Source organism: Typopeltis vanoorti, chromosome 5 (genome assembly GCF_054136105.1).
Source record: "Typopeltis vanoorti isolate ZY-2024b chromosome 5, IOZ_Tvanoo_1.0, whole genome shotgun sequence".
NCBI lineage: Eukaryota > Metazoa > Arthropoda > Arachnida > Uropygi > Thelyphonidae > Typopeltis > Typopeltis vanoorti.
In genome coordinates this window covers 69,352,856-69,455,270 of record NC_143553.1, presented here as the reverse complement: position 1 = coordinate 69,455,270, position 102,415 = coordinate 69,352,856, and the positions used below count along the sequence as shown (strand labels likewise).

The 102,415-nt window shown below is 38.2% G+C and overlaps 1 protein-coding gene across 1 annotated transcript; it reads left to right on the top strand.

The window, feature by feature from the left end:
* Positions 1-8,024: 8,024 nt before the first annotated feature.
* On the top strand, positions 8,025-100,310 carry LOC150106502 (trypsin-1-like). The gene is made up of 5 exons (XM_090392501.1): positions 8,025-8,850; positions 18,984-19,074; positions 35,994-36,177; positions 81,058-81,203; positions 100,012-100,310. Exons 1-5 carry the CDS (start codon positions 8,588-8,590, stop codon positions 100,171-100,173), a joined length of 846 nt encoding a protein of 281 aa, XP_090248627.1. The 5' UTR covers positions 8,025-8,587; the 3' UTR covers positions 100,174-100,310.
* The last annotated feature ends 2,105 nt before the right edge of the window (positions 100,311-102,415 follow it).

Sequence of the window (102,415 nt, the reverse complement as noted above, 5' to 3'; positions counted from 1 at the left end):
TTGGTTTGGCTCGATTTTGGATCTAGCCTTCAGTGAGAAGTGAATTTCTCGAATTATCTGAAGAAGCATTGAAAATCGTAATGCACTTCTCTACAACCTATCTTTGTGAGAAAGGATTTTCATCGCTCCTTCTAATAAAAACAAATTCAGAAATCGTCTTAGTGTGTGTGCCGATCTTCGATTAAAGTTGACCAATACTGAGCCAGATATCCAGCAACTCTGCAAGGACAGAGAAGCTCGACCATCTCATTAAAAGTAAGTAGTAACCTAATTATATCATATTATTTATTTGTTTAATAAAAACTTTGTTCAATGATGATACACTTTTAATCATTTACATCCAATTTAATTAATTATGTTTCCATATGTATTCAAAACATGCTTTTAGATTTATTATGTTATAAATGGCACAGTTTTTCCGAAATGTCAGTAATTCCTACATAGGTTTTTTAAAAAAAAAATTACAAAAAGTCAAAACGACGTATAGGGAAATAAATTAAAAACACTCTGTTTATTTTTGAAGTAAAACTTTAATTCCAACATTCTAAAATATTATTTTTCTTGCTTTTCTGTTCGCAAAATCGTCGATCACATTGTTGAAGTCTATTTCATCACTCAGTTGCTGTTTTATAGACAGTATGGCAAGATTTCTTAAAAAGTGCTGCCCGGGGCGAATTGCCCCCCCCCCCCCAGATACGCCTCTGTAACTTAGTAGTCCGTAGAACTGTTTTAAGCATTTTGCTGGTCGTATATGGGAATTAACAAGAGAGAGAGGTTTTGTCATTTCCACCTACAAAATATTGTAAACCTATAGCATACATTAATATAAGTACCAGGTGGGCTGAGGATCAGATGATCTTAAACTCTGCTTTATCTCTAGAACTGTGTTTTTAATGTATGAAACTGTTAAAACATGGAACTTTTCCAAGCCTCTCCAGGCTTCCAACAAGCATAATGGTGGTCTCACATTAGTAGTGCAATTCATTTACCACTGTAAAGACGTTCAAAAATAACTCTGCTCATAACAGGATTTGAATCATAACCTGCAAGATGCCAGATAGATCTTATATTTTAGTGGGACAGTATATTTATTATATTAATGGGATTAGGAGCAATTAGGGTGTTAAAACACTTGGAAAAGCATTACAAAAATAGTAAAGTCAGTGCAGTAGATTACTCCAATTTTTTATTTTTTATTTTTATATCTGATCCACACATGAAAGGCCACAAGTCCTACAGCACATTAGTGCCGTGTGTGGACAAGAGAAATAGAAGAAAGGAGGAATCTGTTCGCATTTTGCTTGAACAACTGAGGGTTGTAATCTTTGGGGAAGACAGACCGGGGGAGACTGTTGTGAAGGACAGAAGCAGATGGGATTAAGAAGGAGGCAGTGAAATTGGTTCAGTGAGTTTCAAGATGGGCTGTAAAAGGGTGTGGGTTAGCAATGGCTCTTGCTTTAATGATTTTGAAGGAGAGTGGTGGAATAATAGTGACAAATTCAGCAGAGCACTGTCCATGAAAGTATGCAGAAGAGATACAAGGCAGAAACTGAACATCTGTGAGAGAGGGATTGAAGTGGGTATATGAGAGACAGGAATCGTTAATTAGTCAGATTGCCCTCTTCTGGATAGAATTGGACAATCTTAGAATTTTGGTGTTCCATCCCAAATATGGGAGCAATATTCCATGGCTGGGCAGATTTGGGCTTTGTATAAAAGTTAGCAGCTGTGAAGGTGTGAAGTAGTGTTTTGTTTGAAAAAGCACACCAAGTATTTTGGTGGCTACGGAAGCTACAGTTGAAATGTGGTTGTGCCAGGAAAGATCAGAGGTGCAGGTCAGCCTGAGTAGAGAAATCTGATTGTGTTTGGATATCTCAGTATTACTGAAGGTAAGGGGAAGGGATGTGAGCTCTTTTTTTTTGAGAGAGAGAGAGAGATCAGACAGGACTGAGTTTTGGAGGCATTGAAGTGTACAAAGTTGTTCTTTCCCCATTGGGATATAGGTAAGGGATCTCTGTTTAGGTCACTGTGAGATTCAACATACCTAGTACTTGAGTACTAGGTATGTTGAATGAAAAGGAGGCATGGAGTGTACTGTCATCGTCAAAGCTATGGACAGGATCGGAAGTCTGAAAGAGCAGGTCATTTATATACAAGAGGAAGAGAGTGGGTGATAGAACAGAACTCTGAGGTATTCCAGCACTGGTGGAGAAATCTGAGGAGAGTAGACCATCCACCATGACATGTAGTGAGTGACTAGTGAGAAAGTTGGCAATCCAGTTGCAGAGTGAGGAAGGCAGGCCATAGGATGGCAGTTTGTTGAGTAGGCCCTTGTTCCAAAACCCCATCAAATGCCTTTGAAATGTCAAAGGCAATCATGTGAGTTTCTTCAAATTTCTCCATGGCTTGAGTCGACAGGTGGGTGGTGAAGGCAAGAAGACCAGCTGTATATTGCAAGTGGCAGAACCCATACTGCTAGTCACTGATATGATTCTAGGTGGTTCAAGAGTTGGTTGTTGATGGCCTTCTCCATAATTTCAGAGAGAACAGAAGTAAGAGCAATTGGATGGTAGTTCTGTAATATCTTCTGGTGTCTGGTTCATTGTATATTATTTATATTATATATATATGTAATATCTCTTTATCATTACTGTATTCCTAATTCTTTATAGCTTTACTCTAAAGCGCTTTTTTTCTCTTCTCCTTTCTCATTTTACTCTACTGCGTACTATGATCATCCACCTTCCGTATTTACTAGTCGAATGCCTATGAATGCTGGAAATTTATTTGTCACACTGCACCACCAATATATCATTTAATTGGCATAAGACTAAACAAAACTTCCGGTAGATTTCCCTCTCTCTCACAAGCGAAGTTTCTTTTATCAATGTTTACTTTAACAGTCGAAGTTCGTAAGTAACTGAACTGCGTTTTTATTGCCTTAAATTATTTCCCGCTCACAAGTCCGATTTATTTAAGAACAGTACAGTTGTAAAATAAAAGACCAGGCAGCACTCTTTTAACAAATAATTAAAACACATTTATTTACAAATTACATTGGTCAACACAATTTTTGCTGACTTTTATATGAGACTTGTTTTTTTTTACTAATTTGGGTGCGCTGATTTCAAATATCAACCATTTTTCTCTATCACATCAGGTTTTTCCTCTATGGCATTTTCTTTTTGCTAATTTGTAAGTTTTTGATAGTTTTAAGGAGGCAGTACTATTTAGAGGATCAAAAAAAATCGATTCTTTAATATTATTTTCTGATAGTATGTACTTTTAAAAATCTGTTCCTAACTTTTTATCAAGAAATTCAAAAAATTCCCGAAGATATAGCCTATTATTCAAAGCGGTGCGCAGATCAGAATCGGAGCGCTCACCGCTCTCGCTTGTTAGTAAACGAATAAATGCGTAAGAACCTGCAACGGCACGTACTTGCGGTTTGAATACGAGAGAGGCCGATAATTAGATACATAACTACTTAACAATATTCATTAAAAATTACAAGAATATTAATAAAAAAATTAACAATTTTACTTACACATGAGTTTCAGGGAATAATTTTTTGTTTGTAGCAATTTCTGCTGTGTGTTCTGTTTTGGCAATCCCTTTGAATACTTCAACAGTAGTCGGCCATCATGTGAGAATCCCGTCTTCCTTGGTACCGCTCTTCCATAGTTTTTAAGTCTTGATGAAATCTTTCGCCTTGTTCATCGCTTACAGCACCTAAATTCTCGGGAAATCTATCAAGATGACTGTATAGGAAATGAAGCTTTATGCTCATGTTGCAACGTAGGAGCTGGAAAATTTCAAGCATTGTTTCCACTAGATCTTTGTAATTGCACGCTTTTTTGTTTCCAAGAATATTATTCTCAACCATCGTAAATGAAGTCCAGGCCTCTTTCTCAATTTCGTTCATAGAGTTGATGAAATTTGGGTCTCTCATTAAAGTTCTAATTTGCGGTCCATCAAATACACTGGCTTTAATTTTTTCATAACTAAGTCGTGGAAAATTTTCACATATGTATTGGAAACAGTCACCTTGTAAATCTAAAGCTTTAACATACTGCTTCATAAGACCTAGTTTGATGTGTACAGGTGGAAAAATGATTTTTTCTCTGTCGATTAAAGGTTGATTTATAACATTCTGTTCTCCAACATTTAAGGATATTCTAAGAGGCCAATGTTTCTGACCCCAGTGTTGGTTTCTAGCTCGACTATCCCAGAAGCATAGAAAATACGGAAACTTTGTATATCCTCTTTGAAAGCCAAGTAAAAAGTTCACCATTTTAAGATCCACACAGATGATCCAGTTATGGTCTGTATATTTTAATAACTTCAGAACCTTTTTAATGTCCTCATATGTTTCCTTTAAGTGGACTGAATAGCCAATAGGAATTGAGCCATATACATTCCCATTGTGTAGTAAGACACACTTGAGACTTCTGCTTGAACTGTCGATAAATAAACGCCACTCATTTGGGTGATATTGTACAACACTCATTTCAGTTAGTAAACCTGACACATTGTTACAGTAAACAAACCTACACTCGTGTTTAAAATATTGTACAAGATTACTTTCCCTGCTATGATAAAAAGTTATCTTCGTATCTTGCTCCAGTAAGTTTTTTACATTTAATCTTGAAGCTAACAATTCCGATGATTCCTTTGATAGGCCCAAATCTCTTACTAAGTCATTCAATTCCGCTTGAGTAAAACGTTGCGGTCCAGAACTAGAAATTAAATTTTCATTGTCTAAATCACCATCCGGGTCTTGCTCCTCAAGAACATCTGGCATATCCCAATCATGTGCGTTCTTAAGTAAAGGAAGTCCTTTATAAATTGGCACGGCTATTTCATTGGAATGAGCAACTGGCCGAATTGCTGAGTCGCGATTTGGATACACAATTTTTTTCTTATTCTTCTTATTATAACCAGAAGTCTGAACTAAACAAAAATAGCAATCATCTACGTGATTTTTCGGTTCACGCCAAAAGCTAATTTTTGGCGTTTTCCCTTGCTCCACTGTCGTAAATTTTCTACACATGACTTACACACTTTATTTGGAGCCCATGAATTGTCCTGATCTGCAAGTTTTACGTCAAAGTATGCAAAGTACACTTTCTTAACGAAATCAGTGGTATTTGTCCTTTGACTGGGAACAGTAAAGCTGCCACAAATGTAGCAGAAGGAATCTATACTATTGACACATTTTCGAGTAGTAGACATGATGTATTTTCTTCACTGCCGACTAACATGCAATCAACAAGACAAAAAAATTCAGAGACTTTATTGAAACGTTATAAGCGCTCATCATACTTTCACGATAGATTAACGATTGACCGATTTCGATCGTTCTTTGTCCGCTATGACGCATATAGCATTCATTTGTTTTAGGCAGTTGTCATCGCCTACTTTTCATCACCTAAATGTATTTGGTCGGTTATCGGCCTCTCTCGCATTCAAAGCGCCAGACATACCGTTGCAGGTTCTTACGCATTTATTCGTTTACTAACAAGCGAGAGCGGTGAGCGCTCCGATTCTGATCTGCGCACCACTTTGAATAATAAGCTATATCTTCGGGAATTTTTCGAATGTCTTGATAAAAAGTTAGGAACAGATTTTTAAAAGTACATACTTTTAAAAAGTTTTTTAAAAACTTTAAAAACTTTTTTTAAATACTTTTAAAAAGTTTTTTACATAGTTTTAAGGAGGCAGTACTATTTTGATCCTCTAAATAGTACTGCCTCCTTAAAACTATCAAAAACTTAGAAATTAGCAAAAAGAAAATGCAATAGAGGAAAAACCTGACGTGATAGAGAAAAATGGGTTTGATATTTGAAATCAGCGCACCCAAATTAGTAAAAAACAAGTGTCAGATCATAATCAGCAGAAAAACATTTTTTTTTTTTGTTGGCCAGTGTTATCTATGAATTAAACAATAGGGAGATTGCTTTCTCTATCCATTTATAAAATCTTTAGCATAAATTAGAACCTTTTTACTTTAACACTAATTAATCTCTTTAACTCACAATCTAATTTACTCTCCGCTCACAAATTCAACTTATTAAACTTCTAGTTTACTTGCAAACAGGTTAGCTAACTCTCTATTAAGTTATCTTTACAATTTTTATATCAACTTCCAACATGCCAATTGATTCTCTTAAAGACACTTCTTATTACTATTAAACAATCTCTTAAAAGTCCATCTTCAACCTACTATGCGAGGGAATATACAAAAGGTTTGAACTTACAAAAGACTCTGCATCATACATTCAGTCAAAAGTCTTTAACTATAGTCTTATGGCACGTCTTTTATCTCAGATCTCGAGTTTCCTTCAGGAATGTCTGGCATTCAGCAGTATCTCATCGGGAAAACAGTGAGCTGTGGACTGCGACCGGCAAAAGGTTGTTCTCCCACAGCAAAAAAGAAAATCTTCCGAGCGAAGTTGCTTCGGGTAATTTACATCGCCTTATTTCCTTTGCTTGGGCTCGCCATAAGGCCTGGACGACTAGCTTTTCTATCTGCCATTTCCAATAGCTCTAACTTCTGCCTCCAAGAAACTGAAACTTCCCCCAACTCTCAACCGGGATCCCTCTCGCTGGCATCTGGAAGCCTTTCCTCCTTCAGCAACGTCTGGAAGCCCTCTTTCTGGCGTCTGGCAGTCCTCTCTCTGGCGTCTGTCAGTCCTCTCTCCGGCAACTGGAACTGAGAAGCCCCTTATGCTTGGCTCAGTCCCTTTTTATTCTCCGATCTTGGAACCTTGCACTGAGGGTGGTAAAACCCAAAGAATTCGGCATGCCTTTTTTATCTTCTTTTAAGTTTAACCTGCTCTTTGTTCTCCCCGTGCAATCTTTTGATCGTATTTTGCCGGGCGCAGAAACTTGTCTCTAAAACTAGCGGACCTCTTTGATACTTTGCTTCTCCTTTCGGGGCCGTGGAAACTTCTCTAAACCTAGTGGCACTCTTAGATACTATCTTTAAAGGTGGTAGCACAGTAAGCAACTCTTATATACCAAACTAGTAAACAACTTTCCTGCACTCTTACACATAACTATATACAAAGTTCCCCTGGGAAAGCATTGCCTTTGTTTTTGACGTTAAACAGTAAATGCATTCACTTCCCATAGGGTTAACTACATTAATATTTTGCAAAATATACATAGAAACAAATCAAGTTATTTACAGTTCTCATGGGACTTTACCTATGTAAAAATCGATGTAATGTGCTTTGGAGTTTTTTTATGCTACATCGAGTTTTTACAGTTCGTTGGTTGACTTTTATCACCTTTCTTTGGGATGGGCTGGATGTGGACCTGCTTCCATGTTGTAGAGTAGATGCCATTTGAATAGGATAGATGGAAGAGGCAATACAGGATACGTGTTAACTCTGGGGCAAAAAATTTTTTGAACCCACTAGGTTGGGATACCATCAGGACCAGATGCCTTGTTTGTGTTCAGGTTATTGAGGATTCTTTTTTTGTCAGATGACTATGGGAAACATAAAGGGAGTCAGGTGGTGTAAAGAAAACTTTGCCCAGGTCATCAGTGTAGGAATTTGAAGAAAAGAGTGACACCAATGAATTGGCCTTGTCCTTAGGTAAGATAACTACAGTACCAGCAGTTTGTATACTTGGGTGGGCAGAAGTTGCACCCAAATTGCCTTGGCAAGGGACTAAAGGAGTGACTGTCATTTGGGCAGGAAGCAAGTTTGTAGCATTTGGTCCTTTCAAATTCTAACTTAGAATTGGTGATGATTCTTTTACAGTGATTGTGAGCTGCAGGGAGGGCAGCTGAAGTTTTGGTCTTGAGGTAATAAGAACATTACCTCTGACCACACCTAGACCATTGTTTACAGAGTTCGTTGTCGTGGATTTTTTTTTTTTTTTTCTTTCAGGGATGGGTGTTATTATTATACTGGTATTTCCATGGAGTCAGAAGACTTATTGCATGAGACCAGTAGTGCACTCAGGATTTAATTTGGGGAGGGGGGGGGTGAGTTGAGTAGATGATTTGAGAATACACACTACGTATCGCATACAACCTATGACTGAGCATCTGCAATGATTGCTACTTCATAAGTAGTATAGAAATAGAAGACACGACACAACATAAATAAAAAAAAATAATTTTAATTGGGAAAAGATTTTTGGAAAATTTTCTAGTAATTTTTTCCTTTTTCTTTGGGGTTAATAATGAGTCTCATGCAGTGGAGCAACCCCTTTTGGGTGCTCCACTGTATGAGACATTATTCATATAATACCTATCATACCTGTCCTTAAATTCATTCATTGATGAAGCACTCACAACAACTAAAGCAGAAATCTAGCACTTGACAATCACACTTTTACACTGTTTCCACAGGCAACTTCTCATTCTCTACCATATACTGAAAAAACAATAAACATGGTAACTCTAAAACTATGAAATTTCAGAAGTTCATAGATGTTTTATGTTGAAAGTTATTGAGTGGAATGCATTGCCTGTGAGAACAGGGAATATATTGACAGTGAATGAATTTAAGTAAGTATCATTAATAATCATTTTGTGAATTAGAATATTTCTCTCATAACTGCATAGATGCTTATAAATACTTATGATAACCACATGCATACATTATTTTGTTATCCATTAGATGCTAAATATCAAACCCGCTGTGGAATAGGGCCAAGTCATCCAAAAGAAATCTGGAAAATTGTAGGTGGACAGGATGCTTCACTTCTGGAAATTCCCTGGCAGATTTCATTGCAGCTGAGGTCATGGCTAGGTAGTTACAGACATATTTGTGGTGGCACTCTGCTAAGTAAAGCATGGATAGTAACAGCAGCCCACTGTGTCGACATGTAAGTAGTATTCTCTTCTATGTGGCCACCTATAGGTAGGGACAAAGAACCATCTGACACTCTTCTATATTTGGGGAAATGTATATAATATTTCTAATAATAATAAGAGTCCTTTAGAAATGGTATTTGCATCTTTATTAGTGCTAGACCACTCATAATCTAATACTATGGATGCAAATGCTCACTCTGGCTCAAACAAAGACAGTTCAGTTCAAGTCATCAACTAGAGGAACTTTTTCTAAGTCTTTCTTTAGCAGGTTCCCAAGTTTGATCTTTGGCATGTGCAGAAAGTTTTTTTTTTCTCCTCCCCTGGAAAATCAGGTTTTTACCCAGCATTTCAAAAAAATAAGCATAGAACTTGTACTATTACAGATAGGAGTACAAATGTTAGGGTCATGAAATGGTAGTAACTGTCTGCTTTATTTTCTCTCCCATAAAAAGCTTTGGCTCACACAGTGGATGCTTGAAAGATGAGGAACAGGCTACTTATTAGTCTTCAAAAAGGTAGTTAGGACTAAAGGAGTGCTACTTATTTCTACATATATTTTAGGGATTAAGAAGTGTTAGAGGATTTTTTTATTTCTTTTTTATGTGAATTCCATCTCCAAAGGGTTGTAAACCTCTAGTGGTTTTTAAATGAGATAATGGAGCTCCATTCTGGATACCAAGCATGGTCTTTTCTCAAGCCATATCTAATAAGCTGAATATTGAAATTCATTACAACCTAGTTACGTGCACAAGCATCCATATCATTATACAATTCAATGTGCTGCACATGTTGTATATGCATATATATATATATATATATATATATATATATACACACATACAATAGTGCACTCAGGATTTAATCTTAGAGAGGGCCAAGCACTCAAGATTTAATCTTCGGGGGGGGGGAGCACTCATGATTTAATCTTGGTGTGGGCCCAGTTGAGTAGACGATTTGAGAATGCACACTACATTGCATACGACCTATGACTGAGCATCTGCAATGATGATTGCCAATACACGATACCCGTGATCTCCTCTGGCCTGGCTCCGGCAAACGAAGTAGAGCTCGGTCCGCAAGAGCACTATTTCGTTCTCCTTGCGTTCACAGTGGCCGTGATTCCCGAGAGTTATAGGGTATTCTCACCTTACGTGACCGCTAATTCATAAGTAGTATAGAAATAGAAGAAACGACATAAATTTAAAAAAAAATGAATTTTAATTAGGAAAAGATTTGGAAATTTTTCTAGTATTTTTTTTTCCTTTTCTTTTTTGGGGGGGTCAGGCCCCCTTGGCCCCCTCCCTGGGTGCACCACTGTATGTATATATATATATATATATATATATATATATATCCATTGTGTAGAATTTATGGAGACAAAAAAACACAGAGCAAGTACTTCACTTATAATTAAGAAAATAGCACTCAAGGTTTCAGCTTCTATATCAGGTCATTTCATTTCAACTTTCAACAAAATGCCATGAAAGGTATTTTTTGAAAACATATTAATGAATAAAGCACAAGCTACCTGACACTACATAAAAGTAAGCTAAATCTAACTGTTTGTTAATTGTTTATTATCACTATTACTATTATTATGGGCGACTCCAGGGAGTCCTTAGACTCATCGAGGGAGGCCCTAAACATCATGTCCACACAACTATACGACATTGTCACAGTATCTATCATACCTTGCCTTGACCTCACTCACCGTGATAGCACCCACAACAGACTCTGGCAGCTTATTCCACTCATTTACCACTCCAAAAGTAAAGAACCCAGCTCTAACACCCCTGCTAACCACACTCTTGGCCAGCTTCCATAGGTGTCCCCTAGTTCTCCCACCACCAGTCCTGATCTCAAAAATATCCTCTGAATTAATCTTATAGAAACCCTTTAGCAATTTCAATGTCTCAATCATATCTCCTTTTTTCCGCCTATCAACTAATTTCTACAACCCACAAATCTTCAACCTGTTCTCATATGGTTCATCCCATAGACCTGCTATCATCTTAGTCACTCACCTCTGGATCCTCTCCACCTCCTCCCCATCAAGAAGGAACCGAGGTGACCAAATCTGGGCACAGTATTCGAGATGAGGTCTTATCAAGGCTCGGTACAGAGGTACAATAACTTGCTTGTCTCTGCTCGTCAAGGTATTTTTCAACAACCAAGTGAGTTGATGAGCTGATTTAGCTAATTTTGCAATGTGCCCCCGGCCCCTAAACTTCATCTCCCTATCCACCAACACTCCCAAATCCCTGGCCTTATCAATCTCCTGGAATACAGTTCCACCAATGTGGTATACTGCTGCTAATCTTTTCACCCCAAAATGCATAACCTTACATTTTGTCACATTAAATTGACATCCATTCTCCTTAGCCCAGAACTCCAATCTATCCAAGTCGTCCTGCAAGATTTTGACATCTTCTGCATTCACTATTACCTTACCCAACTTTGCATCATCAGCGAACAAATGAATTGTTCCTCTTAGATCCTTCCCTATATCGTATATGAACAAATTAAACAGCAGTGGTCCAAGAACTGAACCCTGTGGCACACCACTAGTCACAGGCCGTCTTTTGGACTCTACTCCTGAATAAACTACTCTTTGATATCTCTCCATCAACCACCCACCTATCCATCTCACCAACCCTATATCCATTCCCATATGTTGTAGTTTACAGATTAGAATTCCATGTGGTATCCTGTCAAATGCCTTAGACAGGTCCAGCAGTATCACTGTAAACCCATTACCCTTATCCAGTTCAGCTGTCACTGTGTTATAAAACTTGAGCAAGTTACTGAGGCATGATCTACCCTTCACAAAGCCATGCTGTTCCCCTACAGTATCTCATTGTCATCAATCAATTCCTGTATTTTTCCCTTGACTACTTTCTCCAAGACCTTGACAACGACTCCTGATATGCTGATCGGTCGGTAATTTGCAACCGTAGTCTTGGAACCTCCTTTATGCAGTGGAACTATTTTCCCCTCCTTCCACACCTTTGGGATTAAACCAGACCCAAGACTCAGATTAAACAACATGGTCAAGGCCACTGATAATTTTTTAGCCACTTCACGCAAGACCCGTGCCTGTATACCATGCAATCCCACAGATGAATTTCACATTAAGGTTCTGTAATAGACTTTCACCTCCACTTCATTCATCACAATTCCCGTATAAACTAATGGTTCCTTCATTTTTTCAATGTCACCACCTGGATGATATACTTTTGCAAAGTGCTCGCTCAGTAACTCCACTATATCGACTGATTCAGTGACCTCCTTACCATCGTCATTCCTTAAAATCATTTTGCCGTGTACAGTTTTTTTTTTTTTGCTTGCAGCATATTGATTTATACTAGCCTGACCTCTGGTAAAAAAAAAATATTATTATTATTTTTTTTATTATTATTCGTCACATCTCCAAGGACTCCGAAGACTCATCGCGGGAGGACACCTACTGTATAACTCTCTGTCTCCACCACTACGCCGATCATCTACTACCAATCATCTACATCAGCACCATCTACTGTCCACCACCACCACACACTAGTATTTTTTTTGTCTGTAAATCACGTGTGTTTTGAAGGGCCGATTTGTCTGTATGTGGGATAAAAAACCTGAGTTTCTGAGAGAAAAAACCCTGTTACCTCCGTATGAGATCGGCTAACTCATCTTCGATTGTTATGAGAATAGAATTTTGGCTTTTTCCAATCGAATGGCGCAACATGCCTGCTTTGCCATAGTGAAAGAATTTAATGTTGTGTTTGTGTTCATCTTTTCATGTTGGTATAAATAAAATAAAATAAAATAAAAATAAAGAAAATAAATGAAAAATAAAATAAAAAATATATAGAAATATTTTTTTTACATATTAGCATACAGATGATTACAAAATATTTAAAAAAATTACAACGGAATTATATCAAATGCATCTTTACCATCTTGTTGTCTTAATGTTTTCTTTTGTTGGGGTTCTACCTCATGTTCTGGATCTTATATGGGCTGATGGGTCTTCCAGATTCTTAGAATTACTAATTCATCATTCTTGTTGAGATTAGGATGATATATCAGCATTTCACAAGCTTCCTTGAATTTTCTTTCAAACCAGGTTTTGGTGCAGTGCAGGGACTTAGTGTATTTCCAGTTAATTCTGCGGCATGTTTGGAATGCATGGTCTGACAGGCCTGCTTTGCCATAGTGAAGAAATTTAATGTTGTGTTTGTGTTCATCTTTTCATGTTGGTATAGTGTGCTCTGTTTTCCCCATGTGGGAAAAGTTACAGGTGCACTGGATTTCCTTACCTTGTCCGCCTGGGGGGGGGGACAAAGACAAGGAAAGGAATCTTTGGATGAGCTGAGTATGCTTCTTAATTTTGCAGAAGGTTTGAAGGTTGTCTTAATAATGTATTTATGTAATGTTCTATTTTTTCCAATATTTCCCTAATGCAGCGTTTCCCAAACATCCTGAAATTTTCACGGAACACCTTGGTTATTTTGTAATGTATTAATTAATAATTAATTGTTAATTTAGCTGATTTTTTTTATTATTAATCAATAATTGATCATTAATTATTAATTAATAATTATTTAAACATCAATTAAACATAAACATCATTAAATTAATTTGTGCTGATTTTCATTGACATATCCCATTCTGATCACCAAAAATTTATAATATTATAAGTACTTTACCGTGGTGCTCCATCTCACGGAGCACCCCGACTGTGATGCAGTCGAAACTTTGAGAAGCGAACGCGGTGATGCCACATTCGTTGCATTCGATGATCGATAGAGCCTGTGTAGCTCAGTAGAAGTGGCATTTGCATTCTATGGCACTTGACCGCACAAAGAAAGGATTTGGTGGTTCAAATCTAATCGCCGACAAGAGGAAATTTTTTTAAGCCTTTTTTTGGCCGGTTCCCAAGTTAGTTGATCTCTGGCACGGGCTAGCGGATTTTTTCTCCCAGAAACTCGGGTTTTTCGTCCCGTAAACTCAAGAAAATCGGCCGTCAAACCCACACTATTTTCAGACATTAAAAATATTGTGTTAGCGTTAGAGACCACGAGATGGCAGCACTAGCTTGCCACCTTCTTCACTGCGAACCGATGAATCAGTGATAGCCCTAAGCCAGCTATCTCTCTGATTGGCTACCAGTGGAGATTGAACTGCCCACTCAGTCTCCAAAAGTTAGATAGGGTAAACGACCCCGCCTACTCCCTATACGGGAACAACATAGGCGTTAGCTGATTTTTTTTAATAAGTACTTATGAGTGAATGCAGACTTTTTCTCCTGTGTGCTGGTAGTTTTCCCCTTCTTTTGTACATCCTGGGGATTGCTTTTTAGGCTGGTGGTAGATGACTCACTATCTGTTGCATCACAAACACCTTCAATAAGAGATTTCTTAATACCAAAATTAAACCAAGTCCCTTGTCTCTTATTCATATTAAAATTTAAATCTATAGGCCTATTACTTTTAAAAAATCATAGCACTACGTTTTTGAAACTTTCCCCCCTACAATACGAACTTGCGAAGAAAGTATTCAGTATTACTAGATTTGAGAACCGGATACAGACTACCTTGATCTTAAGTTTTAGTGGAAAAATTTTCTTTATACTTCCTTGCTGATTGGTCACTAACATTTGCAACACAGATGTTATTTCTTTCAGTTTTGAGAACAGAGGATAAGCTGCCCATTGTTGTAATCAGCTTGCAGGCTATTTTTATGGTCGGTCGTAAAAGCGTATTCTCTTTCCCGATTGTTGAAAGATTTCGATGTGTGAAAATTAACGATAATTCGTGAATATTTCCACATTTAAAAATACACGGCTTGGTCACTGACATTTGCTATACAGATGTTATTAGGCATTCTGGGTCTGAGCTTTTCGGCATATTCACAAATATTATTCTCCTCAGAATATTTCCACTATAAAATATTTATTCATGAGAAATGCTTAGAAAACTAAAATGACAAATTTCAGGAGAACTTCTCGCAGAACACTTATTCACCTCCTGTGGAACACAGTTTGGGAAACCCTGCCCTAATGTATGGTATTTTTGTAATAATTTTTTTTGGCCTTTCATGGCATTTTGTTGAAAGTTTTTTCACTTGATTATACTGTAAATTAAAGATGCCAAGAAAATATCTTCTTGGTTTCATCCTTGTATATACTTGTATATCAAGGCTAATGATTTCACATCAGTTGCCTTAGTATCCCATAATGCAATGTACATATCCTTACGGACATGTATAATGCTATAATTTTTAGCTGTGCTTGTGGCATAGTATAATTATTAATAGAACAGGTAAGACCACAGTAATAACTTTTAATTAATAAAGGTACAGATATCTCATACTAAAACTAATAGTACATCTTCGGTGTCACACAAACAGTTATAGGAATGGAATATAGGAATGAACATTCGGTGGATGTTCGTTAATTGGTGATCCACTGGATGTTCGTTACTTGTATTCCATTCCTATAACTGTTTGTGTGACACTGCAGAATGATACTGGCTTGCAGTATCGTTCTGCGATACTGCAAGTGTCGCAGAACGATAAACTGGGTGAAGCATAAATGCTTTTCATATTCCCCTTTGTCTGAGAAGGAAAGTTCTTTGAGTGGAGAATTATTGAGCTTTAAGCTGCTCGCCCTGAAAGGGCAGTGAGATTAGCTGTGTTCAGCTGAGCATAGACTTGACTTGGGTCTTTTGTATTTGCAGAATTCTGCTTTATTGTAGTCTGAAGCTTCTTTGATCAGCGGGTTCGGATGATTATTTGTCTTGAGGAAGAACTTTTCAGCTAGGTCATGAAGGAGGGATGTGCTGTAGGGAATGTTGACTTCTCTGTGAATCTGGGAGTTTCTGATAAACCATGGGGCATCCAAACTCATTCTCAGGCATTTGTTCTGTATTCTCTGTAGTTTTTGAATATTTGTATTCGAGGTATGGCGCAGGAAATGCGTAAGTGATGACTGGGCGTATTACCATCTTGTATATGAATAGTTTGTTCCGAGTGTCCAGTTTGCTTTTTCTGTTGATCATGGGGTAGAGCTGCGCAATTACTTTGGATGTCTTCGAGCTTATGTGTTTTATGACTGGTGAATTGTAGTTTTTTTGTCGAACATTATGCCGAGATATTTGACTGCACTCTGCCATGGGATCTTAACTCCTAGTAGATGTATATCTTCCTTGATCTGAAGCTTCTTTCTAGTGAACAGTACGGCTGAACTCTTCTGTGGGTTTGCTTGGATCTGCCAGTCCATCAACCATTTCTCTAATGTGTGAATACTGTTTTGGAGTATTTTGATGGCTAGTTTGGGACTGAGAGAGCTTGCTAATAATGCAGTGATTGCTGAGCTTGGGTTTTGAGGGATATTATTATTATTATTATTATTATTTTACACCTCCAGGGAATCCAAAGACTCATCGAGGGAGAGTGTGCCAACAGCATCTTTTATCTGACCTGAGCATCCTGCTCGCTTTTACTGGGGTCAGGCCCCGACTCACAAGGTCAGCAGTGATTTCTTCAGAGGTGACACCTTCGATTATTTTCACTGGGTAAAGCAAATGTGTGATAAGGAAGACTTTTGTTATCCATTAGTTTGTCATTTGTCTGTAGTCAGTGACTGAGGCTGGCTGGATTTTGACTCCTTCATTTTGATTTTTAGCCCAGGAATATGAGATTTGTTCCCTAAGGGCTGATGTGACAGTGGCCCATTTTTCCTTGTCCCTTAGTATAACAGGTGGAACCTTTTCAGTGTTCCTTGGGAAACCTGGTGTTGGTGAGTCTTCATCCATCTGGTCCTCTGTAGTTCTTCGTCTTTTGTTAGAATGCTCCCCCTGTGAGTTTTGACAGGGGGATTTTGGTGACAGAGCAGTAATGAGTTCTTGTGATATCTCATCTTCCTCCTCTTCTCCATCCTGATCATCAGTTTGAATGTACTGCTTTATAAAACCTGGCCAGTCAGATTCAAGCTTGCCTATTATGAATTTCAGTACCTCTAGGAACTGCTCCTTATTAAGGATCTGGATCTGCTCCTTGATGTTTTCCATATCCAAGCAGCGATCTCCTGCAAGCAGAAATTGTTTGAGCATTATATGTAATCTTGCAGGGCTAGGGGCCTACCAGCAAAGAATCCTGTAGACCAAGGTGGTCTACTAGCAATATATAATCCCACAGGGCTAGGGGCCTGCCAGCAAAAGTCCTGTAGATTGAGTTGGTCTACTAGCAATATTTAGTCTTGTAGTGTTCACTAAATGGGGAAAGGAGTATCAGTTTCTCACTTGACCACAGATTGGAAACCCACCTCCCTATAAAACCTTAAATCCACCACTGGTCCTCATTGCAGGTGGGGCCTGTCGGCCATTTGACCTTTTGCATGTTTCATGCAGAGGGGGAGACAGTAGGGATCAAACTGTGTCAGTACCAGTGCAATGTGAGATTACTGAGAAACCTTGTATTGTGATCTAATCAGGCTCAGTCTAAAATAATACGTTCATTCACATCAAAAGCCAAAAGCAGAATCCTGTGTGACACTGAAGATATACTATTAGTTTTAGTATAAAATATCTGTACCTTTATTAATTAAAAGTTAATTAATAAAGGTTTAATTAATACCTTTATTAATTAAAAGTTATTACTGTGGTTTTACGTGCTCTATTAATAATGTATAATGCTATGTATTATGGGAAGGGCCACTACCCAGAAACAAAATTTGCATGTGAAATCGCTTCAAGACTGGACTACTTGTATATCATGCCTAATGATTTCACATCACTTGCCTTAGTAACCCATAATGCAAGTGAAAAAAACTCTGAAAAAATAACCAATTAATGTACAATGTATATATAACCAATTAGTGTAATCAAGTGAAAAAGTTTTTTTAATTTGTTATACTATAAACCAAGTGAAAAATCTTTCAACAGCTCTAATCCAGGGTATTTTAATAATGTGGTCTGACACGTTTTGGCTACTTATATATGGAAATATGACTTCTGCATGACTTCAACCTTTGTATCACTTCTGGATCAGGCTCCCACAGATGAGACCTCAATAAAGGCAAAACTGGTCTGGGTAGTGGCCCTTCCTATAATGCATAGCATTATACATGTTTTTAAGGATATGTGCCTTGCATTATGGGTTACTAAGGCAATTGATGAAATCATTAGGCTTGATATACAAGTAGCCCAGTCATGAAGTGACTTCACGTGGAAATTTTTTTCCCTTACACTTGGATAAAGGATGAAATCCTTCATGGTATTATCATTGAGTATCTTGTTGTAGCCATTTTTCATAAACGTTTGGCTAATGATTTCATATTTTTTCGTGTAGTGCTTGCTCATCAGAGAAAATCGTTAAAGATGTATGCTTGAGGGTGCCAATGACCCCTAGTTTTTGTGTTGGTATTAACAACCAGGATGAAGGGAAAAATCCCATGTCCATCTTTTTAAACCATCCTGGCACCTGCTGAGTTGTGTGATATGCAAATTCCATGCATTTTTCATTTACAACACCCCTGTGATGAATTTTGGAACTACTACCTTTTTTTCTCCTCAGATATTGCTTCTGCATAACACATAATGTATTCTTGCAAAGTTTCGCAGCATTTGGATCACTAGATGTATATTTTGATCACCCTGTATATGAATGGAAAATGATGATAATGTACTTTTAATTACAATATTCAAAATGTTCTAACTGTGTATATTTCCATTGTAAATATAGTGATCTCTCAGTTACCTGGCCTGCAAATAGTGAAATTCTCAGTTAACCAAAGTATGAATCCATTAATGGATTGATATAACTACTGCTATTGGAACAGGTATATATAACTAAACATTTATATTTGGACTTAAACGATGGAACAGTTATGAATGTAATGTATGATTATGCAGAAGTGTTCCAACAGTCAGGTGACATGCTAATCCATTTCTATAATTGAGCAATTTCTGTACTCTATTACTCCACTAGAAAATAGAGAGAGAGAGAGAGAGAGAGAGAAAGTATGTATGTTCTAGATATTCCACTAAGCACAGTGGAATGAAATAATTAATTAGCACTGTAATAAGTATACCATTATATGTTAATATAAAAAGTAAAACTTGCCAAATTGACTGTGGTAATTCTTCAACAGGAGCAGTCTTCCCTCATCCTACAGAATTGTGCTAGGCGAACATGACAGACTACGAGATGAAGGAAATGAAGTATATATGTCAGTTAACAAGGTACTTGCATTAAATGTTTGTTTAGTCTGATGATGAATTTTTGTCCTTAAACAACCTCAAGAGATCATTGTGTCTTAGTTATATGTATTGATTTTTGTGCATGTGTGCATACAGAAGAATGATTTTTTTTTTTTTTTTTAATAATGTGACTTTGAAGGAAAAGGCTTATACTCTGAGTTATTATTATTATTATTATTATTATTATTATTATTATTATTATTATTATTATTAAACAAGACCTCATGGAGTCAAAGACTCATCTAGGAGGTCCTTTTATCTCACACACATCTCATCATACCGGGTCTTAAACACATTCAAACTCCTTGCAGACACCACACTCTCAGGCAAGGCATTCCAATCATTCACAACTCTGCACGAAAAAAACCTGCCTCTCACTCCCCTACTCACACCCTCTTTATATAGTTTCCAGGGATGACCTCTGGTTCTCCCCTGATCTCCCACTATTCACTGTAGAACTTCTCCACCATTGATCCTATAACAACCCCTTACCAACTTGTAGGTCTCTATCATATCTCCCCTCTTCCTTCTCCCACTAGACTCTGCAAATTACATCTTTTCAATCTTTCCTCATACTCGACATTCCAGAGGTCAGAAACTACCTTAGTCAGTCGCCTTTGGACCCTTTCCAACATCTCTTCATCCTTCTGAAAACCAGGTGACCAAATCTGGGCACAATAGTCCATGTGTGGCCTAATCAAAGCCTTATACAATGGAACAAGAATCTCCCTACTTCTACACGTCAGTATCCTCCTCATCATTCCCAGAAGTCTTTGTGTTGTCTTCACAATTTTGGCGATGTGTCCCTTAAATTTTAGATCCTTATCCACTATCACTCCCAGATCTCTTATTTCGTCTACTTCCAACAATATATTCTCACCAAGCATAAATTCTGCATCCCATCTTTGTTTTCCAAATTTTAAAACTTTACATTTTGCAACATTGAACTCACATCCCCATTTGCTTGCCCAATCACTCAATTTATTCAAGTCTTCTTGCAAGGCCACAACATCTTCACTACTCTTTATGGTTCGTCCCAACTTTGCATCATCTGCAAACAACTGAATATCTCCATCCAAATCTTCGCCAATATCGTTAATATACAAGTTAAATAGTAATGGCCCTAAAACAGATCCCTGAGGCACTCCACTAGTGACTTTCCTTTTCCTGGATATTGCACCCCCATACACAACTTGTTGATACCTATCAGATAGCCAGTCTCCAATCGAATGCACTAATCTAATATCCAACCCCATCTGCTCTAGTTTGACTGTCAACTTATCATGAGGTACTCTATCAAAAGCTTTTGCGAAATCCAAGTATATTACTGTGTATCCTTCTCCTCTGTCCAAGGAAGCAGTCACTTTATTGTAATAAGTAAGTAGATTACTAAAACACGACCTCCCTTTAGCAAATCCATGCTGTCCATCAAAGATTATACCATTGTTGTCAACCCAACTCTGGATCCTAGTTCTCACAAGCTTCTCCAACAACTTAACCACAACACCTGACACACAGATAGGCCTATAGTTTGATGCTTGAGTTCGATCACCTGCTTTATGAAGTAGCACAATCTTGCCCTCCTTCCACTCTTTAGGGACTTGACCAAGTGCAAGACTCGTATTAAAAAAATATGTCAAGGCAGGTGTCAACTCTCTGGCACATTCCTTCAGAATACGCGGTGATATATTATCAAGTCCCACAGCCTTATTTACATCTAGTTTACTCAACTCCCCAAACACCTCTTGCTCACTTACAGTCAGTCTCTCCTCCCCATCATCAACTGCTCTCAATCTCTCCATGAAGTCACATTCACAAGATTGAAAGATCTTTATGAACTGCTCATTAAGTATCTCCACCACACATTCTGCAACAGCTGTCTTTATACCATTTCCTCCAATCAATGTCATCCTTCCATAATCATTCTTTCTTTTGCTGGCTACATATCGAAAGAACTCCCTAGGATTCTTTTTAGCTTCATTAGCTAACTGCTGTTCATACCTCTCTTTAGCTACTCTCACCAACCAAGTCACTCTCCTTGCCTGGTCTTTGTAGAACTCATGAAATTGATTACTTCCACTTCTCTTATGCTGCCTCCACAATGCCCTTTTTCTCTGTATTGCATGCTTAATCTCTTTATTCATCCATCTCACACCTAACTTATTTAACCTTCTCACCCGTGGTATACATTTAGACATTGCATCCACTAAATATTTTTTGAAAATCCCCCAAGCTGCATTGATCTCTTTTCCAGCTAACTCCTCATTCCATGCTACACCTGCAAGCTGTCTCCTGAGCTCTTCATAATCACCCCCCTTGTAGTTCCACATAATACCCTTTTTTCACAGGGGTCCTTGCACTGCTGGCAACCACCCAAGTAATCATCTCATGGTCACTTTCACCAATTGGTGGATGATTTGATACCTCATTGATAATTACATCCTCCGATGAGATGACCAAATCCAAGACCCTTAATCCTCTTGTGCCCTCTGTTACATACTGTCTGAGGTAGTTATCCCTCAAAAACTCAAGAAACTCATTTTCTTTACTTCCAGTTGCTATCTCTTCATTCCAGTCTATATTGCCATAATTAAAATCACCCATAATGATCACCCTTTTCTTATTTGCTTGGCTTATTTGACTATACATTTCACTATCACCACCATCCACATTACCAGGTCTATAACAACATCCCACCAAGTATTTGATTCTATTCACCTCTATCTCACACCATACTGCCTCAAAACCACTGGCCCCATTTCCCTCTTGCATCTCTACCTTGTATGGACATAACTCTTTCTCTATCATCAATAGCACTCCCCCTCCCTTTTTACCCCTTCTATCCTCATGAAACACATCATACCTTTCCATCTCTATTCCTGTCAGGATGTCATCCTCATCTAACCATGTCTCACTTATTCCGACAATCTCTGGGTGCACAGACTCAATTAGTGCAACCATTTCATCCGCCTTGTTTCTTATACTTCTAGAATTGGTATACAAACACAACAACTCATTTCTGGATCTACAGCTAGTTCCACTGATACCACTCACTCGATGTGATCTCTCCATGCTGGACTGGGGCCATTTCCCTTAGGACGTTAGGTAGGAGTTAGGACATAAAAAAATGTTTCTAATTCTCAGAGTCATTATCCATCATTATTAGCTTCACTTGACTTATGTGAAATCAGAAGACTCATTGTGGAAGTTCCAATGTTGAAACAGCACCTTAAATTCCTTTTTTTTTGGCACTTATTATCCAGCAAAACCTGTTCCTCATGCTCTTACTCACACCCTCATTCTTAACTTTTAGAGTTGGCTTCTTGTTTCTGTCTCCCTCACTCTGCAATTATCTTATACAAATTCCTCAACATCTAATCCTTTCACAGTCACATCAACCCCTTATTCTCCTATCTGCTGTACATATTCTATTCCCTTAATTGTTCCTTATACCCAGTTCTGGTGACCTGACACTACCTTAGTTGCATTTTTCTATATAACATACTAAAAATAATTTCTGGTATGTTATTATTATTATTATTACTCTTTAAAAGATACTTGTCATTACAGGTTTCTTTTAATTAACACAAAAACTACAAGGAATAATACAATTTATTTAAGGCCATATATTTGGAAGAAGGAAGAGAAGGAAGAGGGGAGATATGATAGAGACCTACAAGTTGGTAAGGGGTTGTTATAAGATCAATGGTGGAGAAGTTCTACAGAGAATAGTGGGAGATCAGGGGAGAACCAGAGGTCATCCCTGGAAACTGTATAAAGAGAGTGTGAGTAGGGGAGTGAGAGGCAGGTTTTTTTCATGCAGAGTTGTGAATGATTGGAATGCCTTGCCTGAGAGTGTGGTGACTGCAAGGAGTTTGAGTGTGTTTAAGACATGGTATGATGAGATGTGTGTGTCATAAAAGGACCTCACAAATGGGTCTTTGACTCCATGAGGTCTTGGGAAATAATGATAATAATAATAATAATAATAATAATAATATTTCAGCATAAATATTACATGCCATCATCAGTGCCAATGATAGTTAATTACAAGATAGAACATGAACAATGGGTTCATTTGAAAAAGTAAGAGCCATGTAATGTTATACATAAATCAATGTAATGATATAACTGAGGGAATATATTAATTATTCATTATTAATTAAATTAATAATTCTATATTAATATTAATTATTCATTAGCTATTAAAAAATTAGTAATATGTGATTAGAATAAGATTTTCCCATATCATAGAGAGAGAGAGAAGAAGTTGTTTTAATTTAAGTTTTTATGGTGAAGTAAGGCCTCCGTGCTTTCTTTAAACAAATGTTCAAATTTATACTGACATTGATGAAGTAAGTGGGTGTTTCAACAATGTCAGATACAAACCATAAGATATTCTGATCTGTACCTATTTTGTGCAGTGTCAGACTTTATGTTCTTAGGAAGGATCTCCCACGATGAGTCTTTTGACTCCATGGAGGCCTGAATAATAATAATAATAATATAAGATTGGTGTGCTTGTCTTTCAAGAATAACATTCTTTTTTTTAAATAGCTAATAAATAATTAATATTAAAACGTTCCCTCAGTTACACCTTTGCATTGTTTTATGTATGACACCACTGATGATGGCCTCTAATATTCATGCTGAAATATATGGACTTAAATAAATAGTATTACTTATTCCTTCTGTTTTTCATGTTAATTATTGTTATTATTATTATTAAGAGAGACCTCCAGGAAGTCCAGGACTCATCAAGGGAGGCCACATACTACCTACACCAGTTGTCATACTTGTTCTTGAATTCATTCACACTACTTTCACATACACAACATCCAATGACTATCCATTCCAAACATGCACCATCCTATGATAGCATCCCATTCTTGATGGCATTCATTCTTAACTTCCAAGGATGCCCTTACCTCACCCTCCATAAAATGAAAACTTCCATCTACTGAAATCCTGTATGAACCTTTCAAAAGTTTGTAATTCTCAATCATATCACCCCTCTTTCTCCTGTTTGCTAATGTCTGCAGGCTACAAATTCTCAGTCTGTCTTCATAATCAGTAACCCACAATCTCAATATTATTTTTAACCCTCTCCACGGAAAGCAGACCAAACTTTGTTCTTTATAATCAGAAGCTGTTTCTTCTTTAGTTTGAACTTGATGAACATGGTTGTGTATGGTGTTAAAATATTGTCCAGGCTTTTCCTTGAATTTCATCGCTCATGCTGTTGTTGTCATGTTCATAAGTCTTCAAGGCATTTGGCATCACACATTGCCTGCACTAGGTTTTCCAAGACAAACTTCTTCTCTTGGTATGGTTCTTTCCCATCCTCAGAGTTGGACCAAACAAGCTTCTCAAATTCATCATCCTATCAATCAGTTAAATTGTTATGTCCAACTCCTCCTCCTCTAAGTCCTCAAAACTTATGTCCTTATTCCCCTGGCTGACCTCCTTTATTTCTGCAATGGTTTTCTTGTGCTGTTCATCTGGTATGGTCCATAGTTCATCCAGCACGAGTCATGCACAACCTCAGGCCACAAGTTCTTCGAACAAGTGTTTGCAGGCATAACCCCCAATCTCATGCCACCTTGAATCCTGGGGCCATCTTCTGTTTGATAGTGATATAGGCATCTTCTTCCAGAATAATGCCATCTCATTGGTACTGAAAAAAAAAAAAAACTTATTGAGGTTTATATTTCTTTTCTTCAATGAGCTTCTTGAGTTGTGCACCCTTAACAGCCTCATTATCAGTTGAAGCAGACTTGCCCATAATCTTTACACTATGGAGTTAATAACACCTTTTGAATTTTTAGAACCAGCTTTTGCTGGCAATAAAAATGGTTTGTGTAGTTCTGCTGATACAGGATGTTTGCTGCTTAAATCTGTTGTAAAGAACAAAGACCTTAGCAGAAATCATACTAGTGTTGACAAGCAAGTTCTTCTTGCTTGTCTTCAATCCAAATGAACAGTACATTCTCCATTTTTAGCACCACTTTATCACATACATAATGCACATATTTAGCAGTAAGAATTCCACCAGTTCTCACTATCTTTCTCATCTCAGTTTCTTGTTTCCTTATGTATCATGGTACTTTCGTTGATACCAAACATGCAGCCTATGACACGTGTAAGCCCTTCTCCACATTTATCTAGAATCTGCACTTTCTTGTTATCTTGTTAATAATAATAATAATAATAATCACTTGTTCTTCTTTTAAAGGCAATAATCTGCTGTCCCATTCTGATCTATTACCTTCTCAAAAAAAGTCATCATTTTCTTGGCCCTTTTAGGCTTTTGTCCATCACATTCAGAGCCCATGAATATTTACATCAGCTCAGTAATATTTTAATCACAAGTAGTCTAACACAGACACACACAAAGATCAAAAGCTGTCCTACTTGAATAATGCTCACATCAAGACTGAAGGTGAGTGATTTCGTGACTGCCAATATGAAAACATGAATCTGTGAATATAGAGACCGGGCTGTACATTGGTATAGTAGTTAGATTATTCCAAGACTTTTGATAGAATGCCATATGGCACATTGTTAACTAAATTAGAACAGATGGGATTAGTACTAGATTAATGAGTTGGATGCCTATCTGATTGGCTGTCAGATAGGCATCAGTTGGATGGGGGAACACATGGTATCCCAAAAAATGCAAGTCACCAGTGATACCCTAGGGTTCTGTTTTGGAGTCATTGTTTCAATTTGTATATTAATGATATTGGGGTGAGTTTAACTGGAGATATGCAACTATTTACAGATTATGCAAAATTGGGAGAACAATGTAGCGTCAAGTAGATGTAGTTTTACAAGAGGATTTCAATAGATTGTATGAGTGGGCAGGTGAGTTCAGTATTGCAAAGTTTAAGGTTTTGAAATTTGGCAGACAAAGATGGGATGCAGAATATAACATTGTGGGGAAATTTTGAAGGAGATAGAGATGAGAGGTCTGGGGGTGGAGGTGGACAGGGACCTGAAGTTCAGGGATCACATTTCACAAGTTTTGAAATCATCTCATTGGATCATGACAATGATGTGGAGAACCTTGACATGCAGAAATAAAGAGGTCATGGTTACATTATAATAACACCTTGATCTGGCCTTGTGTCAATTGCTATGCACAGATTTGGTCACCTAGTTTTTGAGGTTATATTAGAAAGGGTCTCTAGAAAAGATTAATTGGGGTAGTATCTGATTTTATGTTATGTGTAATTTGAAGATAGATTGAAGGAATGCAATTTGCATAGCCTCATGAATAAAAGGAGGAGAGGAGATATGATTGAGACATAAGTTAGTAAGGGGTTGTTATCAGGTTAATGTGACAGAAATTTTTCATATAATGGAGGATAGGAGTTGAACAAGAGCCAGCCTGGAAATAGTATAGGAAAGGCATAAGAAAGAAGTAAGAAGCAGGTTCTTTGCATGAAGAGCAGTTGATGAGTTTGATGAGCTTATGTTCATATCTTCTGCAGTGAGCATTTTGACTCCTGGGATCAAAAGACTCAAAAGAGTTAATTTCTTTCAATTCAATGCTTCCTATCTATGACTGACATTTTTTTTTACATGTGAAATTCTGTTTTCAGCACTACTGTGAAATTGCAATCCTCATTAAAGATACTGCAATCACTCCAACCTGTAACTTTTTGCAATCTGCAAATACAGTATGAAGAAAATGGGAAACTATCAGTTTGTTCCAAAACACAAACATATACACACTCACTTTTACACAATTCCTTGGTTGAATGGATTGGCTTCACAAAATATCAATTGTTCAATAAAGTGATCTTGGATTCAAGCCTCATGTATAATTATTATTATTATTATTATTATTATTATTATTATCCAGGCCTCCATGGAGTCAAAAGACTCATCGTGGGAGGTCGTTTTTAGGAAACACAAAGTTTATCATACTACTCCTTGAACCCACTGACCGTTCCCACTCCAACCACTCTCTCAGGCAATGCATTCCACGGTTCAACCACCCTCCATGCAAAGAAACCACTCCTCACCCTCTTGCTCACAGTTTTCTTTCGTAACTTCCAGTGATGGCCACTTGTCATCGCTCTTTCCCCCGTTCCAACAAGTGAAAGAACTCTCCAATGTCTACCCTGTAACTGCCTCTCAACAGTTTAAAAGTCTCAATCATATCACCTCTCCTTCTTCTATCCACCAAACTCTGCAGTCTACATTCCCTCAGTTGATCCTCATAACTTATATCGAACAGTCCTGAAACCATCTTTGTTATCTGCATCTGTACCCTTTCCACAGTCAATTTATCCCCTTCAAATCCTGCAGACCAAATCTGAGAACAATAGTCTAAGTGTGGTCTGATCAGGGTCTTCTACAACAGAATGATAACTCTTTTATCTCTGCAAGTCAACGTCCTTCTCAGTATTGCAGCAATCCTCTGACTTACCCTCACCATCTTTGCAATATGCTCCCTGAATTTCAGTTTTCTATCAATCATCACGCCCAGATCTCTTGTCTCCCCTACCTCCAACAGTACAGCTCCTCCAATCGAGTATGCATCCTCCTATCGATGGCCCCAAACTTCAAGACTTGACATTTTGCTGCATTAAACTGATACTCCCATTCATTTGTCCATCTGTCTAGTTTATTCGAATCCTCTTGCAGGGCTGCCACATCTGCACTATTCCTGATAACCCTTCCCAGCTTCACATCATCTGCAAACAAACTGAATGTCCCCTTGCAATCCATTGACGATATCATTGATATAAAGGTTGAATAATACAGGTCCCAGTACTGAGCCCTGTGGAACCCCACTTGTAACCTTCTGCTTCCTTGATATTGCCCCATCATATACAACTCTCAGATACCTATCAGTCAGCCAATCCTGAATCCATTTGATTAACCCAACATTTAAACCCATGTGCTGCAACTTAAATATCAGCTTATCATGTGGCACCCTGTTAAACACCTTTGCAAAATCCAAAAAAATGGCACTATATGCCTTTCCCTCATTAACTGCTCTTGTCACTTTATTATAAAAGGCAATCATATTACTAAAGCAAGAGTGCCCCTTAACAAATCTATGTTGATTCTCACAGACAATATTATCCTCATCTGCCCAACGCTGTATATAGTCCCTCACTAATTTCTCCAAGACCTTAACAACTACTGATGACACACAAACAGGCCTATAGGCACTTCCAGTCTGCTACTGCCCTTATGCAGTGGCACTGTCTTACCTTCCTTCCATTTCCTGGGTACCTTTCCCACAGCCAGACTTTTATTGAAAAGCCAGGTCAACGGAGCTGTCAGTTCTTTAGCACATTCTCTCAAAACCTGTGGCGAAATACCATCCAGTTCAACAGCTCTACTGGTATCCAGAGTACTCAGTATTTGGAACACACTCTCCTCTTGCTCCTCTAAACCCTGAACCTGCCTTATCCCTCTAGTATTAAAACCTCCTCCAGGATGAAATACTCCAATAAAGTGCTCATTGAACAACTCCACTATGTCCTCTGCATCAGTCACTCTTTTCCCATTTTTATCCCACAATGTCATTCTTCCACAATCGTTTTTTGGGGGTTAAAATATTCAAGGGGTTAAAGGATTTAAGATATGTACTGTCTTGTGTGTTATGTCAGTTGCTTTAATATCATTATTTTTTTGTTTTTGGTGTTTATCAGAACTTTTCTGGCCCTCCTAGTACATTAACTTTACTCAATAAATATGGTTAATAAAAAGAAATCCATTATAATTATATGGTCTTCATTTTATTTTTGAATGTGAATCCCACCTACTAAAGGCTTTCAACCTGTGTTAATCCAGAGATCTTGCTCTGGAAATAAAATGAGGGAAGCATTATATTGATTATAAACAGAATTTAGCCGAGAAACTCTGAGTATGTAAATCAATAAGAATACACATAAATAGGAGCCAATCACAAGGATGATGCACTCTTGCATTTGTAGGATAAAAATATAAACACACTTTCTACAGCTAAAAGGCTGTCTGAATCATAGTGTGGACTTTACAAATTTTTTCTTAGTAAAATCTTTACAAACAGGCTGAATAGCTTTGGAAATGGGAAAGTAATAGATCAGAATAGAACAGCAGATTATTGCTTTTAAAAGAAGAACAAGTGATTATCATTATTATATTTATTTATTTATTTTTTTTTTTGTAGGCATGGATGTAGTTGTGTATTGAACAGGCATAATTCTCAATTGTTTTGAGAATTAACAATGCTTAGAAAAAATAAAGTTACTTGAAAATAAATTTAGTTATTTTACTTTTGAGCCTCCTTAGCTCAATTGGTATAGATGAAGTTCTTTGGTCAGAAAGACCTGGGTTCAATTCCCTTCCATGATGTGAGGAACCTTTATATGGTCTCTTTTGACTAAAAGTGAGTTAGCTGGTCTCATATGAAGGTATATCATCCCAGCCTCATGAACACACATGGATTTACAGCCATGAATACTTACAATATGTGGAAGAGACAGGGTTTTCACCACATGTCATTACACCCGTAGTTAACCATGAGTTACATTAAGGTAGCCAAACTTACTAGACAGGAGGATGGCATATGAATAGGAGATTTTATTTTTACTTTACTAAGGTAACTGATAACCTTTCTGGCATGGTGGATTGATTGGACCTGTGGTCCCTTATCCCTTTATTGGATCTGCAAAGAAATTGTTGGATTAAAGATGTTTATTGAGCACTTGGATTGTCCCATTATGGGTTAATGGTGGTATTTTTTTTTTATTTATTTAAAAAAAAACCCTACCTATTCAGTGCCAGTTTTTGGACATTTGTCATGAGATATTTGTCTACTGTTACAGTCTACTGCTAGGTTGACTACAATAAACCTAGACTACAGAGACCATGAGATATTATTGAACTTTTGGCTCACCCATGTTGGGCTTCTGGCAGTGGGTTTAAGCAACTTCTGTTCAGTATGGTTTTGAAACATTTGTGTTTTGCAAGGTCATGCTCACTATAGTCTACACTGATTGACAGATTAATGGACTAGGGTGGGTGACAGCATTTGTAAAGAATTCTTCAGCCCTTTCACATAGAAAGTGTGACCTCAGGGATACCAGTTTCTCTTTGAAGCTGTATGTTTCTTACAAACTGTGATGCACTGAACACTATTCATAAACATAAACATTTGTTTTGGATAACCTGTAATTTATTAACATTTGAATCTGCCGTGTGACTGCAGGCAGGTGAGTCATATGTCAGAACTTGCATGATCATTATCCTGTATACGAGAAGTTGTCATGTTAGAGTAGCTTAGTCAGCTACTCTAACATGACATGTTTGCTCAAAAGCAAACATGTTGTCATGGGATGTGAAGTGAAGATCTTTATCTAATTGTACAACTAAATATTGTATGCCCACAGTTCATAGATCCAGGGCTGGCAGATTGCCAAGAATAGTCAATTCATGCTGAAGAGGGAGAAAGAAATAAAGGATATATGAACTGGTCACCAACATGTGAAATCACGTGCTTTATACAGGGTGTTCGGGATAAATTTGACAGTTTCGTAAGGAAAAAGAAAATCTTCTTTGTATCTATTAAATTTAATGAATTGACAAAAAAACATTACAGGCAGAGTTAATTACAATACTATCAACAAGATTTACTCAAAATAACCACCATTAGCATCGATCACAGCTTCAATTCTGCTTCGGAACCTCGAACAAGCTGATGCTACAGTCTCCCTGGGAAGGCCCGCAAAAACTGTTTTAATTTTATCCATTAACTGGGCTTTTGTATTACTGGAAGTGCGATTGGTGTCTTTTTCAACTGCGCCCCATACAAAATAATCCATGGGGTTAAGGTCTGGGGAGTTTGGAGGCCAAACATTTGGACTGGTGAAGTCGTAGAAATTTTCAGACAACCATTTTTGACTTTTCCCAGAGGTGTGGCAAGGGGCCGAATCCTGCTGCCATACATACGGCCTACCATTGGCTACCCTTGTTATCCAGGGCTTGACTACAGTTAGCAACTCCACGAACAAAGCCCGAATTCCAATGCCAGGGTTCTTCAACACCTGTTCCTGCAGATTTGCGAGGAATTCTGCTGTACGAACGCAATCAGATCGTCTGCTAGGGATCTTTCTTCTTGCTACATCCTCGTAGTCACCATTGCAAGTCTCTAGTTCATGCCTGATTGTTTTTACTGTATTCAGGGAGCATTGGGCAGCAGTCGTAATATCCTTATTTTGATGGCGGGCACGAATCATCATGATACAAGTTATTCTCTTCCATGATTCAGGTGGGTTCCAGCTATCCATCCTTTCTGACATCTTGTATATGAATGAAGAAGGGTCCAAACTTTTAAATGAAGAGAAGTGTGTGTTAATACATGTAACTTACGGAAAAATATAATTAATTATAAATATGTCAAATTTATCCCGAACACCCTGTATGTAAAATTTTCTAACTGTTATACAAGTAAAATAGTTACCACTTTAACTATGCGGAGGTTGTGGTCTAAAAAATTGCAGCATAGGTCACGTATATCTGAGAGATACATTCATTACTAGTATGTGCTAAAATGTGATAAAACTTAAAAAAAAACCTCTTCAAATATAATACATGATGGTTTATTTATTTTCAGTTACAATCTAGAAATTATTGAACAAAGAAACAAAGAAAAAACAACCCCTAAACCAATACTATACTGACATCAGAGTTCGCGGTATCTCTCAGATACAATTGACTATCAAATATTACTTTCACTTTCGCATTCGACTCTATCATTCTCATCATCAGACTCGAGTAACAAAATCGCTGAATCTTTTCAACATCTGATGGATTATCCAATTGATATATTTTTCCAGCCATTTTGAAAATTGAGCATTTTATAAGTGTATACCATATCAGTGAAAATGATGCAATGCAGTATACAGAAGGGAGGCAAGTATTATGAGAATTGGAAGTGAAAGAATCAGCAGTGTATCAGGTGTTGATTGGGTTAGATGCAGGGGAGTAGTCGGGCCAGGGCACTCCAGGGCGATGCCCTGGTACTTTTTTAAAACTATCAAAATTTTTAAATTATTCTAATAAATTATAAGAATTATAATAATGAGACTTATAATGCATTTCCAGCTTTCGGTCAAAAAATAACAGCTTGCACTCTTGTCATTTTCATTTCAGTAAACAAGACAGTCTCTCTACCATATGGCCATCGCATACCACAATAATAATAATAATAATAATAATGCTGCATTTCGTGCTCTGGATTTTTGTTTCCAAAGTAGAACCCTGGCACTATTTCTTTTAGAACTACACTTCTGGTTAGATGATAATAAGGTTGTGGAAATGGATGACATATTGCCATGTATTTTTAAGGAATGTGCACAACAGCTATGCTTGTGACCTGGAAATGTAAGGCTATATTAGCTATGCCTGTGACCTGGTTATTTAATGAAAGTCTTGCAGTAGGTATGGTTCCTAAGGAGTGGAAAGAAGACAAAATATCACCCCCACAAGCATGGTTCTAGGACAGAAGTTTCCAGTTATAGATCAGTCTGTATAACTGGAGTTGTAGTCAAGGTATTGGAGAGATTGATTAACAACAGAATACAAGATTGGGTTGATGGACATAGTATTCTTTATGATGGTCAGCATGGGTCTTGTTTTAGCAGTTTACTTGCATTTTATGACAAGGTGACAAAAGGGTTAGATAACTGAGAATTATAAGCATTTGGTGAACTAACAACATAATAAGTCGATTTACAAGCTGCAGATGAGGGAATAGACAGTATATTGCTTAGATGGACTGGAGATTGGCTCTCTGAATGATACATGCCAGCAAGTTTTGTATGATAGGGCAGTGTCTCAAAAAAAAGAGGGTAACCGGTGGTGTGCCCTGGGTTTTATTCTTGGGACCTCTGCTGTTCGACTGATATATCAATTCCCTTCAGGAAGATTTGAATAGACTTTTGACTTGGGCAAAGGCATGGAGCTGTAATTTTAAGATTAATAAGTGCTAGGTGTTGCATTTTGGGGTGCAAAAATATAAGGCTGTGTACCATATTGATGGTGCTATATTGCAGGAAGTGAATGATTTGAGATTTGGGAGTGATTGTCAACAGCAGATTGAAGTTTAGACAACATATTGCAAGTGTTGCAAAGACTGCACATTGTAGAAAGTTTATTTTTCACTTGGTCAGACTATAATAAATTTAGTTTAATCCTTTATCCAAGTGTGTGCAAACAAAGTTTGCACCTGAAAGTATCTTCAGGACTGGGGTAAAGTGGTACAACACCGGGCAACTCCTTGCAAAGGTGGAGCAAGCTACCAACACTCCTATCTCAGTATCTCCCATAATGCAAAACACATCTGCTTGCGGATATGGATAATGTTATGCATTAAGGAAAGGGCCACTACCCAGACTAGTTTCGACCTTTATTGAGGTCTCTTCACTGGGAGCCAGGCCCAAGTGGAGATACCAGGCAGAAGCATTAGCAAGGTCATCTCCTCCTATAGGAGCTGCAAACGGTGTGCCACCTTTTTATTAAATTACTCTGGATTTAGAGAAAGATGTTGAAAGTTTATTTTTCACTTGGTCAGACTATAATAAATTTAGTTTAATCCTTTATCCAAGTGTGTGCAAACAAAGTTCGTGCCTGAAAGTATCTTCAGGACTGGGGTAAAGTGGTACAACACCGGGCAACTCCTTGCAAAGGTGGAGCAAGCTACCAACACTCCTATCTCAGTATCTCCCATAATGCAAAACACATCTGCTTGCGGATATGGATAATGTTATGCATTAAGGAAAGGGCCACTACCCAGACTAGTTTCGACCTTTATTGAGGTCTCTTCACTGGGAGCCAGGCCCAAGTGGAGATACCAGGCAGAAGCATTAGCAAGGTCATCTCCTCCTATAGGAGCTGCAAACGGTGTGCCACCTTTTTATTAAATTACTCTGGATTTAGAGAAAGATGTTGAAAGTTTATTTTTCACTTGGTCAGACTATAATAAATTTAGTTTAATCCTTTATCCAAGTGTGTGCAAACAAAGTTCGTGCCTGAAAGTATCTTCAGGACTGGGGTAAAGTGGTACAACACCGGGCAACTCCTTGCAGCTCCTATAGGAGGAGATGACCTTGCTAATGCTTCTCCCTGGTATCTCCACTTGGGCCTGGCTTCCACTGAAGAGACCTCAATAAAGGTTGAAACTAGTCTGGGTAGTGGCCCTTTCCTTAATGCATAACATTATACATATCCGCAAGGAGATGTGTTTTGCATTATGGGAGATACTGAGATAGGAGTATTGGTAGCTTACTCCACCTTTGCAAGGAGTTGCCTGGTGTTGTACCACTTTACCCCATTCCTGAAGATACTTTCAGGCACAAACTTTGTTTGCACACACTTGGATAAAGGATTAAACTAAATTTATTATATACTGCACATTGTAATGTGGATATGATATGAAGCACTCTGACATGTAGGGATAAGGAGATGGTTGTTCCACTCTATAACGCAGTGGTCAGACCACACTTGGACTGTTGTGCTCAGATTTCATCACCTGGTTTATGTAGAAACATTAGAGATGGTCTAGAAGAGTGACTAAAACAATATCATGACTTTGGAATACTAGCTGTGGAGATAGGGTGAAAAAATGTGGATTACAGAGTTTGGTGGGTAGGAGGAAAATAGGTAATATGATAGAGACATTTAAGTTAGTGAAGGGATTTTATTGGATTAATCCAGAGGGGATTATAAAAAGAGTAGCAGACAAGAGGAGAAGAACCAGAGGCCATCCCTGGAAGTTGTGTAAGCAGGGCCGGCCATCTCGGGGGTGCGATGGGTGCAATGCACCTGGGCCCCACGATCGAGTGAGCACAGTCGGTACACATTTGCGGAAACATATTTTTTATTTTATTTTATTTTTCTTCTTCTAATTTTGCTTATAACTAAAGGGATTTCATTGACAGGATTTTAGGGCCCCTGGTAATAATAATATCTCTGTATTTCTCTATTATATTAGTGTTTTGTGTTCAGTAAACATTATGTTAACCTGTTATATTTCGAATGTGTTTTTTTGTTTTCCTGTGTCAAAATCATTTGCAGGTGAGAGGTTTTACAATATGTTTATTTCAAATCCTTTAATTTTTATCTTTGAAAAATATTTTAGGGCCCCAAAAGGTTTCTTGCACCCGGGCCCCTTTATAGAGAAGGCCGGTCCTGTGTGTAAGAGTGTGGTGTAGAGGGATCTGAGGAGAAAGTTTTTTACATGGAGAATTGTAAGCGAATTGAATGCATTATGGGAATATTTGTTAATGCAAAGAGTGTTAAGGATTTTAAGATTCAGTATGGTAGATTTGTTATCAGTTGAATGAACCTTCCATGATGAGTCTGCAAACTCCATGGAGAGTGTAATAATAATAATAATAATAATAATAATAATAATAATAATATACATTTCTGAAAGGAAGTGTGCTTTTAATTATGGGATATTAAGGCAATTGGTAAGGTCAGCAGCTTCTATATACAAGTAGACTAGTCACAAAGATACTTCATCTGCAAAATGTGTTTGCTTACACTGTTTTATGATTGAAACAAGAATCTTGTCTAGTATAATAGACTTTGAGTGCAAAAATTTGACTGTACTTTCCAATTTGTAGGAAGAAACTTCCTACAAATTGGAAAGTACAGTCAAATTTGCCCTTAACTTCTTAGGTTGTGTTGTCAAAATGGCTGTTTTACATCTTGTACACAAAGTGCATTGCTGTCAGATAAAAGCTTTATTGAGATCTGAAGATCATCTTTTCTCTCTCTCTCTCTCTCTCTCTCTCTCTCTCTCTTTGTAGTGAAATGATGATCTTCAGATCTTTATTGAGATGTTTGTTAATAGATATGTATATATATATTTTTATTTCATGTTTCAGATAGTGAAACATCCTGATTGGGATAGAAGAACCATAACTAATGATATAGCACTCATTAAATTTAATTCCAGCTTAGATTTCAGCAAGCAACATAACAAGTTTCAACCAATTTGCAATAGTGATTCTAACACAAATGTTGAGGGAATGATGTGTTTAGCATCAGGATGGGGAGCAACTAGATATCGTAAGTATATTTAACATTATAATCAGTGTAGGCAAATAATCTTTTACAATAAATTGGAAATGGTACATAAAATAGCAGTTATCATTTTTATATTATCATATCTGCTAATATTTCAAAATCTAAGGCAACCTGTAGAAGTAGTTTAGCTTGTGTAATGCAGAAAAATCCAGACAAATAATGTTTACATTTTTAGATTTGTCTGTATATGTTTAGCTGCCTGAATAAACTTGCAAAATAAAGGGAAAAAAAAAGACTTTTATCTGGTAATTTTTTTATTTTTACATACCAGTTCTAAATTGCAGATTGAGGCTGATAATCATAAGTAATTGTACTTTTGAGACCAAAGAAGTAAAATGGATTTATTTCTTTAAAATCATCTCGACAGAAACTAAGCTTTAATTAAAACTAAGTCACCCATTATTTGATGGAAATTAAAATTAAGCAGGATTATTAACAAATCGTTAACTGTACACAATAATATTCATATTTTAAAAATCTTTAAACTTATTATTATTAATATTATTATTGCATCCTCCATGGAGTCAGCAGACTCTTCGTGGGAGATTCATTCAACTGACAACATATTTATTATAGTGAATATTAAATTCCTTAGCACTCCTTGCATCAACAACACATTCTGGTAATGTGTTCCATTTACTTACAATTCTCCTCATGTCCCTCTTCACCACACTCTTACATAACTTCCAGGAATGGCCTCTGGTTTCCCCCCCCCCTCTTACCTTCTACTCTTTTTATAATCCCATCTGGATTAATCTGATAAAATCCTCCCACTAAGTTACACGTCTCTATCATATCAGATCTTTTTCTCCTAACATTTCTTCAACCTCTCTCTCCATAGTCAGTATTCCAAAGTCCTAATATTGTCTTAGTCACTTGTCTCTGGACCCTCTCCATTTTCACATCGCACTTCTTCAGATCTTATTGAGATGTGTTTACTAATATATATATATTTATTTATTTATTTCATGTTTCATATAATGAAACATCCTGATTGGGAAACCAGGTGACCAAATTTGAGCATAATAGTCCAAGTGTGTCCTGACCAGTGCTTTATACAGTAGCACAACCACTTCCTTATCCTTACATGTTAGAGTACTTCTTATCATCATAGCAGCACTGTGATGTGCAGCCTTTGCAACACTAGCAATATGCCTTCTAAACTTCAGTCCATTGTCTCCTATACAATTACTCCCAAATCTAGAATCTCATCCACTTCCTGCAGTATGGCACTGTGAGTATAGTACACAACCTTATATTTCTGCACTTCAAAATGCAACACCTTCACTTATTAATATTAAAACTACAACTCTACTCCTTTGTCCAAGTCAAAAGCCTGTTCAAATCTTCCTGAAGGGAATTAATCAGCAATGACGAGCTGAGCAGAAGAGCAGTAATACTGAATGACATAATAGCTAGAATATGTGACAAGAGAGGACTGGTATATGTGGATGCTTGGAGTGCGTTTGAGGAAAGAGAGGAATTGTATGCGAGAGACCGCTTACATTCGAATGAGGAAGGATGTAGGCATCTGGAGAGATTGCTGTTCTGAATGAGTCAGTGTATCCCAGGGAGGATGATAGCAGGGGTGGCTTCTTGTGGGAATGGATACTTGGGAGAAGGAAGACAACATCAGGTAACACTGAGCCTAGCTAGAGGGGATAATGCTGGGTATAGAAACAATGGCATTTATATGCTTTATACTAATGCCAGGAGTATCTGGAATAAGGGAGAGGAATTGATGGCGCAGAAAGCATCAGCCTGGCCAAAAATTATTGGGATCACTGAGATGTGGTTGACAGAAGAGGATATAATAACAGGAATAGAAGTCGCTGGGTACAGCATTTTTTGGCAGAATAGGAGGGGAAAGCATGGTGGTGGGGGTACTGCTTATGATAAGTGACGACCTATGTCCTCTAAGAGTGGAGGCTTTGGAAGGAAGTGAGACAAATGATTTTGGGAGCATGTGGTGTGAGGTAGAGGTAGGCAAGACAGGATATTTAGTGGGGTGTTGCTACAGACCCAGGAGCACAGAGGATAGGGACTAGGAGATGTTTAGACAGTTAAGTTTGGCAAATGCAAGAAGAATGATTGTTATGGGAGATTTTAACTACAGCAGTATAAATTGGAGAGAGGAAGATGCATGCATCAATAGAGGAATGCAATTTCTAGAATTCTTGAGGGACAAATGTCTTAGGCAACATGTAACAGAGGGAACAAGAGGTTCAAGAGTTTTGGATTTGGTTATAGCATCAGAAGAGTTGATGATAACTGAGATGACATCTCTCCCACCAGTTGGAGAGAGTGACTATATGGTTTTGACTTGGAAAATGAATAGACATGCAGAAGTATCAAAGAGACGGGAACTTATGTGGAATTATAAAGCAGGTGATTATAATAGTCTTAGATGTCAACTTCGGGAAGTTTCATGGAGGGAGGAATTGGAAGGCCGGGATATCATTAGTGCAAGGGAAATTGTGAAAGAATATTTGTTAGCAGCAATGGCAAGTTGTATACCACGAGTGAAGAAGAGCACACAATTTGGAGTAAAGTGGATGACAAACAATATTAAACAGGAATTGCATGCAAAAAAGAGGCTATGGAAGAGATATAAGGAGACAGATGAAGAGAAGATGCATGAAGAATATAAGATACAGGCCAGAAGAGTGACTAGTGTGGTAAGGAAGGCAAAACTGGAATATGAGAGGAGATTGGCCCTAAGATCCAAAGAAAATCTTGGGAATTTTTTAGCTATGTGGCCAGTAGGAAGAGAAATGACTGTGGAAGAATGATATTGTGGGATAAAAATGGAAATAGAGTGACTGATGCAGAGGACATAGTAGAATTGTTCAATAAACACTTTATTGGAGTATTTCATCCTGGAGGAGTCAGTTTTAATGCTAGAGTGATACGGCAGGTTCGAGGTTTAGAGGTACAGGAGGAGAGTGTGTTTCAGATACTGAGTACTCTGGATGTCAGTAAAGCTTTGGGAATGGATGGTATTTCACCACGAGTTTTGAGAAAATGTGCTAGGGAACTGACAGTGCCTTTAACCTGGCTTTTCAATGAAAGTCTGGCTGCGGGAAAGGTGCCCAGGGAATGGAAGGAAGGTAAGATAGTGCCATTGCATAAGGGTGGTAACAGACTGGAAGTGTCTAATTATAGGCCGGTTTGTGTGTCATCAGTAGTTGTTAAGATCTTGGAGAAAGTAGTGAGGTACCGTACACAGCATTGGGCAGATGAGAGTAATGTTATCTGTGAGAGCCAACATGGATTTGTGAAAGGGCGCTCTTATTTTAGCAATATGCTAGCCTTTTATAATAAAGTTAGAAGAACATTAGATGAGGGAAAGGCATATACTGCAATTTTCTTAGACTTAGTGAAGGCATTTAACAGGGTGCCACATGATAAGCTGATATTTAAGTTGCAGCACATGGTCTGGATGTCAGATTGGTCAACTGGATTCAGGATTGGCTGTCTGATAGGTATCAGAGAGTTGTGTATGGTGGAGCAGTTTCAAGGAGGCAGAGGGTTACAAGTGGGGTCCCACAGGGCTCAGTACTAGGACCTATATTGTTTAACTTTATATCAATGACATTGCCAGTGGATTGCAAGGGGATATTCAGTTGTTTGCAGATGATGCGAAGCTGGGAAGGATTATTAGTAATAGTGCAGATGTGGTAGCCCTGCAAGAGGATTTGAATAAGCTAGATAGATGGGCAAATGAATGGTGGTATCAGTTTAATGCAGTAAAATGTAAGGTCGTGAGGTTTGGGAAACATCAATAGGATGCTGCATACTCCATGGGAGGAGTTATACTGGAGGAAGTAGGGGAGACAAGAGATCTGGGGCTTGATGATTGATAGAAACCTGAAATTTAGGGGACATATTGCAAAGGTGGTGAAGGTAACACAGAGGATTGCTGTAATTATGAGAAGGACACTGACCTGCAGAAATAAAAGGGTTATCATTCCGTTGTGTAAGTCTCTGATCAGACCACACTTAGACTACTGTTCTCAGATTTGGTCCCCAGGATTTGAAGGGGATAAATTAACTGTGGAAAAGATACAAAGACGGATGACAAAGATGGTTTCAGGACTGTACAATTTTGGTTATGAGGATCAGCTGAGAGAATGTGGACTGCAGAGTTTGGTGGATAGAAGAAATAGAGGTGATATGATTGAGACTTTAAAACTGTTGAGAGGTGGTTACAGGGTTGACACTGGGGAGTTCTTTCACTTGGTTGAACAGCAGGAAGGAGTGATGATAAGAAGCCATCCCTGGAAGTTACGAAAGGAAACTGTGAGCAAGAGGGTGAGGAGTGGTTTCTTTGCATGGAGGGCGGTTGAACCGTGGAATGTATTGCCTGATGGAGTGGTGAGAGCGAGAACGGTCAATGAGTTTAAGGAGTAATATAATAGACTTTGTGTTTCTTAGGGGGATCACCTCCCCTCGATAAGTCTTTACTGACTTTATGTTCTTAGGAAGGACCCCCCACGACGAGTCTTTTGACTCCATGGAGGCTTGAATAATAATAATAATAATTCTCCCCAACTTTGCATCATTGGTAAACAACTGAAAATTCCCAGTCAGTCCACATGATATATCATTTACAAACAAGTTAAACAGCAGGTGCCCAAATACAGAACCCTGGGGCATGTCACTAACTTAAATTTGTGAGACATTTCTCCATCATACAAAAATACAAAACTTGCTGGTATTGCTCAGAGAGCCAATTCCAATCCATCTAATGAGGAGTGATATACTATAATGAGGAGTGATATAACCAATATACTATCTATTTCCATGCTCTGGAGCTTGTACACCAATTTATCATGTGGTAAGTTGCACACCTTATAGCACATGTGATGTGCATGTACAAATGTTTAAATTTTAACTAAGCTGACTTTTTAAAAACTTTTATAATGATTAAAGCAAACTAGATAACTAGGAAGGGACCTTTACATAACCCATAAGAAATTCAGAGCCAAACATAACTTCTGACCTAGTGTCCAGTCCTCACCTCCTGTAGTGTGTCATCTTATTAATGCCCTTCATTCAGAATTCATCTGAATACTGAATGAATGAGGATAAGCAAGCATTTTGGGACTAAGCTACCCAAATTCTATTTTACATTAGTTAAAACTACATGCAAATGTGATGCTGCAACATTATCAAATATCATACAGGCTGGAACATTGCATCGCTAAGCAAGATCCCTTCTGTTTTTGTCAGGGAACTAAGCAAATGATAAAAAGTCAGCTACTGAAGCAACCTTGAAGAAAATTGAAGCTAATACAGGAATTGCAAAAATTTCATGTTGGCATAATTAGCATAATTGGGCAAATTTCAAAAGTGAACTGGACAATGAGACTTATATGTGCATATCATTCCACAGAAAGTTCTAGAAAAGATAACGTAGAGGACTTTTTTTGAGTCATTAGAAAGACAGTTGACATGTGAAAAGGGAGAAGCTTGTTCTTGTTGAAGACAAGTAGGAAACCAACCTTAAACATATAGAAATGCTTTGGAAAATTTAGAGAAGAAATAAAATGGTAATATGTGCTGGACTTCTGTTCAGAATGTAGATTAGCTGTGACTAAAAATATGTATAAATTGACACAGAAAGAACATGTATATAAGAAAAGTCTTGCTGATTATTTTATTGTTGATAATGATATAATTGATACTTGTTCAGGATAAAATATTATGCAAGAATCTGAAATATCAAGTGATGAGTTTACAATAATAAAAATTAATACACAGAATCACATAATAGAAAAACATATATGAAAGTTTTACAAAGAATTGAAGTTGAGAAACATTTTATCGGACTGGTAAGTATGACAAGCTTAGGAGTTTGCTTGGTTCAGTGCCATGGCATGTAAAACTGCAAGAGAGATGTTGATAGGGCATGGGGAGGCAGTTAGGAAGTGTTTGCATGAGGCAATGGCTGACTGTATACCTAGAGTCTGAATAATAAATCAAGTAGGGGTTAAATGGATGAATAACACCATTAAGCTTGGGCTGCAAAAAAGAAACAACTATGGAGGAAATTTAAGGAGAAAGGTGACCGGCAGGCACATGAACAGTATAAAGCGCAGGCCAGAAGAGTAACGAGTGTGGTAAGAAAAGCAAAAATGGATTATGAAAGAACATTAGCCATGCAGGCTAAAGAGAATCCCAAACAGTTTTTTTGATATGTTGCAAGTAAAAGAAAATATGTATATGGCAGAATGATTTTAAAGAATGCCTATGGTAAGGAGGTAACCGAATCAGTTGATATAGTTGAATTACTTAGCGAGCACTTTGCAAGAATATATCATCCAGGTGGTGACATTGCAGGAATGAATGAACCAATAGATTATACGGGAATTGTGGTGAATGAAGTGGAGCTGAGTAGTCTATTACAAAACCTCAATGTCAATACATCTGTGGGATTGGATGGTATACCAGCTTGTGTCGTATGTGAAGCGGCTAAAGAATTATCAGTGTCCTTGACCGTTTTGTTTAATTTGAGTCTCGGGTCTGGGTTAGTCCCGAGGGGGTGGAAAGAGGGGAAAATAGTTCCACTGCATAAAGGAGGTTCTAAGACAGCTGTTGTAAATTACCGACCGAATAGCATATCAGGAATCGTTGTCAAGGTCTTGGAGAAATTACTAAAGAGAAAAATACAGGATTGGATAGATGAAAATGGGATAGGATACTGTATGGGGGACAACATGGTTTTGTGAAGGGTAGATCATGCCTCAGTAACTTGCTCACGTTTTATAACACAGTGACAGCTGAACTGGATAAGGGTAATGGGTTTACAGTGATTCTACTGGACCTTGCTAAGGCCTTTGACAGGATACCACATGGTATTCTAATCAGTAAACTACAGCATATGGGGATGGATATAGGGTTAATGAGATGGATAGGAGGGTGGTTGATGGAGAGATATCAGAGAGTGGTTTATTCGGGAGTAGAGTCCAAAAGATGGCTTGTGACTAGTGGTGTGCTGCAGGGTTCTGTTCTTGGACTACTACTTTTCAATTTGTTCATTAACGATATACGAAGGATCTGAGAGGAAGTGTTCACTTGTTTGCTGATGATGCAAAGTTGGGTAGAGCAATAGTGAGTGCACAGGATGTCAAAATTTTACAAGATGATTTGGATAGTTTGGAAGACTGGGCCAAGGAAAACGGATGTCAATTTAATGTGGCAAAGTGTAAGGTTATGCATTTTGGGGTGGAAAGATTAGCAGCAGTATATCACATTGGTGGAACCGTACTCCAGGAGATTGATGAGGCCAGGGATTTGGGAGTGTTGGTGGATAGGGAGTTGAAGTTTAGGGGGCACATCACAAAAGTGGCTAAATCAGTCATCAAATCACTTGGTTGCTGAAAAAACTTTAACAAGCAGAGACAAACAAGTTATTGTTCCTCTGTATCGAGCCTTAATAAGACCCTATCTAGACTACTGTGCCCAGATATGAGTGCCAGGGTTTCTTCTTGATGGGGAGGAGGTGGAGAGGATCCAGAGACGAGTAACCAAGATGATAGCAGGTCTATGGAATGAACCTTATGAGAACAGGTTGAAGGTTTGTGGGTTGCAAAAATTGGTTGATAGGCAGAAAAGGGGTGATATGATTGAGACATTCAAATTACTGAAGGGTTTCTATAAGATTAATTCAGAAGATAGGGGCCATATATGGAAGCTGGGCAAGAATGTGGTTAGCAAGGGTGTTAGAGCTAGGTTTTTTACTTGGAGAGTGGTGAATGAGTGGAATAAGCTGCAGAGTCTGTTGTGGGTGCTATGACTGTGAATGAGTTCAAGGCGAGGTATGATAGATACTGTGTGAATGTCGAATAGTTGTTCTTGATATGAAGTTAGGGCCTCCCTCGATGAGTTTGTCAACTTCTTGGAGTTGCCCGAAATAATAATAATAATAATAATAATAATTTTCCCTTTAGGGAGAGAATGTCCAGATGAAGGCAGTTTGACTATTCAGCAATTCATCTCTCCCGAACTCTCTCTCTCTGGCCACTTGCAGATGGTCAGTCTCTGCACTGTTGTATATTTTCTACTGATATATTCTTAGGCACTGATCAACAGAGCTGGCATCTACCATTTCCTCTCCATTTTTGCTGAACCTACACATAGCAGTCACTGAATTAGAAACTTATTTTATGTGTGGGCATGTGACTGACAATACCAATTCTCTTCATTTCCCTGTGCATAGTTTGGTGAGAGATGGGGTGGGAAGGAATAGCCTTCATTAAATGCTTCTGTCAGTTGCTGCACACAGGAAGTTCTATTTCTTTATACAAGCCTTCTCAGAAAACAGTGATCTCATTCCTAACAGACTGCCTTAGAACCACAGTTACACCTCTTAGACAAGCAATGTGGGGTATTTTTCCACTGATTAAACACATGGGATATCTCACCTTTTGAGAAACTAGTCAGCTCTGCTGTTTTCAAAATCATGGCTCCAGCCAGATGGGCACCCACAATAAGCCCTTTATCAAACGCTGAAAGCTCCTTTGTTTTTTCCCATCGTAATTGACCAGGGCATTCTTAAAAAGTTGCATAGATCATGTGCCTCCCCACATGATCTATGCAACTTTTTAAGAATGACGTTTACATACATTTTCATAAAGATTTCTAATTCAGTGGCCATTCAACTTTCATTCCACTTGTATCTATTCTCTGGAACAGCCTTTCCCCATGAAATATTAACAAAAGATTTACAACCTACAGCTTTTTGAAAGCAACATTGACAGACTTCTTCTTTCTTAACATGAGGCTTATGACTTCTTAGAGGTCTGCAATAATAATAATAATAAAACAACATCTGTCCTGATGCAGCATCAATTTGCTATAGGTTCTGCAGCTTCTAAAGATGTGTGGGAATGATTAAAAAGAAGTTTGAAATAAAGAACCAAACCTTAGAGATTCCCCTGGCAAAAGCACTGTTTTTTTCACTGAAGAAAACATTAACTGATTCATTCAAGTTATTAAGTGCTATGTTATTAAGTGCTAGTAAGTGCATGTTATTAAGTGCTAGTAAGTATATGTTATTAAGTGGAAAAGGAATGCTTGACTAAGAGAGAAGGAAAGATTAAGAACAGTTTTGTCAGGAACATTCGAAACAAGATGAAGGAATTTTTGGCATTGGTTCATTCTGACATTATTATTATTATTATTATTATTATTATTATTATTATCCAGGCCTCCATGGAGTCAAAAGACTCATTATGTGAGGTCGTTTTTAGGAAACACAAAGTTTATCATACCACTCTTTGAACCCATTGACCGTTCCTAGTCTAACCACTCTCTCAGGCAATGCATTCCATGGTTCAACCATCCTCCATGCAAAGAAACCACTCCTCACCCTCTTGTTCACAGCCTCCTTTTATAACTTCCAGAGATGGCCCCTTGTGTTCACTCCTTACCGCTGTTCAACCAAGCGAAAGAACTCCTCAATGTCTACCCTGAAACTGCCTCTCAACAGTTTAAAAGTCTCAATCATATCACCTCTCCTTCTTCTATCCACCAAACTCTGCAGTTTCACATTCCCGCAGTCAATCCTCATAACTGACATTGTACAGTCCTGAAACCATTTTTGTAATCCGTCTCTGTACCCTTTCCACAGTTAATTTATCTGTGGAAAAAGTGGTGAAGCATATTGTAAAGGTGGTGAAGGTAACCCAGAGGGTTACCTTCACTACCTTTGCAATATGCTCCCTGAATTTCAGTTTTCTATCAATCATCAACCCCAGATCTCTTGTCTCCCCTACTTCCTCCAGTTTAACTCGTCCCATAGAGTATGCAGCATCCCATCAATGTGTCCCAAACCTCAAGACCTTACATTTTGCTGCATTAAACTGACATTCATTTTCCCATCTGTCTAGTTTATTCAGATCCTCTTGCAGGGTTGCCACATCTGTACTATTAGAGCTTCACATCATCTGCAAACAACTGAATATCCTCTTGCAATCCATTGACAATGTCATTGATATAAAGGTTGAACAATACAGGTCCCAGTACTGAGCCCTATGGAACACCACTTGTAACCTTCTGCCTCCTTAATATTGTTCCACCATACACAACTCTCTCTGATACCTATCAGACAGTCAATCTTGAATCCAATTGACTAACCCGATATCTAAACCCATGTGCTGCAACTTAAATATCAACTTATTATGTGGCACCCTGTCGAACACCTTTGCAAAATTTAAAAAAATGGCAGTGTATGCATTTCCCTCATCAACTGCTCTTGTCACTTTTTTATAAAAGGCAATCATATTACTAAAGTAAGAGTGCCCCCTTAACAAATCCATGCTGATTCTCACAGAAAATATTATCCTCATCTGCCCAATGCTGTATATAGTCCCTCACCAATTTCTCCAAGACCTTAACAACTACTCATGACACACAAACTGGCCTATAATTAGACACTTCCAGTCTGCTACCACTCTTGGGCAGCGGCACTTTCTTACTTTCTTTCCATTCTTTGGGTACCTTTCCCACAGCCAGACTTTTATTGAAGAGCCAAGTCAACGGAGCTGTCAATTCTTAGGCACATTCTTTCAAAACCGACCCGTGGTGAAATACCATCCAGTCCCACAGCTTTACTGGTATCCAGAGTACTCAGTATTTGGAATGCACTCTCCTCTTGCACCTCTAAACCCTGAACCTGCCCTATCCCTTTAGTATTAAAACCTTCTTCTCCAAGATGAAATACTCCAATAAAGTGCTCGTTGAACAACTCCACTATGTCCTCCGCATCAGTCACTCTTTTCCCATTTTTATCCCGTAATGTCATTCTTCCACAATCATTTCTCCTCCTACTGGACACATAGCTAAAAAATTCCCTAGGATTTTCTTTGGATCTTAGTGCCAATCTCTTCTCACTCTATTCCCATTTTTCCAGCAATGTCATTCTTCCACAACATTGCTCCTCCTACTGGAGCTAAAAAATTTCCCTAGGATTTTCTTTGGATCTTAGCGCCAATCTCTTCTCATATTCCAGTTTTGCCTTTCTCACCATACTGGTCACTCTCCTGGCCTGCATCTGCTATTCTTTGTGTATCTTCTCTCCACCTCTCTCCTTATATCTCTTCCATAATCTCTTTTTCAACTGCAGTTCCTGTTTGATATTGTTTGTCATATACTTTACACCAAATTGTGTCTGCTTCTTCACTCGTGGAATACAGCTTACTATTGCTGCTAACAAATATCCTTTCACAATTTCTCAAGCACTAATGATATCCTGGCCTTCCAATTCTGCCCCTAGTTAATACCCAAGACTATTATAATCACCTGCCTTATAATTCCACATACGTTCCCTTTTCTTTGATACACCTGCATGTCTATTCATCTTCCAAGTCAAAACCACATGGTCACTCTCTCCAACTGATGGGAGAGATGTCATCTCACTTATTATCAGCTCTTCTGACACTATGATCATATCCAAAACTCTTGAACCTCTTATTCTCTCTATTACATGTTGCCTAAGACATTTGTCCCTCAAGAATTCTAGAAATTCCATCCCCTTATTACTACATGCATTTTCCTCTTCCCAGCTCATACTGCTGTAGTTAAAATCTCCCATAACAATCATTCTTCTTGCACTTGCCAAGCTCAACTGCCTAAACATCTCCTGCTCCACACCCTGTGTGCTCCCTGGTTTATAGCAACAGCCCACTAAATATCCTGTCTTGGCCCCTTCTACCTCACACCATATGCTTTCAAAACCATTAGTGTCACTGCCTTCCAAAGCGCCCACTCTTAGAGGACATAAGTCATCACTTATCATAAGCTGTACTTCACCACGACGTTTTCCTTTCCTATCCTGCCAAAAAATGCTGTACCCTGCCACTTCAATTCCTGTTATTATATCATCCTCCATCAACCATGTCTCAGAGATCCCAATAATCTTTGCCCAGGCTGATGCTATCAGCGCCACCAATTCATCTCCTTTATTTCAGATACTCCTGGCATTAGTATAGAGCATAAAAATGTCGCTGCTTCTATACCTATCATTGTCCTCTCAGTGTTACCTGATGTCGTCCCCCCTTCCCCCAAGCACCCATTTCCACAAGAGGCCACCCCTGTTACCATCCACCCTGGGAATTTAGTTTCCCTGCATTGACATACTGACTCGTTCAGAAAACAGCAATCTCTCTCCAGATGCCTTCGTCCTTCCTCATTCAAATACAAGCAGTCTCTCACATACAGTTCCCCTCTGTCCTCAAATGCCATCGAAGCATCCACATATTCCAAACCTCTCTTCTGACACATTCTGGCTATTATGCTATTCAGTATTACTGCTCTTCTGCTCAACTTGTCACTATCATAACTGGGCAACACACACACAAGCTTTCCTCTCTCTGTTTTCTTTTGCACAACCTCAAGTAAGAATCTCAGATCTCTCGCTTCCTGATTTACATTGCCTCTCGAGTAATTCGTGCCCACCATCACAATCATTTCATCCATCCTTTTACCCCTCTTACTTGCCATAGCCACATTTTCTATCATCCCTCCAGGCAAACACACCTCTGGCATCCTATCTTGAACACCTGAGATCATCGATCTATACATCACACCTCTAACCATTCTGTTCCTTGATTGCTCACCTGCATCCCTCACTCTCTGTCTCTCCCCCTCTAACCCTTTCTTTCTGTGTTCCCCTACTTACCTGCTGTCTTGGCATCATTCTATCCCTGGTTCCAGCACTCCTTGCATTTCCTCTCTGTTTCCATTCTCCCCTCCTCCTCCATCATTCCCATAACTCTCTCTTACTCCCTCTCTTCTACTGTTTCTATTATTATTATTCGTGACATCTTCAAGGAGTCCAAAGACTCATCGCGGGAACACACCTATTGTACAACTCTCCATCTCCACCACTACACTGAACCTCTGCTATCAATCATCTACATCAGCGCTATCTACTGCCCACTACCACCACAACAAGTATTTTTTGTCTATAACTTGCATGTGTTCTGAAGGGCCAATTGTCTGTATGCCTGATGAAAAACCCGAGTTTCTGAGAGAAAAAACCCTGCTACCTCCGTATGAGATCGGCTAACTCACCTTCGATTGAAAAAGTCCATTTAAAGATTCCTCCCGTCATGACAAGACTCGAACTTAGGCCTTTTCCAATTGAAGAGCGCAACGCACCATCATTCTTCCAATTGCACTACAGAGGCACTTGCGCTATTCTCTCCTCTTCTAGCATTCCCATACCTCTCTCTCTCATTCCTCTCTCCCGCTGTTTCTATACTCTTCTCTTCTATCATTCCCAAAACTTTCTCTCACTCCTACTCTGATTTGTCTTGCATTCATCTCTTCCATTCTCCTAATCTAATCTTTTATACTTCTCATCTCATTCACAAGACATTCCACCTCCTCTTTCAGCTCATCTGTCCCTCTCTGCAAGTTAGTCAATTTCGCTCATCATTCTCTCCTATCACACTACTCGTCTCCCAACATTCATTTGCCATCCCTGAAGCAACTAGGTCGAATATCGAAATAATATGATCTAAAGATGATATTGTATAATTATTGGGATAGAATGTGAAGGGTATAGTTTCTTCAGGGATGATAGAGAGAAAAGAATGGAGAGGGAGAGTATTATTGATGATAGCTAATGAACTACAACTGAAGAGAGTAGGAGTTCAACTGCAAGCAAGTGAAAGTAGCACATTTGAGTGTGAGATAGAGGCAAGCAGAACAAAATATACAATTCATTGCTTCTTTAGACTATGAGGATGTAAATGATGATAGGTATAGTATACATTGGCAAATAGCTCAATGAGTGAAGGGCAGAATTATTATGAAAGACTTCAGTTATGGGAATATAGATTGGAAGGAGGTAAGGATGCATAGAAAGTGGGAAATGGAATTTATGCAGTTACTCATCAATAATTACCTTAGGCAAGATGTGGTGGAATGTACTAGAGGTTTGAGGGTGCTAGATCTAGTAATTACATCAGAGAATTTGTCTATAACCAATACTACCACATTGCCTTCAGTTGGTGAGAGTGATCATATGGTCTAACCTGGGAGGTGGTTAAATGTGTGGAATTTTCAGTTAAGGAGGTGGATATATGTGGAATGAATCACAGGGCTGGTAAGCATGACAAACTCAGAAGATTGCTTGGATCAGTGATTATGGCATGTTAAGTTACAAGGGAAGGATGCTGATAGTGCATGGGAAGCAATAAAGGAGTGTTTGAGGGAAGTAATAGCAGAACTGCATACCTAGAGTCAGAAGGATAAATCAAGTGGGAGTTAAATAGATGAATACCGTCATTAAGCAGAAGCTATAAAAAAAAAAAATTGGAGGGAATTCGAGGAGAAAGGTAACTAGCAGGTACACGAGCTGTACAAAGCACAGGCCAGAAGGATAATCAGTATGGTAAGAAAGGCAAAATCAGTGTATGCAAGAAAATCAGCAGTACAGGTCAAAGATAATTAGAGAGTTCTTTCAGTATGTTACAAGTAAAAGGAAGAATGATTATGGAGGAATAATTTTAATGAATGCCAATGGTAGGGAGGTAACTGAATCAGTCAAAATAGTAGAATTACTAAGTGAACACTTTGCAAGGATATATCACCTTATAGGATATATTACAGTAATCAGAGAGGCAAGGGCTTATATGGGAATTGATGTAAATGAACTGGAGGTGCATAGGATATAGAATCTTGATGTGAATACAGCTATGGGATAAGATGCTATACCAGCTGAAGTTTTATGATTACGTGCTAGAAAATTGGCAGTGCCTTTGACCATGTTGTTTAATCTAAGTCTGGATTAGTTTTGGGGGGGGGGGGAATAGTTCCATTGTATAAAGGAGGCTCCAAGACAGGTAGCAAATTACCAACTGATCAGCATATCAGAAATCATCATAGTCAAGGTATTGGAGAAGTTGGTCAAAAATAGAGGAATGGATAGACAGAAATAGGATAGTATTGTCAAGAAATAACTTGTTCTCCTTTTGTAATACAGTGACAGCTAAGTTGGATGAAGGTAATGGGTTTACAGTGCTACTGTAAACCGGATTTTGCAAAGGTTTTTGACAGGATAATGCATGGAATTCAAATCAATAAATTACAGCACATGAGGATGAATATAAAGTTGGTGAAGTGGATAAGAGGGTGATTAATGGAGATACCAGACAGCAGTTTATTCAGAAGTAGAGTCTAGTAGCAGGCCTATGACTAGTGGCATGCCATAGGGTTCTGTTCTTGGGCCACTATTATTCAATTTATACATTAATGATATAGGAAAGGATCTCAGAAGAACTATTCAATTTTTTACTGATGATGCAAAATTGGGTAGAGCAATAGTTACTAAAAGTGTTATGTTAAAATTTTGCACGATGATTTAAACAGACTGATAGTAGGGCAAAGAAGAATTATTATCAATTTAATGTGGCAGAGTGTAAGGATATGCATTTTGGGTGATAAGATTCCCAGCTGTGTATGATATTGAATGAAATGTACTCCTTTCCACCTCTTGAAGAAGGGCATTGAAGTTTAGAGGGCATATTGTAAAAGTGGTAAAGCATCTCCATCAGATTATTTGTTGACAAGCAGAGACACACACAGGTTATTATATCTCTTTATAGAGCCTTGGTAAGACCCTACTGACTACTGTGTGTATATCTGGTTACCTGAGTTTCTTGGGGATGAGGAGGTGGAGAGAATCCAGCGACAAGTGACCAAGATGGTAACAAGTCTATGGAATGAACCTTATGAGGACAGATTGAAATATGTTGTGGTTGCCATAAGTTGCCAGTGTGAATTAATTCATGAATTAATTAATGGAGTCTGTTGTGGGTGCCATGACTGTGAATTAATTCAAAGTAAAGCATGATAGATATTATTATTATTATTATTATTATTCAGGCCTCCATGGAGTCAAGAGACTCATCATGGGAGGTCCTTCTTAGGAAACACAAAGTCTATCATACCACTCCTTGAACTCATTGACCTTTCTTGCTCTCCCCACTCTATCAGGCAACGCATTCCATGGTTCAACCACCCTCCACGCAAAGAAACCACTCCTCACCCTCTTGTTCACAGCTTTCTTTCGTAACTTCCAGGGATGGCCCCTTGTCATCACTCCTTCCTGCTGTTCCACCAAGTGAAAGAACTCCCCAGCGTCAACCCTGTAACTACCTCTCAACAGTTTAAAAGTCTTGATCATATCACCTCTCTTTCTTCTACCTGCCAAACTCTGTAGTCCATATTCCCTCAGCCGATCCTCATAACTAGCATTGTACAGTCCTGAAACCATCTTTGTTACCTGCCTCTGTACCCTTTCCACAGTTAATTTATCCCCTTCAAATCCAGGGGACCAAATTTGAGAACAATAGTCTCAAAATAGTATGATAGATATTATTATTATTATTATTCATTACTCCATGGAGTCAAGAGACTCATCATAGGAGGTCCTTCTTAGGAAACACAAAGTCTGTCATACCACTCCTTGAACTCATTGACTGTTCTTGCTCTCCCCACTCTATCAGGCAACACATTCCATGGTTCAACCACCCTCCATGCAAACAAACCACTCCTCACTCTCTTGTTCACAGCTTTCTTTCGTAACTTCCAGGGATGGCCCCTTGTCATCACTCCTTCCTGCTGTTCCACCAAGTGAAAGAACTCCCCAGCGTCAACCTTGTAACTACCTCTCAAGTTTAAAAGTCTTGATCAATATCACCTCTCTTTCTTCTATCTGCCAAACTCTGTAGTCCATATTCCCTCAGCCGATCCTCATAACTAGCATTGTATAGTCCTGAAACCATCTTTGTTACCTGCCTCTGTACCCTTTCCACAGTTAATTTATCCCCTTCAAATCCTGGGGAACAAATTTGAGAACAATAGTCTAAGTATGGTCTGATTAGGGTCTTATACAATGGAACGATAACTCTTTTATCTCTACAGGTCAGCGTCCTCCTTCTCAGTATTGCAACAATCCTCTGGGTTATCTTTACCACCTTTGCAATATGCTCCCTGAATTTCATATTTCATGAATGTTAAATAATGCTTGGCATAATGTTTAGCACCTCGAGCAATAAGTCTAAGGACTCTATGGAATTGCTGATATAATAATAATGATAATAGAAAAATATACTTGTGGACTCAAGAAGTTAAGAGACATTCCCGGAGTTCTGAAAAATAAGAATAATATCAATAGTTCATGGCAAGTAAATCAGCAGGTGCCCTTAGAAAATACAGAGGAAAGTGAAAGAAAACTAAGCCTTGTGTAAAAGCAGCTAAACAAAAATCACAACAAGATCTTGTAAAAAACAGAAAATAAATACATAAATAAATAAAAATAAATATTGGTGATCATTGCAGTTCTGGTTGATTTATATTGCGTTTATTTTTTTTTAGCACCTCCGTAGCACAACCGGAAGAACGACGGTACATTGCGGCCTTCGATTGGAATATGGCCTAAGTTCGATTCTTGTCGCGACGGGAGGAATCTTTATCTGGACGATTTTCAATCGAAGGTGAGTTAGCTGATCTCATATGGAGGATTTCATATGCAGAGGACACTGATGTGTAGAAGTAAGGAGATTCTTGTTCCATTGTATAAGGCTCTGATTAGGCCACATACATGGACTACTGTGCACAGATTTGGTCAGGTGGTTTTCAAAAGGACAAAGAGATGTTGGAAAGGGTCCAGAGGCAACTGACTAATACAATAGCAGTTCCTAAATTTGTGATCTCTCGAATGCCGAATATGAGGAAGGTGAGAAGATGCAATCTACAGAATCTAGCAGATAGGAGGAAGAGGGGTCATATAGGGACCTATAAGTTAGTAAGGGGTTGTTATAGGATCAGTGTTGAAGAGGTTTTACAGAAAATGACAAGAGATCAGGGGAGAACAAGAGGCCATCCCTGGAAGCTGTATAAGGAGGGCATGAACAAGAGAGTGAGAAGCAGGGTTTTTGCATGTAGAGTTGTGAATGATTAGAATGACTTGCGAGAGAGTATATTGTCTGCAAATAATTTCAGTGTGTTTAAGGCATGGTATGATGAGCTGTATGTATGACAAAAGGACCTCCTAGATGAGTCTTTGACTCCATGGGGTCTTAGGGTAATAATAATAATATATTAATCTTTTATTAGTACATTGATTAGGTTGCACTGGCCAATCAAATTGTTGGTTCTCATTAGAGACCAGGCAGAAACCTAAGAGGACAAAAGCCCCATTCCAACACAATGGAAGTTTCATGGTAGTGGAATAGGAGGTTTTTGCATTTTCATTTGGTTAAAAAAAAAAAAAAGGCCTGGCTGGCTGAGTGGTTAGCGTATCTGCTATCTGGTGTAATTCAAATTACACCATAGGCATGGATGCTTGTGATTATCATACTAACTCTGTGTGGAAAGTGCATCTGTGACCTTACCACTTCTCCTATCAGAAGGCTTCACTCCCAAAAACCCTATGAGTTACAGGAGTGACCATACGGAATTATTATTATTATTATTATGTGATACCTCCAAGGAGTCTAAAGACTCATTGAGGGAGGGCACCTACTCTACAACTCTCCATCTCCACCACTAAGTCCACCAACTACAGCGAACTGCATCATCTAAACCAACATTATCTACTGCCTGCCACCACCACTAGTATTTTCACAGACAATCAAAAACATCCATGCCCATGGCAGGATTTGAACCCACAGATGGCTGAAGAGCAGATACACTAACCACTTGGCCAACAGGCCTGAACATCAAATGTGAATAACTCACCATAAAAAAAATATTTATTTTTAATATCTTCATTATGTATTAATTTGCCAAATGGAATCCTTCGTGGCTCTATAGCCTAGAATTATAGGATATGTATGTTTAAATTCTGGAATGGTCTCATACTATCATGCATATTAATGGTAAGTTAGGCAGAATCATGTGTTTGCATGTTTGGACAGGTCCAAAACAGTCAAGCCAGTAGTTGACTGGTTGTGGTAGAGTTTACATGTGCATATTTGTTGCTTTTGGCAGAAAAATCAGTGAATGGAATTTAAAACAGCACATGAACATCAAGTTTTGTGAGTTAGGCAAAAGTATAATTGAAACTCTAGACCTGATAAGAATGGTTTATGGTGGTGATGATGTTGATGACATGAAAAAGTCTAGTGTATTTAAGTAGCATAAGAGGCTTAAAGAGGGATGGGAAGATATGAACAAAAGATCTAACTTACCAAAAACTCATTGAACATGTGAAAAGGCAGAAAAAATGCAGCAATTAGTTTGGCCTGACAGGTAAACTAATTGCTGACTAAATTAAAACTAAACTAAACCAACATTGACGAGAACTGCTAGCAAGGCTATATGTTGCTGCTGTTCATAAGAAGAGACCTGAACTTTGGCTGAACAGTTGGCACATCACAACAAAGTCAATACACATAACACAATAGCAGTTTCTGAATTTCTGGCTAAAAAAAAATTAATTACAAAATAGGACTATCCTCTGTATTCACTGGAGCTCCTTGTGGTTTCAAGGCATATTCTTCAATTTTGAAGAATATGCCTTGAAAGGACACATATTTTATAATATTAATGATGTCCAACATCATGTGATGACAATAATAAGAACGCATTCCAGAAAAAGAGTTTTAGAAATGTTTTGAACAATGGCAGCATCCTCTAAGTGCACTGCTGAACAAAGAGATTCCTTCAAAGGTGATGGTTGCCACTAGTCTACAGGTAAGCAAATATAATTTTTACATCTGAATTGTGGGAATTTAATTGTCACACTTTATACTTTATGTACCTATCAAGAGATCACTTATGAAGAATATAACTCTGACATGGGACATCTACAATATTGGAAAAGGACGTTTTTGCCTGGTCTCTAATGAGAACCAACAATTCAAAGCAGCTATCAGGTCAGTGAAACCTGATCAGTGCACTAATAAAAGATGAATGCGTTCATGCATAAATCTGTCTTTATTATAAACACAGCAAGCCAAGGCAACTTGGCTTGTAATATTGCTTATAATATAACATAATACAACATTGCTTATAATATAACCTTTGCCAAAAGTTATATTCTAATAAACTCTGATAAAATTTGAAACTTATGTTTCATTTTATTCTAAAAAAAGATGATAGATCTTTAATATTCTCGTTATGTATTAATAAAACTTATTTCTAAATAGTTCTTTCTGTGTGAATTTTTTCAACTATAGGAGGGTGGTCTGAAAAGTTCTCAGATTAACAATGAAAAAACGAATTTATAATTTCAAAATTATTTTTATTTTTCAACATAATCTCTCTTAAGACTAATACATTTATTCCAGCAATGCTCCAGCATCATTATCCCATCCCTGTAGTGATTCTTAGTAAAATCTGCAAAATACTCCTCTACAGCTGCAATCACCTCTTCATTCGAAGAAAAACGCTGACCAGCGAGGAAGAGTTTTAGTTTTGGGAAGAGATAGAAGTCAGAGGGAACAAATCTGGAGAATACGGTGGATGTTCCAACAATTTGCAGTGCAGATCCCTTAATTTTCCCATTGCCAAAACACCTTTGTGGGGCAGGTGCACTGTCCTGATGAAAGATGATTTTTTTCTTCTGCAAACTGGGTCTTTTCTCACAAATTTTTTCATCTAGTCTGATTAAAAGATCGAAATAAGATTCCCTGGTTATTGTTTTACCCTTTTCAAGATAAATAATAAACAAAATGCCTTTAGCATCCCAAAACACTGATGCCATGACCTTTCCTGCTGATGGAACTGACTTTATCTTGTTTGGTGCTGAACAACCTGCTTCTGTCACTGTTTTGACTATGTTTGGATTCTGGTGTGTAATGGTGAATCCAAGTCTCATCCATAGTAATAAATCGATGCACAAAATAATTTTTATTCTTGTTAAAACGCTCCAAGTACTGTTCAGAGATTTTCATGTGAGTGCATTTTGGATCTGCTGTGAGCAAGCGTGGCACCCATCTTTCATAAAGCTTTTTCATTTGGAATTCTTCAAGCAAAATATCTCCTAGACGGTCTTTTGAAATGCCTATAGTCTAAGCAGCTTCATGCACTTTGACTCACTGGTCATCCAATACCATATCGTGCACTTGATCAATGATTTCTGGTGTTGTTACACTTTTTGGGTGTCCTTCACATGGATCATCTTCAAGGCTGGTACGGCCACATTTAAAATCTGCAGCCCATTTCTTAATTCTCGAAAATGAAGGAGAAGAGTGCTCATAAACTTTTATGAACTTCGAATGAATTTCTTTTGTCATTAAACCTTCTTTTACAAAGAATTTTTTAACTGCACGATACTCAATTTTATCCATTTCAAGGGATACAGACAACACTTTTGCTTCAGACAGCTGTATAAAACAAGCTACTTGATAGAATGACTTGCAATTTCACATGGATGCTTATGACAGATGTACCACCTTAGGAAAAAAACATCGTACTGATAGTTTTGCCATCTATGGTCGAGGCAGAGAACATTTCAGACCTTGTACATTGCAGTATGGTGGTATTAACTAGTCTGGGTCCCAAACATAAATTTAGCAAGTATTTCTGTCATTATTACTTTTGTCCTTTTTCACAAAAGACATTTCTTTATATGAGGGATTTATATTCTATTCTGACAAGAACCAGCTTCTTTTTCTTTTATCAATTGTCTGCTCTTACAATTTGCAAAATTTCTCTACTTCAGGAAGTGGTTAGAGAGGATTCAGAGAAGAGTGACCAAGCTGGTGACAGGCAAATGAATTGCTCCCTGTGAGGACAGGGTGTGTGGGTTGCAAAGTTTAGTTGGGAAGTAGAAAAGAGGGGATATGATGAAGACTTATAAGATATTAAAAGGGTTTTATAAGATGACACAAAGGAAATTTGTCAATTCTTGAGAAATAAAAAGAGAACTGGAGGTCATATGTGAAGATTGTGTATAGTCTGTAAGTGCATTCCGACTATATTGTTTAAGTGGAGAGTGGTGAATGAGTGGAATGGATTGTTAGAATTAGTTGTGAGTGAACAAACATTAAATGAGTTTAACGAGAGGTATAATAGGTTTTATTATGATTATTAATGTGGGGCCGTTTCGAGGAAGCAGAGGGTTACAAGTGGGGTCCCACAGGGTTCAGTACTGGGACCTATATTGTTTAACCTTTATATCAATGACATTGTTAGTGGATTGCAAGGGGATATTCAGTTGTTTGTGGATGATGCGAAACTGGGAGGGATTGTTAGTAATAGTGCAGATGCAGCAGCCCTGCAAGAGGATTTGAATAAGCTAGATAGATGGCCAAATGAATGGTGGTGTCAGTTTAATGCAGCAAAATGTAAGGTCTTGAGGTTAGGGAAACATCGATGGGATGCTCCCCTACTTCCTCCAGTATAACTCCATGGGAGGAGTTATACTGGAGGAAGTAGGGGAGACAAGAGATCTGGGGTTGATGATTGATAGAAACCTGAAATTTAGGGGACATATTGCAAAGGTGGTGAAGGTAACACAGAGGATTGCTGCAGTAATAAGAAGGATGCTGACCTGCAGAGATAAAACAGTTATCATTCTGTTGTATAAGACCCTGATCAGACCACACTTGGACTATTGTTCTCAGATTTGGTCCCCAGGATTTGAAGGGGATAAATTAACTGTGGAAAGGATACAAAGGCGGATAATAAAGATGGTTTCAGGACTGTACAATGCTAGTTATGAGGATTGGCTGAGGGAATGTGACTACAGAGTTTGGTGGATAGAAGGAGGAGAGGTGATATCATTGAGACTTTTAAACTGTTGAGGTGGTTACAGGGTTGACACTAGGGAGTTCTTTCGCTTGGTTGAACAGCGGGAAGGAGTGATGACAAGAGGCCATCCCTGGAAGTTACGAAAGGAAACTATGAGCAAGAGGGTGAAGAGTGGTTTCTTTGCATGGAGGGTGGTTGAACCATGGAGTGCATTGCCTGATGGAGTGGTGAGAGCAAGAATGGTCAATGAGTTTAAGGAGTGGTATGATAGACTTTGTGTTTCTTAGGGGGACCTCCCCTCGATGAGTCTTGATAGACTTTGTGTTTCTTAGGAAGGACCTCCCACAATGAGTCTTTTGACTCCATGGAGGCCTGAATAATAATAATAATAATAATATTAATAAAAAAATAATAATAATTATTATTATTATTATTATTAGGGCACCTACTCTACAACTCTGTCTCCACCACTCAATCCGCCAACTGACCTCAACTACACCAATGCCATCTACTGCCGACAACTACTAGTATTTCCACAGACAATCACAAACGTCTATGCCCATGGCGGGATTCGAACCTGCAGCCTTTTAGCTGGAGAGTGGATATGCTAACCACTCAGCCAAGTGTGAGTCTTCACAATGAGCCTACAGACTCCATGGAGATACATGAATAATAATATTAATTATTATATACCCCCTCCTCTCCTATTCCCTCTGTCTTCTCTGAATATTCCAATTGCATCTTGTTTGTGCAAGAATATTTTCTCTGTTAACCAGGTCTTAAACTAATGCCAGTAATTTCTAGTCACTTGCAAATACCAGTAGCACAAATTCCTCCTTCTTGTTCCTAATGCATCTGACATCAATAAACATTCATGCAGCCAATCATAAAGCTTATCAGTATTCATGCATAATTCTTACATCTTGATTCAATCAACGAATAACTCATAATGATTTCTCAATATCCTTTCCTTAGTGTCACAACTATCATATATCACATGAGATGATTTAATCATTTACACTTCCCCAACACAGTCAGTTTTGAGATCTCTCTCTCTCTCTCTCTCTCTCTCTAGCTCTCATGTTCATTTAATCACTTTGTTTTTTTATCACTCTCATGCTTACAATCTGTTCAACTCATGAAGCACAATTTTTATCCTGTCTTCCATCATCTCTTACTCTTCTATTTTCCTTTATACCCCTTTTCTTTTTATTGTAATTGTTTTCACATTTTTCACTTTATTACTACTCTATTTGGTAAAGATGCCAAGAAATTATATTCTTGGTTTCATCCTTTATCCAAGTATAAGCAAACAAAGTTTGTGTGTGAAGTAACTTCACAACTGTGCTACTTGTATATAGAGGATATTGGATCAATTGCCTTAGTATCTCAGAATGCATAGCATTATGGGAAGGGCCACTACCTAGACTAGTTTTGACCTTCATTGAGGTACTATTAAAAGGCTGATATACCCGTAACTTTCCAAAAACTCTGAGTGATCTACAAGATCACTCTAAATCTCAATGGGTGACCCACAAAGATCACTCTTAAGCTCAATAAACTCTCATCATTGGCTCTACTCAGTGACAGACAAAAAAATACCACCAAGCAGAATCACTCTCAGTGGGAGCCAGACCCAGAAGAGATAATATCAGTGTTTTTTAACTTTTAACATTACCGATCTAAAGGGTGAAGCAGATGCTTTTCATATTCCCCACTATCTGATGAGGAAAACTGTGAGTGGGAAAATATTTATGAGCCTGTTGCTCGCCCTGAGTGGGCCTGAGGATTATTCATTGGGATTGCAGTTTAAGATAGTTTTTGGTCTTTTATGCTTAAAGTAATCTGTTGTATTGTAATTTGACTCTAGTTGAATTAGTTTATTAGGGTGCATAGATGCTTTTTGAGAAGAACTTAGTTGCTGTAGTCTGCATGAAGGTATAGATATAGGGGACATTTGTATCCTGGTGAAGTTGCATAGTACGTACGAACCATGGTGCATTGCAGATCATTCTGAGACATTTATTTTGCACACGTTGTAGTTTGAGTATATTGGTATTGACAGTACTCCAGGCCGGAGAAGCATAGGTGAATATAGGATGAATCATCATTTTATATATAAGTAACTTGATTCTGATGCTCAGTTTACTGTTTCTATTAATTAAATGATAGAGCTGGGCAATGATTTTTGATGTCTTTAGACAGAATCTTGACATGGGAGCTGAAAGTCAGTTTTTTGTCCATCAATATGCCAAGATATTTGATCTCAGTAAACCATGGGATTTTTGTGTTAAATAGGAGGATGTCTCCAGTAGGAAGCATTGGTCTTTTGGCGAATAGCACTGCTACGCTCTTTTGAGAATTTCCTTGGAGTCGCCATTTGGTGAAATATTGTTCAATTAGTAGTAGATTTTTCTGCAGTTTCGTGATTGCCAGATGCGGTTTTAAAGATCTGGCCAGTATCATCTGCATATAATGCCTTAATAGATGATGGGTTGTATGGGATATCACATATATATATATATGGAAAATAGAGTCGGTGTCAGTAGAGATCCTTGTGGGACTCACTTTTGTATTAAGAGTATGCCATTCAACTTAACTCGCATGCGCCTATTGTAGAGGTATGACCTGATCAATTGAACCATTCCTAATGGTGTACTAAAAGATATCATTTTGTGTAGTAAGCCATAATGCCAAACCTTGTCAAATGTAATAAGCTTGTTCCAGGAAAACAGCCCCAGTGCATTGACACCAATTAAATCCTGTGGTAACATATTCCACCAATCTATATATCTGTTGTGTGATACTGTGAGATTGGCGGAACCCAAACTGCTCCTCAGGAATAATGTTTAGCCTGTGCACTAATTCTTGGAGTCTATCGAGAATAACTTTCTTGGCAATTTTGCCCAGATTTGAGATGAGACTAATTGGTCTATAACTTTGGGGTAATCGCGGGTCTTTTCCAGGTTTATGTATTGGGATTATATCTGCTAACTTCCAGTGGGAAGGGAAATGTTTGTAGCATAAGATGGAGTTTATTATGTTAGTCAGATGCACAATAGCTGTGCGGGGTAGTAGGTTTATTACTTTGTTGGTGATTCCATCAGCATATTTCTGCAGGTGATGTGGGTGCAATTTGACTAGAGTATATGATAGAAGATTTAAGCGTAGATCTGATATGACGGTGAATCTTGTATATGTGATTGAAGTTGAGGTGGTCGTAAGAGGGTTTACATTGGCTCTATAGATTTCTTGCTATTGCCTCGGCTTTATCTGCATCGGAATGGATGAGGCCAACATCTGTTTGGAGAAGCAGAAGAGGTTTGTTTTTGTTCTTGATCTTTCTGATTAGATTCCATACGGAGTGGTTATCAGGGGAAATAGAAGTCAATATTTCCTCCTAAAGTTGACTTCTATGCACTGTGAGGGCATCTCTTACTGAGGAGTTAAATCTATTCAAGATTCGTTTATTTTGAGGTGCTCGGGTGTTATGATATCTCTTTCTTTCCCTGTTCTTCTCTCTGATCAAATTCATGATGTCTTCTGGCAAGTGATTTGGTCTGCGGGTAGTTGTGAAAGTAGTAACTGCTGCAATGGCTGTGTTAATTTGTTCAGTTAGATCCTTTACAGCTATTTCAATTTCATCCGTTGATTTTATTATTGTCACGGGACCAATATATTTTGGAAGTACCTTGGATAGCTTGTTCCAGGGTATGAAAGAATGTGTGTGTGGGGGGGGGGGGGGACAAATTGTCTTGGTTTCCCAGCTTTAATAGAATGGAATTGTGATCGGATGATAAATCATTGAGTGGCTCCCTGTTGTCAAGTACAGCATTCAGATCTGAAAACAGTAATGTTTTTTGCAGAGGATTGTAAACTGCGAAGTTTTTAGATTACCCGCCGAACACTTAGGAATTTCAATGCCTGTAATCTCAAGATTAGTGGTAGATGAAATATTTGTAGAGTGATGATTGATGTGATTTTTTATGAAAATAGCAGTGCCACCGCCTCTGCAGGATAATCTATCTGTTCTGTACAGCTGGTATCTCCTAATTTTGGGATTGTCCGAAGGTCACAGATGGGTCTCGTTCAGCAAGAGACATCTGGATGATGCCTTTGGGTGAACTCTTGGAGCTCCAAGATCTTTCCGCTTAGGACATTCGCATTCCATGCAATGATCTGCAGAGAATCTGGATTTATTTTGTTTTTATTCATGAGTGAGTGCTGAGATAATGGCTTGTGTATCCTTTAGAAATCTAGTAGTAGAACATGGTGAGAGGTTGGATCTGCTAAAATCTATTTACTGTATCTATATACTGTCATTACCTCTACTTGGATCAGTCAACACCACATACTGTCAGACTCGTATGTGGTGTTGACTGATCCAAGGATGACTGTTTGGGACGAGCTACTCCCACATATGTCCTTGTCTGTGATTGCTGAGTTGTTCTTTTGAGAATCTCAGGCTTCATCAGATGGGCTTCTGTCCCTTTATATTGATCTTTGAGAGGCTGTGAATCAGTAATCTTTGATGCAGATCTGCTGATGGAAGAAGAGTATGTTTCTACCTCTGATTTTCTATTTCTAGGATTGTGAATGCATCCTCTGTAGTTGGCAGTGTGAGGACTGCTGCAGTTGGCACATTTAGCCAGGGTGGTTTTCAGCTTAGTGCATGTATTTGTTGGGTGGCTGTCCCCACATTTTAAACATTTAAATTCAGCCTTGCACATTTTCTGGGCATGGCCAAACTTCTGACATCTGTGGCACTGCTCTGTTGAAGTCCTTTTCCTTAATGGTTCTAGGGTGATTTTCAGTCCGCAGATGGACATCTGGTTGTATATGTGTTTATAAGTTGGACTGATCTCTATTAATACCAGTAGCATTGGAGTCTTGTCTTTTTTGGCCATTCTACTAACCTTAATGGGTGGTAAGTCCTCTTGATGCAGTTCCGCAGCCACTTCTTCTGTGGATACATCCTCAGATACACCTCTGATCACCACTTTGAGGTTTTTTTCTGATCCAAGTGAAAAGGTGTGGTACTGAATGCTTCTGCCGTTCATTTCACCTGTTAATCACTAGAGGAACAGCCACTACAGGGCTATATGGTAGGTCGTGTTTGTGGATAGCTCCTGAACAGATAAGTGATATTTTGAGTAAAAATTGATGAATTTGCATAGTATTTACATAGTATTGTTTACTTTTAGTATTTTAGCAAGTCTGGTTTTTTTTGTGTTTTTTGAGTATTTTAATAGTAAATTGATAGATATGATTATCTATGCACATGGCTCCCATAATGAGGAATACAAAGATTGCATCCAGGTTGCCATATTTGTCATCATCATCAAATTCCTGCCATGTACCCTCAACGGGTGTACAGGATATGATAGTACTACATGAAAAAAATTACATCATTACTAACTTCCTATCTACAATTTTCCTCCAAATCAGTCTGTTACTTGTCAAGACTCCAACATTATCAGATCTTATATTTCTATTGTCTAAGGCACTTTGTACCGTATCAATCCACCTATATCTTGGTCTTCCTCTGGGTCGTTTTGCTGCCAACCTGGCAGAGAACACTTGTTTTGCTAATCTTTCCTCGCCCATTCTGTTTAAGTGACCATACCACCTAAGATTAGTTCTGCTAACACATTCCTGGATGCTGACAATGTCAAGTTCTTTCCTAATATCCTCGTTTTTAATATGATATTGCCATTGATACCATCTGTTCATGCCTCTAATCTTTCTCAGGACTCTCATATCTGCAGTCTCTAGTCTTTGGTCAAGTGTTTTACTTTTGACCCAGCTCACAGATCCATAAGTTAAAACTGGTTTGAACACTGTCTTGTCCAGTGATTCTACTGGACCTTACCAAGGCCTTTGACAGAATACTACATGGAAGTTTAATCAGTAAACTGGAGCAGATGGGGATGGATATTGGGTTGGTGAGATGGATAGGAGGGTGGTTGATGGAGAGTTACCAGAGAGTGGTTTATTCAGGAGTGGAGTCCTAAAGACGGTTTGTGACTAGTGGTGTGCTGCAGGGTTCTGTTCTTGGACCAATACTTTTCAATTTGTTCATTAATGATATAGGAAAGGATCTGAGAGGAAGTGTTCACTTGTTTGCTGATGATGCAAAGTTGGGTACAGTAATTGTGAGTGCACAGGATGTCAAAATTTTGCAGGATGATTTGGATAGTTTGAAGGACTGGGGTAGGGAAATTCGATGTCAATTTAATGTGGCAAAGTGTAAGGTTGGAGTGAAAATATTAGCAGCAGTATATCACATTGGTTGAACCTTACTCCAGAAGATTGATGAGGCCAGGGATTTGGGAGTGTTGGTGGATAGGGAGTTAAAGTTTAAGGGGCATATTGCAAAAGTGGCTAAATCAGCTCATCAAATCACTTGGTTGCTGAAAAATACTTGAAAAAGCAGAGACAAACAAGTTATTGTTCCTCTATATTGAGCCTTGATAAGACCCCATCTAGACTATTGTGCCCAGATGTGGGTGCCAGGGTTTCTTCTTGATGGGGAGGAGGAGGTGGAGAGGATCCAGAGCTGAGTGACCAAGATGATAGCAGGTCTGTGGAATGAACCTTATGAGAACAGGTTGAAGATTTGTGGGTTGCAAGAATTGGTTGATAGGCAGAAAAGGGGTGATATGATTGAGACATTCAAATTACTGAAGGGTTTCTATAAGATTAATTCAGAAGTTATTTTTGATAATAGGACTGGTGGTGGGAGGACTAGGGGCCATACATGAAAGCTGGGCAAGAATGTGGTTAGCAGGGGTTAGCTTTTCTTCTGATTTGTCGATCTTTTCCGAATTCATAATGATAACTATTCTAATATAATATCAGTGATGAACTTTGAACTTAATTGGTTGATGGACTCAGTCCTTGACTCTTTATCCCTTCATCTGGATTTTAATTGTGGGTGATGAGATTATTGTGGGTAATTTACCTGCTCATTGTGAACATTGAAGCTGTATCAGCTTTCTCTTGCGATGGAGGATTTCGGTTTTTTATGTTTGAAACGATCTGAGGGTTTGTAGTCCGCTGTTTTTCGAATTAGTGATTTGGGTGATTATCTGTGATTGTGAAGAATTTCTCTGCAATGCCTGTCATGTTAGGCCTTAATATCTAGAAGATTGGCTTCTTGATGTAACTGGATGTTTCTGACGAACCATAAGGCATTAAATGCCATTCTTAGGCATTTATTCTGTATTATCTGAAGTCTGTTGATGTTGCTTTTAGTTGTGTGATCCCTGGTTGAAGAGGTGTAAGTTAGTTGCGGTCTGATTACCTATTTGTAAAGGAGAATTTTGTTGCTTATGCTTAGGAAGCTGTTCCTATTCAAAAGTGGATATAGCTGTGCTATAGTCTGACTTGCCTTAGTGGTAACACTATCCATATGTGACTTGAAGTTTAAGCGTCTGTCAAGATGAACTCCCAGATATTTGGTAGAATTGCGCCAAGGGATGATTTTACCAAACATTCGTATGCTTGTATTCGGTTCTGCTTTACGTCTGGTGAAAAGTACTGCAGAGCTTTTGTTTGGATTAATTGCGATACGCCACTTAGTGTACCAATCCTCCAATTCATCGACTGCTCTTTGCAGCTTGATTGTGGCCAGGTGTGGACGGAGGGATCTGGCTATAATGATTGTTGTCATTGGCATATAGAGCGGTGATAGATGGGGACAGTTTGGGAAGATCTGCCATGTATATGGAGAAGAGTAGGGGAGATAGCAGAGAGCCTTGAGGGACTCCAGCCGTGATTCTCCTCTCTGTGGATCTGATACCGTTGAGTTTTATTTTAAATTTTTTGTTATTTAGATATGATTTGATAAGTAGAACTAGTGGTAATCGAATACCAACTTCGTGTAGTTTAAAAATTAGTCCATGATGCCACACTCTATCAAATGCCTGAGTGATGTCCAGGAAAACTGCGCCAGAGTGTTGGTGCCATTCATATCCTTGGGTTATATTTTTGACAACTCTGCAAATTTGTAGCGTTGTGGAGTGTTATTTCCTAAAGCCGAATTCTTCATCTTGAATGACATAGTTGATATCTGTTGCCTCTTTAACCTGTGTAAGATTAACATGTTCGGCTATCTTACCTATGCATGAAAGAAGGCTGATTGGTCTGTAATTTTCAGGAAACTGTGTATTTTTTCCAGGTTTGGGAATTAGGAAAACGTCAGCAATTTTCCATCGCTCTGGGAAATAATTTAGCCAGATGGTGGCATTAATGATGGCTACCAGATGCATAACCCCTTTGCGGGGAAGTAGCTTGAGCACCTTGTTTGTTATTCCATCTGAACCCGGAGCCTTTTTGTTATTTAATTTTCTTAAAATCTCATATATTTCTATTGGTGACATGGATTTGTTGTTGGATTAGAGTGAGGCATTTTGAGTTATTTTACACACTTGGGTGTGAATTTTACTTACGAAATTTATATCTGTATTGATATAATTGGGGCTGCATTGTTTTTCCTAAGCTGTCAGCAAATGCTTCAGCTTGATTTCATCATTTTCCATATTGATTGATCCTCTGTGTTTAATTGGTGAATTTTGTTATTCCAGAGCTGGTTATGGTGGTCCTTTAGGGCATATCGAACCTGGTTTGTTGCTCTATTGACTGCTTGTTTATCCTCTGGGTCCACTGTTCTCTGATATTGTCTTCTTAATCTGTTTTTATCTTGGATAAGACATTTTATATCCTCTGGGAGTTTATTTGATAGTGCACATTTGGTTATATTTGTTACCTGTGTTATAGCTGTCAGTAGTTGTTTTTCAAGAGTTTTCACTGCTTTTTCTATATCTTCGGCAGATGTTATATGCAGTATTGGACCAAGGTTTTCCTGGAAGGCTGAGGGAAGTTGTTTCCAATTTATAAATGTGGTGGTGTTTTCCGTTAAATCTTGTATGGTGCCTAGTTGTAATATTATTATTATTATTATTATTATTACGGGCAACTCCAGGGAGTCATTAGACTCATCGAGGGAGGCCCCAAATCATTTTCATCACAACTATTCGACATTCATACAGTATCTATCATACCTCGCCTTAAACTCATTCACTGTCACAGCATCCACCACAGACTCAGGGAGCGCATTCCACTCATTCACTACTCTAAAAGTAAAGAACCCAGCTCTAACACCTTTACTAACCACACTTTTGCCCAGTTTCCATGGATGTCCCCTAGTCCTCCCACAACCAGCCCTGTTCTCAAAAATATCTTCTGAATTAATTTTATAGAAACCCTTCAGTAATTTGAATGTCTCAATCATATCTCCCCTCCTCCGCCTATCAACCAATTTTTGCAACCCACAATTCCTCAACCTGTTCTCATACGGTTCATTCCACAGACCTGCTATCATCTTGGTCACTCGCCTCTGGATCCTCTCCACCTCCTCCCCATCAAGAAGAAACCTAGGTGACCAAATCTGAGCACAGTAGTCGAGATGAGGTCTTATCAAGGCTCGATACAGAGGAACAATAACCTGCTTGTCTCTGCTTGTCAACGTATTCTTCAGCAACCAAGTGATTTGATGAGCTGATTTGGCCACTTTTGCAATGTGTCCCCTAAATTTCAATTCCTTATCCACCAACACTCCTAAATCTCGTGCCTCATCAATTTCCTGGAGCACGGTTCCACCAATGCAGTAAACTGCCTCCCATCTTTTCACCCCAAAATGCATAACCTTACATTTTGCCACATTAAATTGACATCCATTCTCCCTAGCCCAGACCTCCAATCTATCCAAATCATCCTGCAAAATTTTGAGGTCATCTGCATTCACTATTGCCCTACCCAACTTCGCATCATCCGCAAACAAATGAACTGTTCCTCTCAGATCCTTTCCTATATCATTTATGAACAAATTAAACAGCAGTGGTCCAAGAACAGATCCTTGTGGTACACCACTAGTCACAGGCCGTCTAGTGGACTCTACTCCTGAGTAAACCACTCTCTGATATCTCTCCGTCAACCACCCTCCTATCCATCTCACCAACCCTATGTCCATTCCCATATGCTGCAATTTACTGATTAGAATTCCATGTGGTATCCTGTCAAAGGCCTTAGCAAGGTCCAGCAGAATCACTGTAAACCCATTACCCTTATCCAGTTCAGCCGTCACTGTGTTATAATACGTGAGCAAGTTACTGAGGCATGACCTACCCTTCACAAAACCATGCTGTCCCCGATACAGTATCCCATTTTCTTCTATCCAATCTTGTATTTTCCTCTTGACTATTTTCTCTAAGACCTTGATAATGATTCCTGTTATGCTGATTGGCCGGTAATTTTCAACAGCAGCCTTGGAACCACCTTTGTGCAGTGGAACTATTTTCCCCTCTTTCCACCCCCTTGGGACTGACCCAGTCCTGAGGCTCAAATTAAACATAATGGTCAAGGGCACTGACAATTCTTTGGCCGCTTCACGTACGACACGAGCTGGTATACCATCCAATCCCACAGATGTATTGACATTGAGGTTCTGTAATAGACTAGTTACCTCTACCTCATTCATCACAATTCCAGTATAAGCTGTTGGTTCCTCCATTTCCGCAAAGCCACCACCTGGATGATATACTCTTGCAAAGTGCTCGCTCAGTAATTCCACAACATCGACTGATTCAGTTACCTCCCTACCCTCAGCATTTTTTAAGATCATTCTACCATGAGCATTTTTCCTTTTATTTGCAACATATTGAAAAAACTGTTTGGGATTCTCTTTAGCCTGCATGGCCAATTTCCTTTCGTAATCTGCTTTTGCTTTTCTTACCACCCTTGTTACCATCCTGGCCTGAGCTTTATACTGTTCATGCACCTGATGGTCACCCTTCTCCTTAAATTCCCTCCACAATTGTTTCTTTTTTTGCAGCTCAAGCTTAATAGTGTTATTCATCCATTTAACCCCTACCTGATTTATTATTCGGACTCTTGGTATACAGTCAACCATTGCCTCCTGCAAACAGTTCTTAACCACCTCCCATGCACCATCAACATCCAGCCCTTGCAGTTTTACATGCCATGGCATTGAGCCAAGCACACACCTAAGCTTGTCATACTTACCAGCCCGGTAATTCCACATATACCCTGTCTTAATTGTAAATTCGACTCCTTTAGCCACCTCCCAAGTCATGACCTTATGGTCACTCTCACCAATTGGTGGCAACATGGTCATGTTCGTTACAGCTACATTCTCAGTTGCAATTACTAGGTCCAGCACTCTCTGCCCCCTGGTATTTTCCAATACATGTTGCCGTAGATAGTTGTCCCTTAATAACTGCATAAAATCCAATTCCTTCCTCCCATGTGCCCTCTCCTCTTTCCAGTCAATGTTACCATAATTGAAATCACCCATAATAATTACCCTCCTTCCATTCATTTCTTCTATTTGCTTATGCATACTATTCCCACCATCCACTCCATCACCCGGTCTATAGCAGCACCCAATTGTATATTTTGTTCTGCTAGATTGTATCTCACACCAAACAGCCTCAAATGTGCTTTTTTCCCCATCCTGCAGTTCAACTTCTATACTCCTTGGCTGAAGCTCATCAGCTATCATCAATAACACTCCTCCCCCCTTTTTATTCACCCTGTCACTCCTGAACACGCTATACCCATCACATTCAATCCCACTAGCTTTATCATCTTCTGTCAGCCATGTTTCACTAATACCGACAACCTGTGGCCTGGAAGTGCCAACCATGGCCAAAAACTCTTCCTTCTTGTTCCTAATACTCCTGGCATTAGTGTACATGAATCGCAGAAGCCCATTTGTCCCATCCCTACTTTGATTCCTTATACTAATTATCCCATTCTGATTTGTTGTCCGTCGTACTCGCCCGGGCGTAATATACTCATTCATACACTTAACTGCCCCCCCTAAAGTCTGCATATCTACTCCCCCCCTCTTAATAAATCTAGTTTCCCTGAGTCTGTACATCCACTTCCACATCATTCATCAACACTCTTTCAAGTCTCCGTGCACCAACTCCATTCAAATGTAACCCATCCATCTTATATAAGTCCTTTCGCCCATCGAACTCATTCCACACATCCACAAATTCCACACCACTCTCCATGCATAACCCACGCATAAAGTCATTGGCAATTATGGCCCTCCTTCTAAACACTTCGCTGTCATACCGCGGTAAGATACTCACCATCCTAACTCTCTCACTCTTCTCTTTTGCTACCTCAAACAACTCCCTCACATCCTCTATCATTTCCATTTTGTCCTCTTTCAAATCATTCGTTCCTGCCACTATTATCATCTCTTTCACCCTCTGTTTTTGCAGTCGAATAGATTCGCTGACGTCCTTTATGTTCGCACCCGGCTGGTACGACTTCGTTAAACTCTCAATTATTACGCCTCTTAATAGCGAATCCCCATACAGCACTCGCTCCTTCATTTTATTGACGTTTACGTACATTCTATTTTTTGCCGTCACAGACTTCCGCCGGTTATTTGTCGGTACGTTCAACACACATTTTTGCATACGCTCCAGTTGTCGTTTGGCTCTGTGTATCGCGCCATGTAAACGGGCAATTTCGCTACTCGCATTTAACTCACCATTTTCATTATCGATCAAATCATCCATTCCTTCGGTGTTTCTACCACATATGATGGGGTTATGATCAGAACTTAAGTTGTTGATCAGTATCTGATAGCTGTGCGCTATGTTTTTGAAATATAGATATATCTAGTACATCAGGACATCCGGTTGCTGTGTGGGTAATCCGGTAATGTGTGGGTTCAGTGGGTCCTATTACTGTTATATTTCTTGAAATGGTGTAAGAGTTGAGTATTCTTCCATTAATATTTGAGTTTCTGCTGTTTCAGACTGAATGTTTGGCATTAAAATCTCCGACTATAATCACTGCTCTGCCTATTTAGTATCACATCTAAGTCAGATTCAAGGAGTTTTTTATTTGGGGGATTGTAGGCTGCATATATCGTAATGCTGCTTGTGTTTTCCATATGTATTTCTATTCCTGTAGTTTCCATGTTTTCTGTTTGGGGTTCGGCAATTGAATTATGTTTTATGTTTCTTTTCACAAAGATGGCAGTGCCTCCACCTCTTGCAAAGCATCTCTCTGTACAGTAAGTGCTGTAGCCATTGATTCTGATTTTGTTACTTGGACGAAGATGTGCTTCATTTATGAGGATGATGTCTGCTTGGGTTTCTGCTGCAAACTCCTGCAGCTCCTGTAATTTGATAGATAAACCATTTGCATTCCATGAAACAATTTGTAACGATTTTGGTTTTCTTTTAGACTTATCCATTAAGAATTTCCATAAAGAGTGATTGTGTGTGCGTTAAGATGATATCCTTGGCTTCTTGAGTTGGGTTGGTTTGTTGGAGTTCAGCAAGCATTTCACCTAAGTGGCTTGTTATGTTCAGTAGGATAGTTTTGTTGGTTTGCTGTGACTGATTTGGTTTTGGGTCTTTTTGGAAGGTTGATCTTGTAACTTCAGCATATGATCTTCCATCCCTGGTGGAGACTATGGTTTGATGGTGGGACATGCATTCTTGAAGAGGTTTACTGGTTTTGAGTTGTAATTTTTGGTTTTGAGGAAATGCTATACAGCCCCTATAGTTTGCAGGGTGTAGTCCTCCGCAGTTTGCACACTTTGCTGGAAGTGTACGAGGTTTATGGCATTCATTTGATGCATGTTTGCCACCACATTTAACGCAACGAAATTCGGCCTTGCAGCATCGTTGGGCATTCCCAATCTTCTGGCATCTATGACACCGGGTTGTAGTTGATTTATGTTTCAATGCCTCAACTTTTATGACTAGATCACAGATGGTTTGGAGATTGTATATATGTTTTTGGTCTTTGCTTATTTCCACCAGAATTAGGGGATAGGGTGTTTTATCAGCTCTCTGCATTCAGCTGACTTTAATTGGGCTAAATCCCTTAAATTGGAGGTCTGCAGTGAGGTCTTCTATTTGTAATGTTTCAGTAACTCCCCTTAATACTGCTTTTAAATTTTTCTCACTGTTGAGTGCAAAAGTGTGGTATGGCAGGTTGTTGTTGTCTAGAAGTTTGGTTATTTTTCTGTAGTCTGATGACATTTTAGGCTGTGTGCATATTCCTTCTTCTGTGTTTGTGGCTTTCATGAAGGTGATATCCGCACTGAAGATTTCAGTGCAGATGCAACGGACGTTCAGTGCTCCTTGGCCCTTAGGATGACTGGGGGTACCCTTTCTTTTAGTTCATTATCTGGTTCTATCTCTGCTGTTTTGGGTGTATCTGCAGTAGAGGAGATTTTCCTTTTCTTTTTGACTGTTTGGGATTCTGTGCTGGTTTCCAAAAACTGCGGAGTATTATCTAGCGATGCAGTATCCTCTATATTCATGGAGTGTCTTAATTCTGGTTCAGTCAGCATACTTCCATCATTTAAATCATCCATCCTATCCTCTGTGACTGCTGTAGGGGGAATGTATCTAACAGCTTTACTTTCCCTGGCCAGTTGTCACTCAATAGTTTTCCTAATCTCAGAAATTCTCTGTAAACTTCTTTGAATATGCTTTCATTGAGGGGTTTTGACATGTCTGATAGGAGGTAATAACTCTGTTAGAATAAAGTTTGAGAAATGGGTCCTAGAGCCCAATGTAAATATCCCATAGATCAAATCGATCTACCAGCATAGGTAGCAAAATTTTGCACTTAAAAGTTTTCTGAACAAAATTACTTACCGAATCTTAACCAAAACTCAAGACATTATTCGTCAAACTAAACGATATTACATTCACTAGGCTTTATACGACTCAGCTAATCCTAATCTTAACTCCTAATCCACGATAGCTACCTGGAATCAAAACTAAAATCGTCTTATTGTAATCACAACACTAACAAGCGAGCCGCCATCTTTCACTCCGTTAATCAGTGTTATATTAACTATGAACATTACTGACATAACGGGTGAAGCAAAAGCTTTTCATATTCCCGGCTATCTTGAGAGAAGCTGTGATTTGAGAAAGTTTATGAGCTAATTGCTCGCCTTGAGTGGGCTATGAGATTAATCCTCAGTGTTGGGGTTTTGGATGGCTTTAGGTCTTTTGTGCTTAGAATAGTCCATTGCATCATAATCAGCAGCCAGTTGGATCAGTCTGTTAGGGTGCACAGTTGCTTTTGAGAATTTGATTGATGAAAGTATAAATATAGGGTACCTCCGTGTCCCAGTGCAGTTGGACAGTTTGGATGAACCATGGGGCGTCCAGGATCATTCTGAGACATTTGTTCTGGATGCATTGTAATTTGATAATATTCGAGTTTGAAGTATGACTCCAGGCCGGTGAAGCATAGATGAGTATTGGACGAACCATCAGTTTGTATATGAGAAGTTTGATTCTGGTGCTCAGCTTACTGTTTCTGTTTATTAGCAGGTAGAGCTGGGCTATTGCTTTTGATGTGTTGGCACAAAGATTGCTGATACGTGAACTGAAGGTCAGTTTTCTTTCTAGTATTACACCAAGATATTTGATCTCTGTTTTCCATGGAATTTTAGTGTTGAAAAGGAGAATATCTTCTTTAGGAAGCAGTAATCTTCTTGAAAATAGGACGACTAACGACTACGCTTTTCAGGGAATTCACTAGGAGTCACCATTTGGTGAAATATTGTTCAATTTGCAGTAGGTTTTCTTGCAGTTTCTTGATGGCTAGGTGAGGCTTTAAAGATCTGGCCAATATTGCTGTGTCATCAGTGTAAAGAACTTTAATTGAAGATAATGGGTTGTGTGGTATATCCTACAAGTATAAGGAGAATAGGATTGGTGCTAGTAAGGACCCTTGTGGAACTCCAGCCAAGATGTGTTTTTGTGTCGAGACTACTCCACACAGCCTTACTTGCATGTACCTATCTTAGAGGTATGCCTTTATAAGTTGAATGATTCCGATTGGTACACCAGATGATATTAGTTTGTATAGCAAACCATAATGCCAAACCTTGTCAAATGCACTGGCTAAGTCAAGGAAAACAGCCCCAGTGCATTGACGCCAGTTAAAACCTGTGATGATGTGTTCTACCAATCTGTGTATTTGCATGGTGCTATGCAATTGTCGGAAGCCAAACTGCTCCTCAGGCAGGATATTTAATTGGAGTACTGAATCTTGAAGCCTAGTAAGAATTACCTTCTCGGCAATTTTGCTGAGATTAGAGATGAGGCTGATTGGTCTGTAATTTTGAGGCAAACTGGGATCTTTTCCAGGTTTATGAATTGGTATTATGTATGCCAGTTTCCAGTAGGAAGAGAAATATTTGTAGTGAAGGATGGAATAATCAGTGTTAATCAGTGTTGAACTTGAACTTGAACTTAATTGGTTGATGGACTGAGTCCTTGACTCTTTATCCCTTCATCTGGATTTTAGATTGTGGGTGATGAGATTATTGTGGGTAATTTACCCGCTCATTGTGAGCATTGAGGCTGTATCAGCTTTCTCTTGCGATGGAGGATTTCGGTTTTTTATGTTTGAAACGATCTGAGGGCTTGTAGTCCGCTGCCTGTCGAACTAACTGATTTGGGTGATTATCCGTGATTGTGAAGAATTTCTCTGCAATGTTTGTCATGTAGGTCTTAATATCTGGAAGATTGGCTTCTTGATGTAACTGGATGTTTCTGATGAACCATGGGGCATTAAATGCCATTCTTAGGCATTTATTCTGTATTATCTGAAGTCTGTTGATGTTGCTTTTAGTCGTATGACCCCAGGTTGGAGAGGCATAAGTTAGTTGCGGTCTGATTACCGATTTGAAAAGTAAGATTTTGTTGCTTATGCTTAGGAAGCTGTTCCTGTTCAAAAGTGGATATAGCTGTGCTATAGTCTGACTTGCCTTAGTGGTAACACTATCCATATGTGACTTGAAGTTTAGACGTCTATCAAGATGAATTCCCAGATATTTGGTAGAATTGCGCCAAGGGATGATTTTACCAAACATTTGTATGCTAGTATTCGGTTCTGCCTTACGTCTGGTGAAAAGTACTGCAGAGCTTTTGTTTGGATTAATTGCGATACGCCACTTGGTGTACCAATCCTCCAATTCATTGACTGCTCGCTGCAGCTTGATTGTGGCCAGGTGTGGACGGAGGGATCTGGCTATAATGATTGTATCGTCGGCATACAGAGTGGTGATAGCTGGAGACAGTTTGGGGAGATCTGCCATGTATATGGAGAAGAGTAGGGGAGATAGTAGAGAGCCTTGAGGAACTCCGGCCGTGATTCTCCTCTCCGTGGATCTGATACCGTTGAGTTTTATTTTAAATTTTCTGTTGTGTAGATATGATTTGATAAGTAGCACTAGTGGCAATGGAATACCAACTTCGTGTAGTTTAAAAATTAGTCCATGATGCCATACTCTATCAAATGCCTGAGTGATGTCTAGAAAAACTGCGCCAGTGTGTTGGTGCCATTCATACCCTTGGGTTATATGTTCGATAACTCTGTAAATTTGTAGCGTTGTGGAGTGATATTTCCTAAAGCCAAATTGTTCATCTTGAATTATATGGTTGATATCTGTTGCCACTTGAAGCATTGTGAGAATAGCACGTTCGGCTATCTTACCTATGCATGAAAGAAGGCTGATTGGTCTGTAATTTACAGGAAACTGTGTATTTTTCCCAGGTTTGGGAATTAGGAAAACGTCGGTAATTTTCCATCATTGTGGGAAATAATTTAGCCGGAAGATGGCATTAATGATCGCTACTAGATGCATAACCCCTTTGCGAGGAAGTAACTTGAGTACCTTATTTGTTATTCCATCTGGACCTGGAGCCTTTTTGTTATTTAGTTTTCTTAAAATCTCATATACTTCTGTTGGTGATACGGATTTGTTATTGGATTGGAATGAGGCATTTTGAGTTATTTTACGCACTTGGGTGTGAATTTTACTTATGAAATTTATATCTGTATTGATATAATTGGGGCTGCATTGTTTTTCTAAACTGTCAGCAAATGCTTCAGCTTTTTCCTCGTCGTTGTAGACAACATTAGATTCACCTTGGATTGGAGGAAATGTAAAACGCTTTGAACGGAGTGATTTCATCATTTTCCATATTGATTGATCCTCTGTGTTTAATTGGAGAATTTTGTTATTCCAGAGTTGGTTACGGTGGTCCTTTAGGGCATATCGAACCTGGTTTGTTGCTCTATTGACTGCTTGTTTATCCGCTGGGTCCATTGTTCTCTGATATTGTCTTCTTAATCTGTTTTTCTCTTGGATAAGACGTTTTATATCCTGTGGAAGTTTATTTGATGGTGTACATTTGGTTATATTTGTTACCTGCGTTATAGCTGTCAGCAGTTGTTTTTCAAGAGTCTTCACTGCTTTTTCTACATCTTCAGCAGATGTTATATGCGGTATTAGACCAAGGTTTTCCTGGAAGGCTGAGGGAAGTTGTTTCCAATTTATAAATGCGGTGGTGTTTTCTGCTATATCTTGTATGGTGCCTAGTTGTAATATGATGGGGTTATGATCAGAACTTAAGTCGTTGATTGCTTGTATCTGATAGCTGTGTGCTATGTTTTTTAATATAGCTATATCTAGTACATCAGGACGACCGGTAGCTCCATAATGTGTGGGTTCAGTGGGTCCTATTACTGTTATATTTCTTGAAGTGGTGTAAGAGTTGAGTATTCTTCCATTAATATTTGAGTTTCTGCTATTCCAGACTGAGTGTTTGGCATTAAGATCTCCGGCTATAATCACTGCTCTGCCTGTATTTAGTATCACCTCTAAGTCAGATTCAAGGAGTTTTTTATTTGGGGGGTTGTAGGCTGCATATATCGTAATGCTGCTTGTATTTTCCATATGTATTTCTATTCCTGTAGTTTCCATGTGTTCTGTTTGGGGTTCTGCTATTGAATTATGTTTTATGTTACTTTTCACAAAGATGGCAGTGCCTCCACCTCTAGCAAAGCATCTGTCTGTTCGGTAAGTGCTATAACTATTGATTCTGATTTTGTCACTTGGACGAAGATGTGTTTCATTTATGAGGATGATGTCTGCTTGAGTTTCTGCTGCAAACTCCTGCAGCTCCTGTAATTTGATAAATAAACCATTTGCATTCCATGAAACAATTTGTAATGATTTCGGTTTTCTTTTAGATTTATCCATTAAGAATTTCCATAAAGAGTGATTGTGTATGCCTTAAGATGATATCTTTGGCTTCTTGAGTTGGGTTGGTTTGTTGGAGTTCAGCAAGCATTTCACCTAAGTGGCTTGTTATGTTCAGTAGGATAGGTTTGTTGGTTTGCTGTGACTGCTTTGGTTTTGGGTCTTTTTGGAAGGTCGATCTTGTAACTTCAGCATACGATCTTCCATCCGTTGTGGAGACTATGGTTTGATGGGAAGACGCTTGTTCTTGAAGAGGTTTACTGGTTTTGAGTTGTAATTTTTGGTTTTGAGGAAATGCTATACAGCCCCTATAGTTTGCAGGGTGTAGTCCTCCGCAGTTTGCACACTTTGCTGGAAGTGTACGAGGTTTATGGCATTCATTTCATGCATGTTTGCCACCACATTTAACGCAACGAAATTCGGCCTTGCAGCATCGTTGGGCATTCCCAATCTTCTGGCATCTATGGCACTGGGTTGTAGTTGATTTATGTTTCAATGCCTCAACTTTTATGACTAGATCACAGATGGTTTGGAGATTGTATATATGATTTTGGTCTTTGCTTATTTCCACTAGAATTAGGGGATAAGGTGTTTTATCAGCTCTCCGCATTCGGCTGACTTTAATTGGGCTAAATCCCTTAAGTTGGAGGTCTGCAGTGAGGTCTTCTATTTGTAATGTTTCAGTTACTCCCCTTAACACTACTTTTAAATTTTTTTCACTGTTGAGTGCAAAAGTGTGATATGGCAAGTTGTTGTTGTCTAGAAGTTTGGTCATTTTTCTGTAATCTGATGATGTTTTAGGTTGTATGCGAATCCCTTCTTCTGTGTTTGTGGCTTTAATGAAGGTGATATCTGAAGATTTCAGTGTGGATGCAACGGACGTCCAGTGCTCCTTGGCCCTTAGGACGACTGGGGGTACCCTTTCTTTAATTACATTATCTGGTTCTATCTCCACTGTTTTGGGTGTATCTGCAGTAGAGGAGATTTTCCTTTTCTTTTTGACTGTTTGAAATTCTGTGTTGGTTTCCACAATCTGCGGATTATTATCCTGAAATGCAGCATTCTCTGTATTCGTGAAGTGACTTGATTCTGGTTCAGTCAACATACTTCCTTCATTAGAATCATCCATCCTATCTTCTGTGACTGCTGTAGGAGGGAATGTATCTAAGAGCTTTACTTTCCCTGGCCAGTTGTCGCTCAAAAGTTTTCCTAATCTTAGGAATTCTTTGTAAACTTCCTCAAATATGCCTTCATTGAGAGGTTTTGTCATGATTAACAGAAGGCAACAAATCTATTAAAATAAAGTTTGAGAAGTGGGACCTAGAGCCCAATGTAAATATCCCGTAGATCAAGTCGATCTACCAGCAAAGGTAGTAAATGTTTCACAGAATGAACACTTACCTCTATATATAAATATCCCGTAGATCAAATCGATCTACCAGCATCAGTAGCAAATATTTTACAAAATAAACTTTTCTTCAGAAAATCATAACGACTATTTAAATCACTGATCACATATATAAACACTTGGCAACCGCCATTACGCCACCAGATCTACGCGCCAAAAAAAACTGTTAATCAGTGTTGAAGTAATGCAGAAATCATATATTTCCCATATACAAGTAGTCAAAAGGTGTTACACTTTATTACTAAAATACTCTGGATTAGAGCTAGTTGTTGAACATTTTTTTCACTTGGTTATACTATAAATTAAAGATGCCAAGAAATTATATTCTTGGCTGCATACTTTATCCAAGTGTAAGCAAACAAAGATTGTGCATGAAGTAACTTCATGACTAAGCTACTTGTATATAGAGGCTAATGACTTCACATAAATTGCCTTAGTTCAACTACTTCCCTATTTCTTTTCTCTCATTTTCATACAATCTTTAACTTCCATTTTCACTCATAGTTTAAAAACAATAAGCAGCATGGCATTCCAACTGAATGGTGCATACATGAGAGAATAAATTCTCTGTTCTTCTGGTTTGGACCTATGAATCATGTGTAAAGATGTCTGGAATTATGGGCATGCGAAAATGGCTATAAGTTTAATGTTAATAAATGTAAGGTCATGCACTCTGTTCTGAGTAGATATCCAATGTTGTATTATATTGGCAGGATTATGCTTGAAGAAACTGATCAGGCTAGGGATCTTGGAGTTTTATTAGACAGGAAGTTGAGGTTCATGGGTAATGTAGCAACGATTGTAAATACAATTCAGAGAATAATTGCAACGCTGAAACGAACCTTGACATATGAAGATAAGGAAGTCGTTTTGCCTCTTTACAACGCCTTGATAAGACCTTACTTGGACTGTTGCACACAAGTTTGGTGTCTCCTGATTTCTATGGTGATTCTGATACTACAAAGGAGAGAGAGTGTCAAAATGATATCAGGATTGTGGAATACTGATTATGAAGGCAGATTGAAAATTTGTAGGCTGCAAACAGGAGAATGATATGATTGAGATTTACAAATTTCTGAAAGGGTCATACAGGAGTTCAGTTGATCAAATTTTTCATTTTATGGAGGGTGGGAAAAGAATGAGAGGGCATCCTTGAAAGCTGAGAATGAATGCTGCGAGGAAGGAAGTGAGGGTAAGATTTTTCTTTCATAGAGTGGTACATGATTGGAATGGATTGTCATTGGATGTTGTGTGTGCACATTGTGAATGAATTCAAGAATAGGTATGACAGCTGGTGCAAATAGCATGGCCTCCCTCGGTGAGTTCCTGACTCCCTGGTCTCTCTAAATAATAATAATAATAATAATAACATAAGATATTGTGTACTATAGATCACTATACAGAAACAATGTGACATCTTTTTTTTTTCTTTCCACCACATTCATTGAAGAAGGTGGTATTAATCAAATGATTAGCAAGAAACACTACCTGATTTATTGCTATATCAATAAATGTGATTTATTAGATAAGGAACCATTCATTTTTTATTTAATTTTTTTAATTATAATAATTGTTACAATTCTTTTTTCAGAGGGTAGTGGAGCCAGAATTCTTCAGAAAGTGTCTGTTCCAATTTTAAATCATGACACTTGTGTCAAAGCCTATGAAGAAATCCATAATGTTACTAGTGGAATGATATGTGCTGGCTATGATGAAGGAGGGAAAAGTGTTTGTCAGGTAGAAGCATTTCTATTTAATTGGGATTACACTGTACAATTAAATATGCTCTAGACAAAAGGTGATTTTAGCATAATAGTATATAGAGAATAATAAAATGAAGGCTTAAGAAAGTACCTTATGTTCAGTAGAAGTTAACAACACTGAGTCAGTTCAAGATCAGTACTCTTCAGGACATGCAGAGTTCAAGGATTGTCAGCGCATCATGTAGCACACTATATGTTGCTGTTACTGTTTAGTGAGATAGCTTCATTCACCTATTCACATGCTTTCACTACCATGAAGAGTGAGATCAGCAGACATACATGTGATACTCTGAGCACCATTATTTGATTTTCTTTCTCATTTACAATAGTATTTGTTGTCTCTTCGCCAGTGTTGTTACTTTTATGCATTGTCAATGTATTTACCATCCCACTGGTATGGAGGAAGTCTAGTAACCATGCAGATGATTGGTACCTCTGTTTAGCAAAATTTCCTGCAATATTGAAATGTGTAATAAAATATATCCATTATGTCAAAGATACCAAGCAATTTTATAAGCTAGGTTTTTAATCCTTTTTCCCAAGTAAGCAAACAGACAAGTAAGTCAAGTTTGCAGCTGCACATAGTGCAACACTGGGCAACTTGTTGTACAGGTGGAGTAAGCTCTGATCACTTTCTTTAGAATTTTCTCCTAATGCAAAGCACATTTCCTTGCAGAGATGTATCTTACTCTCATCCTGATATTTTTATTTAATGAGGTCAAAGCACCTTATGGCAACTTGTTTAGGTAAAATATTTATAAGCTCTATATTACTTCACCCTTGGCATTTTTTTAGGTCTGGCTCCCACTGATGAGACCTCAATAAAGGTCGAAACCGGTATGGGTAGTGACCATTACCTTAATGCATAGCATCATACATCTCTGCAAGGAAATGTGCTTTGCATTAGGGGAAAATTCTAAGGAAAGTGATCAGAGCTTACTCCACCTTTACGACGAGTTGACTAGTGTTGCACTACATGCAGCCACAAACTTGACTTACTTGTCTGTTTGCTTACTTGGGAAAAAGGATTAAAAACCTAGCTTATAAAATTGCTTAGTATCTTTAACATATATCCAAAGTACTTCATAACAATACAATTTCCAGTTCCTCATGCTCATATATGAACTATGGATGAAGATAATAACCTGAAAGTGCAGGTTATATTCTCATGAACCGGATGTAGATTTTCAACCACTGGTTTATTGTAAGTAGGATCAGATCATTTGATAACCAAAGCACTGCTGAATGATCTTGTGAGAGACTGAAGGAAAATGGATTAAACCTAATATCAAAATTTGAAATGTTAATCTCAAATTGTGATATTTTGATATAATCTCAGCTCTTTATACTGGATTTATTTATCTGCATAAATGCAGATAAATAAATCCAGTATAAAGTATATAGGATTCTTTAATTAAATTGTATAACTGCTCAATTTGACAAAGAAACAAAATTGGAATAAAAATCAATGACCAAAAGACAAAAACTATGAAAATAGGTAGGAACATTGAAAACATCAACTGCATTCAGCATGATGAATGTATAGAAAGTGAAATATTTTATGTATTTAGTACAATTTTTAGTGAAAATGCCAAATTAAATGTGGAAATAGAGACAACAGAATAAGCAAAAATAGAATTTACTCTAAACAACACTAAACTAGGTGTATACAAGACAATGTTAAATCAATTTTTTTTATGGATATGACAGCTGTGTGTAATGTGATCTGACAGCTATCACACAGATACAACCATTCTGAGAAAAATTGGAGAGAGTGAATAAATATCATCAATAGCAGAATCATATTAAAAATGAACACACTAGGAAAGAACTTGACATTGCTACTTTGTCAGGAATGAGTGAGTAGAGTTAATCTCTGGGTGGCAGTGCTTTTTTTTGGGGGGGGGGGTATATGACGACACACTATACTCGCAACTTTATTTACTGTGACACGTGACATATGGATGCAGTATCATTTTAATTTTCACCTTTACCTGCTGCACAACAGCATTTACTGATTGATTAAAAAAGCACTGTCTGGTGATGTTGTCAATTAAACAGAATGGGAAAGGAAAAGTTAGCAGAAGAGTTATTTGATATTAGGATAGCAGGAAAAGACTCAGAGGAGGACCAAGATCTAGGTGGATTTATTATTATTATTATTAACATCTGACCTCCATGGAGTCAGAGACTCATCGTGTGCATATTGCATGCAATGTTCATCCAACTGTTCCTTAAAATGATTCAATGTGTCTACATTCACAACACACTCAGGCAATGCATTCAACTCATCAACAACTCTTCATATAAATAATCTGTTCTTCACTCCTCTGCTCACACCCTCTTTATACAGTTTCCAGTAATGGCCTTTGATTTATCCCTTTCTCACGTTCTATGAAAAAAAATCTCTTCCATGTCATCCTGACAACAACTCCTGACTAGCTTATATATCTCAATCATATCTCCTCCCTCTTCCTCTTATTCACGAGGCTTTGCAGTTTACATTCTCTCACTCTGTCCTTGTACTCTACGTTCCACAAGACCACTGACAACCTCTGTGAATCTTCTCTGGACCCTTTCAAACATATCCTCATCGCCATGAAAACCGTGACCAGATCTCTGCACAATAATCCATATGAGGCCTGATCAATGCCTCATATGGGATGAGCAGGTGATTAAGGAATAGATTGCATGGGCAGGTAAGTGAACTTTCAGTTCACTTACCTGCCCATTCATGCAATCCATTGAAGTTCCCCTGCACAGCCATAACATCTGCTTGACTCTGCATTGCTCTCCCATTTTGCATAATCTGTAAACAGCCATATCACTAGTTAAACCTATCCCAATATTATTAATATACAAATTGAACAACAATGGTCCCAAAACTGACCCCTGCGATACACCACTAGTGATCTTCCTCTTACAGACTACTGCACTCCCATATACAACTTTCTGCCACCTATCTGACAGCCATACACTGATCCAACTCAGAAGTCTGTTATCCAATCCTGTCTGTTTCAGTTTATTTAATAGTTTGTTGTGTGGGAGCCTATCAAAAGCTTTTGCAAAATCCAAGTACACCACCATATATGCATCTCCCCTGTCCAAGATTTTTGTCACTTTGTTATAGTACAAAAAGTAAGTTAGTAAAACATGATCTCCCCTTAACAAACCCATGCTGAGAACCACAAAGAATACTGTTGTCTTCAACCCAATTCTGTATCCTACTTCTCACCAATCTCTCTAGTACCTTCACCACAACTCAAGATATACAAACTACCTATAATTTGAAGCCACAGCCTTATCACCACCTTTATGCAGTGGAACAATTTCACCTTCTTTCCACTCCCTTGGAACCTGTGCTGTTGTAAGACTCTTAATAAATAAACATGCCAATGTGCTACTGCCAATTCCCTGGAACATTCCCTTAAGATGTGTGGTGATATGTCATCAAATCCTATTGTCTTATTGACATCAAGGTTATTTATTTCCTCAAATACCTCCTGCTTACTCACAATTAAGCCATCCTCTCCTATGTCCTCTACACTTAAGTTGCTCATGATTTAACCCTGATCAGGATGACACACCCTTATAAAATGATCACTGAATATCTCAACAATGTCTTCTGCAGCAGTTACCATTCTATCATTTTCATCCATTAAAATCATCATTCTTCCTTCTATTTGTCACATATCTAAAAAACCTCTCTAGGGTTTTCTTTGCCTGATTTGCCAATTTCTGCTCATACTGCACTTTTGTGTTCCTTACTAATTGAGCCACTCTCCTGACTTGTTCTTTATACTCTTCATGAACTGATTATCATCATTATTCATCTTGTGCTGCCTTCAAAGTACCTTCTTTTTCCAGATTTCATGCTTAAGCCCCCTCATTCATCTATTTTACACCTACTTTATTCAGACTTCCTTCGGAATACATTCACTTCCTTGTCTGTGTTTAAGACAAAGAAGTGTCTTTATTTCCATTGATGTTTATTGTGGTGATGAATGGTAGCCTAGATAATACAGTTAACCAGAAGGATGAATGCTGTGTGCCCTGATGATGTGATGTGGACACAGTCAGATGAAGAGCTGTAGAAGAAATTGAGCAAATGGAACAGTATGAGGCAGAAATATGAGTTACATATTAATAATATTAATAACAAGAAGAGAAAGAATAGTTATAAATGGTTTTATACAGAAAAATTTATAAGTTAATGGTTTGAAGATTAGTGAAAATTTAAATATTTTAGAAATGTACTTTCTAATTATGGAAGTTTAGATTTTTTAAAATATTTTTATATGTTGCTGTAGGCCTATATCAAATAAGTGTCACGTGTAAGTTCATTTCAAGAGCAAGGAATCTGTTGATATCGTCCTTAAATTGCTGGAGGATGTAGTCCTTGGAAAATAGATCACAGAGAAGATTGTTCCACAAAACTGAGGTAGATGAAAAGGATTGTGAGTAACAGGTTCAGTGAATCTGCATTTCAGCTGTACAGAGGTACAATAACTTGTTTTTCTCTGCTCGTCAAGGTATTTTTCAACAACCAAGTGAGTTGATGAGCTGATTTAGCTACTTTCGCAATGTGCCCCCTAAACTTCATCTCCCTATCCACCAACACTCCCAAGTCCCTGGCCTCATCAATCTCTTGGAGTACAGTTCCACCAATGTGGTATACTGCTGCTAATCTTTTCACTCCGAAATGCATAACCTTACATTTTGTCACATTAAATTGACATCCATTCTCCATATATATAAGGAAAAGAGTGAGTGAAATAACAGAGTCCTAAGGAACACTTGCATTAACAGTAAAATCTGAAAACAGAATGTCTTCCAAAATTACACATAGTGAATGCCCCGAAAGTAAACTGACAATCCAATTACAGATTGTAATTTTCTGAGAAGTCCTCGATGCGAGACCCTATCAGATGTCTTGGAAATATCAAGTGCAACAGCACAGGTTTCTCCAAAAACTTTCCCATGGCATGTGTCATCACAACATATAGGTTTGTGATGCAGACCAGATCTGCTCTGGATCTTGATTTGTGAATCTATATTGTTCATTGATTGAATCTTCACATGCTGAAGAAGTGACTACTGATGACCTTCTGAGATTCTGAGATGACCATACTGAGATGAGAGTAATATGTTGATAGTTGGATGATAGATGCTTATTACCCCCCCCCCTTTTTTTTTTGAAATTGGCTGTGTAGGCTTACTTCCACACAGTAGAGTGGATGTAGTTGAATATAATATAGTGTATAGTTTATAAAAAACAGATGTTAGTTCAGGAGCATATCTCTTGAGCACAATCGGTTGGATTCCATCAGGACCAGAAGCCTTTTTTTGTGTCTAGGCTGTTCAATATTATTCTGATGCCTTTCTGACAGAAGGCTACAGGAGGCATGCAATGCAATGTTTCAGATAAAGGAGGTGATTTGCCTTCATCATCATCATCATCATCATCTGTGTAGCAGATCGATGAGAAGAATGATGCCAGAAGGTCAGCCTTGTCTTTAGGTAATATTACATTACAATGCTACTATTTGGAAGAGAAAAGGTAGAAGCAGATGGACAGAACTTACACCCATTAGTTTCTGTGAGGGACCAGAAGACCCTACTGCCATTGTCACATGCTGAAGAAGTGACTGTTGATGACCTTCTGAGACGACCATACTGAAATGAGAGTAATAGGTTGATATTATTATTATTATTATTATTCAGGCCTCCATGGAGTCAAAAGACTCATCGTGGGAGGTCCTTCCTAAGAACATAAAGTCTGTCAAGACTCATCGAGGGGAGGTTCCCCCCTAAGAAACACAAAGTCTATCATACCACTCCTTAAACTCATTGACCGTTCTTGCCCTCACCACTCTATCAGGCAATGCATTCCATGGCTCAACCACCCTCCATGCAAAGAAACCACTCCTCACCCTCTTGCTCACAGTTTCCTTTCGTAACTTCCAGGGATGGCCTCTTGTCATCACTCCTTCCCGCTGTTCAACCAAGTGAAAGAACTTCCCAGTGTCAACCCTGTAACCACCTCTCAACAGCTTAAAAGTCTCAATCATATCACCTCTCCTTCTTCTATCTGCCAAACTCTGCAGTCCACATTCCCTCAGCCGATTCTCATAACTATCCTTGTACAGTCCTGAGACCATCTTTGTCATCTGTCTTTGTATCTTTTCCACAGTTAATTTATCTCTTTCAAATCCTGGGGACCAAATCTGAGAATAATAATCCAAGTGTGGTCTGATCAGAGACTTATACAACGGAATGATAACCCTCTTATCTCTACAGGTCAGTGTCCTTTTCATAATTGCAGCAATCCTCTGTGTTACCTTCACCACCTTTGCAATATGTCCCCTAAACTTCGGGTTTCTATCAATCATCAACCCCAGATAGTTGGATGATAGATGCTTATTACCCCCCCCCTTTTTTTTTTGAAATTGGCTGTGTAGGCTTACTTTTACAGGTTGTGAATTTTCTGCATTTAGTCCTATTGAAGTCAGACAGCTTTTTTTCCCCAATGGTTTTGCTAGTGTGAGCTTCAGTGTAGACTGTGAATGCAGCTGGAGTTTTTGCCTCAAGCCACTTATGATAAGAACTTTTCTTTTCTTGGACCACTGGGGCACACTTTTTGGAAACCATGGCTTGAATATAGGGTGAGATTTTGAACAGAGTAAGGAACGAAAACCTCCATTCCAACATGGATAGTTTCTGTAACAAGATCACAATGAGTATCTGGATCTGAAGAACAAAAGCAGTAGTGACTATGGATAGGAGCAGTAAATATCATGGAGATCTTCTCACTTGATATTGTTGTTGCAATGCCAAACTACACAAGGTTGTGAATGGCTGAGGAGAAGGCATCCCACAAGAGATGAAACTTGGATGAGATTGTGTAAATTAACAAAAGGAGCAGCACCTTAACAGTGTGTGTGTGCTTGGAAGGAGAACCGATTAAGAAAAGATACAGAGTGTTGGGGGGGGGGTGGACAGGATCATGGGATTCTAGTTGAGAAATGAATGGTTTGTTTCAAATCAGCAAATATCTCTGCTTTTCTTCCAGTTTGATCAGTGGAATTTGAAAAAGTGAGCCTGTTAGAATTGCGGACATTAAAGTCACCAAGGAAGATTACTTGTGAATTTGGATTTTATACTGCTAGTGAATTTGAATCATATGAAATCTGGCAAGAGGATGCCTAATCTTGAATCATCTTCCCTTTTTTGGCATCCTCTGTCAAGAAATGTCATAACAGAAATGTCTGGCAAGAAAAGCATATCCTTGTGGTGGAAGGAATCATTCTGGACATTTAAGGAAGGTTGTAGTTGTGGCAAAATGTGGGCTTCAGTCAAAAACAGGAGATCAAGTTAGGATGTCTGCAGGTAATGGATGCACATCATATAGGCTGGTGTTTATATCATGTATGTTGGAGAAATGAATGTGGAAGAAATTTTTTTGGAAATTTTTTAAGGCAGATTTGCTATTTAAATTAACTGCAGTAATGCCACTTTTATTTAGATTTACTTTCATGCTAGTACCGCAAAGGGGGATGTGAAAAGGATCAGTGGAATGTACAGTAACTCTTTGGTATCTATCAGACAGCCAATTTCCAATCCACTTCATTAATTTGATATCTGACTCCATGTGTTGCAACTTAAATATCATCTTATCATATGGCACCCTATCAAATATCTTTGCAAAAAAAAAAAAAAGCAGTATATGTCTTTCCCTCATCAAACTCTTGTCACCTTATTATAAAAGGCAAGAAAATTACTAAAACAAGAGCACATGTTAACAAATCCATGCTGACTTTCACAATTAATATTATCCTCCTCCTCTGCTCAGTTTTGTATATGATCCCTTACTAATTTCTCCAAAATCTTAACAATCAAAGAAGAAATACAAACTTGTCTATAGTTTGATGCCTGCATTCTACCTCCAACCACCCTTGTGTAGTGGCACTATTTTATCCTCCTTTTACTCATTTGAGCACTTCTCAGTAGCTAGGCTTTCATTGAACAGCCAGGTTAATGGAGCTATCAGTTCCTTAACACATTCTCTCAAAACATATGGTGAAATCCCATCCAGTCCTACAACCTTACTGACCTCCAGAGTACTTAGTATTTGAAACACATTCTCCTCGTGGACCACTAAGCTGTCAGTCTTTCCCATTCCTCCAGGAATAACACCTTCTTTTCCAGGATGAAATGCTCCAATAAACTGATCATTAAACAGTACCACTATATCATCTGCACTAGTCATGTTAACTCCTTTTCCTTCTAATAGAGTTATTCATCCACAATAATTTTTCTTCATACTGGCCATTCCTTAGACTGCAGAGCTAATCTCTCCTCATATTCCATGATTTGTTTTCCTTATTATACCAGTCACTTTCATGGCCTGAGTCTTACATTCTTCATGCAACTACTCACCACCTCTCTCTTTATACTTTTTTCCAAACCACTTTTTCACGTGCAGTTCTGTAATTTTGTTCTGCACTGAGAATTCTACAAACTTGTTGTAATCTTGGTGCCTTGCTTCTGAATCCTCATAATAGCTTGTGGTGGACAAGGATCCGAAGTTCAGAGGTCACATTGCACAAGTTGTGAAGACGTCACATTAGATTATGGCAGTGATGCACAGGACTTTAACTTGTAGAAATAAAGAGGTTCGGGTTCTGTTGTATAAGACTTTAATCAGGCCTTGTATTGGACTATTATGCACAGATTTGGTTACCTGGTTTTTGTGGTGATGAAGAAATATTGGAAAGGGTCCAGAGAAGACTGACTAAGATTGTAATCGGTCTTTGGGATGTGGGTTATGAAGATTCTTCCCCTTCTTGTTTCTAACAATTCCCATTATTTTAGATATATTTACTTGGCTGTTTACCTCTAGCTTCTCATAGCTTCTCACTTGCATTCTGTGATTTGGAGAGACCAGTTAATGAGGCAAAATCTTTATGCATGTTCAGAATTGCTCAAGCCACCATTTTGCAGTTCCATGTAGTGTGAGCATTATTATTATTATGATTATGATTCAGGCCTCCATGGAGTCAAAAGACTCATTGTGGGAAGCCCATCCTAGAAAAACACAAAGTCTGTCATACCACTCCTTGAACTCATTGACCGTTAGTGCTCTCACCACTCTATCAGATAATGCATTCCATTCCATTCCATTCCACGGTTCAACCACTCTCCATGCAAAGAAACTACTTCTCATCCTCTTGCTCACAGCTTTCTTTTGTAATCATAATCGTATACAATAACTTGTATAGGTAAATATGATCTCTCCATTGCTTTTGCCTTAATATCACCATGTCCGGGGTCTGCCTCCCACTGACGAGACCTCAATAAAGGTTGAAATCGGTCTGGGTAGTGGCCCTTCCCTTAATGCATAGCATTATACATGTCTGCAAGGAGATATGCTTTGCATTGTGGGAGATGCTGAGACAAGGAGTGATGAGAGCTTGGTCCACCTTTGCTATGAGTTGCCAGTGGGTTGTACCACCTTACCTTAGTACCACATGGATAAAGGATTAAACTAAATTTATTACAGATGGAGGATAGTGAATATATTTCCCTTATATGACAATGCAGATTGAGTGTCAGCAGAGCTGTTGAGATGAAGAGCAGCAATAATGAATGACATGATAGCAAGAATGTGTTGAAAGAGGTATCTGGAATGTGTGGCTGTCTGGAGTGCATTTGTTGATAGAAGTGTGTTGTATGTGAGAGATGGACTGCATCTGAACATGGAAGGACACAAGCATCCGGACAGATTGTTGTTCTTTGGATAAGTCAGTGTTAGGGCAGGGAAATTACAGTTGCCAGGGTGGATGGATGGCAGGGATGGCATCTTCTGGGAATTGTCACTTAGGAGATGGGAGAATGTGTGATATATTGTATAGTCAAATGGAGTCAGAGGGTAATGATAATAATAAGTATGGTACAGCATATCCAAAGATTGTTGGAATTAGTAAAGTGCAGATGACAGAAGAGGATGTTCTGAATATTTCATCAGCATAGGAAGGGTAAACAGTGGTGTTACTTATGATGAGTTGTGTTCTCTCGGAGTGCAGCATATGGAGGAAAATGGTACAAATGGTTTTGGGAGTGTATGGTGTGAGGTGGAGGTGGACAGGATAGTAGGATGTTGCTGTATCCCAGGGATGATAATACAAAGGGAAAAAGCAAGAGATATGTTTAGGCAATGAAGTTTGGCAAGTACAAAATTAGTAGTCATTAGGGAGATTTTATTATTAACACCAGAAGATCTCCATGGAGACAAAAGACTCATCATAAGTAGTACACACTGTTGCACACAAATTCCATCAAACCATGCTTTAAACTCATTCAGTGTATCTGCATTCATAACAATGTCAGGTAATGCATTTCACTCACCAACTACTCTCCATGCAAAGAAAATCTCCATGGAGGCAAAAGACTCATCATAAGTAGTACACACTGTCACACACAAATCCCATCAAACCATGCTTTAAACTCATTCAGTGTATCTGCATTCATAATAATGTCAGGTAATGCATTTCACTCACCAACTACTCTGCATGCAAAGAACCTATTCCTTATGTCCCTGCTCACACATTCCTTATACAACTTCTAGGAATATTCCCTTGTTCTACCTCCTTCCTCCATTCTATGAAAAATTTCTTCCATATTAACCCAGTAACAACCCTTTACCTACTTAAATGTCTTAATCATATTCCCTCTCTCCCTCCTATTTACTAGGGTTTGCAAACTGCATTCCCTCATTCTGTCTTCATATCCCACATCTCAAAGACCAATTACTACCAGCCTTCTCTGGATCTTTTCCAATATATCTTCATCACTGTGAAAAACAGGGGACCAAATCTGGCACAATAATCCATATGAGGCCTGATCAAGACCCTATACAATGGAACCAGAACCGCTTTATTTCTACATGTTAAGGTCCTCTACATGATTGCTATAATCTGATGTGTTGACTTTACAACTTATGCAATGTGACCTCTGAACTTCAGATCCTTAACCAACACCACTCCAATTCTCTTGCCTCCTTAACTTCCTCCAAAATTTCCCCACCAAGTGTATACTTTGCATTCCATTCTTGCCTACCAAATTTCAGTACCTTACACTTTGCAACATTGAAATGACAGTTCCATACTATTGCCCACTCATACAATCTATTCAAATTTTCCTACTATTGCCCACTCATACAATCTATTCAAATTTTCCTACTATTGCCCACTCATACAATCTATACAGTTCCATACTATTGCCCACTCATACAATCTATTCAAATAAAGCCACAACATCTGCCTGATTCCCTGTCACTATGTCCTGTTTTATTATTATTATTATTCGTGACACCTCCAAGGAGTCCAAAGACTCATCGTGGGAGGACACCTACTATTATACAACTGTCTCAACCACTACACCAAACCTCTACTACCAATCATCTCCATCAACGCTGTCCGCCACCCATCCCCACCACAACCAGTATTTTTTTTGTCTGTAAATTGCGTGTATTCTCAAGGGCCTATTTGTCTGTATGCAGGATGAAAAACCCGAGTTTCCAGGAGAAAAAACCCTGCTACCTCCGTATGAGATTGGCTAACTTACCTTCGATTAAAAATCGTCCACATAAAGATTCCTCCTGTCATGACGAGAATCGAACTTAGGCCTATTCCAATCGAAGGGCACAATGTACTGTCGTTCTTCCAATTATGCTACGGAGGTGCTTACATTTTGCATCATCTGCAAACAGTTGTATATCACAAGCTAAACCTACCCCCATATTATTAATATACAAATCAAATAACAATGATTCCAAACCCAACCCATGGGATACACCAGTAGTGACTTTCCTCTTTTGGGATGTTGCATCCCCATACACAATTTGATGATAACTATCTGAAAGCCAGTTACTTATCCAATGCAGAGTGAGAGGAAATCTATCATTCAATTCCCATCTCTTCCTATTTAGTTACCAACTTGTGATGTGGTAATCAACCAAAAGTCGTTTTGCACAATCTAAGTATCCTATTCCCTCAGTCATATGGCTGGTGGGGTACCTATATGCTACCCTCATAATAGGAAAATGATTATGAGCAAGGTGGTTTTCCATTGCCTTCCTTACTATAGTATATTTTATGACTGTAGCCGTGTGTGTTCATGGGATTGGTTTGCCTGTTTTGAGGGACAAAAAACCCGAATTACCATGGGGGGGAACCCTCCACCTCCATATGAGAACAGTTAACTCACCTTTAGTTGAAAGAGATACCAGATAAAGGTTCCTCATGTCATAGATGGGAATCAAACCCAGGTCTTTCCGACCAAAGGGCTTTATCTATACTGACTGAGCTATGGAGGCTCCAATCTAAGTGTACCACTGTATGTTTATCTCCCTTGTCCAGTATATTCATCACTTTATTATAGTACATAAGCAAGATGATAAAACATGACCTCCCTTTAAGAAACCAATGCTGACAAGCACAAAGAATACCACTGTTATCAGTTCCCTTTTGTATTCCTACCTCTCACCAACCTCTTTAATACCTTAACTGCAACTCCAGATATACAGATTGGCCTATAATTTGTAGATTTGGCCTTATGTGAAGTGGAATGGTTTAACCTTCCTTCTACTCCTTTTGGTCTTGTGCTGTTGCAAGACTTGTTAAACAGGTAGGCCAATGCCGATACTAACTTCCTGGAACATTCCCTTAAGACATGGTGATAACGTTAATGGTAAAAATTTTAACAATAGCAGTATAAGTTGGAAGAAGAAATCATATGTAGTAAGTAAGGGAATGGACTTTCTGAAATTCAGCCTCCCTTTCCTAGACACACTAGTCATTCGCCAACCTGATGGAACCTTGTCTTTCTCAGTTTATAGAAAATCTACCCATACAGGCAGGTACATTCACCAACAATTCCCCCCCCCAACAATATGGAGTTATTAAGACACTATACAACAGGGCTAAACTAATCTGTTCAAATGACAATGCCCTAACCACTGAACTAAATCACATCCTAAACACTTTCTCAGCCAATGGCTACAAACCCCAAAAATCCAAAAAATACTAAAACCAGTAAACCACAACCCCCCTTCCCCCCCTTCACAATAAAGATTACTCTAAATCCATCACCATTTCCTACATCCGGGGGTACCTCAAAAAAAATTACCAAAATCCTAAAAAACATGACTTGACCTCTTGTTACAGACCATATAGAAAATTGGCAGCCCTTATATGCTCCACTAAAGACCAACCACTTCCCCTAGACCTACCTGGTGTATACCAGGTCCCTTGCAGTTCCTGTTTGATTTCATTAGTTCTCCAATTTACACCAAAGCATGTTATCTTGATCACTTGAAGTATGTAACTTATCATTGCTGCTTATAAATATTTTTTCATTAGTTCTCATGTGCTGGTGATATCTCCCTTACAAATCTTCCATCCATGGAACTGCCCATAGCTGATTCCTAAGATTATAATCACCTGCCTTTTATAATTCACATAAATTATAAAAGGCAAGTTTCCTTGCTTCGACCTCATTTGCTGTTTCTAGTGCTGCATGCATGTGTCTTAATCTTATGTTCCCATAAAGATGGCAATGTGACGTTGCCGAAATATAGGAAGTATATATTAAAGTTTATTTTAATTTATATTCCAGTATACGTTGTGAATTCCTTAAATTATTTAGTAATTAATAGAGTAGAGGTAACATGAATAAGAGTTTTGGATTTGGTCCTCACATCAAAAGATCTGATTCTAACTGAGATATCATCATTGCAATTGGTGGGAGACATTTGCCATGTAGTTTTGATTTGACAGATGAATAGACTCACCAAAGTATCAAGAAGAAAAGAACTTATGTGAATTATAAAAGGCAGGTGATTATAATCTTAGAAATCAGCTATGGGCAGTTCCATGGATGGAAGAATTGTAAGGGAGATATCACCAGCACATGAGAACCAATGAAAAAATATTTATAAGCAGCAATACATGCTTTGGTGATAACATGCTTTGGTGTAAATTGGAGAACTAATGAAATCAAACAGGAACTGCAGATGAAAAAGAGATTATGGAAAAAGTATAAAGAGAGAGGTAGGGAACTGGTGCATGGGAAGAAATGATATCGTTAGATGAAAATGAGTGACTAATGATATAGTGAAGTTTTTTTAATGATAACTTTATTTGGGGTATTTTTTCCAGGGAAAAAAATAGGCTTTATTGCTAGAGTGATGGAGAGGGTTCAAGGCTTAGAACTGCATCAGGAGAATGTGTTTCAAATATTAAGCACGCTGGATATTAATAAGACAGGGGAACTGAATGGGATTTTGCCATGTGTTTTAAGAGAATATTCTGTGGAACTTGCATTATCATTGACCTGGATTTTCAATGCAAGCCTGACTACAAGATGTCCCAAGGGAGATTGGATTGATAGTGCCATTGCATGAGATTACTAGTAGAATGGGAGCATCAAACTATAGACCATTTATTCTGTAATTGTTCAGATTTTGGAGAAATTTGTGATATTTCATATACAACATTGGGCGAACAAAAGTAATGTTATCTGTGATGATTATTATAGATTTGTTAAGGAGTAAAGTACAGTCATTTCTCGACTTCACGTTGGGGATTCCTTTCCATCCAGCAGGACCTAAGTTGATACATTAAATCAACAGAGTTATAGGGGTTAGGGACTTACTGTAATAAGTATACTGTCATTTTAATTTTTTTAAGCCTTATTATAAAACAGTACTGTGCGTTACTGCCACTATAAAACAGGAGAATAATGATCCAAATCTTCCTCCATAATCACATCTTCTTTACCTTCCCTATGCGAAGGGCCAGGCTGCGGCTCTTTTGGTGTAACAAGTTTAGTTTAATCCTTTATCCAAGTGTGAGCAAACAAAGTTTGCGCCTGAAAGTATCTTCAGGACTGAGGTAAGGTAGTGCAACACCAGGAAACTCATTGCAAAGGTGGAGAAATATCTCATCACTCCTATCTCAGTATCTCCCATAATGCAAAGCATATCTCCTTGCGGATATGTGTAATGCTATACATTAAGGCAAGGGCCACTACCCATACCAGTTTCGACCTTTATTGAGGTGTCGCCAGTGGGAGCCAGGCCCAGTAGAAGAGATACAAAGGCAGAAGCAATGAGAGGTCATCCTTACCCATAGGAGTTGCCAAAGGGTGTGCAGCCTTATTATTAAATTACTCCGGATTCAGAGAAAGATGTTGAGAGTTTATTTTTCACTTGGTTAGACTATAATAAGTTTAGTTTAATCCTTTATCCAAGTGTGAGCAAACAAAGTTTGCGCCTGAAAGTATCTTCAGGATGTCTTCCTGGTGTTGCACTACCTTACCCCAGTCCTGAAGATACTTTCAGGCACAAACTTTGTTTGCTCACACTTGGATAAAGGATTAAACTAAACTTATTATAGTCTAACCAAGTGAAAAATAAACTCTCAACATCTTTCTCTGAATCCGGAGTAATTTAATAATAAGGTTGCACACCCTTTGGCAACTCCTATCGGTTAGGATGACCTCTCATTGCTTCTGCCTGTATCTACCTTACCCCAGTCCTGAAGATACTTTCAGGTGCAAACTTTGTTTGCTCACACTTGGATAAAGGATTAAACTAAACTTATTATAGTCTAACCAAGTGAAAAATAAACTCTCTCATCAACTTTTGGTGTAACCTTTATTTTTTTGATGAAAATGTCCAATGTGCTTTGCTTATTCCTCTTCTTTTCATCATAAATTTCTTTATAGTAAGCAAATGCATCATGTACTTTCCTTTCTACTAATAAGTAGTGTTTAGAATTGGGGTCCATGTCTTCAGCCATTTTGAGAACATCGCTAACTGCAGAGAACATTTTTGCAAGACCCTTCACTGTGAATTATTTAACTACCTCTTCTTATTTCTGTTTTCCCTCTTCCTTTTCTCATTCTTCCTCTTATGCAACATGTTGCTCCTCCAGTTCAACCAATTCTTCGTTAGTCAACTCTTCAGGGGCACTTTCTATGAGTTGAACTATATCACCATCATTCACTCAGGATTCTGATTGTTTGCTAGGCTCACTATTTCTTCACTCAATTTACAAAGGTCTTCATTTTTTTCAAAACTTCCAAAATCTGCACAAGCCCTTTTAATGTCTTTTTCTGTACACTCATACATGAAGAGGTCACATCGTCCCAAGCTACAGCAATATTTTTAATAGCATGATAAATATTGAATGCTTTTCAGAATTGCATGAGAGTCTGGTCATTTCCTTCAGTAGCAGAAATGGCTTGTGAAAAAAGTTCTCCATAGATAATAAGCCTTAAACACTGCAAGAACTCTCTGATCCATCAGTTGGATCAATGAAGTAGTGTTTGGAGGGAGAAACATGAACATTAACTTGGTGAAGATCACCAGTATAAGATGGATGACCTGGAGCATTATCTAGAATTAATGAAATTTTAAATTCTACATTATCTTTCACACAACAGCTTTCCATTCCACTCTCATTATTGATTAAGGCATCCGCAAACAATTTTTGAGTCATCCAATGCCTCTCATATCTGCACTAATGAACTGGAAGAAAATGCTTCCTAATGTTTTGAAAGCTCATTGATTCTCACTGTGCCATATCACAAATGGTTTTGGTTTATATCCAGCCACATTACCTCCTAACAGAATCATAACACGGTCTTTAAGAGCTTTGAAACTAGGCATAGATTTTAGCTTTTTGTGGATGAATTGTCTGCTTGGGCATTTTTTTCTAAAACAAGGAGGTCTCATCCATATTAAATATTTGCTGTGGCAAATAATTTTCCTCCTTAATAATTTTATCCAATTTCTCCACAAACCCCTTGGCAGCCTTCTCATCGGAACTTGCAGATTCATCATACATTTTCACATTATGCAGTGCAAAACACTGCTTGAATCATATGAATCCAACCGGAAGAAGCATTGAATTTATAGTCAAAATCGGGGCCTGCTTTCTCTTCAGCATGTTGAAGAGACTTAGTGCCTTAGCGGTTATGATCATAGTGCTAAGAGGTATGTGTTTTTGGTTCAGGTCCTCTATGCATGATGCAAGTAGCTTTTCCAATCAACGATGGGACCTTGTCGTTGCTTCGTCACTATCATTGAACTTGCAACTTCGTTTCAAGATCAATTGCGTGCCTCTTTTTTTCTTCACTAGGTTTCTTAATTGGGGATGCCATGTTGCACAAAATATTGCAAAATATTTAACAATAAATACACAAATAACCTATTTTTTAAACACAAAATCAACAGAGGAACTGTTGAAGTCACATGCCAACTGCTGAGGGAGGTCGCCACTGAATGCGCTGTTGCCACTGCATTGTTGCTAAATAAAAACCTTTTTACTTTACGCTTGCTTGCATCTTGTTCGAAAGAATAGTCAAAAATGTTATTTATTTCATTATGGGATCACGGATGTATCTTCAAATGGACGTAACTCGGACGTAAGTTGAGGGATGACTGTATCCTTGTTTCAGTAATTTAATTGCCTTTTATAATAAAGTAACAAGAAAGGTTTAGATATCAAGTTGGTTAGTGAATTGGATTGGATATTGGCTGTCTGATAGATACTAGAGAGTTGTGTATGAGGGAGCAATGACAAGGTAGCAGAAGGTAACAATTGGGATTCCATGGGACACAGGAGAATTTCAAATAGCTGGCCATGTTGGCAGATAAATGGGGATGTCAGGTTTTATGTAACAAAATGTAATGTCTTAGATTCAGTCTGGGGTACATCATTGAAAACTTACATACACTATTGGTGGAACAATACTAGAAAAAATGGAAGAGGCAAGGGATCTTGCAGTGATGATCAATACAAATTTGAGGTTTAGGAAATATATTGCAAAGGTATGCCTGAGGATTGCTGCAATATTGAAAAGAACATTGCCAAGCAGAGATGAAAGAGTGGTGATTCCATTATATAATGTCCTGGTCAGACCACATCTGGATTATTGTGCTCACATCTGGTCACAAGAATTTGAAAGGGATAAACTTACCTTGGAGAGGGTACAGAGGCTGATGATAAAAATGGTATCAGGACTGTACAATGTAGTCATGAGGAGAGACTAAAGGCATAGACTGCCGAGTCTGATGGATAGAAGATTAAGATGTGATATGATTGAGACATTTAAACTGTTGAGATAGTTATAGAGGATTGACACTGGGGGAGATCTTCTGCATATATAGTCAGTTTCTATAGTAGATGGCTTGAGATCTGGATAGATAATTTAAAAAAAAAATAAAACTTTGGGGCACTCAGAGTAATATTCTTGCACATTTGTTCTAAATTACAAAACTGCATTATTAAAGCAAATGGAATTGATAAAAAAATTTAAAAAAATACATATTGTGGCACATACCTTAACTCAGAAATTTATATAGGGAATTGGTTTTTAATTTTGGCAGCTCATCAGTGGCTATAGCTATACATAAAGTATACATTTTTATATGAAAAGATATGCCTTTAAGATATATAAGTAATACTTAATAATTAATTCTGAAAGAGTAAACTAAAGACCTTACTTTTAGAAGAGGAAATGCTATCAATGTACTATTATATTTTCTACACTAATAATCTACAATATATAATACCATGATTATTACTGTTTTTTTATTTCAGTTTAAATAAGAATTATCTAGGCATTTTTTTAAATAATGATGCATGTATATTTGCTTTTCCTATTAAAAATTTTATTTCTATTATCATAACAAATATCTTCTTTCATTGAAGGGTGATTCTGGTGGACCACTGCAGTGTCAAATAGATGATAAATGGTATCTGTTTGGTATCACTTCTTGGGGAGTTGGATGTGCATGGCCTGGTTATCCTGGAGTATATACTCGATTTACTGCATATCAGAACTGGGTTCAAAGTGTTATATCTTCTGAATGAAATTCAGTTGAGTGCAGTTTGATTTCTGCCTTCGCCATAATTCATCTTATAATTCTGGTGCTGTTATTATATGGTCTCTATTTCATCCAAAAATACTAAAATAACCAATTCCATAACAGCTGTTACTTTTGCTTAACTTTTTTTATGGCTTTCCATTTAAATATTTAAAAAATATTTAAATGGAAATAATTTTAAATTTAAACATTGAAATAATTAAAAAATACTTTAAATATTTATTTTCAATTTATATTTCAGATTCAAATCTTGTTTAAATGTGAGAAGCTTTTGACAAATAAAATAAATAATACATGGTTTATATTTTATTCAACATGCAACTCATGCATATTTTCCATTATAATTTTAAAACCACCTCTTCTTTTTCTTTTTGAGAAGAAAATTAAAGAAAAAAAAAAGTCCAATACACTTTCCTAATGGTAATTAGTGACATTTCACAGCTAGAAAATTTAGTGCATAAAGTGTGCATTATTCACTTTAATCCTTTTCACGATAAAAACAATGGACCTCAGAAAAGTGAAATCATGTTTAAGGCATTATTAAGGCATAATTTAGCTTTTGTTACAATACAATTATATCTTTTGAGAGTGATTTTTATTCCTGACCACATAATTGTAAATAATGTTAATATGAGAAGGGGGTGAGCAGAAAAGTTCTGATAAACACCTAGAATAAAAATGATATTAAAGCAACTGATATACAGGAAAACTTCACTTAATACGAATTCGATATGCGCAATAATCAGTTAGTGTGATCGAGTGAAATGATACTATTTCCTGCTTTAAGTGAGTGATTAATCAGTTAACATGATTTTTTATGTTAAGCAAAATTTTTTGTCGCCAATTTGCAGTGAGCGGAAAAGTTGGAAGTCATTAAGAGACATAAAAGTTATACAAAGTAATACAATGCTTGTGCAAGATCTGGGATACAGTGAGTCTACAGTTTGGACTATATTAAATAAGAGCAAAGAATACAATGAACAAGGAAAAGTTGCTACTGCTTCTTTAAGCATGCAGATCACCCAAAATAGAAGCCATTTAATGATCCAGATGGGAGCATCTTCTATCACTCTGGATTGAGGATTATAACCAAAAAATAATACCTCTTAATACAGGGAATATTGGCAAAAGTTCTCAATATTTTTACCTCATAGAAAGAACAAATTTCAAGAGGAATGTGAAAACTTTACTGTGAGTTTAGAATTTTTAAAAATTCTAAATTTTTAATAATGTAATAATGTATATAAATAATGTAAGAATAACTGGGAATCTGCTAGTGCTGATAAAGATTCTGTGGCTAAGTTTTCTGAAGGAGTTCTTTCACTTGGTTGAACAGCGGGAAGGAGTGCTGACAAGAGGCCATCCCTGGAAGTTACGAAAGGAAACTGTGAGCAAGAGGGTGAGGAGTGGTTTCTTTGCATGGAGGGTGGTTGAGCCATGGAATGTATTGCCTGATAGAGTGGTGAGGGTGAGAACGGTCAATGAGTTTAAGGAGTGGTATGATAGACTTTGTGTTTCTTAGGGTGGGGGGCCTCCCCTCGATGAGTCGTGGCAGACTTTATGTTCTTAGGAAGGACCTCCCATGATGAGTCTTTTGACTCCATGGAGGCCTGAATAATAATAATAATAATAATAATAATAATAATAATAATAATAATTCAAGAGACTGATTATGACAACTGGCAAATATTCAACGTCTACAAAATTGGTCTCTTTTGGAAGCATATGCCAACAAAAACTTTCCTAGCTAAAACTGAAGCATCTCAACTACGATACAAAGTATCTAAAGATTGTCTTATGCTTTTATTAGAAAGCAATGCAGAAGGCAACTTTAAACTCGAGCCTATGTTAGTTAATCGTGCACAAAATCCAAGTTCTAACATTGTTGAAGAAATCAGCACAGTTGAAAAAGAACTTGGATTTAATAAACTAGATAATTTTTTAGCTATGTGGCCAGTAGGAGAGGAAATGACTGTGGAAGAATGATATTGTGAGCTAAAAATGGGAACAGAGTGACTGATGCAGAGGACATAGTGGAATTGTTCAATGAACACTTTATTGGAGTATTTCATCCTGGAGGAGTCAGTTTTAATGCTAGAGGGATAGGGCAGGTTCGAGGTTTAGAGGTATACAGGAGGAGGTGTGTTTCAGATACTGAGTATTCTGGAAATAAGTAAAGCTTTGGGACTGGATGGTATTTCACCATGAGTTTTGAGAAAATGTGCTAG

Coding starts and splice junctions, on each gene's coding strand:
- LOC150106502 (XM_090392501.1), top strand. CDS start 8,588: ATGCTTATAAATACTTATGATAACCACATGCATACATTATTTTGTTAT. Junction 8,851..18,983: donor GCAGCCCACTGTGTCGACAT/GTAAGTAGTATT, acceptor ATTCTTCAACAG/GAGCAGTCTTCCCTCATCCT. Junction 36,178..81,057: donor ATGGGGAGCAACTAGATATC/GTAAGTATATTT, acceptor TTCTTTTTTCAG/AGGGTAGTGGAGCCAGAATT.